Source organism: Leptodactylus fuscus, chromosome 3 (genome assembly GCF_031893055.1).
Source record: "Leptodactylus fuscus isolate aLepFus1 chromosome 3, aLepFus1.hap2, whole genome shotgun sequence".
In the NCBI taxonomy this organism is placed as follows: domain Eukaryota; kingdom Metazoa; phylum Chordata; class Amphibia; order Anura; family Leptodactylidae; genus Leptodactylus; species Leptodactylus fuscus.
The window spans coordinates 147,380,506-147,524,684 of NC_134267.1; the positions used below are offsets into that span (position 1 = coordinate 147,380,506).

At 41.0% G+C, this 144,179-nt stretch overlaps 1 protein-coding gene across 6 annotated transcripts; it reads right to left on the reverse strand.

Moving 5' to 3' along the window:
- Positions 1–6,487: 6,487 nt before the first annotated feature.
- Positions 6,488–108,119, reverse strand: TNK2 (tyrosine kinase non receptor 2). Of its 6 annotated transcripts, none has more exons than XM_075268502.1 (16): positions 107,946–108,119; positions 60,008–60,185; positions 55,350–55,420; positions 48,153–48,359; positions 44,337–44,489; positions 42,857–43,134; positions 37,787–37,913; positions 35,970–36,116; positions 35,458–35,552; positions 28,428–28,622; positions 26,112–26,203; positions 21,462–21,506; positions 17,680–19,115; positions 9,916–10,011; positions 7,773–7,900; positions 6,488–6,747 (listed from the first exon to the last, which is right to left on the reverse strand). In XM_075268502.1, the coding sequence occupies exons 2-16, from the start codon at positions 60,168–60,170 to the stop codon at positions 6,741–6,743; spliced, it is 3,240 nt and encodes a 1,079-aa protein (XP_075124603.1). In that variant the 5' UTR covers positions 60,171–60,185; positions 107,946–108,119; the 3' UTR covers positions 6,488–6,740. The 6 variants fall into 6 exon arrangements, with proteins under 6 accessions (XP_075124603.1, XP_075124604.1, XP_075124602.1 ...); XM_075268503.1 differs by having other exon boundaries at positions 107,895–108,119; XM_075268501.1 differs by lacking the exon at positions 107,946–108,119 and adding an exon at positions 88,084–89,037.
- Between the last annotated feature and the right edge of the window lie 36,060 nt (positions 108,120–144,179).

The following is a 144,179-nucleotide window of genomic DNA, read 5'->3' on the forward strand; positions in this document are numbered from 1 at the left end:
ATCTCAATTGTTTATATATATTAACCCTGTCTCTGTACCCGACCTGATCCGCATCTAAACTATGCTCACATTCTAGTCATAGCGATAATGATCTTCACTAGGAAAGAATGGTTAATGTATTTATGACGAAGGGAACAGATTTCAAGAAGTCTTCCCATACGGGCATAATGTGCAAATCGGTGAGGACACAACTGCTCAGACAGCCACAGATCGGGAGAATGGGGGAGTGTTGTCTTTTGTTCTAAACAGAGTGGTTGGACAGTGAGCACATTGTTCCATCGATTTTAATGGGAGTGCAACAAGAGTTAGCTGAAAAGTGATGCACACACCGCTCAACCACCTCTCCATTCAGAACAGGGGACAAAACTCTCCCAATCTCCAAAATGCTGGAGGTCTAAGCAGTCAAACCCCCACTAATATGAGAGTATTGCCCTATACTGTGAATAAGGCGTAACTAAAAACATAAAATATGTCAATTTATCAGATGTGGTTTAGAGCAAGAATTAATAACCTACAGTGCACTGGCACATGTTTCTTCCACAACATTGCATTGACCCTCATCTAGAGTCATACACTCAGTTGTGCCTGCTGAAAGCTGTCAATGTCTGAAATAGTGTGAGGTGCCACTCTGTAACCACTGAACACCGTCCTTTACTATAGCAGAAAGCACTCACTGGTTAAAGAGCTTGTCCAGGCAAAACACATGTTTTTAATATAGGCCAGAGGTGAAAATAAAATTGTAAAAAATCATACTCGCCAGTCCCCTCCCAGCATGTAGGTCTGGTGCTACTACTCCAGTGTATTCTCAAAGTGAAACTGCCAATTTAAAAAAATATATAGTTTTTGCCTGGACATCCCCTTTAATGTGGGTGTTTTGACTACGTCTATGAGAAAGTGTAGCTGGCCACCAATTCACTTACTGTAGGGGCACCAGTCAGAAAAGCAGTGGTGTAGAAGATGATGCAAGAAGGACCCAAGTCTACCAATATTTCTACCATACAGTGACCATAGAGTGGTAGATACCAGCTCTACACAGGGCTCTGCAGATACGCCATTTATGTGAATACAGTGCAGGCAAAATGTAGTTACTTACAGATGATGTCTGTCACTGTAAGAGTTCACATTTCCAGTCTCTTTCATCCGGACCTCCAGGCCCACTTCTTCTAGTCATAACTTATCACTGTACACAGACATGTTTGACTTTGCTGCCAACCCCCAGTTATAAAATATATAATACTAGCTTCTGCCCACGATTTCGTCTGCAGGTTGCTGTTGGCAATGAGACGGTTATAATTAGCCAAATGTGGTTGGCAGTAATCCGCCTGCATCCACTCTGCTACATCTGTGCATATGTGGAGCAGCCCCAGCTGTATTCACATCCGTATGAAGAGCAGAGCAAGCTGTGGTACCGCGCTGCCTCAGCTCTGCTACATCGGGCAATTTGGATCACAGGGCTTGTCTTGTCTGAGTGTCCTAGCAGCGTCTGTGTTAGACATGGCTGAATGGCTGCTGATGAAATTTGACACAGGTTGCCCTTTCCCCCCCAGCACAGTCCAAAGACCACATGTCCTTGTGTTACGCACAGAAATTGCTAACGCGCGTCCTCAGCTCTGCTACATCTGCTAATTTGGATTACAGGGCTTGTGTTGTGAGAGAGTGTCTGAGCAGCTTCTGTGTTAGACATGGCTGAACGGATGTTGCTGAAATGTGCAACAATTCTCCCCCCTCCCTCACTCGAGGCAGAACAACAGATTCCCCGCCCTATTTACTGAAACTCTACAGCCGATATACTCCTCTTGGCCACACACAGCCTGTATGTTCTGTAGCCTCCTGATCTTCCATGAGACTCCATTTTCTTTACCTTTCACACTGTCCGGCTCCCTACTGTTTAGTTCCGCCCCCAAATTAGCGTGTAGCTCCACCAATCACATAGCGTGATCCTATGGGACGGCTGAAGGGCCTGTGATGATGTCATCGAAGGTCCTCAAACGTAGTGTGTGTTTAAATTCGTGCTTAACGGAAATGTAGTGACGTCATTTACCAAGATAAAAAGTAACCTATGTTTTAATCGGGGTTCCTATCTATGTATGTTGCAAATTTCAGCCTAATCCGTTCAGCCGTTTTTGCGTGATTGAGTAACAAACATCCAAACACACAAACATATTAGTAGGATATTAGTAGGATTATAATATTAGTAGGATAGGATATTAGTAGGATAAAACCCCTTGGAATAAATATCCCCATGTGCATCTTTAAAAGGAACTTGTCAGGGCGATTTGGGGCGCTAAACCATTCACAGGTTCTTGTGGATCAGGGGATTAGTTTCACAAATAAACTTGTAATAACGCAATCCACAGGTACACTAAATATAAAAATCTTTATACTTACATGGAGGTGAGACCATTGTGTGTCTGGTGCTCCTAACACCTGAGCTGTTTTTTCAATTAAGCTGGAGATGTATGCATACGTCTGAGCTGTACTTGTCTGAATAACTGCTCTGGCGTGTGGAGTACAGCCATAGTTGAGTATAATCACAAAGTAAAATTGATTCTAGCCAGGTCGTGTGGAAAGGTGAAAAAAGCTTCTTCTTTATTATTAAAATATTTCCAAATCCATAACAGCACACGTACAAAACAGGAATCTGGGCGTCAGACTGACGAGTTTCGGATAAGTTTTCCTTTGTCAAAGTCTTTGTCAGACTTTGACAAAGGAAAACTTATCCGAAACGCGTCAGTCTGACGCCCAGATTCCTGTTTTGTACGTGTGCTGTTATGGATTTGGAAATATTTTAATAATGAGCCTGCGGTCACTTGATCGCAAGTCCCATAGACGGCAATACAACTGTATTGCCGTCTATGGGACATTCTATCTATTAGTATTACGGCTGGTCATAGAGACCAGCCGCAATACTAATACAGCAGTGACAGGCCCGGGAGCCTCATTAGGCTCCCGGCTGTCACCCGGACAGGTCGGCTCCTGCGATATCGCCACGCAGGAGCCGGCCTGCATCTTTACAGGTACGGGGGAGGCACAGGTTCGGGGGAGAAGGGGCCGCTGATACTGACCCGGCATCCGCTGTACTAGAGAGGCGGATGCCGGGGAGGGATAGACGCCGGGGCCTGAGACATCGCTGCCCTGCCCTGCATGAAGCCAGCGGCGGGGGGACGGAGGAGCGGAATAGCATTGCCCCTGCTGCTGGCTTCATGCAGGGCAGGGCAGCGATGTCTCAGGCCCCGGCACCTGTAATGGCGTCTATCACTTGCCGGCTTCCGCCTCTCTATTACGGCGGGTGCCAGGCGCCACATTCGGCCTATAAGACGCACCCTTCTTTTCCCCCCAAATTTTGGGGAAAAAAAGTGCGTCTTATAGTCCGAAAAATACGGTATATATATATATATATATATATATATATATATATATATATATATATATATTATGTAGACTGTGAGCCCCATATAGGGATCACTATATACATCTTTTTTCCTATCAGTATGTCTTTGTAGAATGGGAGGAAATCCACACAAACACGGGGAGAACATTGCACAATATATTGTGTAATGAAATGACATCTTATGTTGTGGCAATATATTGTGCCTATAAAGCCAAATAGCGCTCTTTCTATTGCAAGCTCTGCCATGTACCCATACAGCATGTTATATTCATGTATAGGGTATTGCCATGTCCAGAAAAAATTGTGTAACCCATTGTGGGGTGCTTTTTCTCTTTTAACCTTTTGTGAAAATGAGAAATGTGGGTCTAATATGACATTTTATTAAAAACTTTATAAAATGTAATTTTTAATTTTCACATCCCATTAGTAGTAAATTTGGTGGGTTCAAAATGCTGACTATACCCCTCGATAAATGTTGTCTTAATTCCGGTTATACACTTAGAGTTAAAATACTTTGTATATGCTTATTTAAGGGGTGCTGTTTTGAAAATGGGGTGATTGATGGGGGTTCCTAATACAGGGGGCTTTCAAAGCCCCTTCATAACTGCATTAGTCCCTTGAAAAATGGGTTGTGGAAATGTTCTTGAAAATTTTGAATATTGTTGTTTGACATGTAAACATTACAATGTCTATAAAAAATGAAAGGGTGATTAAAGTTTGATGCCGACATAAAGCAGAGATCTGTTCCATGAGATTTATGATATAATGTTGGCGATATGACTGTGTGCAATGCACATCATTTCAAACTTATCAAAATGAATAGTTTTAAAAATTTCCATCAGATTTCGTATTTTTTTCATTATTAAACACAAAACATATCGACCAAATTTTACCTTTAAGAGAAAGTACAATGTGTCATGAATAAACAGTATCAAAATAACTTTGGTGAGTTAAAGTGTTCCAAAGTTATTACTACATAAAGTAACATGTCAGATTTGAAAAATCGAGCTCTGTCTAGAAGTGAAAAACTGGCTACGGCGGGAAGGGGTTACCCAGAACTGCGATATTGATTAGTATTGTTGTGGCCTCTTCACTGCTGACCAAGAACAGTACCATTAATTGTATAGTGGCTGTACTTGGTATTGCAGCTCATCCCCATTGAGTTGGATGGAACTGAGTTGAAACATGAGTATTTTTCTCCATTGCTTTTAATGGGGTCTATGGGTAACGTCTGCTCTCCGTCATTTGGATGTCCCGGTGGATCTGAATGACAGAGAGCCCAGCATAAATGTGATCCTAGCCTTACATGTTCATTTTGGGTGGTTTACATAGTACTGCAGACAATTTACATGGCATGCTCCTTAAAGAGAATCTGTCACCAGCTATGAGCACACAGGTTAAAACACTGTTAGGCAGAATATGAATGTAAGGGTGTTTTCATTTCTTAATTCAGCCTTCCGCTGAAGAGAGAACATTAGAAATGCTATTAAGTATATGAGCAGTCAGGTGCACAGGGGTGTCTCTGCCGCTCCAGACTGTTCCCATCTGCTCACCGGCCCAGAATTCTTGAGGTCACGTTGTGATTTGTACTCAATTTGTGATTGGTAGATGCACACTATGCCTGGCCCAGACTGAAGTGTAAGGATCGGTTCATCAACATAGTGCGACTGAAGCAAGACTGCCAATCATAATGCAGCACAGTAGTGCCCCAGACTGCTCAGTTTTACAATAGGAAATTAAAACAACCATTACTTTCAGGTGAACATAACTTATCTATAAGTGATTTTATTTGCATGTGTTCACTCCTGGAGAAAGACTCCCTTTAAGGGGGCATGTTCTTCCTGGTGTGATGTTTGCCCATTCATAGGTCTTGTTTACTGCTTCCCACACACCTTAAAGAAGACCTTACATCACTTGGGGCACATGCGGTTTTATATACCGCTAGAAAGCCGACAGTGCGCTGAATTCAGTGCACTATTGGCTTTCACGATCTGTGCCCCAGGTGAACAGCTATCGGTGCTGGTATTGTAGCTCTTCACAGTCAGTCAGGGATGCCCTTCATCACAGCAGCACCTATAGCGCTGTACAGTGTGAGCGAGGAGGAATGCCTCCTCCCTCTCCTCACAGTACTTGTCTATAGACGAGCACTATCAGCACACTGTCGGCTTTCTAGCAGTATATAAAACCGCATGTGCCCCAACTGATGAAAGGTCTTCATTAAGTGCTGTCCATCAGGTGTCTCCTCATTTCTACTTGTCTTGCTGGTGGAACTACAGGTTACATTACCCAACTGACAATTAGTATTAAAAGGATATACCCATCTTGGAAAGTGATGGCACGTTGCTAGGATATGTCATCATTCTGTGATCTAAGGACCCCACCTCTGGGACCTTCACCAATACTATAGGGGCCACAGCACTAATTTAGCTCTGATGTCCCTTCCTTTCTTTTCAATGGTCTTTTTATTGAATTGTAACAAATAAACAAAGAATTGCATTCACCTTGTCAGGAAAAGGAAAAAGAAGGCAACTGACATTACAGAAGTGAATTGCAATGCAACTATTCAGAAATGTAACACATTCAATGTATAACTTCAACCTATTACAATGCTTCCAGTTTTCTATAGAGAGTACAATAGATAAGAATCAGGAGAGGAAGTCTGGGTGGAGAAAGAAATTAGGGGATAGAAAGGGGACGAGAAAGTGGATGGGGAGGGGAGAAGGTAGGGAGAGCGACAAAAGCTATACTGTTTGGGAATTTGTAGGTGCAGTGGATGGCTGGTCTATGGTGAGGTGCTTATGCAGGTTTTATCATTGGTTGCAAGTGCTACCAGACTATATGACTGATGTATTTCAGTTTTGCCTGTCATCACTTTAAAAGATAGGAATAATCCTACGTGTAAAGTACACTGTAAAAAGTGTTATATTCATTGATTTCAATTGTGCAAATACTGTATTCCCAGAAAGTTTTTCAGCTTAACTAATAATTTCCGCAGAATTCAGTTTTCTTCAAATAAATTTTATATCTTACATTTATATATACTCATATATATATATTTATATATATATTAAAATTACACATCTTTTCTTTTATAAAAACAACATTTTTTTTCAAATAAACAACAATGGGAAACACATTAAAAGAGAAAATGCAACATTAACACATGTCCATGTAGCAGAACACTGGGTTGGTTTAACAGCTGACCCCTTCAGGTGGAGGAACCCCCTGTATGGGAAGGTTCGGAGATAAGAGGTACAATAATATCCCCTTCAGTCAGTAAAGATCTTGAGTAAATTAGTTCAGGTAGATTAACTCTGTGCACTTGAATCACCTTCACAAAAGTGTTGCGTCATCGCCTACAAAATAAATTACAATAAAATACCATATTAAAGAGATTTTCCATATAGAACATTTATCACAAGGAGCCAGATACATGCAGATTTCAATGAACTTACTGCTTATGCTGGGTTCACACCAGCGCTCGATCTCCGTTTTCAGGTTCTGTCTTCTGCAGAGAGAAGACAGAAACCTGTCAGATAGTGTCCGGCCGTGAGTGCCGGTGAGCGTTTTGTGCTCTCCGCAGCTAAACCATTTTTTTTTAACTGGACACAAAGTCTTGCATGTCCCACTTTGTGTCCGGTTAAAAAAAAAAAAAAATGTTTCACCGCGGAGAGCACAAAACGCTCACCGGCACTCACAGCTGGACACTTTCCAAACCCATTCAAATAAATGGGTTTGAAAAATTACTGCAGGTTTCTGTCTCCTGTCCAGTTTCTGGCAGGAAACAGAAACCTGCAAAATAAAGACCAAGCGCAGATGTGAAGGAGCCCTTTAATGGCCTATAAAACTCTTACACAATATTTGTTGAATTACCTTTATACTAAGGACCCATGTAACAAGCAGCAGTCAGAAAACGCTGCGGAAGAGAACGCGGTGGAAATGCATGACATTTTTTCCCACAACACTTTTCCCTATATGGAAAACACCAGCGTTTACGTAAGTATAATTGACATCCACATCCTATCCACTTTTCAGGTACTGGAAAACGCGGCGTTTTTCCCCGCTGGGTTTCTCCCATGGCCAAATCATGTTGTTCTCCAAAGTGGAGCCCTGGCATTACTCCTATAACAGTACATCTTTTCCAACTTTAATTTTTGAAAAGACATCATAGATTGTGATTGAGGCTTCTGCAACAAACTGGCTACAGCTCAATGCAGTTTATGCATGTGCAAGTCTCTATTAACTGTCAAAAAAGTACAATAATTCAGTCTCTTGTTTCCTTCAAATTGAGACAAAGTCCATTTACGGAATCAAAAGACACATTTCAGGGTATAATAGAGTACAGGGCACAATAAACCTAAAGATAAAATAATTCCTTTACTTTAGTTGTGAACTGTTGTATGACTCAAGGAGGTGAGAACTGGCCGTTTCCAGATTCCAATCAAATGTCTCCAAGACTTTGTGGCACTCCACTCGGGTCTTCAGTCCAAGACAGAAAAGTTGCTCAACCTACAATGCAAGATGATTGTGTCAGCAACTACACAATGAACATTTTATTACAAGAGACCACTAATTCTGCCAAAACTAAAATGTCATGTTTAATTATGTGAACAAATATGATATAAAAATAGTAATACATTCACCCAGAAAAAGAGATTCTCTGAGTGTTTACAGTTATAGGTGTTATAGAAAATGCATAAAGGTATAATAAACACACTTGTTCGACAGCCCTGTGGTCCTGGGTTTGATTCTGACCAATGACAACATCTGCATGGAGTTTGTATGTTCCCTTTGTGTTAGTGTGGGTTCAGGATCTACATACAAGCACACTCACACATACTGACAGTTATCACATGGACTAGACAAGATTCACAAAAACTCCATAGGGTGTAAACTTAAAGGGGCTATCCATCATTCAAGACTCCGCAGATCACTGTTACCCCGACAGCATTCTTGGTATTGTTTAAATACTGTGAGCCGCACTGCTCACTTACAGTACAAACTGTAGCCACTAGTGTTGGTTCTGCAGTACTGCGCCATAGATTTCAATGTGCCTGAAATCAGCAATTGGGTACATTATTGCCACCTAGTGGTTTAATGTAAGTATTGTGGTTAATAATACCCAGCATCTACCTTAGGGGGAAAGTTTTGGAATAAGCTAGGTTATTGACTTTTGGCACTGACTGTGAATTAAACAGTTGCACATTATTGTGTCTGTTGTAAATATTTAGGGTATGTTCACACGGCAGAAACCTTTTCTGCTACGTGAACTCTCCGTGCGGCTAGCTGCGAGGTGATGCCATTGCAGTGCACCGGCATCCTGTCGTGGCATCCCGCTGCTGATTAGGCCCAAATGAATGGGCCTAATCGGGAGTGAGTCTCGCGCCGCCAACACCGCGGGTGTCTCAGCTGTGAATCTGCGGGAAGATAGGGCATGTCACTTTTTTTTCCTGATAGCTGAAAAAAAATCGCTAGTGGGAAAAAGAAGCGAGCGGCTCCCATTGAAATGAATGGGAGCCTTTTTTGCAGACGGATTTTGAGGCGGATTCCGTAACCATTACTGTCCATTATACACCCAACCCGTCACAAGTCTGTTTTTTTTTTTTTTCGCAGACTAAAAATTCTACATGCAGGACTTTTGTGTTTCATGATAGACGTCAAGCGCCTGTTAACTTTTAACATTAAAGTCTATGGGTAACGGATGGGTTATACTGTTTGTTTTTTTTTCTGCGCATGCACAGAATGCAGAAACAAAAAAGCAAAAAAACGGATAGTATAAAAATAGGACACTCGCTAATGCTAACATCAATTAGTGTCTGTTAATGTCTGTTATGATAGGTGTCTTTTCTCTTTTTTTTTTTTTTTTTTTACGGACACTGTCATAACGGATATCCAACAGTTTTATGAACCCAGCATAAGGCTGAAGCCCCACAAAGCTTTTTTTTGTTGCAGATTGTGATGTAGTTTTGGAGCCAAAGCCAAGAGTGGATTGAGCAGAAGGTAGAAGTATAAGAGCTTACTATATAAATGGCGCTTTATTTGGCGCTGAATTTTCAGCTCTGAAAAAAAAAAAGCCTCCCATTGATTCAATGGGTTATGCTAGCTAATTCCGCTAGTGGAAAAAAAAAGTTAATGGCACCGATTGAAGTCAATGGGAGGATTTTTCTTTTCAGCGCTGAAAATTCTGCGCCAAATAAAGCGCCATTTTTCTCTATGTGAATGGACCCTTAGGCTACATTCACATGTACAATGGAATTCAATTCCAACTGATTTCACTGGGAATCAGTCCTATCGTTTTTATGACTTGGATGTGAAATTTGTGTCAGCAAGTGAGAAGTTTACTGAAATAGATTCATGGTTTACGATATGCAAAGCTGTGGCATATAAAGCTACAAATCCATGGCAGAAATCAGTTTGAAATGTCGGCCATGGATCCACACCATATTTTTCTTCATAAAAAATTGTGTGAAGATAACCTTAGAGGATATGGTCAGTATGTATTATCATACAGATTTGGATAATACCTTTAGGTACTGAATAGCTCTCTGAACATTCCAGCCATGGTTCTGTAGAGCTGTCTGGCATTCTTCTGTGGTCACTCCATGAACCATGTCTTGAACCTTTAAAAGTGAGAGAATTATGAATTTACATCAAAAGAAGAAACAATCACTGTCAGAAGACATTATGATGGCTCGTAGTACCTAGTAGCAGGGTCAAAGAAGTTATATCTCAGAATGACTACTCATATTCCTTGATCCTGGTTAATGTTCTAAGTAAGATAGGATTCACATTTGTGCAATGTAGCTTTGCACATCCATCATCCATTGACCTCAAAGGATGATGTTTATCATTAAAATAAATGTTTAAAGGGAGTCTATCACCTACCCCAGGCATATTCAGCTGTCACAATAGTGTTACAGACCACATCACAGCGATAAACAACATGTCTTAGAGGTGGATGTCATGTTTAAAGATTTGGAGAAAAACGATTTCAAATATGATCTAAGTGAGGCGGTTATTGCACCGGCTGTAGGCCTTCAGCTTGGGGAGCACTGTTCCTGCTGCTCAAGTCAGATGGGGAATGTCATTTACCAATGGGAACATCAACTTTCACAGGCGGGAAATGGTAGGGCCTGGACGGCAAGGGCAGTGTGCCTGCAAGGTAAATGTCTGCCTGATGCACCAACTGCCTCATTTTCATAAGACTTTAAATCCCCTAGTTTTGGACTTGAGCTGTATTCATTACTATTCACCCCAAGTAGTACAGCGTGTTTTGAGACAATGTACTCTAACTCCGGAGCCTCAGGAGCTAGATTTGTGATCCTTGGCTCTGAAACAAGACCGAGATCACTTCCCATGGAATGAGAGATATCACTGGTTAAAGCAAAGATGCATATACTCACACATTCAGTTTAACCAGTGTGCAGGAGAACATGAACAACTGAGTACAAGAGGAGATGAAAATTATTTTATTATTCTCTTGCACCTCCAGATAACCCCTGGGGAGGGGGTACCATGGACCTTTGTTCATATTATCACCCTCCCTCCCCCATTATCAGTCAGAAGCATACTTGCCACTTAACCCCTAATATGCTACAGTCAATGCTGACCGCAGAACCTAAATCGTTTTACAGAAAAAAGGTAAAAATAGACTTTCCTCCCCCCCTTGAATTTGGACCTAGCTTTGTAAACTGTGGTCATAGTAGTATCTTAAAAATAATGTTGTATACTTCATTATACCTCTAGATGTAAAAACAGGGCTCAATAAGTCACACATGCAAGCAAAAGGCCATAAACCTAATAACCCAACTTCCCCATATAAATAAGCCTGTTGGTAGTGTAATGTTAGTGTATAGCTCACTGATAGCTTTACAGTACAGTCATGAGCTCTCCTCTGATGTACATAGTTCCTGTATGGACAGGAGGTAAAGCCATCAATGCAGGCCCATGGGAGTCAGATCAAGGCTCTAGCACACTTGCATTTTCAATGAATCTTCAATATGAAAATTGCATGTTCTATTTATACCACAAGTCAGCCTTCTGTCAGGAGGATTTCCAACATATACTATAGAAACCAAAGAAACAACACAGGATATAAAAAGTATATGCTGGTGCCTACCCACCCCTGATTCAAAAGTGTGAAAAACATAAAAAAACCAGCATGCTCCCAATCGGAGACACTATATAAATATATCACAATGTAAGTATATAGTATAACAGGTCACCCCCCATATCTAGTATAAGTAATTTAGAGGAATGCCTCATTATAAAAGAAAAAAGCTTTTCTATACACTTGAAGAAAACCAAGTGAAAGACCAAATTATACACAAAAAAAATCATTGTTATTAACATCCAAATTGTTAAACAAATATTTTAAACTTGTTTGATAATTTGGACAACACCAAAAAGTACACAATGTTTTGTAACAAATGCAACAATACATATCATTCAAACAAACATGCCCGGATAAAGCAGCGAGCACTGATACAAAGTTACGGTCCAATGTTCACCTACCACATCTGACGCACGTTCTGAAACTGCAGGTGAGTCACGTGTCGGGTGTGGTGTGTGAACGTTGGACTGGACCTTTGAGCTAGCACTTTTTTACTCTAGTACACTTTTGTGCTCAGTTTTTAGCATTCTTGATGAAGCAGTTTTTGCCTACAGAGATCTTTGTTGCACTAGCCATTTACCATTGCATGCAGGTTAATTTTTACCTATCATTGTGATATACGCTTGCATATGGTACCATAAATTGCGCACTTCTTTGGCCTTGTCCCACCCATTTTCAGCTTTTTTAACAATATGGATAAAAATTGAAAATTAAAAGTGGATGACTTGCTTTGGCTCTATAGGTCTATACTAACGCTCTACGTTCATTGGGAATTCAAACTGACATGTACTTTGTATGTTTTTTTTTTTTTGATGTTTTTTTTTTTGGGGGGGTGTGGGGGTGTGGAGGTGGGGACAGTTCAAGAAGATGTCTACCACTTCAATAGGTGCCATTAGGACAGTGTTACATAAATGGAACATTATCGATATGTATGGTCTATCTACCTGGGTCTTTTCCAGCAAATACGCCACATGTAGATCATAAACATAGTGTGAGTATAGCTTAAAGAGGACCTTTCATCAGATCGGGCACATGCAGTTCCATATACTGCTGGAAAGCTGACAGTGCGCTGAATTTAGCGCACTTATGGCTTTCCCGATCTGTGCCCGGTGTAAAGCGCTATCGGTCCCGGTACCGTAGCGCTTTAGTGTCAGAAGGGCGTTTCTGACAGTTAGCCAGGGACGCCCTTCTGCCCAGCAGCGCCTATCGCGCTGTGCTCTAAGACTGAGGAGGAACTCCCCCCTCCTGCTCCTGATAATACTCGTCTATGGATGAGCACTGTGAGCAGAGGGAGGGGGCGTTCCTTCCCGCTCACTCTGAACAGCGCGATAGGCGCAGCTGGGCAGAAGGGCGTCCCTGGCTAACTGTCAGAAACGCCCTTCTGACACTAAAGCGCTACGGTACCGGGACCGATAGCGCTTTACCCGGGACACAGATCGGGAAAGCCAACAGTGCACTGAATTCAGCACACTGTCAGCTTTCCAGCAGTATATGGAACTGCATGTGCCCGATCTGATGAAAGGTCCTCTTTAAAGGGGATTTCCAACCCCAAATTTTTTCATACCAATGACCTATTCACAGGATAAGTCATCAAGGTGTGATCTGTAGGGGTTTGACACCTGGACCCTGCACATTTCAGCTGCTCTAACAGCCTCCAGGTGCCGATAGCTGCTAAGAGTCCTGAAAGCCCTGCAATTGCCTGGAAAAACTACTAGGCAGTGAATGGGTTTGCTGCGGCGGTCCTATAACTTGTATAGGAGTGATGCAGTACAAGCTCCCTGACCACTAGAACTTTCCATAATCCAGAAGCTGCTAGCACAGCTGATCTGTGCGAAATCCAGGTGTCTGACCCTAAGAAATAACATAATGATGACCCATCCTGTGGATAGTAATTACCATGAATAAGGCCTCCTTCACATCACCGTACTTTTAATCCACAATTGTGAATCCGAAATTGTGGATCAAACCACGGACAAGTGAATTTCTATGGACCTATACACACAGCAATTCTTTTTGAGGCTGTGTGCTAGGCCATGGTGAAAAGTTGCAAAATAAGAAGCAGATCCTATACCTAGGCGTAGATCAATCAAATAAATAAATAGCACTTCCATCATTATTGCACCTAATACATATACAACAGCATTTTAACACCTTAACAAATCTGGTAGACAGCTCTTCTGGAATAACATATCCAAGTCCATCCCAAATCACTCTCTAGGTAACACTAGAAAGTGGTACCTAGACTTTGTTACACCTTTTCTCCTCATAGCCTTATAGCATTCGCTTCATTGTTAGAACAATTTATTAGACACCTTTTTTTTTTGTAGTAGTAGTATGTAGTATGTAACAAAGATGTAGGTATAAGGGAGTATTCACACTACCGTCGGTGTCCGCTGCTAATGTCTGTGCAAAATCTTGTGCGGACATTAGCATCGGACTCTAGCTGTGTCTGTGACATTTTGCATTGATTTAAATGGGCATCGGGTGCGTTCTTTTACAGTCCGTGCCTGTCCTTAAATGTCCATTCCCAAAGATGTCCGACTTTTCAAGCGGACAGCAAAACCAGACGTAGGTTTTTGCTGTCCGCTTAAAAAGTCGGACATCTTTGGGAACGGACAGTTAAGGACACCCACGGACAGTAAAAGAACGCACTCAATCTCCATTTAAATCAATGCAAAGTGTCACGGACACAGCTAGTGTCCGATGCTAAAGTCCGCACAAGATTTTGCACAGACATTAGCAGCGGACACTAGCTGTTGGACACCAACGGTAGTGTGAACGCTCCCTTAGAGATGAGCGAACACTATTCGAAACAGCCGTTTCGAATAGCACGCTCCCATAGAAATGAATGGACGTAGCATGCGGGAGGGGGTTAAGCGGCTGGCTGCCGACAAAGTCTGCATGCCTGCCGCCTCTATTCATTTCTATGGGTGCGTGCTATTTGAAACGGTTGCTTTGAATAGTGTTCGCTCACCTGTAGTAGGTACATTTTTATTAAAACTGTTTTCAAAGGTCAAAAGTCGCATCAAAAAAACGAATCATGTTTTTTTTCCGCCTCCCATTGACTTCAATGGATTTTTCAAGGCTGAAAAATCCGCTAGAGGAAAAAAACTGCTACTGACTCCCATTGAAATGAATGGGAGGCGTTTTTTTCAGGCAGATTTTGAGGCGGATTCTGCTTCAAAAGCTGCTTACAAAAGAACTCAGTGTGAACAGTCCCTAACAGTGATGTCAAAGTGGATGGGATTCTAGCGAATCTAATGCCCGCTTTGCAGTAAAAACCGTGATGCGTACAAGCGGCGATTTCCCAAACCGGTGCAGTTTTGGAAATCGCAGCATTTCAATTATATCTACGGAAATGCTGGTGGTTTCTCCATAGGTATGATTGAAACAGAAAGTCTGAAGAGGAAACCTCTGCAAACTTTCTAACGAATGCACTGCAGGAAGAACTGCGTTGTATTGCCGCCACAGTGCTTTCTTGTTTGCTGGACACCTAGTGAGTAGAGATGAGCGAGTACTGTTCGGATCAGCCGATCCGAACAGTACGCACGCATTGAAATGAATGGACGTAGCCGACACGCGGGGGGTTAAGCGGCCGGCGTCAAAGCGGAAGTACCAGGTACTTCCATTAATTTCAATGCGTGCATACTGTTCGGATCGGCTGATCCGAACAGTACTCGCTCATCTTTACTAGTGAGGCATTAGCCTTACACTGCAAGTCTAGATCTTATGACCTTTAGTCTTGCCACTACTTGATCCCTAAGAGCTAAAATGTGTCTATATTACCCGTAGCTGGAACTGACCAGGCTGCATAAACACGTGCAGTTTTGATTTATCCGTATTTTTCGGACTATAAGATACACTTTTTCCCTCCCCCACAAATTTGGGAAGAAAAGAAGGGTGCGTCTTATAGTCCGAATGTGGCCGCATTACAGACCCGGCATCCACTGTAATAGGCGGATGCTGGGGAGGGTTAGACACCGGCACATGTGTCGGGGCCTGAGACATCGCTACACTCCTGCCCTGCATGAAGCCAGCAGCGGCAGGAGTGATGCTGCTATTCCGCTCCTCCGTCCCTCCCTGCAATAGCAGCATCGCAATAGCAATGTCTCAGGCCCCGGCACGTGTGCCGGCGTCTAACCCTCCCCAGCATCCGCCTATTACAGTGGATGCCGGATCTGTATTGGCGGCCTCTTCTCCCCCCAAACCCCCAAAGTGTAAACTACCCCCCCCCCCTCCCCAGGGCCAGTCCCCACCGGCCCCATACCTGTAAAGTTGCAGGCCGGCTCCTGCGTGGCGATATCGCAGGAGCCGACCTGTTCAGGTGACAGCCGGGAGCCTAGTGAAGGCTCCCAGACCTGTCACGGCTATATTACCATTGCGGCTAGTCTATGACCAGCCGTAATAGTAATATACAGAATGTCCCATAGACGGCAATACAGTTGTATTGCCATCTATGGGACTTGCAATCAAATGACTGCAGGTTTAAGCCCCCTAGGTGGGGCTAATAAAATAGTGAAAAAAAAAAAAAAGCTTTAAAAATATATAATAAAAAAAAATTAAATAAATAAGAGTTCTAAATCACCTCCTTTCCCTAGAATACAATGTGGCCTTGCAGCTGTTGCAAAACTACAACTCCCATATATTAAATATTTTACCATTTTTTGCTTCAAATTTTTTTTTCCCTATTTTCTTCCTGTAAAACCTAGGTGCGTCTTATAGTCCATCTTGGAGAGATGGAATGAAGCAACATATACGGATGAATAACCGTAAGAAGAGAATAATAAGTTAATCTTTTAAGTTAAAACCCCACCTTGAGGAAATGCAGTGTTTATAACTGTGCAGAATTGCAGAGAAAAAAAAAAACCTGTGTGTTACAGTATCAGCAAGGTGAATGTGATTTTCAATAATCTCCTTCACACACTGCGAGAAATAAAAAGCTGCTGAAAAGCTGCTTTTTCAAAAATGCGTACTTCAGTGGATTTGTTTGTGGTGTAAAGTAACGCTATATGTGAATTCACTCTTCTGGCTAAAAAAAAATGCATCAAAACTGACTGTATAAATTCAACCTTATAGTGTCATTGTTACAGTATTCAGTTCTGTTCAGGTTCCTAAGAAAGATAGAGAATTGCTTTCATGGCACCGCAAGGCTGTGTTGAGGCTTTCCAATTTTAGCAACAGAAATACAGAAAAAACTTAAGAGTCTTCAGTGGTTGATACCTTTTTTAATGGCTAACTAAAAATAATGATAGATTGCAAGCTTTCGGGATATCTCAGATCCCTTCCTCAGGCATAAGCTTACGGGATATATCGGATAAGCTTACTGGATATCTCAGATCCCTTCCCCAAAGCTTGCAATCTGTCATCATTTTTAGTTAGCCATTATTAAAGGTAACAACTATTGAAGACTCAAGTTTTTTCTATCTTTCATATCCACTGGCTAACACAGTACAAAAATATATTTTCGCCTTATACAACAGAAATACGGAATTCAAGTTGGGGAGAGACTTGTCGCATCACAATGACAATTATGGGGTCATTTTACCAAATAAAATAAGGCAGCATGCTGCAGTATTCTGCTCAGCATTGTGTATGGAATCTGTGAAGTGGGTTGCATTGCACATAAGAACACAACCTAAACATTTTATTACTTTTTACCTGTATAAATATAGAGTAAACTTTGCATCCAATAACAGGTTAAAGGTAATTTTTGAGTTAGGTCTGTTTCAAATTTGAAAACTATAATGGGGTCTGAGTGTTTTCCGCACACTGTCCGCATGAGTCATGCAGTCATGAAAGTAGATCATGAAGTACTTTTCTGTCCACATGTTCCATGCAGACACTGCGCGAAAAGCACACAAACCCCATCATAGTCTATGGGGTCCGTGTGCTTTCATAAGCTTGCCAATGCGTTCGGAATTCCATTCAGAGGGGTCCCCATGCTTAGTCTTTATCATTGATATACAATTTTAATTCTGCAAGTTTTCTGTTTAGAGCAACAAGTGCCTCACATCTGAATACTACAAATTTGGCCTTTCAACAACAAAATAATACTGTACATATGGCAAATATCTAGTCATTTTGGAAGAGCAGTTTGTTAAAACTATGTTCATTTATACAATAATCTGCCCATATTAAACACCCCCATATCATAAGGCAGTTGCAAAAAACTCACCAGCCGGATTTTATCTGAAGGCCTGAAATTTTCTGGGCCGTCGTAAACAATTTTTTGTAGACTACAAGATGTCTTCACAGTATTCTTGGATGAAGAGTTGCTGTTGTTAGAAGAAAAGTTCGCTTTACCATCTATCTGCTGCATCATTGGCCTTACAGTAGCCGTAGTGATGCTTTTGCTCGCAGAAGTCTCCTCAGGACTCCGGGCTTCTTTGAAAAATTTCTCATATTTGTCTAAGTAGGATGGTCTCTCTGGCAGAAGATAGTAATGAGTATTGCTAACCTTCTTACCATCTTTTACAATAGGCAAGATGCAAGGACCTTTGGAAATATCTTTACCCTGTGCTTGTATAACCTTGGGCGTGGCATACTTGGGGTCTGAAGCAAAACTTTGGGTGGTAGGCATAGGCTTTCCTGGAGAAGTAGAAAGTCCAACACACAAAGGAGAACAAAGGTTGGATCTCTGCTGTGGTGAGCCCACATGAAGAGCCATAGGGCTAGGAGTTCTAGATGTGGGCTGAGATAATGGGTCCCGTGGTGGCAGTAAAGGAGCACGTCCCACTTCCTCTATCCCAAAAGCAGGAGACAGCTCTCCAGACCAACGTTCATGCTCATTGCGTCTAATTGGTCTGGGGGGAATAGGAATGCGTGGTGGTATTTGTGGTTTGTCCTCTGACAGAGTCACATTAATATTTGCAACAGATGAGCTTGGGCTAGGAGTTGATGCAAGTGAGGAGGAAAGAGGAACATTGAGCTTCTTCATGCATTCTTGCTGCAGCTCCTCAAACAGTTCAGACGTTTGAGAAAAGCTGGGCTGTTTTGTGTCCTTTGGAGGCAGGAACAGATTGTCTTCTATTTTGATCTTAACTTGGCCTCTGTCATTTTCCTGCACATAACCATAGTTAGTTTCTCCTTTGTCTCTAGCTCTCTGAAGAAGGTTCATTGCTACTTTTTCTCTGTTTGCCAGAACATCAGGACTGTTTATACTGTATACTTCAAAATCATCTTCATCTTGTGCCACCTCATCATAAGCAGGAGGAGCTGGAAGAGGTTTTGTATCCCAATCTACCACAGGGGTTGGATGAAGGGGTCGAGGAAGTGAGCGTGAGGGGCTCTGGGGGGGAGTTTTATCAAGCAGTGAGAAGGCATCCATAGCCAATTTTGCTAAGGAAGGAGCAGTCTTTTCAGCTAAAGGAGACAAAAAGCCTGGGCTTAAGGGACTAATATCTTCTCCAAAGTCTATCAAGGCCACATCTCCTGAGGAAAAGCTGCAGCTTTTGATTCCAAGAAGATGCCGGTCTGTTACTTTCGTGCCAGCCACCCTTGCAGAAGGTTTAACCAATTTAAGTCCTTTGGTTGTGGTCTTCTTGAGGGACAGCTTCTTGATTCCAGATGAAAGAGAGTCGTCCTCACCGTTGACAGGATTATAAATTGGTTCTAAAATGGTAAATAAATAAATGAATAAGAAGTTTATTTCCAGGAGGACTTTACCATCATGGATATTCAGACAGACATGCATATTTACTGTATTTCATTCACACACCACATCATCCAGAGTATGTTGCAAATTTTATTCTACTTTATTTTTTATTCCCATTCAAGTGAAAATTGGGTATTCCAACCAAAACATTTATCAATTCTCCACATGTGTTATATCATATGCCTCTTATACGCTTTACAACATTCTCTGCTGCACAAATGCGGAAAGTAGGAGACTGAATGAAGCTGTAATACAATCCAGCTTGTAGCCGCCTCATTCAGACTCAGACGGAGACAGTTTAATGCAGTGCTGCATTTATCGCCTATATACTGGATGGTGGATGGACAAGTGTTTGGTTTTTTTTGCTGAAAAAACTCTTCAAAAGTTTTCAGGTAAATGGGTGCATATATCATATCACAAATCCATTTAAGAACTGTTGTGATGATATATGGTACAATAGTTTCAAAGAATTTCACAGTTCTCTAAACATTTTAAAGGAATGTGCGAGTGTACTAGAGATAAAACACGTCCTGATAGTAAACATATTGTACAGTCTAACAATTGTCATACTGTCATACATTGGCAGCACATATTATCGCCGCTTAGCTAACATCTGGTTGCAGCCTTTCAGCCCAAAAATAAAACAGCACTGATAAATACGGTGACACACGTTTTGTGAAGCTGGACAACTACATTCGAATACTTCACTTAACATGCAGCTAAAATTGCTCATGTTTAACAAGCAAACATGAATTACCAAAAATTCCCAAAAAAACAACAGTCCAACAACAGAGATGTACTGAACTAGTGCTGTCCATCTTTACGGCTAGAGCTACACAGCGATTTTGGCTATAACTCTTACTGTATGATTGAAGACTGCCGGATTGCTTTGCAATTGCTTCACTGAAGTTAGTAGATGGAGTCTCACTGCAATTCCAAGAGTGGTGAGACTGTTACTTCTACTTACAACAAAGTTGAACAAAAATGTTCAACTTGAAGCTGTGTTCACGGAACAGTTGAGGCCCAAAATTGCCATGTAGCCCTAGACTTAATATTACATACTGCATCTTAGTTTGTTAAGTAACAGATTGTATTCCGTTATAAAAAATTATTTTAAATTATGGCTGGATTTGCACTGTACGGTTTTCTGGCATTTTGTGGTATTCTGAAACGCAGGAAAAACAACTGATAAAAGCGGGGAAAAATGCATGTGATTGTTGAAATTCAGGTGTTTTACATTTTTAAGCAATGGTAACACCACTTTGAATAAAAATACATCTCAAAATGCAAAAACTCTCCCTCCATCTCTTTTTTCACTCTCTCCCTTTTCTTCTTTACTCATCCACAGGATAGGGGATAAGTGCCCAATCGCTGGTTGTTTGACCTCTGGGTCACAAAGCAATCAGGATAATGGAGGGCCCATCATGCAAAGACACTAGCTCTCCATTCACAATGAGGCTTTAGGGAGACTTTTGCTCCCCCAATTTCCTGGCAGTCAGAATTGAATGGACACTTATCCTTTATCCTGTGAATAGGTGTCCTTAACAGCACAACACCTTTAATATCCCTAAGGATTGCACTCCGTTTATAATATATTGTGAGATAGAAAGAGTCATAGACAGTTTCATGGCTTACTAACTAATGACCTATCGTTTGTATAGGTCATCAAGTGAAGATTGGTGGGGGTCCAACAACAGTATCCCCGCTGGTAACAACACTGTGTCTCCTACACAACACCAAGCACAGTATCTTACATTTAACAGTGGCTGTGTTTAGTATTAGAGCTCATCCCCATTCTCTTGAATGAGAACAGGCCATGTAAAAGATGATCATTACATCACATGGTCTATAAAGCAGAAGTGGTGCTCAGGGAGTGCCAATACCTCATATCCACGTGGGTCACAAGTGTTGGACCCCTTCAGATCGGTAATTGATGACCTATCCTAAGGATCAATTAATGACCTATCCAGATTATTATCAATTGATTGTTCACAGTGTGAATGACAGCATTTTTCACATAAGGGCAAAATGTAATTGACTGTGTAGTGAGCTACAGAGATTAAAACTGGACAAATTTTAGTTTTAATCTGTAAACTGCATAAAAGTACTACTTTTGCCTTTAGTACACGCATATAAAAGGTTAATGTGACATCAAATCACTAATTCCACTGCACACGAGTTAGGGCAACATCAGAACAGAGGTATTAGACAGATCATACAATCTGTACCTTGAGAGAGCGAGTGCACAAGAGTACAGAGAGGGCAGGAGCAAGGTGCACTGAAGGGGGAGGGATGAAACTTACTCTTAACCAGGGCAGCGGGTTGAGGAGGGCGAGGCGGAGGCTCCCCTGAGAGAAGAAAGGCCATGAAGCATTGAAAAAAAATGAGTAATCGATTTAGTGATTTAATCTGGTGAGGCACAATCATGCATACTAAAATTATTTCTGATAGCAGGAGGTTACAGTATATGACACAGGATACATAGTAAAGAGATGAAAGCAGAAATAAAGAAAGGAACTGCACATAAAAGCAGGTGATATAACAGCAATTTTAGGCCCTCCTTCACACATCCAACTTTGAGAAGATTCTTGTATGGGTTTTAGTTTTTCGGCCAAAACTGGGTTTGCAACCAAAAAAAAAAGAGGACAAAAATATAAATAGTTCCTTTGTGTTTTTGTAAATAAAATTAGGAGGGGATACTAAAAAAATCTAGACAAAAAATAACAGCTAAAAGACAATGGGAGGAGTGCTCAAATTCTGGCCTAAAATGGGTGTTCCATTATGTTCATGAAAGAGCACAGCTTTGGACCTGAGCGTATAAGCAGGCTGCAGTCGTGACCTTCTCATCTGAATGGGAATGGCCCTCAGGGTTCTCTGAATTAACACACACAAGTTGGGTTACACTTTGGGGTGAGGTTCAGACCGAGTTCACACGGGGTATTTTGGTCAGGATTTTGAGGCCATATCCACCTCAAAATCCTGAACAAAAAGACGTCTCCTATTGAAATCAATGGGAGCCGGTCAGTTCTTTTTCCAGGAGCAGTTTGTTCCGGAAAAAAAAAGCGAGATGCTCATTCTTTCAGGCGGATTCGCCTCGCGACATCCGCCTGAAGATACTCCCTCCTCCTGACAAGGCCCATTCATTTGGGCCTAATCCGGAGTGAAGTGCACTGCAGCGGCATCCAGTCGCAGCTACCTGCCTCAGGTTCTGGTCCAAAAAACCCCATGTGAACTTTCCCTTATACTAGCTGTAGTATTAGTCAAATTTATTACTGAGCTTGAACATTCAATAGAATGACAATGAGACAAAGAAGCTGTATGTGTTGCATTTTTAAATCATGCTTTCATGGCTCATGTGCTATCCAGAAGACAGGATTATTATTATTATTATTTTTTAATAGAAATGAACAGGTGGATCATTGCCCAATTCCATGTGGAAGCTGAAGATTTCAAGAAGGTCTCTAATCTGTGATGTCAGGACCCAGGAAAATAATAAGATCTAGATAATGGGTGACTCAACACTAACCATTGCTATTCTGCAGCAGAATCAAACTGTTGTATACTGAGCAGAAAATGGTCATTACTTCTTTAATAAATATAAGCTTTGCCAACACAAATTGAGGATACATTAAACCTAACAATTTACTTTTGGTTGGTTGGTAATCTTTCCTTAATGCTTATAAGAAATATCCAACAATCTTACAATCATTTATTTCATTGCTTCTCACACCAGGAAGGTGCCTGCGGTTGTTATTAAGGAGGGAAAAGGGGCAGTGTAAGTTAAAAATAAATTATAGCTTTTATTGTATTTCATTAAAATATTAAAAATAAAATATTTAAAAATAATATTTCAGTCCTCAAAATATACTAGTGTCCTCATTCTGAATCAAAGGCCCGATGCTGCAGGTAAGTATGCCCACAGAGTCTAGGCGTCTGAGGCTGGGAAGTACTAACTCAGCACTGCAGACACAGTATAGTGTGAAGTGAGTACCCCGGCCAGATACTGTGTGTTGATATTTTAGTAGCATAATATGTTTCAGTACAGGGAGGGGGATAAGAGAGGCTTATTAGGTGCTAAACAATAGGGACACATCACCTTTAAAGGGATCCTATCATTCAGACGACATTTTTTCCATGTACCACGCCGGAATAGCCTTAAGAAAGGCAATTCTTCTCCTACCTTTTGTTGTCTTCTCCGTGCCACCGTTCGCCTACAATCCTGGTTCTTGTCGGTATGTAAATTAGCTCTCTCGTTGCACTGGGGGCGGGCCCCAGCGGTAAGACAGCACCGGGGGTGGCCCCAATGCTGCAAGAGAACTCTCTCCAGTGCCTCCTCCATCTTCGTCAGCAGCGTCCTCTTAATTCTCTTCTTCCGGCGGTGTCTTCTTACTTCTCGGCCTCGGGCAGAGCAGACTGCGCATGCCCACAGGCCCCGAGAAAATGGCCGCTTACAATACTATGCAAGCAGCCATTTTCTCGTGGCCTATGGGCATGCGCAGTCTGCTCTGCCCAAGGCCAGAGGCCTTAGAAGTTACAAGCCACCGCCGGAAGAAGAGGCTGAAGATGATGCTGCTGAAGAAGAGGAGGTGGCGCTGGAGAGAGTTCTCTTGCAGCATTGGGGACGCCCCCAGTGCTGTCTGAGCGCTGGGGCCCGCCCCCAGTGCTGCAAGAGAGCTAATTTACAAACCGACAAGAACCGGGATTGTAGGCGAACGGCGGCGCAGAGAAGACAACAAAAGGTAGGAGAAGAATAGCCTTACTTCTATCGTGTCATGTGCCTATGATTAGAGTTACTGCTCCAGGTTACAGAACTTAAAGAGTACCTTTCACCACTTACAACAAATTAAACTTGCTGTATCCTTTAATACGTGGTGCTCCATTCTGGCACAGTTGGACTTTTTTCTCTAGCCCCACCATTCCTGAGCACATGGTGCTGTTAGCTTCAGCACCCAATATGAAACCAAGATATAAAGGAAGAACTTATATTTCTCTTTGGCTCAAAAAACTGCATTGGCATTTTTCAAGATAACTCAGTATAACCCACCCTAAAACACTTGGGGCAGAATTTGTTAAAAGTGGCGCATCATATACCGGTATTAATATACACAGTCCAGTCATATTACTGTGACCACCGCCTACTTTTGACGTCAACGTTAAATAACCAATCGCAGAAGGCACATGTCATCAGCCATTTTGGCGCACTCATGATTGTGGAAGGCATGATGTATCAACACAAGTATACATCTATCCTTGCGGACCATGTTCATCCCTACATGCGAAATGTTTTTCCTCAGGATGTTGACATCTACCAGCAGGACAATGCGACGTGTGATAAAGCTTGCAGTGTACATGCATGGTTCGAGGAGCACCAGGATGAGTTTACCATACTTCCTTGGCCAGCAAATTCCCCGGACTTGAACCCAATTGAGAATCTGTGGGACCACCTGGGTTGGGTTGTTCGCGCCATGGATGCTCAACTGCGTAACCTAGTGCAGCTGGACATGGCACTGGAGTCGGCATGGCTCAACATCCCAGTGAACATCATCACAACAACCCCTCTCTTTCTACATGTCTCGCAACGGTCCGCTCTGCCAAAGGTGGTAATTCTGGATTTTGACAGGTGGTCACATTAATGTGACTGGACTGTGTAGTATGTCCTGATTGTAGATGTTCCAGAATTATTTAGATGGTCTATGCACCAGAACTAAGTCTATGTCAATCAGTTCTCTTATGTCTTATAGTAAATCTAGTGGGCCAAGGTGTCACCACTCCAGCACACCTTCATCCACGCTCTGCTCCAACGATTTGTATCTAAATTAGCAAATAGGAAGCTAAATGGATAATGGTACATTTTTGGCCCAAACAGCTTGAGCATAAAAGGTACCAATTTAGCACCAGAAGACTGGCATGCCAAGATTAGTAAATCCCACCATTAATCAAATTGGTATAAAACATTGTGAACACAATAAGGTCAATTTCTGCCAATTCTTCTTAATAATAAATGTTAATAAATGTTTCTTATGGTATATTTACAAAATGCAGAAACGTTGTAGGTTTTCAGTTGCAGAATTGCATACAGAAAATCTTGAGAATACAATATTGATTATCACTGACATCAAAGTATGTGATATTTTTCTAATCATCATCCAGATTTTGCAGAACAACTCTGCACTGCAAATTGTGGATATGTTATGAATACTGATGTGTATTTTATCCACAGATGTCAATTTATTCAGCATTTTCATTGCTGATTTCACTCTTTGTAGTAAATCTGCAGCATTTCCACAATGAAATCAACAATTAAAACACACCATTTTTTCTGCCATTGACTTCCAGCAGAAATACAGCAACTTGGGAACATACCCTGTTTACGCCGAATAACCCAACAATTAAGAACTTATTAGAAAAATGGTAGCCATGCAATTCCCTCCATGTGTTGGCCGGAGTTATGGGCCTTAACTGTATGCCGGGAAAGGGATTCCTAGCAGTATAGTTATCTAGGATGCTAGGAGTACCTGTCTCCCCGCGACAGACTGACCTCTACTATAACCAGTACAGGATAATATGTTACTAGGAAGCACGGACTCTTAGCTACATAGATAATTGTGTGAATGCGGGGTAAGTTAAACAGTATGGAAACAGGACACTATATGATGATTAAAGCATTGACATTTGGACTTGCAAACATGAATGATGGTGATAGAACAGAATCACAGAATGATTCTGTGACATTGTGAATTTGTGGCACTATGCAGTCGAATTGTATATTGTCTTGTTGCTGGTTCTTGTTTTCTCTGCTATGCAGTTATTGTAAAAATCTTTTTCTTATTTTTTCAATAAAAAAACAAATAAAAAAAAAAAAGAATGATGGTGAGATGTTTCTTCTATTTGAGAACAAACAAGCATGAACATAACATATTTGTGTGTATATTGTTCAAATCTCAACTACTCACTCTTTGCCCGCCCAGGAAGTTGGGTTGGTTTAGGTATTCCTTGATCCAATCCTAAAATGTCAGGTGGGTCCATGGGATTTCCCAGGTACAACCTGCAGGTGGAAGCAGATACAATAAAGTATATGCATAAAGAGATTTGCGCAATTCATTGCTTCTTATTATGATAAAACACTACATTGTTCTAGAGGGGTAGTCCAATGACTAAATATTCATTTAATGCTGTGAGAGTATGGAAAACAGAACTATTTTATTAACTCTAATTAATAGAAAATGTGGCACTTTGGCCCAGAGCCCATATATCAGCCATGCTCTGTGTCTGTCGGGGATCCTATTAAGACTGGTGTACTGGTGCATCTTAGGCTGCATTCACACTGAGTAACGCTGGCGTTTTTTGTGCTTATTTTTGCACATAGCGCCGCGTTAACGCCGCGGATTCGCCACGTTAACACCGGTCAACGCCACCGCAAAATAGCGCGGTGTTAACGCGGCGTATACGCGGCGTTAACGCGGCGCTACACGGCGTTAACGCGGCGCTATGTGCAAAAATAAGCACAAAAAACGCCAGCGTTACTCAGTGTGAATGCAGCCTTAGTCTTCATTAGTGTTGAGCGAATAGTATTTGCCGGCATAGGAATGCGTGTAATCGGCCGAACACCAAGGGGTTAAATGCTTCGAATATTCAATGCGTTTAACCCCTTAATGTTTGTCCGATTACACACATTCCTATGCCGGTGAGGTATTCCATCTACTATTCGCTCAACACTAGTCCATATAAATCAGACGCATTTTTTTGGTGTGTGTGTGTGTGTGTGTGTGTGTGTGTGTGTATATATATATATATATATATATATATATATATATATATATATATATATATATACACACACAGTAATATTTTAGAATATGATCTTTATTTTTAAAAATTTTTTTACTGTATCTCTTCCCAACTTTAGTGAAGAACTTTATCCAATCTGAATTTAAAATCAAAAACAAAAACTTTACTGATTTCTAAAGATCTGGACATTTTAATTAGTATCCAGCAGGGGGCACTAAAGGAAACAAGAATAAATATCACAGCTTGGAAATCATACATTTCAAACAAAGCAATACCTTAAAATTGAGTTGGGACATCTAATTTTTTTTTTTATTTTTTTTTTAGTATTCCATATCATGGCCACACCATTGTCCTTACTGCTTTGCCAAAGAAAGATTTTGTGCACTTGAAATGGAAGTACACAATAACTAAATCACAATGTATACTAAAATAAAGAATAGAGCACAACCACGCTTCTATGTCCAGTAACCAATGGTTTACTGAAAACTATTCAATCTAAAGGTGCAGGTTTTGTCCTTGTTTATTAGGCGATTTTGTAGAGACAGCAGCAAAACCAGCAGCCCATAGTTTACACAATAAGGCTGGGAACATTCACTGCTAATATGGACTGCAGATCTATTAAGTCTTTTTTCAACTTTATTAGAAAGGTTGTTAAAAAAATACGAAGGACCTGTCAAGGAAGTGGACGATGCTTAGCATGGAGGAAGACTGTGTCCCAAAACTACACACTCGGTACCATATTTTTCATCCATCAGTAGACAGTTTGATATATCTGGTGCAGTTTAAGTCCTTCAAAGCTCCAGCTGCTGTGAAACTACAACTCCCAACATGCTCCTTTCACTTCCATGGGAGTGCCAAGAAAAACAGATCAAGTATACATGCTGGGAGTTGTAGTTTTGCACCAGCTGGAGAGCTAAAGGTTGTCTACACCTGGTCTAGACTATCTTACTTTATGACAGTATTAAGTATACCTGCCATAGTTTCTCATGTCCGGACAAAGAGTTTCTCTATTCACACTATGTAAATATCATTAAAGCAAATGGAAAAATTGAATCCCCATCCAAACACTTCAGATACAAAAACAAAATGATAGCTATTTTCATTATATACAATTAACAATGCATGTTCAGAAGAAGGAAAATATAGGTATTGCATGTTCTCTTTTACTTTAAATGTTCCTTAATAACGCTATCTATTTGAAGCAATGTAACATTGATGCCTGTTTACCTAAGATTGATTTCCATATTGTCATCGGAAATAATATGATGAGCTACATCTGGAAAACAACCTCACGCAACATATGCTCACTAACTTAATTGTAAGACATTAGCACAACTAAGACATTTCTCTTTTCTGTTAATTTGCCACCAATGGGAAATATTCATCATGATATCTGTAGACTCATGAAGACATAAGCAAATCATAACATCAGTTAGGAAAAATGACAACTTCTTTCTCTTTTTCTAAATGTTTCTCCTTACTCATCAATCCTGTCAGGGAAGCCCCAGCAATGCGCAGGCACAGTGTCTCCATGACCCGTGTGGATAAAGCTGTTCTTCAGAGGTCGGCTAATATCATGAGCAGACAGTCCAGCTACAGATGTTACTGTGTTCCGGGGAAACTGACCAACTTTCAATGTTCGTTTGTTCTGACCTCTCCACCAGTAATTCTCAGCCCTGTGGGGAACATAAATGCCATGAAAAATTAAGCAGCGATGAGTAGGCTTAACTCTGCAAAAGTAATATTTGCTTAAGTGAGGCCCCGCACCACCAGAATATCACTGCGGATCTGAAACATACTGAACACTGTTAAGCTTTCTATCATTTAGAGACCTAAACAAATCTTTCAGAAAATAATCATTGAGCCTTACCAGCAGTTGTCCTAAACCTTCCCGCAATGCAGGTACACACTACTGGAGTGGTTACGTGTTCACTTTGTGCGATTAACTCTTTGCCTAATTAACACGTGGGTACACGCATAGTAAAGAGTGAGTCAGCCCTTCTTCCTGTCATCGCTAAAGGCACGCACAGACAGAGTACAATTCCTCAGATCTGTCACAAGCACTCCTTGCCGGTTCCTGTGGAATTCCTTACATCCCTTATTATCTAGCCAAAAACTCGGATGAGGGGGCCATGGGCAAGACATGACAGGTATCCGCCTCTAACAAGGTTTATACTTTGAAGAATGGAATTGAAGCCCCCAATCTACGTAACACAATTTTACTCTAGCTCCCCACCTACACACCTTGTCAGGTACAAAGTTGCACGCAAGCCTATCTTACTTATATACTTAGTGACACCAGAACTTAACATGTGTTCAGTTCTCAGTAAAAAGTCAAGCCGCACCACAGAGTTTACTCATTTGTTTCTAAATTATGTTAAAAATGTCACCACACAAGGTTAGGAAGAGTAATACATATGGAAATTCGGAGGTGTAGGTGAAGTACGAGACGCTTACTATCCACAGGTAAATCTTTTAAAAGAAATCTGAATATGTCTCTACGAGAACCATAAGTAACACATGTACACACTCATCTGATGGTACATTACTAGATACTATACATAAAAAATAACATATGATCAGCATAAAACACACACTGTACTACTCATTTTCAGTTTGACATTAATGACATGTAGCGTCTTATAAGAAACCTAACATGATAACATGCGTATGCAGGAGTTACTTACGGAGCCTAAGAGAGACAAGTCTAAGCTCTGTCCCTATCCTGACAAGACTTCTGTCCTTGCTGCTTACACCTCTTTCCCCTTCCCCCTTCACTGGTAACCCATCCCTTGTGTGAAGATCAGCTCACCTGCCCCCGCTGTGTAGCTGCCAGCAGGAATGGGAGCAGTGTGTGGGTGTGTAAGAGTGTATCTAAGCTGCAGCACGCCATTGGTACACAGGCAGGGTCAAAGGAAATGAGTGCATTTAAGTTCGTTGTTCTGCATTTAACCCATTCTTTGGCAGGGACATAGGTTTTGTCATAAGAATGTTACATTACCAGCACAGAAATTGTGGAGGTTACATAAAGAAAAAGCGAGCTGTAAAGTTATGATATAATCTAAATCTTAGCTAATGTGTTCTGCTCACAGTTTCCATACAATATACTATAAATCTTAACATTTTACACCTGCTGAATTATCATTATTCAATGTTTCTGTGTTACAAGAATAATTCTGTTGTGGGCCTTTGCCTAACCATTTGTCATACAAATGAAACTACACATGGTCTGTTTTTCCAAGTCTCTACTCCTGCGTATTCCTCCAAACCCATATACACCGATGAGCAAAAGTATAATAATGTTTTGAAAATCAAGGTAAAATGTTCAATTTATAGTGATTTTTATTTAGACCATAATCACTGAAGTAGAGTATACATTGGCGAGCAAAAGGGTAACAATGTATAGAGCTTTTGGCTTTGAGGCTCCATATGTCACCATCCACTACAGCTTCACACGAGACTACCATCATTTAGAGACAATAATCTTGGCGATCTCGTACATAAGTTTTACTTGTAACTATTTAGCATATGATTAGTTACGCACATGTCTTCTCATGTAACATGTAATGGGTACTGTTTTGCTTCTAAAAATCAAAATTTTAGTTATTTTGTTAGAATTGGGTAAATCCAACTTTGGCTTTCAACACTGCCTGAATCATTCTGGGCATGCTCTTGATAACATTCAAGCATGTCTTGACCAAAATCTGACCCCAGGTTTCTATACGTTCCCAATGTTGGTGCATACTGGTCGACTCACTTGGGCACGGATACAGCTTTTCTTTAACTCTATCCACAAGTGTTCGATTGGGTTGAGGTCTGGGGATTATGGGGAGACAATCCAGCACCTCTAACTCATTTGTTATTGAACCATTTCTTTGCTAATCTCGACATCTGTTTCCAGTCATTGTCTTGCTGGAACACTATCTTGTTCTTTTCGTAGCCATAGTACTCAAGTGTACAAAGTAACTTGTCTTGTAAGATACTCTCATATAGCTCAGTATTGAGACCACCATCGATCCCGATCAAGTATCCAACGCCTTTGGCTGTGAAAAAATCCAATATCATCAGGCCTCCTCTACCAAACTTCAATTTCTTGATCCGTTAGCTCCCTTTCCCTTGTTTCTTCCGCACCCATTTGCACCCATCAGAGCCCAGTGTATTCACTTTCATCTCTTTGCTTCAAATCACCTGTTTCCAATCTTTTGCTGTCAACTTTTCGTACTTTTTTGCAAACTCGAGCCGATGCTTCTTCGATATTGAAGTCGGTGCTTCACCTTTGTTCAGGCAATTATTCCAGACTTGTGTATCGCACAGTGCTTCCATGGTATTCTGTGATCTCACTATTACAAAGCATATGAACCACCTCCACTGCCATGTTTGTCGTATTAGAACTGATAGTCCCTGTGATGAGCTGACTTGCTGACTCCAATATTTTGTCTGGGCGTCCACTTCTTGGCTTTTGAATGAATGGATGGATTTCATTTAGTAATCTTCCAACTGTGATGGCACTCACATGATGCAGTTTGGCAATTTTTTTGGCCGAGAGACTCCTATCAATGAGCTGGATGATGTGGGTTCTCTTTTCTTAGGAAATTTTCTTTGTGACTGATCCTTGATTTGAACCAGTAACCTTTGAACCTAATAACAAACTTAGGGTGCATTCACACTGAGTAAACGCTAGCTTATTCTGAACGTAAAACACGTTCAGAATAAGCGGCGTCTAAAGCAGCTCCATTCATTTCTATGGGAGCGGGGATACGAGCGCTCCCTATAGAAATGAATGGGCTGCTTCTTTCACTCCGTGCAGTCCCATTGAAGTGAATGGGGAGTGCCGGCGTATACGGCAAGCTCTGCTCATGCCGGAGCGTACACGCCGGCACTCCCCATTCACTTCAATGGGACTGCACGGAGTGAAAGAAGCAGCCCATTCATTTCTATGGGGAGCGCTCGTATCCCCGCTCCCATAGAAATGAATGGAGCTGCTTTAGACGCCGCTTATTCTGAACGTGTTTTACGTTCAGAATAAGCTAGCGTTTACTCAGTGTGAATTCACCCTTAGGAGATACGAGAATAGATTCATTTGTAATATACAAAAAGAAACAGATTTTCCCATCTCCAGGTGGTAGTTTCATGGTTGAAGATGTAGTGGATGGTGAGATATGGAGCCTGAAAGTCAAACGTTCAAAACATTGTTACCCTTTTGCTCGTACTGTACTTCAAGTACTTCTCTGTAGGGCTGGGAAATTACAACCTAAATCACAATAACTACTAATTGAGCTTTTTACCTCGATTACAATTAACAAATGATTACTTTGGTGCACTCCCCTTTTTACATGCCACACCAGGTAACTGAATTTTGGTCATTCACATATAACGGATTATGATCAGATAGTGGTTAATAGATGGTGTGAATGCAAAATAACTGAAATAATTGATGTGAGCTGACTTTCAATTTTGATTATTTTTTGATTAATTGCCCAGCCCTTCTTTTCAGTACTTCTTTAAGAACCACAGCTTAAAGGGGTTGCCCAGTCCCAAATCCTTTTTTATTGTCAGACACAGACTGAGTAGAGTAGACTGATAGTTCCAACTCGGCCAGAAAGAATGTGCATGGTTTTTAATTCATTCACTGACACAATTGCAATTTGATTGTTCAGGACAGAACATATGTGTGCAGTTATTTATGGTGGAGGGAGGATTCACAAGTATCCACAAGGTTCAACAAATTTCTGGAGTCATGAACATATGATCTGTGGGAGTCCGACAACCCCACCCCGCACAGATCAGCTGCACCAGCAGTGTCTCACACCATAAACTATACTAGTGGATGGGGAGCGCATACAGGATCTCCTACTCAAGGAATAGGAGGGACACTGCAATTTCCCAGGACTACTAGTGTGCATGGGACAGAACTGCTGGGTCATTCCTATTATCTGAATAGGAAAGCCTACTGTATATGTACTGTTTGTCTACTACTACTACTACTGCCAGAGCCTACACACTGCTGGAATAGCTGATCCGTGTGGGGTCCAGGTGTAAGACCCCACCACTGACCACATATTGATGTATGTGTATGCAGCATGTATGTACATATACCATCTGGTACTGGCCAATCGCTTTAAATTCTTCAAGTCCTAATATTACTGCTGGCCATCAACATAACAATTTCCCTCAATGTAACAAAAGATACAATTAGATTTTTTTGAAATGCAAAATTGTATTACACAAAGTATGTATTTGCATTATCTAGCATGTAACTTTTACAGTTGTTAATATATAGTAGTGAAAGAAATGATATTAAAGTCTGTTACAATACCACTTTAGTTGCACAACCATTGTGTTGTTGTTGGAGTTGAGTTACTGTTTTGCAATAGATCCATCCATAGAAATGAATGGCACAACAGCTGCATCATCCGATTTCAGTTACTGCTGTAATATACAGGAGCTCTGGCCTAGCCTTTATGTCCAGTTCTTCCACTGGTCAAATAATCATTGTTATCACCACAGTATAGAACGTTCTGTTCACATCAGCGCAATGGATTTAATTTACACAGCATAATATAGATCCATTTGCAGACAGATACCCAAGAGACTGATGGGGCCTACCTAAGTATAGTAAGGAATGTCTGATTTCTTTTGGGGTTCCTGTATTTTTCCATGGCAAGAATAATAAAAAAAAAAAAATACCAGAAACCCTGACCCTGTCAGAAACGTCAACATAGTCTGAACCTTACTGTTTGAATTCATGTTACATTTATATTATATTTATTATACAAAAGAAATGAGAAGCCCAATGACTACCTCAAAATTAGAAGAGTTCAGTTATGTTTTGTGCCATCTTAATATCTGCATATGATTATACAAAAATATGTTCAAGCTGTAACTTCAGAAATGTGTTGAACCTTGTGGATACACATCCTCCCTCCACCATAACATAAATGCACAACAAATGTTCTGTCCTGAACAATCAAATTGAAATTATGTCAGTGAATGGGTTAAAATCCATGCATATCCCTTTCTGGCCAGGTTGGAACTATCAGTCTACTCAGTCTGTGTCTGACGCCCGGGCACAATTACGAGGTGTGGCTGTGATGGGCGCTCCCCCATGACTCACTTTTAGCTCTCCACCCAGACCTGATAACCTACCCACAGGGTGAGTCAGTGGCATACTCACTGTGTAACCCCTGATTTTCCAATGTTAATAGAGTTAAGCCCTGACATAATGTATACTGACACAAGTTCCTGACATGTACTACAGGAACTGCTTAGAAAACAATGAGATTTTTGTTTGACTTGAAAAGTTCCAGTGGGAAACTATAAAAAATTGTTTGTGGGTGGATTTGGGAAAAAATGCATTTCTGCTATTGTTTTTTTGGTTTCTTTTTTACAATGTTCACTGATCAATACAAATCACATGCTGTCTTTATTGTTTGAGTCAGTACAATAACACTGATACCAAATGTATATATTGTATTGTAAGGTGTTAATACTAATAGAAAACGGATCTTTTTATTTCTTTGTATGTGGTCATATTCTGAAAACTAGCTTTGTGAACTTTCTGTAGGAGTTGTGTAAGGAGTTGCACATATTTCTTGTGGAGCAAGGTTTACTTATTGTATTATTTTTAAGTAATTAAGACTTTCTGATCGTTTTTTAGGACGCAAGATGACCCAAAACCAGCAATTCTGGAATTGTGATTTCTTTAAATATATTTTTATAGCTTACACAGTGCAGGATAAATATTGTAATAGTCAATAGTTTGGACAAGGTATTAACAACTATATTTATTTTTTTATGTTAGAATAAAAAGGACTCTTTCGTGTCTTCTCTGAACACATACAATGTGCATTAACATCAATATTCATAATCCCATTTATGACAAGATGCACACGGAGATGTGCCCTCCTTCGGGCTGTTCGCCTGGAGGGACATCTACACCATGTCAGTGCCGGTGTAGATTGCCAGCATCTTTAACACCAGATTTCTGGCGCAAATGAGAATAAATTTGACCTGCACAACATTGCCATGCCTGCTTCTTGGGAAAGGGTGGTAGAAGGTATAAAAAAAAAACTGCCCCAGTCACATTTTGTCTCAGGATGGGGACCCACTGAATGGAATCTTAATCTGCATAAAAAGTAGTTACCTTAGGAAACCCACAGACCCCATAGACTATAATTGGGTCCATGTGGTTTCCGCTCAGCTTCCGCCTGAAAAGGGCGAAAAATGCGAAGAGAAAAGCACTGCTTGCATCGAAGAGGGGAATGGAATCCTCAAACGTAATACAAGTGCTGGTGTGAACCCAGCATAAGACACATGAATAATACTCACTAAAGGGGCGGGGTTATGATACTTGGACTGCTAGACATCAAAACGGCCCCATAGAAATTGCCTACCCTCCTTCCATGGTACATACACAATTAACTAAATAGTCAATATGAAACAAAGTTATCAAATTACAACATATCCAGAATTTGTTACATTGTAAATTCCCAAGTGGGAGCGAACTGGTACCTGCCCTCGATGACAGTTATGACATCATTCATTTCAATGTGCAGCTTATCTGGCTCTTGAAAATCCTGCAGGGCTCTCATATCTGTTGGTTGAGCCTGTAATACAGAGGACATAACAATGTCACGTGCAATTTTACCCTAAAAGTAAATTTAATGTAAAAATATTGAAAAGTTACACAGAAGTATAGGCAAATCTAGTGGTGGCAAAACTAGTTTTTAATCAGCAGGAAGCAATCATGACACATTACAGTAGGACTGTATGTTGGATTTTTCGATGCCAGCAAATTAGATACCAAAGTCACAGTGGTTTTTATGACTAACATCAGTGATTTACGGTAGACAATGAAGTCATCTTTTCCTCCAAAAGCAAGAATGTCTTAAAGTCTTTTAATACTGTTCTGTGAATGACGCAGTGTCTTACTAGGTGAAGGAAGACTTGTGCGAGCAAGTGTTGACAACAAATCATGTAACCTAAAATGGTATATATAGTTAGAAAACCTGAACATATCATACCTCTATCAAAAAATCTCTCAGTGCAACAAAAGTTGGTCTATCTTCAGGTTTGTGAGCCCAACACTGCAGCATGACATTATAGATGTCTTGTGGGCTGTCCTCAGGTCGCGCCAGTCGTTCGCCTTCTTTATCAATCTTATGTAGGATCTACAAGGTAAAATGAAACAGAAAAATACAGCTTAGAGCTATGTGAAACCCTTTATTGAGATATTAAAGGGGTTGTCCCATCACAAGGATCCTATCCATACTGCTGGTTAATGTGGATGTAAGACTTTTCCTAAATACACTGCTTCAGCAAAACTGCTTTGTGTGTCCACTATCTTACTTTATTCAATTTTTTGTGGCCACAGCCCTGACCTAGCTGCTTCTGAGTCAAATGATGTGTCTGCTGCTCTCAGGGGGGAGGGAGGAGGGGCTAAGTGCAGGGAGCGAGCCTGTGTATCTAGCTAATCCTGTGTCTACACCATGTGACCTAGGTCCTGCACTCAGATAGAGGAGCTGCTTTCATTTCTTCTGTTCTCCCAGATATCAGGCTAGCTCATTCAATTGTGTTCATTATGGCAGAGACAGGCAGTCTCTGTATGTAACACAGAATGGAGTTGCTGCCGCCTGTTCTTCATAGTCCAATGTGGGTGGGTGGAGCTACACGTGAATTTGGGGTGGAGCTAAACGGCAGGTTGCCCGTGAAACCCCACCCACCAAATGATGCAAGAAACCAGGAAGAAAGAAGATTTTACAAGAGTGAAGACTGCTGAGTATGTGAGGTGGGAATACCCCTTTAAGATACAACGTAATGGAGACTTAATGGGGTATTCTGGCTCCCTATCGAATTTTTCTACTTATCCTTCACTCAGACCCTACAGAGGTCATCTATTCTAGTAGTCTCCAGGTTCCAAAAGCTCCTAGAGGACTGTAGGTGTGTGTGCACCAACACATTCAATAGGAGCAGCCCCGTCCACTGCATAGTTGTGGTCCCAGCAGCACTGTTCCTATTATCACTGCAGCAACACATTATGGTTTTTCCCGCAACGCTTTTCACAGGTTTCCTCTGAGGACTTTCTGCTTACATTTTATTTATAAGGAAACCACTGGCGTTTCCTTAGGTAGAATTGACATGCTGCGATTTCCAAAACCACAATGGTTCTGGAAATCATAGCGTGTCTGCTGCTTATATTTTACAATGTGTGGATAGGATTTGCAGAGACTGTAAAACAGCACACTTTTTTCAGCAGTGTTTCTAGTGCAGTCAAACAGCGGCCTTTATGCCACATGGAGCCCTGGCCATATGCTTTTTCAGAAAAGCTGCTTTTTTGTTACAGATTTTTCTGCGTTTTCTTTGAGCTAATACCTGAAGTCGATTGAGCATTGCTCTTTTAGACACTTCTGAGTTTGGCCAAAAAAAATAGAGACAGAATTGGAACAAGAATAAGCAACTATTCCACAATGTGGGGCCTTAGCCATATAGAACAATTCCAGTCACAAGTGATAAAGTCAAAGATATTTAGAAATCTTAAAAATCCATAAACACAGAATTTTATAGAACTCTTCTGGTTTACTTTTAATGGATAGTTATCGGCAATCTTCCCCGCAGAGGGAGCTTCAGAATAAGGTGAACATAGTATGGTGTGTCTCCTTTTATAGTTTTGAGAATTTATGTAAATGTAAAAAAGGACAAACCTCCTTGGTTTAAGTAAAATGTACAGAGAAAACAAACATAATGTAAACGTAACACATTATTTTCTTCTACAATATGCAGTTTTCTGTAGTCTTTCATTTTACAAATTTACAAGCTGATAGTACTGTATATATTGTCTTACCTGACTGCCATTTAGGCCAATCCAAGGTTCCTGACCATAAGTGAACATCTCCCACAATGTCACTCCAAACATCCATGTGTCACTTGCATGAGAAAATGTACGAGTCTTCAGACTCTCTGGAGCACACCTGTAGATTAGGAATAAAGGAAAATGGCAACAAATAAATGTAAAAGTGCACAATGTAGTACAAATTACCCTTAAACAACAGAATACCCACTTTCTTATCTAAAACATCTGCCAGAAATGTCTCTAGCTCAATTTCAGTGTGTTGGGTTTTTTTTGGATACTCAAAACAGAAAGCTGGAGGCACATGGAAAAAAATAGATGAGAATGGGGGGAGTCTACATAGATGTGGGTGGGGCTAAATTTTCTGCGTTGCACTTAGCCCTCTAGAGCCACTTCAATTTCTCATGCGGCCACATGGGAAGATCAATTGCCCACCCCTGCCATAGACTATAATGGGGTACATGTGGTTTCCACTCAGTTTCCGCCCCAAAAGGGTGAAAAATGTGGAGAGAAAAGTGATGCTGGTGTGAATCTTAAAGAGAACCTGTCAGCATATTTTTACTACTGAAACCAAGCACAGTACATGGAAGGGCATTCCGTGGCTTCTCCAGTCCCAGCTTTATGATTTTTCACAGATGCTGACATTTGCAATAAAATAGGTTTTATTCCTTATGTAAATTAGCTGAAAAAACTCACAGGGGCAGAGACCTAGTGCTAAAAGTCAAGGTAACTCTGATTGAGTCTTCCCCTCCGTTGTGAAGGAGCCCATCTAGACTCTCTGATGTCAGTTCAAAGGTGCTTGAAAATCCCATTCTTGCAAAGTGTACAGTCAACTTCAGGTGCATATGAGCTGAAGTCAGGAGTATGTCCCTGGCTTCTGGGAATCGCAGAAGATGTACCAAGGGCACTGACATCATTCTAGTGTTTGCGCCGTGATATCCTGAAGCTAGTATCAAATTCAGTGCTCATGCTCCGAACCTAAAAGTACACTTTCCAACCACAGGATTTTTAAACACCATTGAGCTGAAAGCCAGATAGGTTGGACGGGATCCTTCACAGTGGACAGGAAGACATGAGGTGGGGTTTTCTTTTCTTCACCCTCCTGACTTTATGCAGGTAATTTAAATATGGGTATTTTTTTAGGTCAAATTTCTCAAAAAGGGTACTCCTAAAATCTGAGAGATTCCAAAAAAGAAACCGATGATCCTTGTAGAGAAAAATGTGCTCTTTCCAATGATATCTGAATTAATAGATTTTAGGGGTACCCTTTTTGAGAAATTTGACCTAAGAATAGGTAAAATTTGAATTTTATACATTTTTCATCATATGTGGGTGTGAATATCTCCACAAATACATATGCTTTGACCATGATATTGCAGCAATGCAAAGTCATGTAGATGTTTGGTGTACAGGGCAAAGCACCAGTTACTATTGGTTTTTGGTCTTGAGTTATATTTGGGCAAAGTTTGGCATAAATGTCATGCGGCATGATTTTCAAGCTATTTTGACACAAAATTGCGGCCGATATATTGTTTTGTGATAGCCGGTAATAATTTTATCGTGTTTAGCAGCAAAAGTTGAGCTAGTATGTCAAATTTCAGCATCATAGCCAGTATAGAACTCTAATGGCTATGTGCCAAAGTTTGCAAAATCCTCTTAGCTGAAGCCGCGGTCTTGGTGAAACCTCCAGTGACAGTGCCCCAGGTATTTGATATCTGGCCCTAAAAATTTACAGAACCTCGTTTCAAACATACATGTACATCCTTATAAACTTTCAGCAAAATCGGAGATGGTCGAGTGGGGAGCACTGGTACACTTGACATGGAATGACCCATATGGAATAAAAGAAATTTTATTGTGGCTGCTACCATTGGTGAAATGTCATAAGGCCATCACTGGGGGAGCTATGGGGTGTTGTGCTTGGGTTTGGTACCTAAAATCTGCTGATTGGTTTTCTTTAACCCTTAAGTACTATCATAGTGTCTATCATACACCACTATCATACACAGTATCATTATGATAGACACCATGATAGTACTTAAGGGTTAAAACTAGAGATGAGCGAACGGCGTTCGATCGAATTGATATTCGATCGAATATCAGGCCGTTCGAGGTGTTCGATTCCAAGGGCTTAGGAGAGTGTGGGCGGGGAGACTCCCCACCCACACTCTCCTAAGCCCCGCCTTCTCTATAATAATAGTCGGGGAGAGGGGGGCAGGGCGCTCTCAAACCGGGACCACGGATCGAAGTGGACCAAGAGCAAAGAGCTGCAGGTAAGTGGACACCGGTGGGGGTGGGGGGGGGGGGGAAGGGGTTAATCACTACACAGCGTGGGGTACATGCTGTGTAGTGAATAGGATAGTCGTTACAATCCCAGCTCTGCTTAAACAAACAGTAGTGTCCGATACTACAAACTCAGCTTGACTGTACCGATAAACTGAGCATATAGTGTCCGATGTAGGTGAGCTGAGTGTGTAGGAGATGTAGATGTAGGAGAGCTGGCATATATGCAGCAGACTAACACACTCAGCTCTGCTAACATCGGCCAGCTCTGCTACATCTCTGGTGTAGCATCTCTGCACTACATCCAACCAACCCTCCATCTACTCCTCCTGTCACACACATCTCGTGTGTAGCAGAGCTCAGCGCACACTCAGCTCTACTACATCTCTATAATAGTGTAGAGATGTAGCAGAGCTGAGTGTGTGCTGAGCTATGTTACACCAGAGATGTGTGTGACAGGAGGAATAGCCAAGCTGAGCGCACGGCTGGCTCTGCTTCATTTCGCCATAGGTATGCATTGACCAGCGTTGATTGGCAAGTCTTACAGCATTTGGCCAATCAACGCTGGTTCTGCCGGAGGAGGCGGAGTCTAAAATCGGACCAGAATGGAAGCTGCTGTAGACGGCTCTTAGACTCCGCCTCCTCAGGCAGAACCACCGTTGATTGGGCAAATGTCGTAGACTGGCCAATCAAAGCTGGTCAATGCACTCCTATTGGGAAAAGTCCACTCCGGCATATCGCAAGCTGACAGGGGATCCCGACATAATAAAGGTACTTGATGCCCCCAGACATGCTTCCCCTGCTGTCCCAGTTGCTTTCCAGGGTGTTGGCATCATTTCCTGGGGTGTCTTAGTGGACTTGGTGACTCTCCTGAATCGAATGGTGGGATCCCCTGTAGCGAAGCATTTTCCCCCCATAGACTATAATGGGGTTCGATATTCGTTCGAATAGTCGAATATTGAGATGCTATTCTTAACGAATATCGAATCTCGAACATTTTACTGTTTGCTCATCTCTAGTTAAAACAAATCTATAGCTTGTGATCACTTCTTGATCATTGATTGGAGTGAGATTTTACCTCTTCCTACTGCAATTATTTTTCATTATTTTTTATTTTGTCACCATACTATGCTGCCCTTTTTAAATGGGACAGACCCTGTCTTGACTACTGCAGATTCATAACTGTGCATGTTCTGTATTCTCTGACAGTTGCCCTTTGGTCTAATAGTGTACCAGACCTTTTCAGACAATGATAACCTTAAGCCCCTGAAAAATAACATAGACATAACTTTGTTATTTTTTCACTGTCATAGCCATATGAGGGCTTGTTATGTGTGAATAAGCAGTGTTGAAAGGAAAAAAAAAAAAAAACAGCAATTCAGCGAATGTGCATTGTCATTGTAATAGCCGTGTTTTTCATGGCTAGCACACTAATCTATTATGCGTTAATGGCCCCATACACACACCTGTGTAGTATCATGGATGTGTGTTCGGGACTGTGCACCTGGGGTATAACTCAGGACAGGTCCTAAGGCAAGCCACAGCCAAAGAAATGGGAAATATATATTTCTTCCTTATGTTTAACCCACTTTGGCTCAAAAAAACGCAACAAAATCTGCAACAAGAAAAGCTGCGTTTCCGGAACGTGGGCCTCAGCCTCTAAGATTTTTTTCGTGAGTTTTAACATTTCGCTATCGTCTAAATTTAAAAAATAAATCCTACAAATCCTGCAGTTCTGACTCTGCCCACTAAACTAGACAATATGCTGTCACTTCCTGTTTTCTGTAGGAGATTTCAGCATTGTGGTGATCATAGCTATCATGTGCATACAGATAAGACACAAAATCCACCAGTCACAATAGGTGATTTCACCTCTTTCTACGGAATAGCCTTTAGGACAAGGCCCCATGTAGTGTAAATGATGTGATTTGGCTGCGTCATTTTACAGTACCTGCAAAGAGGAAGGGATTGTGGCTAATCTTATCCACCTGTTGCAGAAAAATATCTGCAACGAAAATGCTGCCATTTAAAAAATGCAGCATTTTTGTACATAATAGCATGCCAATTATACCTACAGAAATGCTGCCAGTTTCCATACAGGCATAATAGAGACAGAAAGTGCACAGAGGAAATCTGCAAACTTTCTGTGAAAAGTGCTGCAGAAAAAAACACAATGCTTTTTGGCTGCAGCTCGTGATGTGGGGCCTTACGGTCCATTCACACAGAGTAAACGCGCGCTCCTTTTGCAAAATACACGTGTAAAGAATACACGTGTAAAAATAAGACTCCCATTGACTTCAATTACATTTTTTTTACACGTGTAAAAAAAAAAAAAAAAACGCACCAAAAATCGTGACGCGTTTTTTGCTGCGTTTTTTTTTTACACGTGTAAAAAAATGTCATTAAAGTCAATGGGAGTCTTATCTTTACACGTGTATTTTGCCAAAATGAGCACGCGTTTACTCCGTGTGAATGGACCCATAGCCTTACAGAGATCACAGAATGAGCAGTAAACTCCCGCATTGAAGTAAATAGATAATAACATGGAAAAATAAAAACAACTTTCAACCAAAAATTCTTTAAAAAGACAGAGAACATAAAAATGTGATTTAAACAATAGGTGATTTTCGGGTGAAAAGTTTGCTTTAATACCACAATCACACAATACTCCTAATAATTTAACAAGATTATTTTCTTACAAAATACTTATGCACAATACAATACTTTTTTGTACAATACATTCCTGCATGTGCAGCCTCTACATAGTTTTCTTATACTCACCAAGCAAAGGGTACTTTGCGATGCTCCTGCATGACGTAGTGATCATCATTTTTGGGTAGTGCTCTCATAAGACCAAAGTCTCCGATCTTAACCAAATCATTTGAAGAAAGCAAAATATTTCTGGCTGCAAGATCACGGTGGATAAAACGTTTGGATTCCAGGTATGCCATACCATTAGCAATCTGTATAGCATAGTGACAGAGAGTGGAGATAAGAAAGTGACCCAGGTTTTTACGCAAGCGGTCCAAAAGAGAGCCTAATGGAGCAAGTTCTGTAACCTGTAAAACAAGCATAATGAAGACTTTACACTCTATCAATGAAAAACATTCATTAATGAAACATGAACAAAATGCTATATTTTCCTTAAAGGGGCTCTATCACTGGGAAAAGTAATTTTTAACTAATCACATCCTTGCATAGGCTTTAGAAAGTCTATTCCACACTTACCTTTAGTATGTAGATTGCTTCAGTGGTTTCTGAAAAAGTCCGTTTTTATTCATATGCTAATGAGCCTCCAGCCAGCACAGGAAGTGCCCAGCAGCCTCCTCTCTCCCATTATCTTCTATGTGTGTGAAGCAAACAGGAAGCTGAGTCATCAGCAGCCCCAGCAGCAGCCTCCCATAGAAAACAGCAGGGAGAGGTGTGCACCATCTATCGTGCACTAGTCTAATTAGCATATGAATATAAACGGACTTATTCAGAAGCCACTGAGGCAATCTACATACAAAAGGTAGGTGTGAAATAGACTTTCTAAAGGCTATGCAAAGGTGTGATTAGTTAAAAACGACTTTTCCTAGTGATAGAGCCCCTTTAAGCAAATAGAATTATTAGACCCAATCTACTTGGATTTAGTGCATAATAAAAGATTATTAGTTTATTTCGGATTATTAGCCCATATGTTTCATGAAAAGTTGCTTTCAGTAGAATCTGAGACCAAAATAGGAAGAGTAAATAGTGCTGTCAGATGAAAGCCGCTATATGCTTTCGCTATCTGGCAGCAGTGGATGTTCTGTTGTGACAGATACAGACGTGTCAACTCACCCTGATTTCCTGGGAGTCTCAGGTCTGTAGACCATGGACACTTACTAGTAGCAGCCCACTGGGCCACCTGCGAGCATCAAACAAAATGGGCTCTAGATCCATAGTGGATCTCTTGTGCCTGCTCTCAGCTATTCATGTCTGGGGTTGGAGTGACTGCTAAATGCATGGTGTACCCCCAAATCATCAACTTGATATTCATCTAGGGGTTCTAAATACATTTAAGAGGTCTGAAATTTAAATAAGGTCTGATCTGGGATCTAATATTAATATAGGTGGTATGGATAGACATTATTTAGCCACACTCTTTTATATACAGTAAACCATAAAAAGGTCACTCTCACTTTTCCCTAACCCACTGCTTGCATATCACCCAGTGAGGACTTCTCTGAATGCTGTGAGTGACAATACATAATCCTGTTACAATGTAATGAACACATACCATTTTCATAGGATGTGTAAGGACCACTCCATAAAGCCTGATGAGATTGACATGGTCGAGAGAATGCATGGCATTGACCTCTCTAATAAAATCATCCAAGGCATCTGGCTGAGTAAGTACATCTGTCTTCAAGCACTTCACAGCGACATTGAACTGAAAGAGGAAAAAATGAAATTTGTATTAATATTAAGGCATACCCTTTATGCTGGACAGTGTAGAGATGACTTACTTGTTTTGTGTCTCATTTATTTTATATCACTGTAGCCTCTCACACAGTAATTTGTACCCCTTTTGACTATATCCCGACCAACTGTTACTTTTAGTATTAAAGGGTTAATCTTGTCCTTTCTGACAGTGGAAGGTTTTCTGTCATAGACCTTCTCACTCCAGTTCCCCATTGGGCAGGACTATAACTTTATGATGCACAACTGCCAGCCAGCAAAGAGAATCACATAGGAAATCAAAGCAGTTTACTTTAGCCTAACACCACATTCACATGACCGAGCCATTTTTTGGCTGAATTTATCGGCCTGAAGAGAATGCCAGGAGAGGGACTCCTGGAGGTATAGTTATCTATGATGCTAGGAATCCCTTCTTCCTGAGACATACTGCCCCATACTGACTATAGTACGGAAGGCAGGAACTCCTAGCAGCATAGATAATTAGATTGTTAGGAGTCCCTCTCCCAGCATAAGGTACAGGCCAGTAAATGTGGCCAATACACGGACCAAGGTTTACAGCTGAAACTTGGTTTTGAAAATGCAGTGTAAGGGTATGCTCACATGGCGGATTCAGCAGCAGGACTTGCCAGTCAAAATCTGCTCTGCTAATCTTTCCTACTCCCATTCACTTCAGAATCCACAAAGAGAACGGGCAGGGTGCTTCTTTATTCCTGTTAGGGTCCATTCACATGGAAGAAAATGGTGAGGAATTTGGTGTGGAATTTCAGAACTGAAAAAAAAGCCTCCCATTGACTTTAATGGGTTCCTTTTTCTGCTAGCTTTTTCTGCTAGGTTGCTGAATGGACTCTTAACCAATTTTTTTTTAACTAGTGAAAAAAGAAGCATTTGCCTCCCATTGAGGTGAATGGGATGTGTGAAATTACCCCTTAGTGTGGTGAGGTTTACCTGTGGCAAAATTTGCTGCTTCCGTGAACCCTATAATTACACCAGTTCTTAAGGGCCCCCTAAAACTACTTGGCCAGGGTGTGATTGTACCTTCTACAGTCATGGCCAAAAGTTTTGAGAATGATACAAATATAAATTTTTACAAAGTCTACTGCTTCAGTTTTTCTAATGGCAATTTGCATATACTCCAGAAGGTTATAAAGAGTGATCAGCTTAACAGCAATTACTTGCAAAGTCAATATTTGCCTAGAAAATGAACCTTATCCCCCAAAACACATTTCAACATCATTGAAGCCCTGCCTTAAAAGGACCTAACATCGTTTCAGTGATTGCTCCATTAACACAGGTGTGGGTGTTGATGAGGACAGGGCTGGAGATCAATCTGTCATGATTAAGTAAGAATGATACCATTGGACACTTTAAAAGGAGGCTAGTGCTTGGCATCATTGTTTCTCTTCTGTTAACCATGGTTGTCTCTAAAGAAACATGTGCAGTCATCATTGCACTGCACAAAAATGGCCTAACAGGGAAGAGTATCGCAGCTAGAAAGATTGCACCTCAGTCAACAATCTATCGCATCATCAAGAACTTCAAGGAGAGAGGTTCCATTGTTGGCAAAAAGGCTCCAGGGTGCCCAAGAAAGACCAGCAAGTGCCAGGACCGTCTCTTAAAAGTGTTTCAGCTGCGGGATCGGGCTGCCAGCAGTGCAGAGCTTGCTCAGGAATGGCAGCAAGCAGGTGTGAGTGCATCTGCACGCACTGTGATGCGGAGACTCTTGGAGCAAGGCCTGGTCTCAAAGAGGGCACCAAAGAAGCCACTTCTCTCCAGAAAAAACATCAGGGACAGACTGATATTCTGCAAAAGGTACAGGGAGTGGACTGCTGAGGACTGGGGTAAAGTCATTTTCTCTGATGAATCCCCTTTTCGATTGTTTGGGACATCTGGAAAACAGCTTATTCGGAGAAGACGAGGTGAGCGCTACCACCAGTCTTGTCTCATGCCAACTGTAAAGCATCCTGAAACCATTCATGTGTGGAGTCACACAGGGAATCTGCTCTCTCACAGTCTTGCCTAAAAACACAGCCATGAATAAAGAATGGTACCAGAATGTCCTCCAAGATCAACTTCTCCCAACCGTCCAAGAGCAGTTTGGCGATCAACAATGCCTTTTCTAGCATGATGGAGCACCTTGCCATAAAGCAAAGGTGATAACTAAATGGCTCAGGGAACAAAACATAGAGATTTTGGGTCCATGGCCTGGAAACTCCCCAGATCTTAATCCCATTGAGAACTTGTGGTCAATCATCAAGAGACGGGTGGACAAACAAAAACCTACAAATTCTGACAAAATGCAAGCATTGATTGTGCAAGAATGAACTGCTATCAGTCAGGATTTGGTCCAGAAGTTGATTGAGAGCATGCCAGGGAGAATTGCAGAGGTCCTGAAGAAGAAGGGTCAACACTGCAAATATTGACTTGCTGCATTAACTCATTCTAACTGTCAATATAAGCTTTTGTGACTCATAATATGATTGCAATTATATTTCTGTATGTGGTAAAAACATCTGGCAAACACACATAAAAACCAGAGGGCAGCAGATCATGTGAAAATATAAGATTTGTGTCATTCTCAAAACTTTTGGCCTTGACTGTACACTCCTAAAACTGCACCATTTTCTGGGTGCAAAGATTTTGAATAATTCCATGAATAAAAAACATTGACAATGCTGTATGTGTGCGTTCAGCTATAACACAAGAGCGTTATTTATTATTGTCAAAGCTAGGAAGAGACTGGTGCATAAGAAGAGTTTACTGTAAGAAGTTAACCTAAGGTTTTCCTGAATGCCTCATGCACACAACTGTGAAAAACATTTTAACATGACTCTGTTTTAAAACACAGTGGAGGGATTTTATCAAGACAGACATATGTTATGCAGGTCTTGCTGTTCCCTGCGCCAATGGAGGATGCTCTTCATCAGAAATTAGGCTTTTCTCTTCTGCACCCTTGTGCCTATGCGCAAATTTATGGCAATCCCAGAGTTGCCATAGAATCTAACATCATTTATGTGACAAACGTGTCACAAATGATAACGATTATGGCACAGGAGTGTAAGCACCACCCACTTTCAGAAATAGTAGCAAGGCCAGTACAAACACACCATTTGCAACTATGCAGATCGCCAATATGAGACTATTTGATATCACTTTTAATGAAACTTTCTCCTCCCATTGCTTTCAATGGGGCTATTGACTGCTTAGATGACTTAGTCAATTGTGACTACAACATCTGAAAGCTCTCTGTGATCCCTAATACCCACTCACCCTGTGAAGAGATCGTGGGATGATGATCAGTTGTTGCCCTGCAAGAGGAACATAATGCAAATGCTATAGGGTGCAATGCTAAAATAAAGTACTACTAAAAATATAAATAAAATAAAGTGCTGGACATAGCAGTGCGCTGTACTTGACTATTGTCAGCACTCTCATAGCAAATTAATGATTGGCCTGCGACTTCATCAAGAAGAGAAAACCAAACCCCTGTTCTAAGGATCAACTGCTCAGACATCCATCAATTATGAAGTTATCCCCTACTACCTCATTGATGGGGAATAACTTCTACGTTGGAACAACTGCTTTAATGCCCAATGCAAGGACATTACGTACTGAATCCTAATAATGAGTTACTTACCAGTTTGCCATTAGGGGTGTTCCATTCACCTCTCCTTACCACACCAAAAGAACCATCTCCAAGTTTCTCAAATAGGGAAATGTCCTTTTCACTGATGAGACAGGTCAGAGCCTGCTGACCTTCAGGAGGTGGTGGGCTGGGAGGTTTACGAAAAGTACTTTGAGGTAAAGGAGAAAATTCGGAATCTGGACGTTTTCCACTGAAAACCTGGAAAAAGGAAGACAAGATTATGTCATAGGTTTTCTCACTAACTATAAACTGCTACAGAATATTTGGGAGGTACAAAACTTATACTTCATATACACATAACAATATTCTCACCCTTTATACACACACACACATATATATATATATATATATATATATATATCTACATATATATTTCTAGAGCAATAAAATCACTTTCACAGTCATTTTTAACTAGGTTTAGATATGAAAAGCAAAAACTATGCATAGTGTTAGCTGATATAGGAATTTGATAAATATATAAGTATATGCAGTTTGTAGTCTCCAATAGACAGTAGCATTACAACTTGAAAGACTGGGTGGGGATGCAGGTCGTATTGTACAGGTATAATTTAGGGGTCCCTGGGATATATGTATACTGAATACTTGCAGAAACCTAATGCTAATAGTATGAGGTGTTTCTTGGAAAAGTGCAGCACATCTCTCATCTAGGATTAACAGTTTCCGATGCCAGATAGGCCTGCAGCTGGATCAATCCATCCTCCATTCTTTGATTGACTTGAGAAAGGAAATCCTGGGACAACTGCTGACACTTGTAACAGTGCGTGTCACCAGTCACGGCCCAGCACTGAGCATAGACGGACATGCGATACTGAGTGGGTGGGTTCTATTTTCAGCGTAACCCCAGACCCAAAAATTCTAACACTGTAGACAGAGGACAGAACAGTGAAGTAAAGTGTCAGAGAACAATATTAATTCATTCAATTCTTCACTTTACATTATTCTATAAGAGAACAATATGTTTCTTTAGTAAATGCTAATAGAAGAAATGACATTTGTATATGTGATCCAAGGCTGGAGCTGGAAGGAAACACCTGGGCTTGAAACATTTTTCTTTAAGTTGTACAAGCCGAAAATGTAACCCAACTATGCACAGTTTGAAGATCTTATAGAGGTTGTCCAAGACATAAAAAACATTTTTTTTTTATGAACAGGGAAACATTTTTAACATAAAACGCTCCGAAATATTACGTACCACTTAGTGTCCTGCCACTTCAGTTTTCCCAATGGTCAACTTGTACTACAGTGATGACCTCGTGAGCATGGAAATGGTCTCACTGGTGATGCTTTCATGCCTGGCATTCTGAGGACAATGAGGCTGGAGCGTTCATGAGATCGTGTATGGTAGGTCATCAGTGAAGGATAAGTCAACATGATCAGTGGGAACAACTAAGGTGGCAAGGAAAAAAGAAAACAAACAAACAAAAAAAAAAATCTTTGAATTTTAAAATTCCCTGTGAAATTATTATCCCATCTACGCCAGTTGTTACAGCTCACATCTTCTGGCGTGAGTAATTCTACGCCAGTTCTTGACAGGCGCAGACTTTGATACCTGTGCACAGCCATGTGCCTGATCTATTTAAGAGGCTGGTGTCTCTTGATAATTCAAGGGTGCCTTCCGTTAATCGGGGCTCTTATAAATCTGCCTCAGGGCAGGACCACCATGTGGCGTATACGGAAAAAAACGTGGCGTTGTACAGCTCATGCAAAGGGGACGGGATTCTAGTGGATCCCATGCACACATTGCAGAAAAATAAACTCAGCAGAAATGCTGCGATTTCCAAAACTGTTACGGTTTTGGAAAACCTAGCATGTCATTTATACCTATGGAAAAGCTGGAGGTTTCCCTATAGGAATAATGGAAGCAGGAAACCTCTGTGGACATTCAGTGAAAAGTGCTGCGGGAAAAAACGCAATGCGTTTTTCCCGCATTGCCGATTGCTGCGGTCCGCTATATGGGTTTTTAAATCCTCATTTCTCAGTGGGTTAAACCTTTTTTTAAAGGAACATATGTATAGAAAAGTATGCAAAAATGTCAATCCATTTAACCCCTTTGCAACATGAGTTATACAAGTAAATGCAGATTTTGGGTACCGTATATACTCGAGTATAAGCCAACCCGAATAAAAGCCGAGGCCCCTAATTTTACCACAAAAAAGTGGAAAAAGTTATCGACTCGAGTAAAAGCCTAGGGGGGAAATGCAGCAGCTACTGGAAAATTTCAAAAATTAAAACGGTCGGCATTTTTGGGTGCAGTAGATGCTGGGAAAGGGGAAGGGGAGGGGGTGTTTTGGTTGTCTGTCTGCCCCTTCCCTGAGCTTGAGGACTGGGTTTTTTTTTACCCCACTTGGAATTCAGTCTGGTTGAATATAGGGGATCTGTAGTGCTCCTATTAACCCCTTCCCGACGGAACAGGAGCACTGCAGATACCCTATATTCAGTAAACTGGGCACTTTTAGACACAGTGATACCTAATGTGTATGTGTTTCACAGTAATTACCTACTTTTCTATGTACAGTCCTATGAAAAAGTTTGGGCACCCCTATTAATCTTAATCATTTTTAGTTCTAAATATTTTGGTATTTGCAACAGCCATTTCAGTTTGATATATCTAATAACTGATGGACACAGTAATATTTCAGGATTGAAATGAGGTTTATTGTACTAACAGAAAATGTGCAATATGCATTAAACCAAAATTTGACCGGTGCAAAAGTATGGGCACCTCAACAGAAAAGTGACATTAATATTTAGTAGATCCTCCTTTTGCAAAGATAACAGCCTCTAGTCGCTTCCTGTAGCTTTTAATCAGTTCCTGGATCCTGGATAAAGGTATTTTGGACAAACAATTCAAGTTCAGTTAAGTTAGATGGTCGCCGAGCATGGACAGCCCGCTTCAAATCATCCCACAGATGTTCAATGATATTCAGGTCTGGGGACTGGGATGACCATTCCAGAACATTGTAATTGTTCCTCTGCATGAATGCCTGAGGATTTGGAGCGGTGTTTTGGATCATTGTCTTGCTGAAATATCCATCCCCGGCGTAACTTCAACTTCGTCACTGATTCTTGAACATTATTCTCAAGAATCTGCTGATACTGAGTGGAATCCATGCGACCCTCAACTTTAACAAGATTCCCGATGCCGGCATTGGCCACACAGCCCCAAAGCATGATGGAACCTCCACCAAATTTTACAGTGGGTAGCATGTGTTTTTCTTGGAATGCTGTTTCTTTTTGGACGCCATGCATAACGCCTTTTTTTTATAACCAAACAACTCAATTTTTGTTTCCAAAATGAAGCTGCCTTGTCCAAATGTGCTTTTTCATACCTCAGGCAACTCTATTTGTGGCATACGTGCAGAAACGGCTTCTTTCTCATCACTCTCCCATACAGCTTCTCCTTGTGCAAAGTGCACTGTATTGCTGACTGATGCACAGTGACACCATCTGCAGCAAGATGATGCTGCAGCTCTTTGGAGGTGGTCTGTGGATTGTCCTTGACTGTTCTCACCATTCTTCTTCTCTGCCTTTCTGATATTTTTCTTGGCCTGCCACTTCTGGGCTTAACAAGAACTGTCCCTGTGGTCTTCCATTTCCTTACTATGTTCCTCACAGTGGAAACTGACAGGTTAAATCTCTGAGACAACGTTTTGTATCCTTCCCCTGAACAACTATGTTGAACAATCTTTGTTTTCAGATCATTTGAGAGCGGGCTGTCCATGTTCGGCGACCATCAAACTTAACTGAACTTGAATTGTTTTGTAGAAAGAAATGGTCCAAAATCCCTTCATCCAGGATCCAGGAACTGATTAAAAGCTACAGGAAGCAACTAGAGGCTGTTATCTTTGCAAAAGGAGGATCTACTAAATATTAATGTCACTTTTCTGTTGAGGTGCCCATACTTTTGCACCGGTCAAATTTTGGTTTAATGCATATTGCACATTTTCTGTTAGTACAATAAACCTCATTTCAATCCTGAAATATTACTGTGTCCATCAGTTATTAGATATATCAAACTGAAATGGCTGTTGCAAATACCAAAATATTTAGAACTAAAAATGATTAAGATTAATAGGGGTGCCCAAACTTTTTCGTAGGACTGTATTCTAAGGAAATTAGTGATTTACAACTTTTTTTTTTTAAAGCTTCTGTTTTTTCCCCACTATTTTATGGGAGATTCTATACGTTGATATTGCGGCTGGTCATAGACCCCCCCCCCCCACCCCCTCCTAAAATTTTTTTTTTTTTTGCTGACTCGAGTATAAGCCGAGGGGGGCTTTTTCAGCACAAAAACTGTGCTGAAAAATTTGGCTTATACTCGAGTATATATTTAAAACATGGTGCTAACTCAGGAATTAAGGGTGATCCATATCTGCATGGTCTCTATCATTTTGCACACCACTGAGTGTGGATATTTAAACCCTCAAATGTAATGGTCACAAACATCTACAGGCATCTGAAGGTTTTTGACTTTCACTTTCCTGGTAGTGAATGGAGCCCACACAGCGAAATCGTGGGAACAGTTCTGTTACTATGGCAGCCTGAGGCAGAGCTTTAAAATAATGTAGTGATTTTACCATAGACTGCAATATTGTAATATTGAAGTCAATGGTGGAAGTGATCTAATTAATTAAATTGAAGCTCCCTGGCTTAAAATAAATTTCAAAGTTTTAAAAATGTAAAATATATACATATATATATATATATATATATATATATATATATATACACACACATATATATATATATAAATATATACACACACACATATATATATATATATATATATATATATATATATATATATATACATATACATACATATATATATATAAATTAAAAATCACTCCGTCTTGAGAATTCCTATAAAAATAAACATACATTAGTGATGAGCGAGTAGTATTTGATCGAATACCTCGCCACCATAGGAATGCGTGTAAGCGGCTGAACACCAAGGGGTTAAGTGCAGTGAATATTCGGTGCACTTAACCCCTTGGTGTTCGGCCGCTTACACGCATTCCTATGGCAGCGAGGTATTCAATCGAATACTACTCGCTCATCTCTACTACACATTAGGCACCCTTGTGTAACAAAATTTTAAGAATATTTAACTATATAACCATATTTAACCATATAGTGAATGCTGTAGCAGGGGAAAAAAAGCTCAAATCAGTATTATTTTTTTTTTAACATTTTACCTCCCCAAAAACTTTGAACAAAACGTTATCTAAACATCACACATTCCCTAACATGGTATTGATTAAAACTACATCTTGACCTGAAAAAAAGACAGCTTACACAACTCTGTAATGTAAATATAACAAATGTTATTGATGTCACAATATGGCAAAACCAACAAATTTCAGTCTCTTTTAAACTTTTTAATTGTTTTAAATGTTTCCAGCATGAAAGAACTGGACTGAATATAGGGAATGTGTTATTTTAATGTATAGTGAAAATGAGGCAACTATGAGGCTTTTTTGTAATCCCACCCCATTCTGAATTTTATTCTTGCTTCCCAGCAAAACTAGACTTGCAGAATAGCCCTCATAGTGCTCTGTATGCAATAAAACAAAAAAGTTATAGCTTGCATTAGGTAGGGAGTAAAAAAATTTAAAATAACTGCATCAAGAAGGGATTAATTTTCATAGTGCTACAGAATAGCACTGAAGTAATAATTTGCAATGTTAAAGGATGTGTTAGTTTCATTCAGTATTTTTGTGAAAATATTTTTTGTCTCGTTTCATGTAACCACAGTATATTTGCCTACTGTCTACGCTAGGTTCAAACTAGAGTTCAAGTTTCCACTATTCAGGGTCCGCTTGGGGACCAAAAAAAAACAAACAGAAACCCTATCCGCCTAAAAACTGGTTACCCACAGAAACCTGCGGAGCCCATAGACTATCATGGGGGTCTACTGGGTTTCCACCCAAAATCTTAGGAGAGAAAAATCTTGCTTTCAGGACTTTTCTCTCCATATATTTAAAGTGGAATGGGGAACGGAATCCCTGAACACTAGTGTGAACTTAGTGCTATCCCGCTTGCTCATTCACGAAAAGCAAGTGCTTCTAAAAAACATGTGGAGTACATAATGTGGCAACAAATTAATGTGATGGAAGGGTGAGAACATTTGGCTAGGCTCAGACAATATGTCTTTCCAAAAAGTATGGAGCTTTGAAAACAGAATTGACCCTGCTGCAGTAGACATACTGACATTACAGACAGAATAATTTCTTCCAACTGTGCAACAACACGGAACATTATTACTCAACTTTGTATCATACGATTGTCTGCAAATGATTCTTTTTGGTGAATTGTAAACTAGCAGTTTGAAATAACATTTATACAGAGTTTTCTCTACTGACTCCTGCTGAAGGCAAGGGGCATGTCTCATTGGGTGGAATATATTAAGACCAGCAATCTGTGTGTCAAGATGTCAATTGCTCCACAACTGAAATCTACTGTACACTAGTCAGGGACTGATGTGGATTTCAGGTATAACTCACAACAGCGCTGAGTTGGTCAAGAAGTGGACAAAGTGGTGTATTTTTGCCACAAACAGTCATGCGCCACATGCCAACTATGTGCCAGAAAACTGTTGTGGCAAGTTTAGTAAATTACTCCCAGTGCATATTGAAATTAACTGCACAGGCAGATAGTTCCAAGTATTAAAATTTAAGGCTATTCTTATCACAGACATGTGTATAACATATCTCACTTCTGGGATCTGTACGTATCGCAAGAAAGGGGTCCCTTGACTTCACCATTCTGACAGTGCCACAGCCACAGTGAATTGGGAGGTGACTGTGTACATGACTCTCTACTCTCACCTGTGGGAGATTTAAAGGGGCTCTATCAGCAAAATTATGCTGTATGGGCCCCACATATGCGTGAATAGCCTTTAAAAAGGCTACTCAGGCACCGCTAATGATATTTTAAACCCAACATGCCGCTAGCAGAAAAAAGAACGCTAGCGGTCTCCATAGACCACCATTGTGAGGGGCGGATTATGCCCGTGTGAACTAGCCCTTAGCGGGCCACTGCAAAATACCCCTGTGGGAAAAACCGTGCTGGCAGCACATCACGTTTTTTCCCACATCACTTTTCACAGAAAGTTCACAGATCTTTTCACAGCAGGGAATCATCACGTAGTCAGTATTTGCTTACCTTACTCATCCAGGACTTACGTTTACACATTGCTTTCCTTCTCTTTACTGCCTCCCAAAGTCGCCTTTGGCCTAAGAAAAAGGTAAAGCATGATTGTGAAACAAGCCTCAATACTCAAGACTCATTTAGTATTTGTAATATCAATTTCTTAAAGAAAAAATTAGATGTCAATGGAGACTGAGAAATCATGCAGTATTTAATTGGAAAATAGTTGTATAAACTAACAAAAAAGTATTACAAATTTAAACTTTTCCCAAGAATTATTAATACTGCTTCCTATATAGTTCTGACAGAAGAACTGAGTGATAATTATTTAACCAGAAGACTCACTGGGGCATTTATAAAGCCTCTTTTTTATCATGCTGCATATTACTTAAAGTATAGGTACAACTTTCCAGCAACTTTTTATTTTCTGGAAGCATTTGTGACATTAATAAACACTATAATATACTTTATTTACAAATTTTGGCTCTTTTTGTGAAATACAACACTGAAGTTTTCTTTCCCTTGTTTCTCTATTGCTAGCTGAGGTCTGTGCACTGCCTCCTACTGTGTACAGGTGGCGGTGCTTTTGTGTAATGCAGGGTTGCTGACGATGGAGGTGTCACTTCAAACAGTTACATCTTAGGGCCCGTGCGCACGGAGTAAACTCGCGCTCATTTTTGCATAATACATGTGTAAAGAATAAAACGTGTAAAAATCAGATTCCCATTGGCTTCAATGACATTTTTTACACGTGTAAAAAAACCACGCTTTTTTGTGAATTTCAGAGCAGAATTTCACAGAAAGGTGCCAAACATTTTATGATAAAGTATATGACAATATTTATTAAAGTCAGAAATGCTGCTAGAAAATCAAAAGTTGTTAGGAAGTTTAGCTTTCCACTAAAGAGGACCATTCACCATGTCCACCAACTCTGGTTCTTAACATCTGGCGCAGCTCCACTGATTTGTGCACAGCAGAAATCATTTTCTCTAGCTCCCACCATTCCTGAGCAACAAGCGCAGTTAGTTTTGGTGGCCAATGTGCTATTTAAGCTCTGTAATGTCAGAAGGACAGTATCAAGCAGGGGATGTTTGATTCCAAGCTCCAATCATAGGCAGTCAGTGTCAGAGCTCAAAATCACACCCATTGTCTGCTCCTGCCTGACACCGCCCTCCTCACAGTAGAGAGCCTAAATAGCATATCAGACACCAAACTAACAGCAGTGATTGTTCAAGAATGGTGGGGGTCTAGAGAAAAAATTCCAACCGTGTCAGACTCAGTGGAGCAGCATCTACTAATGATGTAAGAAGCTGGACTTGTTGAAAGGGGCTATGTTGAGTTCTAAAATTCACTGCAGTGTACATATTTGCTTATTGTAAAGAAGATTATCCCTTGGTTTATCTGGAGTAACATTGTACAATGTATTTATAACATGCAGCCTTTTTTTAAATATATATAGAAAAAGCAACACTGCAATCTACAACATGACCAGCAAAAAAAAAAAACCACAGCAGTGAAATTACCATTTCATCATAAAATGAATTTCTGCAATACTTACTAAACATGATATGCGTTTTTCCAGCAAATTTTTCTAGAAATATACCATATTTAATCCATCAAGTCTCACTTCTACTCTTACTTTTTTACCTCAAACCACACTGACTTTTTATTGATGTTCTCTAAAAAATTAAAGCTTCTATTGTAGAAATACTATCTTCTATTAACCAGGGTAGAGTAGCAACAGAGGAGCCCATCCATCTATTACTCTGTCAGTCATTCATTTGTATGGCCAGCATATAGTCAGATGACCACTGACCTGCTTTAATTACATAGTAGATGAGGTTAGAAGAGGACACCAGTCCATCAATTCCAACCTATAACATCCTACAATGTTGATCCAGTGGAAGACAAAAAAACCCATGAGGCTGATGCCAATTTTCCCATATGAGGAGAAAAGATTTCCTTTCCAACTCCAAATCCGGCAATCATTTCAAAACCCTGGATCAAGTTGTCTTTACCAAAAAATGTAAACCCTGTAACCCGTAATATTTTTCCATTGAAGAAAATTTGCATCTTGGGAAACAGATTTGCATTTTCACCCCATAATCCATTCAGGAAAGGCATCCAGGTCATTTTTGAACTTGTACAATGTGAATCCCATGCCTACTTTGCGTTTAAAACCGCAGCACGGACATGATGTGATTTCAAAATCCGATGCGGTTTTGGAGATTGCAGCATGTCAATTATATCTACGGAAATGCTGGTGTGTTACTGCCACGTTTTTTCCTGCAGGGCTTTAGCTCTGCGTCCCGTGGGGCCTTAGCCTCAAAATGGGTTTCCAAGGTTAAAACAATGATGACCTATCCTTAGGATAAATCACCAATATCAGATTTGTGAGGCTCTGACTAACCCCTCCCCCAGACAATCAGCTGATTGAAGGAACCACAATGCTTGGCTGAGTGCTGCCTACCAGGGATAGAGCCATACATTGTGTAGAAGCCTTGCAGTTCAGTCTCACTCAAATCTTAAATGGGATTGAGCTGCAGAAGGACTAGTGGATGTCACAGTAAATAGACAGCAGCACTTGTCTGAGCTTCACGGATCACATAATCAGCAGATTTGATATTGATGACTTATCCTAAGGATCGGTTATCCTTATTATAGTCTCCAAAATCCCCTTTAGGTTGGGGCCCCACGTTGTGAAAACATGGTGTTTAACAGTACCTGCAAAGTGGATGAGAGTCTGGCTAATCCCATCCACACATTGCAGAACAATCTGCAGCAGAAATGCTGTAATTATTAACAAATGCTTGCATTTTTGTCAATTGTAGCATGTCAATTATAGCTGCCGTTTTCCATCTCGGTATATTAGAAGCAAGAATTCCCCAGAGGAAAACTCTGCAAACTTTCTGCAAAAAGCGCTGCGGGAAAAAAATGCAATTTGTTTCTTCCGCACTTTTTGCCTGTGGCTTGCTACGTGGGGCCTTAGTCTAAAAGATTTGTGAACTCACAACTTCTTTACCATCTAACTGTTCTGAATTACTCAGATGCTTGCTCAATACAGTTCTTCAAAAATATAAATTGTTGGTTTCCATACCACAGTCACTTAGATTAATAACAAGAAATGTTGTCTCTAGACCAAACCACATCTGAATACATATAAAATTAAATTGAATTAATACCAGGAGCGGCAAATTAATTTCTGAACCGAAATAAAATAAATACTTGAAAAAATGCCAATATGGCATTACAATAAGGAGAATCCTGTAACAGCTAATATAATTCAAGACAGATCAGTTTCCAATAACTTTATGTACTTCAAAATTAGACACATATGCAACAGACCTTTAGGGTGATGTGCAAACATTTCATAGCAGTTACAGAAGAATCTCCAAATTGTGCAGATTATGGTGCATATCTGCATACAAATTTCACATGTAGAGCACAGCCACTTGCTGTGGGCTGAGGGCCTTTGGAGTTGACAGATGCTTTAGTCCAGGTCTGGGAGGAGATCCCTCAGGAGACCATCCCCAACCTCAATGGAGGCCACACACACTACTGAGCCTCATTTTGAGAGGTTTTAAGGACATTACATCAAAGTTAGATCAGCCTGTAGTGTGTTTTTTCACTTTATTTTTTTTTTGGTGGGGACTCCAAATTCAGGCCTCCATTGGTTAATAAATTTGATTTCCATTGATGATTTTTGTGTGGTTTTGTTGTTATCACATTCAGCTTTGTACATAACAAAGTATTCAATGAGAATATTTCATTCATTCATTCAGATCTAGGATGTGTTATTTGAGTGTTCCCTTTATTTTTTTTGAGTAGTGTATTTTCCTCTGCACTTGAATTTTATATTACTATTTTATACACAGACACATACACTAGGGTTAATTTTATATTGAACCAATTACCCTTTCAATAAATTCTCAGGGTGTAGAAGAAAACTGGGAAGTACATTGATGAAACCCATACAAACACCGTTAAAAAACACAGTCAATGAAGATGTTGCTCTTGGTCAGATTTACACCCAAAGCAGCCAGGCAACAATAACTATTCTTTTTGGAACTTAATTTGACTTGTATGTTATGATGTTGATGAACTCAACACTGTTAAATGTGTGTAAGTTGCAGTATACACTAATTATATACTACATACTATGTTAACACTGAAATTGTGTATATAATTTTCTGTATCCTTTGGGTTACCTGACATCACGGTAATTGATACATTATTATGGCCTCATTGTTTCCACACTACCCAGGTTAGAGGCATAGGGCACATTTGTTAATAAAATAAATAACACATGATATTTTCTAATACACCGAAAACATTTATGATTTATATTAAAAAGTTAAAACCTTCAGCTCAGGCCTACAGTTTATCAGATTCACATTATTAAAAAAAAATAGTATGTTTTATTAGGCTAAGGCCACACAATGTGAACATGCAGCAGAATTTCCACAGGAAAATTCTGTAGTGTGCTCTCCTGCAAACCAGTGCAGTAAATCTGCAGGAACCTCGCAGTCTCCATCCTTTGCATTGCATTGCAAAGAAACATTCTGATGGTCTGCACCGCAGGATGACAGTGGCTAACCTGCTGTCACTGTGTGGCCTCAAGCCTTATAGCTGGCTTCAGTGTGTGTGCAATCACCAAACCTAAGTTGGCTCACCAGGCCGGCCCATGCCGATTTTCTCCAGATCTTCATTCTTGACGTAATCAAAGTGGGAGAGACGCGTGATGTTCAGATCATCACGTATGCGCAGGAAATACTGCTGCAGCTGCACCTCGCTCAAGAGCTCCAGAAGCCATTCTGAGCCCTCATCTGCCTGCATGCTACTTCCCAACCTCTGTGGAAAAAAAACAAAAAAAAAAAGAAAAAAACAAAGAAAAATTGAATGAAACATATGTCAAATATGTGATACATAATGCTTGGACTATTCAAGAACAAGATCCCTCTTTCCCTCTTCTAGTACTAGAAACTTTATATGGTGATATAGTGGCTTAAGTCTAGAAAGAGAGGGAGATCTTCCCTGGCGTGTAAAAACCTGTGGGAAGCAAATGGTTCTAAAGAGAAGCTGTTTAGCTGAAGGAGATTAGGGCCATAAAATCTGTCAACACTGTCAGGAGAATGGCCTGTGTATGATATCTATCCTGCTCCTCTGAAGCCAACAGCCTGTGTAAATTTTCACACTTCTCTTAAACTTCCACTTGTTATGGGACAGCAGCACGGGTTGCTGCAGCAACAAAAACTGATAGCACATAGCCGATAATACACAACTGTATATCATCATAATATACTATCCATTAAAAAATATATTGTATAACATAATGAAAAGAAGTATTGGAGTTCAAAAACAGCGGATTGAAAACTCTGCGCACTAAAGCAAAATCTGTAACGGGGCCCTCAAATGAATTATGCTGCTTAGGGTCTGTTGACATCCGAATTGGAGGCTCTATTAAGAGACCGCATAGCTGATTTTGCCATAAAAAAGAAGCACAGAATACTGAAATCATTTCCAGTAAAAGGTCAGGCACACAAAGGAAACCTGACTGACCCCATTATAGTCAAGAGATGGATTAAAGGCTAAATTTTACTTTTTTGATGGTACTGCAGGGACAGGAGACACTGTTGGTAGAACATTGCTCTTCCATGGCACCAAAAGGGGAGTGGTTACACTTTAAAAGGTTAACTACTCCCCCCACCACCACCTTCCCCACATGGAACCTGTTAAAAATCTAAGTTCCAACCCTGTCCTCTATCAAGTCTGAATCCTCTAATTGTGTTGATGAAAATGGGTATTGTTAAGTAGACAACCCATTCTAGTAATGGCCCTGATATTACTGATATGGACAATAGGGCTGATACAAGATACCAAACTATCAGCTGTGAGCAGGAGATCTCACCACCTACCAAAGGAACTGCCACATGTTATCATGATAGCTGCCTATGTCCCCCACCTCTGCAAAAAACGTTTCTGCCTGTTATATCTATATGCTGTGCCCCCTCCTCATGTCCTACAACCACAGTAGGCTGTATTATTAACATCACTTCACACAGAGAACTAAAGGGTTAGTTCACATGTTGCCCATCTGTGCGGGTTTTGACGCAGCGAGCCACGTCTCTCTCTGGTCAAAACCCACCCGTGATGGTCGCGGCTTTCCCCTCCTCAAATGAATGAGCGCACTGCGGCTTCCGCCTGAAGATAGGACATGTCGCTTCTTTTCTCCGCTAGCAGCAGCCCGCTACTAGCGGAAAAAAGAAGCCCGGTGGTCTGCATAGACCACCATTGTAAAGGGGCGGATTTTGAAGCGAAATCCGCTGTCAAAATCCGCCCCTTTGCCCACGTGTGAACGAGCCCAAATGATCCTGCAGTGTGTCTGTGTTTCTTTCTTTTTAGTTGCTCTGATTCCTAGGATTTCTCTATCTGCCATGAGCTTGTATGTGTTTCTCTCTTGTTATATACTACTGTACCATCTATGAAACTGTATCACTGAAATTTCCCCATTGTGGGACAATTAAAGGATTATCTTATCTCTTATATTCAGGCAGGTTTCCTATTTAGAACTCTAGAAAAGCTGGGAGAAACGTAATGACCATCATATTGGTTACATGAGTGATAGTGGTTATCATCCATCTGTTATAGAAACTAATATTACTCTGAAATACAAATATCTGCAGAAAAAAAGGTTTTCTTTTGTTTTGTTCTTTTGCTTCACAAAATATTACAAGTCAGCCACTTGATAGTTTTGCTGCTTTGTAGATGAGAAAAATAGTCACAGACACTGAGGTAGATTCTTGTTTTCTGGATATGGAATGTACCCTCATTCCTCTTTAAAGGGAGTCAGTCAGCAGGAAAATCATAAAGTAATTCTAGTACCTTGTAGTTCCCCTTATACAATTTCTAAATATGCCTTTGTTATTTAGCTTTGCATTTCCATCATCATTCCCCCTTAGTACCTCCTCTCCGGGACAAAAACAGCTGAGTGAGCCCTGCGGAGGGTAGATACGCCTGAAATGCTGACTCAGGCACAGCTGTCTGAGATTGATGACCCCTGTAATAAAGCATGCGATACTGGACCAAAATGTAATGCACTTTATTTAAAAATGTTGCTGTTTTAAGCCTGAAAACCTCTCTAAAGTTCTCGCCACTAGGTGTCTCCTTCTAGCCAATTTACTTTTGAGTCAGTCCCTGTTGATAGGGAAGTCTCATCGATAGATACCATTAACAAAGCGAGACAGATTTACATTGAGTGAAGGGAGGAGGTTCTGGTCTTTTGATATGGTGAATGCAGATGGAAGGGGTTGTTTTCCTCACAAGTGACACTTTAGTCTGCAAAGTCTACTATGCACTTGTATATACTTGTTTTATTGCTTGCAGGATATTGACCATATTCAGTGAGAAGTTTTCCTCGTGCTTAGATATCTCTTTTGCTGTGTCAGTTTTTGGCTACATCATGCCCTGTATTTGCAGTCCAGTTTCCGTGGATCGCTTATTATGTTCTCTTGAGCTTTTGCCAGATATTACAGTTACTCATGACAGAATTACATGTAAATCAGTAGCAATGGATGGGGTGGGGCAGACTTTACCTTATTGTACACTCCCCCAGCTTGAGAGAGATGTAAAATGCGAGATATTAGTAAAAGAAAACCTGTCAGGTACCCCATATGTAGGGTTAAACATCCAAGGAATCTTTTGCCCAGGAACACCCTACAGATATTCAACTTCTTATGAGAACTCAGGGACGTGTAAACTTTTTTTTTTCTAAACTTATTCCAATACATATAACTTAAGAAATAAATGCCCAGGCAACTACTATAAAATATGCACTAAACACAGTAATCCCCAGACTCACACAGAGCGATTCTACAATACTAAAGAGAGGAGAACCCTCTAGGAAACCATGGCTGAAGAACTAATCTTCCCTTAGGCTTAGAAGGATAATGCCAACATGAACTTCTCAGTCATCTTACGCTAGGTTCACACTAATATTCAGCTTTGGGTCTGTTTGGGGACCTGAAAAACGGAAAGCCTATCTCCTTAAAAAGTGGTTGCTTGCAGACTCCATAGACTATAATGGGGTCCGCCAGGTTTCCTTCTGAAATCTCTCCACGTATTTTACGCAGAACGGGAGACGGAGTTCCCAAACGCTAGTGTGAACCGACCCTTAGTGTGCAGATCCGCAATTCAGAATACAAAAATATACAGAATATCAAACAAAGACATACAACAATCCATACAGCATTACGTAGATGAAAGGTAAATAAGAAGTGGTAAAACAGTGATTAAAAGAGGGTAGGTGGGAGGAAAATGTTTTTCTTCCAGTTCTTGTGTAGAAACAGTGGGATCAGACAGGAAGTTACATCTATTCCTAAGCTCCTCTCTTCCCACAGTAACACACCTGGCATATGTATACTGGGAGCCTTTCTAAATCTATACAACTGCTGCACATAGACAAAACTGCAGAGTTCCCAAAGTCATGTCCATCTTTGCTAATGACTCTGGGGACTCTTTACAGTAAATTATTGTTTTAGCATGAGGTACATTTCTTAAGACATATTTTAAGTATTTTGGCAGCTGCAGTTAAACATCTACAATACTAAACAAGACTGTAAGGCAACATTTTTACACTTAAAAAACATCTTGAGCTCAAAAGGGCATATTTATGAAGACTACCGTATTACATGCCAGTCTTCATACCCCTGATGCTGGCGTTAGTGCTGCCTCATTTATAATGTGGTGCAATCCTTATAACTTCAGCAGCTCCCCCACCAACCTGTGCACCAGTGCCAACACCTATGACAGCATGAAGATAGTGTAGTTGTCAGTGATCATTGGCACCAGAATACTAACTAGATATAGAATATGACAATTTCACAACTACGGGAGGTTTGCAATTTTTTTTTTTTTACACTCACAATCTGGCATAAGCTCCTCAATAAATGTGTCACAATGTCTTCATCTATGCTCCCCTTATTGTACATTTTTCTTCTGATGCACTTGGTCACAGATCTCTATGACTTCATACCCAGAAACACCTGCAGCTCTCCAGAGATACAACAAAATGTATTTTTACAAAGGCCAGACTCAGGAAATAAAGGTAATTGGCGATGCAGGCTGCTTACTTAGCTATCTTAATATTAGACATACCTAACCACTTGACAGAAAGAGCAGTACATTTACAGCCTTGTTGCAAAATAGAGGTTTGGAAGGAATCACGGTACAGACATAGTAGCTGTGACCACACCGTCCACACCAGCAGCAGTTAGATCAACATGTGACTACTCCAGCCAATCCCTAGCCAGCAGTCAGCACCTGTGATACCAGTGACTGAATGGCGCACTGCAGGTCAAACTAAAGGGTGGCCGTAACCTCTGAAGCAGTGGCACTACAGGTAAGTATACCATTCTTATTTTTTTTATTTTGCAACATTATTCTACAGCTAAAATCTGGGACAAAATTCCACCATAAAACTCAGTAATATATATGGAAAACAGCAAAAAAAAATTCTCCAGCCACAGAATGGTACTCAAAGCCGATATGATGGTGATACTTTGCCACTACAAGGGTATTTGGCCACCGCACCACTGTGAGGAAGAGCCAATAACTTAATAACTTACACTACAATAAGCCCTTGAGGTGTTTCCCATTAACCAAGGAACAAAATGCATTGGGCGGAATGAAGTCAGCTAGTCTAGATAAGATATATTGTGTAACCCAATGTTTCTCATTCCTGGCGTATTTGGTTACACTGTCAGTACTTGAAATATATGTGTCGCCTGAAATATAGAGATTAGTGACCTATGTTAGGCCTTTAGTTAGGCATATTTGCTGCATATTTGTGCTTACTATTTGCATGTATACAGTCATATGTCTACATTGGTACTAGCAAATTGTATATGTATTTATGTATGTGTTCTGTGTCCTATGAGCTTTGGGCCTTGTTTAAATCATATATATTAAAAGTTCAGGTTTCTAAAGGATTCACTTTACTGCTAATGGTCAGTATTATTAATGGCAGTATTAGATGGGAAATAGGGGATACTTACTTGTTGACTCAGGACACTATTTTCTACAGAACTATGAAAGTACTGGGAATTTGTTATTCTATTCATTACACTAGTGACGTCTCACAATGGAGTAAAGCAATTAGAGTATCCTGTGTGTCCATAACAAAATATGTATTTCTCAGAGAACGTATAAAGATGACCACCTCCCTTCTGAGATTTACAAATAAGTCGCAGTACACACAGTACTCAGGTAATTCAGTCAGGTACCCATCGATTAGCACCTGAATTAGACCACAAGATCGCTATTCAGTACAAACGTGGTCCTACAGGAGTGGGTTAATACACCATTCAATCTGTTTGTTTTCCCACTTCATAAACTGCCAATCCACAGGGGTAGTTTATGTGGCATCTTGCCCATGTGGTCTGAACTATTTTGGCAAGATCAAAAGGGAGTTCAGGAGACGAATCCTGGACTACGTGGGCAATATTCATAGGAGGGATGACAGGCCCATTAGTAATCATGTCTGAGATGTGCATGGGGGGGACCGCACGGTATTACGGTTTCAGGGAATAGAACTATTGAAAAAAACCTACTAGTGGGGGTGATTGGGACAAGAGCATTTTACAAAAAGAGACACAATGGATTTTCAGGTTCGACTGTGTAAAGCCCAAAGGATTGAATGATCATATATAAGATAAGATAATGATCATATATCGTTCATTCCCTTCATTTGAATTCCATTCCAGGTTTAGGAGTTGGTGTATTATTGGCATATAGGGATGAAATCGATCCTCAATGGATGTCTCCATGTTTGTTTAATATTCTAGATATCCTAGTATTATCATAGGGTTTAGTGGTGTATGAACTAGTCCATTTATTACAGTTGATCTGGGTCTGTATGTTAGTAGATAGTTTCAGGTGCGCACTACAGGTGGGGACTAATTACATTCATCCCATATAAATAAGACAATAACTATGGGATAGTGATAATCCATCAGGGCCCAATAGCTACCACAGGAACCACCATTACCATCATGATGACTGGGAAATAACCACTAGCAGCTTTAGGTAATCACTATTGTGCTATTATGAAGTTTAGCACTAGCCATGACAATTGTACACAGTTTGGAGTGTTACATTAACATTGGGCCCCTGCGATCGTACCTACTGATCGTACTGTCTATGGAGAGAAGCTCCGGTTAGGTGGAATAGTGGCACCACTGGGCGCCATGGTCAGCACACAGTGGAACTGATAGAAAATACAGGATAAGATGTGCCAATAACGTTATTAAGATTGGCTGCTGCTGGCTAAAAAACCTCTTCACGGCATGTTTGTGATCGCAGCCGCTTGTATACATCGGAGGCAGGCACCACCGCCTGGGAGTGACATATGAAAGACCGGACCGCAGCAATGAACGTGATTGGCTTCTGGCCGGGTCATGTGATAGGGGCATGGCTGGCCTGCGTCATAGCACTAAGCCTATATAAGATCGAGTAGACTCAGCCGCGGCATCTTCACACTGGCGAGTACCGGCTGCTCACCATCAGAGCAATGCCGGGAATTGCAGTTATCACTGCAGCCTTTTTTTGTTTTCTTTATCTTGGACCATTTACATTATTATCAGCATGTTAGAGACAGTGCTTTAACTCCTGATGAACCCATAGATTCGGGGGAAACAAGTTGAGATACAGCCTTGTTGATTATAGTTTCGAAAGCTACGGTCTTTACATCTGCCCTGCGTAGCTGACGACTAGGGGAATCTATCTGGGTCTCCACATTTAGCATAATCCAGTCTTACTATCAATTGACTGGTGCCTGAACAGTAAAACGGGCGCCAATAGAGCTAAGGCTATTAGGAGATCCTTATTGATGATTCACCCTAATGTCGGCACTGACTTTACAGCTACAGTATTGCAGATTTAATATACTGTAGCGAATCAATAATAATAGACATTGATAGCCCACCTGATTAGTTATGGCAATAGTAGGAAAACAATCAGATTGAATTGTGTATTAACCCACTCCTGTAGGACCACGTTTGTACTAAATAGCGATCCTGTGGTCTAATTCAGGTGCTAATCGATGGGTATCTGGCCGAATTACCCGAGTACTGTGTGTACTGCGACTTATTTGTAAAACTCAGAGGGGAGGTGGTCATCTTTATACTCTATCTGGGAAATGGGAAATACTACATATGTTGTTATGGACACACAGGGTACTCTAATTGCTTTACTTCATTGTGAGACGACACTAGTGTTTTAAAATGAATTTTAACTGATATTAATAAAAGTTATATTTTATTCAATATTTTTCTGCTATAATGTTATCTGTAGTGCTCTTTGATATATACGGTATTAGACCTCTGTTGTGATGTTCTATTCATTACAGTAGATTATTACAAATGTATTCATTAAAGGGCATCTGCGTCAGATGCTCGTAGTATAGTGGCAGATAACGTGACCATTCATGTATTCAGGCCACTGCTACAAAAACGCACTTCCACTATTACCTGGGATGTGCCGCCCCCCAAAGAGCAAAGAACCCATATTCCTGACTAATGATTGCTTGCCCTCTTTTCTACAGAAAGCTATCCGCTCAGGTCTCTTAGCTCATCCAGTCTCTCAAGGTGTTTTCAGTACAAGCTGTCCACTTACAGCTTGTTATCCTACAACTCCTACAAGTCATCTCTAAGCTGTCTCCTAGGAAAAGGGGAACTCCTATTTTTCCACAGCTGGACTAAGACTCTTCCAACTCTTTTATAAATGGCTGACAGCCATGGTCATTCAGGTGCAGTAAAGTAAACTTCTAATTCAATAAAGATCTAGTGATTGAATTCCTATGAAAGTATATATGCAACAAGCAATGCATCTAACTCATGATAAAATAGCAATAGTTATGTAATCGAAAAATCAAATATAATCATTTTATTTTGAAGTCAGGACTCAAAATAAACATGAGTAATGCGTGACGCCAATGAGTGAAACTATGGCATACAGTGTCCAGAAACCACCAAATGGACTGACCAATCAATGTCCTGCATCTCTTACAGCAAGGATTGTGTCTGCACCATCTTACATTGGCATTGTGGTAGTGACTGTCCAATCACTTTATTGTCAAAGGCCATGTCAAGTTGCCTCAACTATCTTAGCTTCAAGTACTATCATATCAGGGTGTAGGAAAGGGGTAATTCAGGTTAAAAACATAAATAAAGTATCAAAAATGTCCCAAATGTCTGTCCCCTGGTTGCTTTCATCAAATAATGAAAGAAAAATGTGCAAACAATTGGAAGCATATGCTTTCTTGGAGCAACTGGACTACTTTCCTTTCTGTAGAGGATTGAAAGTAATCCAAATGAACAAAAGACAAAATGTTTGTGAATTTAGACTGGGTGCCCACGTGGACCTGAATCAGCCCCAAAATCTGCCCCCTCTTGCCCCGTGTGAACGGGGCCTATACCAACTACAGCTTATACACACATTGCACTGTACTTGTGAGAGAGAGTTACCCAGATTCCTGTAGAGTTTAATGTGAGTGGTTGGGGAAGAAGATGATCTTGTGATATGGCGTCTGTTATGGACATTACAGCAATGACTATGTGTCAACAACTCTGCCCCAATACAGCTAAATATTGCTTAATTAGCAATTCCACATATAATTTTTTTTGAACTCCCATTGTAATCTATTGTATTCCTTCTCTTTCCATGAAGATTGTAAAGCCCTTGTGGACAAGGCACTCCTTCTCACGGTACCAGTTCAGTCATAAAGCTTCTATTTCTCCAGTAAATGCAAACGGAGTTTGACATTTTATACCAATACTACTATACAAAGCAAATACATAACACTGACATATTTCACAAAAAAAAACCATGACATTATGTGGTATGCACAAAACATGGGACAACATCTAGTGTCTCTGATAACTAGCAGTGTCCTCTATAAACAGTTCCAGTGGTGTGCCCTTCATCTCCAATAGTGCCACCTATAAACTTAGTATGCAGCCATAATGCTAAACAAATTCCATACAGCATTTTTCAATACGCAGCAAGCACTAATTGGTGCAGTATAACTTCCATATGCTCTATACAAAATGGGATACCTTATCGAGAAAAACAATGCACAAGTAGGGTTTTTTGGATTTTTTTTTCATGGTCTATAGTTGATAGGTGGATGACTCACACCCAGCCCCTGCACCAATCTGCTTTAGAGGACTAACGCCAGGTCCAGTACTATACAGAATATGGAGCTGGAGACAGACGTACAACTACAGTGGCCGAGCCCAACTATAACAGCTTGCATTCAATTCAAGAAGAGCTTCAGTAATAGCAGAAATAAGATGTAGAATATGGCAGAAGATGTCCTCTAAGGCCGGGTTCAGACGGGGGTTTTTGGTCAGGATTTCGACACGGACGCGAAGGTTATTTCCTTTTTCCACGAGCAGCTTGTACCCTTTCTTAAGGGCGAATTCCTCGCGACACTTCCCTCCCGACTAGGCCCATTCATTTGGGCCTAATCCAGAGCGGAATGCCGTGACTGGATGCTGATGCACTGCACTGCACCAGCATCCAGGCATGGCTAGCCGTTTTTTGGTCCGTAATCTGAGGTGGTTGAACTAGAGGTTGAACTAACCAAGGGGTCGGAACCAGATGGGCAACTAGGTACAAAATCGGAATCCAGAAGAACAGTTAAGAGGTCGAAGCAAAGGTCAGAATACAGAATATCAAAGAAAAAGCAATACGCTAGCACGCTCTAAGAGGCTAAGAGCAAGAACCCATGTGCAGACTAATGGGTTGTATATGGGAAGCCTGGAATCCGCTCCAGACATGACTTTAAGGTAAGATGCCCATCACAGAGTAACTAACGTTAACTCTTCGTGAATTAGAGGGAACACAGACTACTGGCTGGACAGAAACAACCTGTCATCTGTGCTAAATCAGAATACAACAAGATGCCCAAGAGCAGGGGTTCATAAGTGCCTCCTGCACCGTACAATGTAGCCGGAGGATGGTACAGAAGTCTTGGCCGGACAAGAATATAACTGCCTGGCTATCTCTGGTGCTCACACTGGATGGAGCCGTGCACTGCCCGACCACCGCTCCGTTCAATGAGGGTCTGAAGGGTCGGTTTCCCACTGATATTATGGATATGAGAACTTCCTTTCATGGGAAAACTCATTTAACGTTCCAACTGTCTATGTTTAAAGAAAGACTAATTCACAACCATAATGGCTGCCATCACAACTCCTACAGAGATTGCTGCCAATTTTTCTGATAGACCTAAAGACTTGCCAGTCCCAAACCCAGGGTCGCTCTGCCCCCTCCCTTTTCTCCTGATCTCATAGGTTATTACCTGTGGTGGTATGGGGGATGGCTGACTATAGTAAAGGCAGCCCTCATAGATTGTCCTTGTGGGATGAGGTGAATTTTTAAGGGGATGCCTATAACTTATTGCCTAAATAAGCATAGGCAATTACCTGTGGGATCATAAGAATATGGAGGGGATGGAGTGACCTGGAGATCCCAGCCTGGTCTCAAACCTTCTAATGAAGAATCTGTCAAATGAATTAAGGCAATTTTAACTCTCCAGACAACCCCTTTAACAGTTCTGGATGATTGCTGCAAAGATTAGACAACAGCCCAGCTGGGCCGCGATGGGAAAATGTCTAAAATTGTGCCTCAATCTGGCACATTTTGGCCACAAGATGTTGAATATCATCTCCTGCGCCCCATTCCCCACTTTATTAAGATAGCAGGCGAAGCGGGACGAGAATTCAGACAGGCCAGGGCAGGGACGTCAAATTTACTCACCATATGTCAGGAAACATAACATAAGTTACAGTAATGAGCTATATCAGAAATCTACACCAGTCCGTGACTGACATGGATTTGAGTTTAGGCACGCAATAAGGTTACAGTCCCTTGATAATTATGATAACTCTGGCACTTGTAGGGATGGGAATAGATTAACACTGGTGTAGGAAACGCCAGTCTTAACAAATTTATCCCCAGTGAGTTTGACCAAATGACTTTATATAATACATAACATGCTGTTAAAGTTGGTGTGCCAGTCAGTACTGCATGCTGTGCTCAGTGAGGGCATCACAAAGTAGGTGGTTGGTTCCTTTTATGTAGGACTGGGAATATGTGAGTATCATGACTATCTCAAATGGGTCTTTTAATGATTACAAATGAAAAAAAGGAATATGAGGTGTGTGCACAATATAATCGAAAGGGCACTTAGATATAAAGCCACAATTTAGTAAAACTATGGAAACATAAAATAATGGTTAGTTCTAGGTCACTGAATTTTGCCGATTAGAAAACTATGTCGGAAAAGGTAGGACTGCTATTTTATGATGTCAAAAATAAAAAAAATTCTAACTAGGGTACACTGTGTTAAACATTAAAATAAATACAATATGCCAAGCTCTAAATTCTATAATACTTACTTTATAAAGATTAAAATGTGACAGAAAAGGAAGGGAGTTTTTCCATGCTTGAAAACGTTTCATATTTAGAAAATTCATAATCCACAAATGGACAAAGAAAACAAAATATGAAAGTTTTACTTCAAAATCTGAAGCATTGGAGTCCTTGCAGGGGAACAGATGCAAACACAGAGGTGACTGTCTGCCAGTGACTGACATTCCACTATCCGCAAAGAGACGCTGGTCCCATTGGATAAATCATCTCAGGACGGCTGGAGGCCTGTAGGAGAGGGCAGGCTCTGTTCCTGGAGACACACACATATATTGTGGCTTCTTGAGTTCGATGCTGTTTTAGCATAGCTATTTTCTTCTAAAAATATCAAGGGACATGAAGCAAATATTTGCCTTCTGTGAACAGAAAACTGAAAAGTTTTTGGATCAGAAATGACATCCTGTACTTAAGTGCTGCAGATGTAAACAAACAATGGCTGCAGCATTGTGGAGAACGACAGGCTTCATAAAATCCCAGCAAGTTTACAGGTTTTCCAGAATGAATAAAAGGGTAGAAAAGTAAAAATGAAAGCTCAGTAGAAAAACATATGCTGAAAACTGGCCAAGCTGCCTGGAGGCTGTGAGATGAAGTTGTGAAAAACAAATATAATGCAGCGATTACATAACGGTAGTACTAAATATCATTATAAATATACAAAACAAACGGAAATGTCCTCCACCACTTTAGCCCATACCAATAATTCAGAAGTAACATAGAGCAGGGCATTTCAGGGGCCATTAATGTCCTCCTTTGGTCCAGGTAGTCACTTGTTTGCCATCAGAAGGGAAGAGTTCGGAAGTAAAAGTAGATCAGCAGTAAAGCCTCGGTGTCAGAGCCACTCCAGACATTTCTAGGGCCCCGAATAGGACAATAATCTCTACACACTTCCAGGATGACCAGTGAGTGTGGCCCATTCCAAACTGCAGAAAATCCCAGAAGGAATCTGTCTGTGCTACATTACGGGACAGCAGTGGAGAATTCTGGTCTCGTCTTTGTAGCTGTGATTCTACTCTTCCTCCTCAGCGTCCGTCCGTCCGTGTATCCTGGCCCTTTCTGTGCCTCTGACAGCACACTCAGAAACAACTTGTTCAGAGGGAGTAGCCTGTGGTCCCAGCTCATTCCTAGAAGCACAATCTACTTGGGCTGTGAGTTTGTCCAGCTAAAAACAGACGCTCTATGGTGTTCACATGGCTAACTACTTGAATCAAAGCCAAAGGGTCAGATTTAACTGCAGGATGGAGAGTTAATTTCCTGTGGGAGCCTCCATTGGGATTTAAAACAGTCCCTCTCCCTCGTTTGTCAACATCCCCTTAACTCTTTCACTGCCAAAGAAGACTGCCACATACTGGTCACTATAGGCATTGACATGCACAGGAAATAATAGAGATCCTTGAAATGTCCCACATGATTGCTTTACTGTAATTGTAATGGATGGCGTGTAACCCACTGCTGTCTACAAAGAGATAAACCATGAGCATGTAATGTAACTGGTTCTGTTTCCTATGTCTTACTTAATGGAACTGTATGGAGCACAAAATACACTAAACTACACATACTGGAATAATATGTAAACTATTGAACACCTTTATCATCTATTCTACTCATTTTCCTGCAGTTGTAGATGTAGTCATGTTTTTGTTAGCTTTCTATGGCAATAAAAATACCCCAGATAAAGTTTATGCAAAAAAAAAAAAAAAAAAAAAAGTTGCCTAAAAGTCTCGGAAGGGTTACAAATGGCAAACATTATGGCCTTATTCAGACATATCAGTAACTGAATAGAGGGGACAAGGCACTCTTCCATCTAAGGAGTCTGAGAGCTCTCCTACACAAAGTACATAGCTCTCCCCACAGGGACTAAACAGAATTTTCTTCTTTGAACGCCATTGCCTCGTGGAAATCCATTAAGAAGATATATAAGGATACCCATGAGCAACTGTATCCCATTGTGGAGTAATGGATTATGGACTTGCCCAAGCTGGTGTGGAAGGAGGTATAAAAATATCTGGAAAGTCACAGTTTTGTGAGCACCAAAACACTTTGTTATTTCACTAAGTGGGCATTCACACTACTGTCGGGGGCCGTCAGTAGTGTCCATAAATATTGTCTGTTACAAGATTTTACCAATGGACACTAGCTCAACCATCAGTAATCCATTAAAATTTCCATTCATTTCAATGGGATTTTATGTTGTGTCCGTTAGTGTCCATTTGTGTCAGTTTACGCCCAATCCGTCAGAAGTCAGTTTTTTTCCAGCAGACAATCCTACACGCAGGACTTTTGTGTCAGTTTGAAAAAACGGATTCTTGACGCAAGGCAAGTGTCCGTTATTTTTTTCACATTGAAGTGGGCAACGGACTTATAATGAGCAGTAACTGGCAGCCACCAGTTGCTGAAGGACATGTTTGGATACATGAATATCCGCTCCTACATGTGTTATTTTGTGTCCATTTTCTTTCTGCGTATACTCAGAAAACAGGGGGGGGGGGGGGGGGGAAATGGACAGTACAAAAAAAAACAGACACTAACGGATGATAACTGACACTAACTGATGCTACATTAAATGGATCAGTTAAAAAAAATGGACACATTAACATCAGTTAGTGTCCGTTAATGTCTGTTATGATAGGTGTCCAGTTTTTTGTTTTTAACGGACACCTCTTCATAACGGAATTCAACGGTAGTGTGAACCCAGCCTACACCCGCACAATTCAGTGGATGTTATCTCAGGACTGGTAGCAACAAAAGGGGTGCTTATCTCTATCCCAAGTGTCTTGAACGGATAAAATTGAAAGTACCTTAAAACACTTGCTGTTGATGGACAAGATGGTCAAGGACAGCCATTAAAAAAAAAAAAAATCAACTGGGAGTTTCTTTAAGATATAGAAAAACTTTATTGGACATGCTCCGGATAGGGAAACCGTACAACAACTAATGGAACAATTTCTCTGCGTTACTTGGTACTGAAAAACTGAAAGGTACATTGGGAAAACTGAAGTTATGAGCATTGTTAGTTGCAGTTGTCAAGTAGGATGAAGGGGTGAATGAGGGGTGGGGGTGATTGAACATCCTGCGTTTCCTTTTGTTTTATGTTTTGATATGGAATTTTATTTAAGGATAGAATTTATTTCATGACTTGTAAGAGAGTTCTCCTTACTTCTTCACCACAATTGTAATTGACAGCCGTCTCTATACACACACCGATACCCGGAAAGCTGTCAGGATTTTCTCTGCTTTTTATATATGGCTTAGCTTTTCTGTCATATTTTGAGTCACATACTATCTTTTCAGTACTAACATTTAGGGTACCTTGGACTTGTTTATGAATAATTATTATGATTACTATTATTAAATATTATTTTTCCCACTTAGCACATGGTCAATCTGCAGCTCTGTCCCTTTAAAATACATGGGATTAAACTGCAATATCAAGCCCAGCCACTAAACAGTGTACTGTAAGACAGACAGCACCGAGTGGTACATTGTATGATATTGTTACCACTATGAGAAAGTAGAAATCAAATGTAGAGTAGTCTCTCACCTTATTTAGTTGTGAGCTAGGCCACATCTACCATAGTATGTATATTTAGTGGTGATCAAGTGTTAAACCATGGGACCATGGGTATAAAGGAGCAGCAGGAACCAGAATCAGCTCAAGGCATTACAAAATATGGCAAAAAGGACCAATCTCAAACCGAATGATCAGGCCTGACCATTTGGTTTGGGATTGGTCCTTTTTGCAACTATACAGTGTACAGCGCTGTGTTTGATAAACAGAAAGGAGGCTGCACAATTCATTCAATCCAAGGTTTCTATACAAGTATAATTTCAGCAGAAAATCCATGTGATGCATTGCCTTAGGCTGAGGCCCCATGTTGCGGAAATGCAGCTATTTTTTGCAGATTTTGTTGCCAAAGTCAAGAATAGCTACAGAATCTCCATCTATAGGATTTGAAAAATGAAGAAAAAACACATGTGAAGTGTTACAAGATAAAGAAAAGTTAACAAAACTGTGTATAAAAATGTTCAAAGGCTATTTTATATGCATTAAAAAGGCTGGAAATGTTTTCACTGTGAAGGAGCTGCAAGGAGAATTTTAATTAAAGGTTAGACAAATGAGTTACAAGTCCGAGCTAAGGGGGCGTTCACACTACCGTTGGTGTCCGATTGCAGTGTCCGTTGCTACTGTCCGTTCAAGATTTTAGCAACGGACACTAGCTGTGTCCGTTACAATTTCCATTCATTTCAATGGGATTTCATCTGTTGTCAGTTTGTGTCCATTTGTGTCCTTGAGGGTCCGTTAACAACCATGTCCGTTTTTTCAAGCGGACAGAGAAATCACACATGCAGGATTTTTTTGTCCGTTTGAAAAAAACGGACAGAAAGTGTCCGTTTTTTTAACATTGAGGTCTATGGGCAACGGACATATAACGGACAGTAACTGATAGCCATCAGTTACAGTCCGTTATTTTCTGTCCGTTTATTTTCTGCACATGCTCAGAAAGCATAAACAGCAAAAAAGAAAAAACGGACAGTATAAAAAACGGACACTAACTGATGCTAACTGATACTAATGTGTCCGTTTTTTTAACTGATCCATTAAATGGATCAGTTAAAAAAACGGACGCATTAACATCAGTTAGCATCAGTAAGTGTCAGTTAATGTCCGTTATGATAGGTGTCCGTTTTTTTTCTTTTAAACGGACACCTTCATAACGGACACCAACGGTAGTGTGAACGCCCCCTAAGACTAGAAAATACTTGTACAGGCTGAAGACCTCGCTACCTCATCCGCTGTGAGGAAAAATTCTAATACTTTGGCAGACAACAGAACAAGAATAGTAGTTATGTAACATGCAGAGCTGCTTGCTTTGCCAATTTGGATCTGTTATGCCATTAAAATCAATTTCCTTAGTTGTAAGTAAGCATATTATAGGATCCACTGTTGTATCAGGGATTATTTCACAGTGGCCTAAATACAAGGATTCTGCATTGTACATCTCCTAATGAAGCTGTGTGTATAAAGCGCGAGTAATAGAATGAAGGTGCCTTTCTAAGAACAGATTTTTATGCTTTATAGCATTCCCACACTAATCATATACACACATGTAGGAGCGGATATCCATGTATCCAAACACGTCCTTCAGACTGCCATGTTATCATAAGTGCCTGACGCTTAACCCAAGCTCAGTCACTGTGGAAAGTTTATTGTGCCTTACAGTAAACTTCAATGGAATAGTCAGAAGCACTAAAACTCAGTTTTTTCTGCTTTAGACGTCGGAATAGCCTTTAGAAAGGATATTCGTCTCTTATCTTTCGACGTGGTCTCCGTCGCGCCGTTCCTTAGAAATACCGGTTTTTACCGGTATGCTAATGAGTTCTCCGCAGCAATGAGGGGGGGCCCCAGCACTCAAACAGCAATAGGGGCATCCCCACTGCTGCCCGAGACCCTGTCTCCAGCGACGCCTCCTTCTTCACCTGCATCCTCCCCTTCTCTGTCTTCCTTCTTTGTCAGCTCTGACGCCTGCGCAGTCGGCTCTGCCAGCGAGATACTGGTAGAGCCGACTGCGCATGCCGGCCGGCAGCCATATTTTCAAGGCCGCAAGGCAAGACTGCGCAGGCGTCAGAGCTGACGAAGAAGGAAGACGACAGAGAAGGGGAGGATGAGGGTGAAGAAGAAGGCGTCGCTGGAGACAGGGTCTCAGGCAGCAGTGGGGACGCCCCCATCGCCGTTTGAGCGCTGGGGCCCGCCCTCATTGCTGCGGAGAACTCATTGGCATAACAGTAAAAAACGGTATTTCTAAAAAACGGTGCGGCAGAGATCACATCTAAAGGTAAGAGACGAATAGCCATTCTAAAGGCTAATTTGACGTCTAAAGCAGAAAAAACAGCGTTTTAGTGGTAGAATCCCTTTAAGCAATTGTTGTTATGCTTCTATATTTTTTATATCCACAGGCTATGCCAAGAATAGCTAAGAGGTGCAAGTTCCAGCTGTAGGATGATTCCAGCCGCCACTATTTTTACATATTAGTTATGTAATAGGGGAATTTGTGTTAGGGCTTGGCTTTTTTTTTAATTTAGATATGCAGAGTAACAAGCCATTATCTGGAGGCTGTTGGGGCGTTGTACAACCTTCCCATATTGCAAAGTTGTAATACTAAGGCATGCACAGCTATTTTCTAGGGGAGAACAGCCCAGCCCAGTATGCTATCCGATGTAGCTGAACAGAGGCTAATACATGTACTGTCATACAGCACCTTATGCCCTTTAAAGAAATATATATCTATTGTGGGGAATCGCTCAGGTAGATGCTTGTAGCAGTGCAGGAAACAGGGACACAGACACTGGATTGCACACAGGTTCAGGCTTTATTCACTTGCAGTGCATTCACTGCCTTGGTAAAGGCAAGAATAAACAAAAAACCTTCTCAGCTGAGAACTAACTAAACATAGGACAACTTTTCCCTGTCTATACAGGAGGATGGCTACCAGACTCCCACCTTGGCAACAACGGTGGGTGGCACAGTACCTGCTCTGTAGGTTCGGTCTGGACAGGTCAGCTCTGTCAGTGTGGTGACACACTCCTAGTCCTCACACACAGACTATTATCAGGCCTTGATTACCCAGCTGACCTCCCTGGTGTGGGTCTCACCATATATCCTTTAGGTGCCTGCCTGGGACATACCTGTCTTCCCAGACCACACCCTTCACTCTCTCACACTATGTATAGAAACATGTCAATGTACAGAGGCTAAGCCATCATAATAAAAACACCCTTTGTGTATAATGGCAGCTAAATTCAGTGGACTAGTAAAATGAAGCACCATAATGTTCACACAAAGTTTTCTGCAGGCGGATGTTGACGCGGAATCCGCCTCAAAATCGTCTCTCATTCATTTCAATGGGAGTCACTCGCTTTTTTTCCCGCTACCATTTTTTTCAGCTAGCTGGAAAAAGAAGCGACATGACCTATCTTCCCAAGGCTTGAGACTCCCTCCTGATTAGGCCCATTCCTTCAGGCCTAATCTGGAGCGGAATGCCACGACGGGATGCCAATGCACTTGCGGCTAGCCTCACGGAAAAGTTACACGGCAGAAAAGGTTTCCGCCATGTGAACTTACCCAAAAAAAGTGCTGTATGACAAAGTGGGTTGTTTTTGTTAAATCAGTGTTTATTAGTAGAGATGAGCAAGTATATCCGATCAAATACCGCCACTGCATAGTTTTTGGTGTAAAAAAGCGCCAGGGAAGTTGGGAGGGGAATCGAATGTTTAACGTGTGGTATTCGACCGAGTACACCAATAACTATGCAAAGAGAGGTATTTGATCGAATACTACTCGCTCATCTCTATTTATTAGCATTACAAACCATAACAACTTACCAATAAAAGGACCACAATGGGCCATGCATGAAATAACAGTGACATAAACGAAAGTCTGATGTACAATAGACAACCTGAACAGAATAATAAATGAACTATGCTTGATTCCATGATTCAAGTCTGTACAACTAGTTTAGTAGCCAGCCATGTCTCAATGACACTGTCCATCTAATGCATGTAATATGTATAATGGACCCTTGTAACAAACATGCAGAGATATGCCAGGCACAGTTAGCTATGGAGGGTTAACCTCTGCATCCTTCTAATGGAATCATTTCATGTACAGAAACCATAATGTAATTATAATGCTAGCGGTAACTTATAGAAATCTCTGGAGCAGACGTACAACTTGTGTCACATCCTGTAACAGACGCACAAGCATTTTACATGCAAGATATCCAAGTTCAATTGTGTATATACAGCAAAGACTGCACCCTAGTAGCAGACCCCACATAGAATTACCTTGGAGTGTGCGACACACCAGTGCTCTCCTGTTCACCACTAACAAACAAAATGACTAGACCGTATTTTTTCTTCTAATAACACCTACGTAATCCTCATCATGGAGCTCTTACTTCCCTTTTTAGGCACGTGTGACATTTAGCATTTGCTTGAGAAAAATCTCAGGGGGCCTTAATTAAAATACTACTTAATAGTGAACATCCCTAACCCTATCACAACCAGTCCTGTTTGCCACATCACATAAAGATCCCAATAGGTTTGGCAGTGTTAAACGGCCATATGATGCATTATAGTGATCTATGATTATGGGCCTCTGTCCTATACTCACAGCATTGTTGGCACATTAGACCTGGGGTTGGGTTACAACTCACATCAGTAGAATAACTATAATGCTGTAAGAGTGGTTCAGCTGGGCTAAACATTACATGGGCCATCAATTCACTCTAAAAGATGGGTCAATAAATGTGGCAAAAACATTAAAGTCATGCACCATTTCTTTGCTGAAAAATGTAATGCAGTCATATAAAAGACACAACCCATGCATGGCTTAGCCAAATATATCACGCTGCATTCTTAAATATGGGTTCAAAAACATTTTAAGTAGCTGAAGTTTTTCTATATTATCTCTCCGCAGATCTGCAGCAGAGACTTGGGCGCACGTGTGAACTCATCCTTAGGGTGCATCAACACAAGGCACAATTTGCTAATTTCAATGAAAATTTTTACAAGTGTATTTTTTTGCAGATTTCACCTGAAGATTTGCAAATATTGAAACACACGCCACATTTAAAATCTGTAATACAGATCAACTACAGATATTACTACAGTATATGTGGCTCTTTCCCAGATGAAGAGGCGCCGTGTACAACTGTACAGAGATCAGATCTCTAGTGGGGGCAGCACGCAGCTAAAATTTTAATAGATGCGCTTGGAGAATGCTATGGAAGAAAGTGTTCAAATTCATTTATACTACAAGATATATGGAAATATCTAGTGGTAGGCGCACACAGTCTACAGTTGGTCTCCTACGTTGTACAAAAACAAGTTGAAGTGGTCCTAAGTTGTGCAGCTCCAAATATAAGAAGAATAGTGAAGTGCAGCTTCAGAGACTCCAAGAAGAAATGGTTAAATAATATGTGGGGGAAGTGATGCAGCACCAACTACTTTACATTCAGTGCACACTTCAATGCAGAAGGGAAAGGTGAAACATGCACACAGGAAGCACATGTAACCATGAGTGGCGGGGAACGTTTAGAGTGTATACACAGAAGGCAATGGACACAAAGGGAAAAAGTGTCTCCAAGGGTGCAGATATACTATACAAGAATGTGTGTGTGTGTTTACAAAAATATATCCAATGAACCTGCAAAGAAACAGGCAAGTATCTTTTAACTCTTCATAAAAGACAACACAACATATCAGTGGAAATATTAGGAAGTGGTTACCACACTATGTATTACAAGGACCCGTAGCAGTACATATTTATTAACCTACAAAAGAAACAAACACTTTTCAGGCATAACATTAAAAACACCTGCCTAATATTTTTAGGTCCCACTCGTTCTGCCAAGACACCTCTGACCCTTCTAAGCACTGTACAAGACCTCTGTCCTGTGATATATGACACCAAGATATTAGCAGCAGATCCTTTAAATCCTGCAAATTGTCAGATTGGTGCTCCATGGATTGGACTATTCTTGTGTTTTGCTAGGCTAGACTTTGAGGTGTTTGCCATTATCCTCAAAACAGTCCTGAATAATATTCACATGGCAGTCAGGGCACATTATCCTGCCAGAAGTAGCCACTGCCATTAGGGAATGTTGCCATGAAGGGGTGTACATGGGCTCCATCAACATTTAGGTAGGTGATACCTGTCATAGTAACATTCACATTACTACAGGACCCAGGGTTTACCAGCAGAATCTTTCCTCAGAACATAACACTGTCTGTCCGTTTGCTTTCTCCTCAAAGTAAACCTGGGTGCAATTTCTTTGACAGGTAAGAGACAAACATGCATCAGGTCATCCATGTGATGTTAAAGGAAGGCTACCACCTTCCCAAGCATACTCCTGCAAGTCCTGCATGTCCGAGTTTGTGTCTGGCAAAAATAAAAAAAAACGCTTTCCCCATGGAGAGGCTGCATACGGATACCGGCGGTTTGCTTTTAAAACGCATGAATGAATGGACTTTAAAACTGTCTGCCGAGGAAGCCGTCCCTGATGCAGTTTCTCCGAGGCTTAGGACGGAAACCCGGCAGGCTGATACAAAGCGCACAGGGGCGCAATTGTGAACACCGCCTAATAGTGGTAAACATCATATCTCTATTATGTATGTCACATTTGTAGATCTGATTTAATACAAAAGAGCCATTTGGTGCATCGTGGGTGGGTCTTCAGCTCCCTGGAGCACAGCTCTTACCACTCAGACCTCTACCATCTCCTGCCTATGAGTGAGATAGGATCCTCCCACTGCTATGACATCACTTGTTCCTATTTTAGCAACAAGAACAGTGGTCTCAGGGCTGAATGCCCACCTCCATTGCACCAACTGCCTCATTTGCATAGGCTTAAAAGTAGTTTTTCTCCTAATGTGACACAGATAACAAAAGTATGTTAAAGAACCTGGAACAGCCCAAAAACCAAGTGATCTAGCTATCACAATCTGGCCCTTGCCAAAGTCACTGAGATGATCAAACCTGCCCATAAACTTCAGGAACTTGCTGCTCACTTGCTGACTAATATATCTCATCTCTAGACAGGAGCCATTGTCACAAGAAAATCAATGTTATGGCTGATCAATGTTCGTCTTATACATTGTATCCATAATCACTGAATAGTCAGAAATAAAGCAAAAGCTACAACGGTTCTAACTTAATAATTGTCTTACCTACCAGAGCTAAGCCATGTTGTTGAAAATGTAGCCGACAAACCTGACAACAGGGACGTTTGGTCTCATCTAACCTGCAGTCATGTGACCTATACACCTAAGCCCATCCCTTGTGTTAAAAATAGTTGTAGATAACATCTATGAGTAGGTAACTATATTAATCTCAGTCACAATTATCTTAAGATCAGAATTAGATAATTTATTTAGACCTTTCCTATGTATAGATAAAGGCTGTCAAACAAGTACATGCACATTTCAGTCTATATAAATCTGGGACATTTTGGATTCCTATTAATTTTTGCAATAAAACAGATTTAGGTTACTTAGTTATGCTCTATTAATAATGGAAGTCACTATGCTTTGCCAGATGCATTGAAAGTTAGAAGTACTGACTTAGGGTCCATTGGATCTGTGCGGCTCCACCACAGTTCCCACTGTTTTTAGTGATGCAGTTGTACTTGTTCAGGCAAACATCCTACAGTCTGCAATGAAGAGTACAATGTGAACAGAACCTTATGACAGTTTGTATATGACCTATTCGATTAAACTATGCAATAACCATAATTTTAAAGAGAAGCCACTGCTTTCATTTTCTAAACCTCTATTAGTGCCACACAGTACCTCTCATGTGTTGTCCCCTGCTTTCTCTATAATGCCAGTCAAGTGCCATCGTACAAAGAAATGCAACTTTATTCTGTATGTAAATAAGGTTCCTTCGTGTTAGGTGGGGGTGAGCTAACAAGAAGTCGAGCTGCGTATGTCTCAATCTGACCCCTCTGTTATGAGTGTCGTCCCATAGTCCTGCTAGACTACGATCTAAGGCAGGGGTCCTCAAGTTTCTAAACAGAGGGCCGGAGGCAGAGCAGGTCGCACAGACATCGGGAGCGGTGCCCTCCAATAGGTAAAGTGACGTGCGCCCCATGGCCTGGCCCGAGCTCCCCAGGAGCTTCATTATAAATGCACGCCTGCCGGCGTTTTCGGCGGGGCCAGACAGAAGTGCTTGGCGGGCCGCAGTTTGAGGACCCCTGATCTAAGGGATGACAGTCACGGTAGAGGGGCCATGCTGGGGCATAAAGAGCATGACTTCTCCCGTTAACCTCACCCCCACTGACAAGCTAAGTTGCATAAAGAATAAAAGTTGTTTTTTTCTGCAGGTGGTGGCAACTGACTACCAGTAAATAGACATTGGTGGACCATAGGCATTGATAGTGGCTTGGGGGTGGTGGTGTAAATTGCTGGCAGCTTCCCTCTAAGTGTTCACTGGAAAATAAAAAAAAATATCCTGTTGTGAAGAAACCTGCTCACTCATTATGACAAATCTTCTTTTTAAAAAACATGCCGTAATTCTGTCTTTTCCTGTCACCACACCCAACCCCATGGAAAATCACTCATGATTTTTCATGCCTGCACCTATATAGTTTTAGAAAAAGCTTGACTCAAGTAAACCAATTCTAGAGATTCTGAATACCGCTTTATACACTTAATATACCACCACATATGAGGGCTTACTAATTACTGAACTCATTAGTAAGGTTAATTCACCATTTCAGTTAAAACAAACAAACTGTCACCAGGTATGAAAAGCCCAATGACATACATCTTCGGACAGGCCATGTCAACCTGAGCATTTTGGTGTTCTGTTTATCCAGAGATATACATTTTTTTCTTTTGTATTCTTGGATATCTTTGTTTTTGTATATATACATTCTGCATCATCACCACCAATGAAGATCTGCTTCCCTCCATCTACTAACCCGACCTAACCCTGATATCTCCATTTCTGTCTGTGATCTTACTATTACACCAAGGCAGTACACCCACTGTCTTAGGGTCGTATTTGACTCAGATTTCACCTTTACTCCACATGTTCAGACACATGCACGCTCTTGCCACCTGCACCTCAAAAACATCTTTAGAATTTGCCCTTTTCAGTCCATGGAAACATCAAAAACCCTCATTGTCGTTCTGATTCTCTCTCATCTTCACTATAGCAATTCTCTTGTAATTGGTTTCCTCTTACTAAACTCTCCCCTCTACAATATGTCCTAAATGCAGCCACCAGACTCATCTTTCTGTCAAACCGGTACATGGACACATCTACCTTGTTTCAGTCGATGTATTGGTTGCCCATCCATCACAAAATACAATATAAAATTATCACACTTGCCCACAAATCCCTTCATGGTGCTTAGCCCCCCTATATCTCCTCTGTCGTCACTGTCTACCGCCCTAACCTTCCTCTCCGTTTTGCCAATAACCTTAGACTTGCATCCTCTGTTATCGAAAAATCCCACTCACATCTCCAAGACTTTTCTCGAGCTGTACCAGTGCTCTGTAACGCTTTACCCCAGACAATTTGATTAATCCGTGACTGCAGCAGCTTCAAAACTGCCCCCAAATCACATCTGCATAGTCAGGTTTATTAAGTGACCTGATCACCATGTAGTGTCAAGAGGTGTAGAATTTTTTTTTTTATCCTTCCTCCTCTGTTCCTGTCCTCTCCATCTAGAAGTTGCACTGCACTCCTTGCATTTAGTATCGGTTTACTCACAGATACTGGCTGGTGACACATTCATATAGCTTCAGATAACCTTTTCTATGAAAAGATGGCTGGACCATTGTAGCAAACAAGCCCTCAGACCTCTTGTGTCTCCCTATTTCCTCACAGTATGTAAGCAGGGCCCTAACTCCTATTGTTTGATATACTTATTTCTTTTTCTTTTCTTTTCTTTTTTTTTTTTTTACATTCTCCCTATCAGTACGTCTAGTATGGGAGGAAATCCATGGAAACACAGGGAGAACATATAAACTCCTTGAAGACGTTGTCCTTGGCAGTATTTGAACTTAGGACTTCAGCGCTGCAAGGCTACAGTGCTAACTATTGAGCCATTGTGTTGCACTCTGATATGTTTATTTCTTTGTCACATTGTAATGCCTCATATTGCCTGTTCATGTGTCCTCTGATTTGCAAAATATGCTGGTGCTATATAAAGTTATTATTATTATTTTAGTGTTAGTGCAGATTAGGGTCTACAAGCCAAGTGAGTGGTCACACTGCATGACATACAGCACAAAGAGACCCCTCCCCTTGCCAGAGAAACCACAGTGTTAATGCTGTTAACGGTTACAAAAGTAATGAGAAATATATAGGAAGTACTTCTACCTATACCTTCTTCTCAATCTAGTCCTGGCTTTGGCTGAAAACACTGCAGCAAAATCTGCAACAAAAAAGCTGTGTTTCCGCAACATGGACCCATGTAGCAAACCGCAACCAAAAAGTGTTGTGGAAAAAAACTGCAGCGGAAATGCATTGTGGATTCTTCCGCAGTGCTTTTCACAGAGAATCTGCCTAGTTTTGATCAACGGGCATTCCTATTATACTTCTATGGAAAAAGCCATTGTTTCCGTAAGTATAGTTGACATGCTACGATATATATATATATTACATATCTATCTATCTATCTATCTATATATATATATATATATATATATAAAGGTTTTTTGAAAACACAGCATTTCTGCTGCGGATATTTTTCTGCACTGTGCGGATGGGATTGGCCACAATCACATCCACTTTGGCAAAACTCAGACATTTTACAGTACCTGCAATGTGGGGCCCCGGCCTAAAGGGGTTTTCTAGGACTTATTTATTCATGAGCTGCGTAGTTTATCAATAAGTGATCTGTGAGGTTCCAAAATATGAGACTTCCACAAATAAGCTGTCTCAAGAGGCTACGGGTTTCACAAAACCAGCAACTTCTTCCCTGAGCTGATCATGTTATGTACATAATGCACATGGCACAGCAAAAGATCAGTCCCATTTAATTGAATGGGTCTGAGTTGCATTACCAAGCCCCTATACGATGTACAGCACTGTGCTTGAATTAAATGAGTTATCCCACAAACAATACTTATCCTCTATCCATAGTATTAAGTGGTTGGAAGGAGTCTGACCACTGAGACCAGAGGTTCTTTTTCTCTGTTGTGAATTCACCCAGACTTCTGTCTCACCAGGCAGACCCCCACGGATCAGCTATTTATTCTCTATTACATGGATAGAAGATAAATTCCCAAACGCTACGGCAGCTGCACTCAACCAAATGCTCTAGCCACTTAAATTGGCTGATCTGTGGTGTTCCCAGGTGCTGAACCCCTTTGATCACCTAAAGGAGGTAACCTATGACTACTCACTGAGGCAAATAGGCAAACAAAAACTTCTGAGACAACCACAGAAAACAGCATTTAAAAAGTAATATTCTAATGGAGCAGCTTTCTCAAAGAAGGTGGTCGGTATGGTGAAACTAAAAATCCATCATAGAAAACCTGGTCTGGATTACAGTACAGTACATCAGCTTATCTATAGTAAAATCAGACAATCTAATTTATGACACCATGATACGTACTATGAACCTTCATATCTGCCATAAGAGTGATCATAAGTAAATTATTGTGCCTGCCACATATGACAACTGCATATAAACCATCATCTGTAAACTATTAATAAGAGGAAGATGAATCGATTCACATGGACACTTGGTCAATATGATAAAAACCATACATGGACATTGCCTGTTTATTTCATTCACAGCAGCAACCTGTTAGATAGTAGCCAGCAAGATTCCTAGAAATGTTCCATGTATGTGCCACACATTATACCCTATTTCTGTCAAACTACATTTGTAGGTCTAGAAAATGCCGCCACGCACTCCTAATTCTCTAGTGGAGATGACAAATGCCACTCAGTGACAGTAGTTGCTATCAGTGAACCGTTAGCCATAAGTTTAGTACATTCTGCAGGCTTAAGTGGTGTATTATGGTTGTTTATGATATGTTATTATGACATAATATATGATATGTTGTACAGTACCAGAGACAACTCCATAGTGATCAGCTCTCAGCTTAGACTCTCGCTATGCTCAGCCATGAATAGCTGTAATGTAATGACAGACAACAGATTGTGTAACATGTATGTGATTTATAAAGATGTACAATGTTTTAATATGCTGCAGTCACGGCAAACTTGAATTGATCTAGATGTATGCACTAATAAATGGTTAACCAACATGCATTCACACCATGCAGCCACAATTTATACTGATCTCCAGTTGGCTGTCACTGCAAAAAACATCAACCAACCAACAAACAGCGAATGAAGAGTTGCTATAGAAACCACAGGGCAACTAGGGAGAAATTCTAAAGTCAGCTTAACAAGCATGATGGGACAGCATATTAACTGTGGTGATTGTAAGAAGTAGCCTACCCAGAAACCCCATCAAGGACTGAAAAAAAAGAGTCGGATATTCAGCCCAGCAGGTGCATGGTAGGGAAAAGTTCCAGTTGTATATTAGACACCCGTTCCATTAAAAATGTTCACCCCTTTCCAAATAATAACAATGTGCACTGCTGTCAACGCTTGAGAAAGGCATGGCTGTCTGTGCTTACAGTATAAAATGTTATACATGTAACATAGAATCCACATAACCACACACACCTTAAGACATGACTATCACCCCCACACTGAGTGCAGTGTTACCTCATTCTCCTCTTTGATCTCCTTGTTAGGGAGTCTCTGGTAGTCAGCCTTCTCCCCCATATTCTCCTGGGATGTCTGTCATGAGGCAGTCACCAATAAAGAAAAGCACTTTGAAGACATAATAACCACCTGGAGGTAAGTAGTCACATAGTGAGTTATTAATCACATGGCGAGATATACTATGAAAACTTCCGTCGTGAAGAATCACCAGGGAGACATTCCAGTGACACGGGCTCTGCTTCTATGTAGTATCCTCTCAGTGGGAATCATGGCAGTGTTGTCAGCGCACTGACAGCAGGGCAGCTACACAAAGGCTGCATGCTTACACATCCAACTAGATGTTAGAAGCTCGATTCTGGCCATTTTAACAGTTTTTCTTCTGTCAAGGACACTAGGTGCTGTGTGTAGCCATAAAAGAGAAGCACAATCACTTTATGCAGTATTCTATGCCAGTACCGTCCATACTATGCCATGGCAGACATTCTATCTGATCCTGGAAGAAGCCTGAAGCATGAGCAGTAATGTATGGTCCTGGTAGGGGTCGATGCAGCTGTCAGAATTGTGATGAATCCTTCAAGGCTGTTGACATCAGATAACAACAGAATGCAAGTGCAACGAGGGATGCTGGCAGGCTAGTCCCAGCAATAAAGTGCTCCTCAGAAATCCATCTATATAATTGATGCAACTAGCCATGCTAAAGGCTGTCGCAGTTCTGCACTGCAGCGTCAAACCCCCCACTGCTGGGTACAACATTCACCCTCCCTCTCTGTGTCAGTGCCAGCAACTCCTTTCTGTCTCCACCTCTCACTGCAGATTAGTGAAGGTTGAGCAGAGCCTCCCAACCCAGAGGCAAGCACCCAGAGCACATCTGCTGGCAGCACCACCCCCACATCCATGCATCCTCATGATAATAAAGAGAAAGGAGGGGGGAGCATGTGGATGTGGAGCAAAGTCAGCTGAGCTGCACTGTCTCCTGCCTGCAACGCTGCATCTGTACTCAACAGAGGTAAGAAGCGTGTGCTGAGAGGATCCCGCACAAAAGAGAATAACATGGAAGTATCCGAGTAAAGAACAACATAAGGGGACATCTCTAAAATGACAGAATAAATGAATGCCATTAAATCCATATAGTGTGACTTGCACCATCACTAAGGCTCCCTTCTTAAAAATCTTTGTAATTATTTTGGGGTTATAAAAAACAGACATATTTACTATATCTTGCACAAGAAAACTGGCACAAGACATATCTAAAGTTCTACCTATGAAGTTCCTGCCAGATATCTATTTCACTTCTTGCACAAAGAATCTACCGAGATGTACCTGGGGCCTCCTAAAGGTACGGATGAAAGGGGTTGTCAAGTTTCAGCAAATAAATGTTATTGTTTATCTAATGAATATTCCAATATACTTTCTGCATCAATGCCTCCCAGGTCTCTGCTTGCTGTCATTCATGGTTTACTTCCAGTGGTGGAATATCAGTTCATGGACATGTGATGGACACATACAGTATGTGCGCAATTTCAGCCAAATCCGTTTGCCCGTCTAGGTGTCATTGCATCCCCTCTCAGCCTATCGTTCAATCTTGCGTAGGAACTATGTTTGTTGAAAATTTGAGCCAAATCGGTTGAGCGTTTTTTGCGTGATTGAGGAACAAACAATCAAACATCCAAACACACAAACATCCAAACACACATTAGTAGGATTTATATAGCCCCATTAATTCCATGGTGCTTTACATTATTTATTCCATGCAGTGGGAAAAAATATCAAAATTGTCAAAATGCTGCTTTTTCACTGCTTCACTTCCTAAAAAATGCAATAAAAGTGATCACACATTCCCCAAAGTTACAGTATGTCCATAAAAATTACATCTTGCCCTGCAAAAAAAAAAAAAAGTACACAAAGATATAAAAATGGTATGGGTGTCACAATACATTTATAATTTTTTTAAGGTACTAAGATGAGAAGAATCAATAAATTTGATAGCACTGTGACTGCACTGACCAGTAAAATACTGTATACAGAATTTAAAGACTAAAAATTAAAAACTAAGAATTATAGGAAAGGAAAAAGAAAAAAAACATAAAAAAGAAAATTCACCACAATGGTTAAAAACGCATGTTTTTTTTATTATTATTAATTATTATTATTATTATTATTATGCATGCAGCTTTACTTATTTTTTGTGGAAAAAGTAATGTGTTAATCCAGCATAAAAGAAACCAATATTTGGGCAGTTCAATCAATGTGCAAACCTAAAAAAAACTAATTTTATGTCTGCTTCATGTACACATGTTCAGTCTGGGAAATACAAGACTGTACACTGTGTACAGAATTATTAGGCAAATGAGTATTTTGATCACATCATCCTTTTTATACAGTACATGTTGTCCTACTCCAAGCTGTATAGGCTTGAAAGCCAACTACCAATTATGTAAATCAGGTGATTTGCATCTCTGTAATGAGGAGGGGTGTGGTCTAATGACATGAACACCCTATATAAGGCGTGCTTAATTATTAGGCAACTTCCTTTCCTTTGGCAAAATGGGTCAGAAGAGAGATTTGACGGACTCTTAAAAGTGAATAATTGTGAGATGTCTTGCAGAGGGATGCAGCAGTCTTGAAATTGCAAAACTTTGGAAGTGTGATCACCGAATAAGCAAGCATTTCATGGCAAATAGCCAACAGGGTCGCAAGAAGTGTGTTGATAAAAAAGGCGCAAAATAACTGCCTATGAATTGAGGAAAATCAAGCGTGAAGCTGCCAAGATGCCATTTGCCACCAGTTTTGCCATATTTCAGAGCTGCAACATTAATGGAGTATCAAAAAGCACAAAGTGTGCGATACTCAGGGACCTGGCCAAGGTAAGAAAGGCTGAAAAACTACCACCTTGAACATGAAAAATAAGATAAAACATCAAGACTGGGCCAAGAAATATCTTTAGACTGATCTTTCTAAGGTTTTATGGACTGATGAAATGACAGTGACTCTTGATAGGCCAGAAGGATGGGCCCAAGGCAGGATCAGTAAAGGGCAGAGAGCTCCACTCCAACGCCAGCAAGGTGGAGGTGGGGTACTGGTATGGGCTGGTATCATCAAAGACGAACTTGTGGGACCTTTTCAGGTTGAGGATAGAGTGAAGCTCAACTCCCAGACCTACTGCCAGTTTCTGGAAGACATCTTCTTCAAGCAGTGGTACAGAAAGAAGTCGGTATCGTTAAAAAAAACCATGATTTTCATGCAGAACAATGCTTCATCACATGCATCCAAATACTCCACAGCGTGGTTGGCCACTAAAGGTCTAAAAGAAGAAAAAATAATGACACGGCCCCCTTGTTCACCTGATCTGAAACCCATAGAGAACCTGTGGTCCCTCATAAAATGTGAGATCTACAGGGAGGGAAAACAGTCCACCTCTCGGAACAGTGTCTGGGAGGCTATGGTGGCTGCTGCACGCAATGGTGATCGTAAACAGATCAAGCAACTGACAGATCTATGGATAGAAGTCATTTGAGTGTCATCATAAAGAAAGGTGGCTATATTGGACACTTCTTTTTTGTTTTTGTATGTCAGAAATGTTTATTTCTAAATTTTGTGTTGTTATATTGGTTTACCTGGTGAAAACAAACAAGTGAGATGGGTATTTATTTGGTTTTTATTACCGTATATACTCGAGTATAAGCCGAATTTTCCAGCCGCAATAGTAATGTATAGAATCTCCCATTAAATGGTGAAAAAAAAAAAAGCTTTAAAAAAAATATAATAAAAACATAAAATAAATAAAAGTTCGGGTCGGCTTATACTCGAGAATATACGGAAAGTTGCCTAATAATTCTGCACAGTAATAGTTACCTGCACTAGATACCCTCCCAAGATACCCAAATCTAGAAAGAAAAAAAAAAAAACACTCCAACTTCCAAAAATATTAAGCTTTGATATTTATGAGTCTTTTGGGTTGATTGAGAACATAGTTGTTGAACAATAATAAAAATAATCCTCTCAAATACAACTTGCCTAATAATTCTGCACACAGTGTATGTCAGCTGTATTTCCCAGACTGAACAGTGCCTGGGGACCTGGTCTACAGCTCCATTGCCCCACCATGGCTTCATGGTTACAGTAAGAGACAGTAGCGCTATGTTGGGACAGTGACTGAATCCATCCACAGCACTCAATTCAAGAGCTACAGCTGATAAATGGACTATAGGTTGAAGAAATTCCAATTCTTCTTTCTCTAAACATTCCTCCCCAGGCTTCGCTCTGCACTATAGTTTACCTCCCCAAACTGCCACCCAACTTCATAGCAGATAGGGGAGGTAATTTACAACCCAAAAGATAAGAGCCACCCCATAAGCCCTTTTCACCTGAGGGCTAATTCACATCTGCGCCCCGGTCTCCGTTTTGCAGGTTTCCATTTCCTGCCCAAAACTGGACAGGAGACGGAAACCTGCAGTCATTTTTCAAACCCATTCATTTGGAAAGTGTCCGGCCGTGAGTGCCTGTGAGCGTTTTGTGCTCTCTGCGGCGAAACCGTTTTTTTGGTTTTTTTTACCAGACACAAAGTTGGACATGCAGGACTTTGTGTCCGGTTAATAAAAAAAACAAAAAAAAAAAAAAAAAAACTTTCCCCGCAGAGAGTGCAAAACGCTCGCAGGCGCTCACGGATGGACAATGTCTGCCAGGTTTCCGTCTTCTGTCGGCAGAAGACAGAAACCTGAAAATGGAGATCGGGCGCAGGTGTGAACCCTCTCTGATCTGCATATAAATAAAACAGCGATATTCTTGCTGCAAAGCTGAATAACAAAGGCATATTAGGAAAGTGTGTAAGGAGTGTGTAAGGAGAACTACAAGGTACTGAGATTACGATGATAAACAAATCTTCCGGGAAAATCCACATGTTGTACATACGGACTTTGAAGTGATTTTGCCATGCCTGGGCTATATAATAACTGTCCAACTAGATCCTTGACTACCTCACAAACCGCCTTCAGCATGTGAGAGCCCAGGACTGTGTGTCTGACACTGTGATCTGTAGCACCACAAAGTACAGTTCTTGCCCCATTTCTCTTCACACTGTACACTGCTGAATTTAGGCACAGCTCATCTAGCTGTTACTTACAGAAGTATTCCGATGACTCTGCTATAGTAGGCCTTATCACTGATGGTGACGATAGGGAGTACAGAGACTTTAACCAGGACTTTGTGGACTGATGCCAGCGGAACCAGCTCAGGATTAATGCTGGGAAGACCAAGGAGATGGTGGTGGACTTTAGAAAACGGAGAAGTGCTCCGATCCCGGTGGAGATCCAGGGGCCAGGCATTGAGATAGTCAGGACCTATAAGTATCTGGGTCTGCTCCTCAACAATAAACTAGACTGGGCTGATCACCTGGAGGTGCTACACAGAAAGGGCCACAGCAGACTCTACCTGCTCAGGAGGCTGAGGGCCTTCAGAGTCCAGGGGACACTTCTTAGGGCCTTTTCAACTCTGTGGTTGCTTCAGCCATCTTTTTCTGTGTGGCCTGCTGGGGGAGCAGTATATCAACCAGGGACAGAAATAGACTTGACAGGCTGATCAGAAGGGTCAGCTCTGTCCTGGGGAGCCCCCTGGACCCAGTACAGGTGGTGGGTGACAGAAGGATACTGTCCGTGGTGACCTCCATGCGGGAGAATAAATCCCACCCTATGTATGAGCCCTCGACAGCACTGCGCAGTACTGCTTCACCCAAAGTGTGAGAAGGAACGCTATCGGAGGTCCTTACTCCTAACCACGGTCAGGGTACATAATCTACACCAGACCAAGCAAAGAGAGAGAGCTAGCTAAATTTTCTTGAAGTCTTCTTTCTTTTCCTTCCTTACGCTGGGTTCACACTAGCGTTCGATCTCCGTTCTGAGGTTTCCATCTTCTGCATGCAGAAAACGGAAACCTGTCAGATCGGGTCCGGCCGTGAGCGCCGGTGAGCGTTTTATGCTCTCCGCGGCAAATCCGTTTTTTTTTTTTAAACCGGACATAAAGTCCTGCATGTCCGACTCTGTGTCCGGTTTAAAAAAAAAAAAAAAAAACTGTTTCGCAGCGGAGAGCATAAAACGCTCACCGACGCTCAAGGCCGGACACTTTTCAAACCCATTCAAATGAATGAGTTTGAAAAATGCCTGCAGGTTTCCGTCTCCTGCCCAGTTTCAGGCAGGAAACGGAAACCTGCAGAACAGAGACCGGGCGCAGATGTGAACGAGCCCTTAGCTGCTATGGATTAGGGCTCGTTCACATCTGTGCCCGGCACTCCGTACTTAGGTTTCCGTTTCCTGCCTAAAACACAGGCAGGATACGGAAACCTGCAGGAGTCTCTCTCACCCATTCATTTGAATGGGTGAGAGAGATGTCCGGCCGTGCGCGGCGGTGAGCGTTTTAGGCTCTCCGCCGCGAAACCGGGTTTTATAATCCGGACACAGAGTCGGACATGCAGTACTCTGTGTCCGGATAAAAAAATCCGGTTTCGCGGCGGAGAGCCTAAAACGCTCACCGCCGCGCACGGCCGGACCCGGTCTATGGTTTCCGTCTTCTGGCATGCAGAAGACGGAAACCATAGAACGGAGACCCCAAACGCAGGTGTGAACCCAGCGTTACTAGTATTTTTTTCTCAGCTGACGCTGGGTTCACACCAGCGTTCGGGTCTCTGTTATGAGGTTTCCATCTTCTGCATGCAGAAGACGGAAACCTGTCAAACCTGTCAGACCGAGTCCAGCCATCAGCGATGGTGAGCGTTTTGTGCGCTCTGCAGCAAAACCGTTTTTTTTTAAACTGGACACAAAGTCCTGCATGTCCGACTCTGTGTCCAGTTTAAAAAAAAAACGGTTTCAAATGAATGGGTTTGAAAAATTACTGCAGGTTTCTGTCTCCTGTCCAGTTTCGGGCAGGAAACGGAAACCTGCAGAATGGAGGCCAAGACGCAGATGTGAACGAGCCTTGATATGTGTCTCCTTCTGTAATATATTACTGTTTATTCATCTGTATCTGTATTACCATGCTGCTGTAACACTGAAATTTCCCCCAGGTGTGACTATTTTAGGATTATCTTATCTCATTTTTGCAGCAGACCCACTGTGATCAAATTTGTGGCAGAAAAATACAACAAGGTGTGAATGTACCCTTTCTCTCTCTCCTGCTCTGTGTCTGATGTCTACATTCTTTATTTCATATTGTATTAAAGGAAGCAGAAAAATACTTGCTGTTATTCTTCTGCCTACTACCGTAGTAATAGTATGCATATGACATGTCATTTCACTACAGAATAAAAAAAATTAGATACTTCTATTTGGCCACTAGATGTCAGCACCAGTAAAAAGCTGCAATATATCATAATCATCTTTATAAAGATAAACGTGACAAAATAAAAATACACACACATAAAAGAGCTTGTGAACACTGCAACAAATTATGGAACTCAGCAATCTTGTGCTATACATGAAGGCATCACCTCTGAGGGGTCACTGAATAGCTGCAGCGGTCATGTGTACATAATCACTCCCAAACATGCCAATAAAATCAGTGAGGACAACTGAAACAGAGGCACTGGAGCAGCAGGGACTTTACTAGGCGAGTATAAGTTTTTGGAGTTTTACATACAAAATAAAATCCTGGACTTCATAACCAAGTTTCCATCCTGACTTCTGATCCTGCTACTGACTCTGTGCTTCTGTATTTATATGGCCTGCTGCTATTCAGTCATCTTTTACCAACTTACTCAACATCCGCTGTTGCTTGAACCTGTTGTTCCCAGACAATAGTGAGAAGTGAATTTTTTAATTTTTTTTTTTTAGGTTTCACCTTCCCTGGCCTCCTGCCCTAGTACTAAAATATCTCTAACAACCCCATTAAGCACTAAATACTATGCTGTAGGAATATTATATTCTAACATTGAGTTTGGTTCACAAGTAACATTCCACATTCTTATAGAGGTCCTTTCACCCCCTCTACCAACTCCACTTTGTATTAGGTCTGGGCGATTAATCGGAAAAATAAACAAAACCGAACATTAACTGGGATAACTGAAGTGATTTTGTTTGCATCGGCTATTACAATAACTCTTCAGATCCCAGAGTATAACAAGTGAAGGTCCTGGGGAAGTGATTAAACATAAAAAACTGGGCTCATCGCAACTCCATTCTGTCTTTGGTGCTTCTGGCTGATTTCAGGCACCCATGAGGCTTGTGATTGGGTCTCAGTGATCACATACAGTACAGACCAAAAGTTTGGACTCACCTTCTCATTCAAAGAGTTTTCTGTGTTTTCATGACTATGAAAATTGTAGATTCGCACTGAAGGCATCAAAACTATGAAATAACACATGTGGAATTATATACTTAACAAAAAAGTATGAAACAACTGAAAATATGTCTTCTATTCTAGGTTCTTCAAAGTAGCTACCTTTTGCTTTGATTACTGCTTTGCACACTCTTGGCATTCTCTTGATGAGCTTCAAGAGGTAGTCACCGGAAATGGTCTTCCAACAGTCTTGAAGGAGTTCCCAGAGATGCTTAGCACTTATTGGCCCTTTTGCCTTCACTCTGCGGTCCAGCTCACCCCAAACCATCTCGATTGGGTTCAGGTCTGTTGACTGTGGAGGCCAGGTCATCTGGCGTAGCACCCCATCACTCTCCCCAACAGTGTCACCAGCAAAGTACCCCCACACCACCACACCTCCTCCTCCATGCTTCACGGTGGGAACCAGGCATGTAGAGACCATCCGTTCACCTTTTCTGCGTCACACAAAGACACAGTGGTTGGAACCAAAGATCTCAAATTTGGACTCATCAGACCAAAGCACAGATTTCCACTGGTCTAATGTCCATTCCTTGTGTTCTTTAGCCCAAACAAGTCTCTTCTGCTTGTTGCCTGTCCTTAGCAGTGGTTTTCTAGCAGCTATTTTACCATGAAGGCCTGCTACACAAAGTCTCCTCTTAACAGTTATTGTAGAGATGTGTCTCTTGGACACATCTTGTGACTCTTGGTCTTCCTTTCCTGGAGTAGTCCTCATGTGAGCCAGTTTCTTTGTAGCGCTTGATGGTTTTTGCAACTGCACTTGTGGACACTTTCAAAGTTTTTCCAATTTTTCGGACTGACTGACCTTCATTTCTTAAAGTAATGATGGCCACTCGTTTTTCTTTACTTAGCTGTTTTTTCTTGCCATAATACAAATTCTAACAGTCTATTCAGTAGGACTATCAGCTGTGTATCCACCTGACTTCTGTACAACACAACTGATGGTCCCAACCCCATTTATAAGGCAAGAAATCCCACTTATTAAACCTGACAGGGCACACCTGTGAAGTGAAAACCATTTCTGGTGACAACCTCTTGAAGCTCATCAAGATAATGCCAAGAGTGTGCAAAGCAGGAATCAAAGCAAAAGGTGGCTACTCTGAAGAACCTAGAATATAAGACATATTTTCAGTTGTTTCACACTTTTTTGTTAAGTATATAATTCCACGTGTTAACTCATAGTTTTGATGCCTTCAGTGTGAATCTACAATTTTTATAGTCATGAAAATACAGAAAACTCTTTGAATGAGAAGGTGTGTCCAAACTTTTGTTTTGTACTGTAGGTGACATGGTGTTGGAACGCTGGCATCTATGCTTCATGACACCACGTGATGCTGAGGCCCAATCAGCGGTCCCTGACGACAACTAGAAGTGCCAAAGACACTAGTGAGTTGCGAAGGAGCCCAGGAGAGTTGAGTAATAGAGATGAGCGAGTACTGTTCGGATCAGCCGATCCAAACAGCACGCTCCATAGAAATGAATGGATGCACCTGGTACTTCCGCTTTGACGGCGGCCGGCCACTTAACCCCCCGCGTGCCGGCTACATCCATTCATTTCTATGATCCGAACAGTACTCGCTCATCTCTATTGAGTAACACTGGTTTTTATGTTTGATCGTCTCCCCTGGTTTATTATAGAGCATAAGAGCAGTTCTGGTTAGGCCGTGTTTGGTCGAAACCGCTGGGAGAACCTCATGAGACGAATCTTGCACGGTTTGCCCAACACTTAGTCATACTGTAATAGGGGCATGTCCTAAATAATCACCATTAAGCGTAAACAAGGTAAAATGCCTGATTTAGGTCATAATTGTCCAGCCCTACTTCTTAGCATCAGTTAAAAGATGCTACCCCACTGATTCAAGCACAGCTGGAATGGTTTCTCTAGTCCCCACGGTTTCCATGCAACAAGGAGCACAGGAAATTTTGGCTCCTGATTTGTTATTTAGACTTTGTAATGTCAGAAGGACCGTGTAAGGCAGGGGGTGTAATTCAGAGCTCCAATCAGAGGCAGCCAGTATCAGAGCTCAGAATCATACCCCTTGCCTGTGCCTACCTGACACCACACTCCTGACAGTACTGAGACTAACTAGAATATCAGGCACCAAAACTAACAGCCATGATTGCTTGGGAACTGTGGGGGCTAGAGAAAAAATTCCAACTGTGCCAGAATCAGTTGAGTAGCACGTGATGTAAAGAACTGGTTATGTTGAAGGTAGTAAAAGTTCCTCTTTAATGCATCATCAAGCCTGTCAAGGAGTACATTATGTATGAAAAATAAATAAAGTAAACTACACCCTGTGGACCTCTTTATAGTCAATAGCGTCCCTCAAGCTCCATTCGTGTCCACTATTATCGGGGTCCATTTTTGCCATTCTCTCCTGATGGACCAGAAGAAGAGACATCCTGGGACAGATGTAAATGTATTGTAAGCTATTGTATTACATGTATATAATGCTCCAATATTCATAGAATCAACAAAACACAGGTTTAATTTTCAAAGAGTAGAGCAAAACACCGAATTCTTTGAACACTTTTCCCGAAAGAACTATAAGTAACATTTGTAGGTGTTCAAGCTATGCAATGAAAACATGACATTACTATTTATGGGCTAAAAAGCTCTGTTTAATTCTGTTATATACTTTGCAAAAGCTCAAACAGTTTGTGATTCACAGACTGAACTGCAGAAGAAAGATGGTGCAGGAGGAAATCACTACACTGAAAGAGTTAAAGTGAAGAGAAGGGATTGACACAGGACAATGCGTGTCTTACCTCCAGCATGATGCTGTGTTCAGGCGTCTAACCTGAAGCATGACATTGCAGCAGCACATACAAGCCTATGAGCTGTGTGCTCAAACACGTGAGCGTGATGTCACAGAGCTCTTAAAGGGACCATTCATGGACAAGCTGTAACATCACAGTGACACACTACCAATTATCTGCTATGTTTACCAGTCTGGGATGTTTTCTTCAAATTTACACAGCCACCCACTAGTCTGAGAATATTTGGCAAACAGAAGTAAAGCTAAGTGACTGCGCACAAAGCCTGCCCTTTTTTGGGAGAAAAAACTGTAACACAAAGTCATATGGAATGACGTATTTTAGGGGTGTGAAAAGTATATAAAATAATCTGACCTCCGCCCCCACAACATGTTTTTCCTGCTAAGTTATGCTAAGATTTTATTTCAACATTAGTTTTACCAAAGAAGTCTCCAGCCTTTGTGCTCAGAATAGGAATATACTGTATATAGAAAAGGTAAACCAATAGTACTAGCAGCTAATAGCAAGAATATAAATGACAAAAACTTTATTTAAACAAAGACTCACACATTTGCAGGCATTTGTTAAAAGCACACAATAAGGCTTGATTCACAGCCGTGCAATTTTCCTGAGATTTTCAGATTCACTAAGAGACAATGTAAACTTGGAGATGTGTTGTGCAAACACAGCAGATTTCTTACAGCAGCTGATGCTGAATGATAAATTTGGTCATCTTTAGACTGTCTTTGTTTATACCATTGATGAGTTTTTTTCTTTAAGCAAAAATGTTATACCAATAGGTGTAAATTTTGGCACAATGTGGGTGCATTAGAAGCCACTATACGTCAACACCTGGGTGGGAAACTGAAACGTCAGCCATACAGCTTAGTACTGAAACACATTCATTTCCAGTACTAAACCGTTTGCACCACACAGTCTGAAACCCTCTGAAAATTTGATGTATTACAGCATGTCTGCATTAAAGTGGAAATGACCGATTCCCTACTTATTAGTAAATGACTGCAATTAAATCTCTACAAACTCAACTTGAATCTGAGTTATTAGGACAGATGGATGCCATGTGATACAAGGCCTGGTCTGAACTGCCTTTGGTAGGTGCCCTGACTTGTTCACAGGAGTAGGATAAATCAAGCCTTCTTGGATGAGACTGAAATAATCGCTATTACTGAGGCTTTAGCTCGCCTGAACTCAATGTTGTCTGCCAGGATTTGGATGACCATCTGCACAAACAGGCAAACATATTCAAGGCTGAAATGTTATTGCATGGAGAAAGCACCTCAGGCTTACAGACTGTCTTGTCATTGATAGAGAAGTTGCCCCTCAGTGGTTAAATCTGTAGTGCAGCCATGACCCAATCGTCTTCAATTTGACTTCTTCACTGATTTATAAATAAAAGTAAGAAGCCCTCACATGATTGCTTGAGGCATCAAAATTCATGCTTGATGGACGAGAATCCATGCTTGATGCATCTTGGGCATACAGACTGATACAGTATTTTATAGCCTTATATTTTTATATTATAGTCAAGTACAATGTGAAATGAAGAAACTGAAGCAGACTGTACTGAAGAGCTGTAAAACGAACACAATACGCCTCTGCCTTCATCAAACTAATGGAGAACAGTCTATTCCCAGGAAAAGCTTTAGACTAAGCATAAGTCCCGTGCTATAAGCAGCTTTTGTCAGATAAAACCCTCCATATGCCAGTCCTGGTGCTGCCGCACTGAGGAACACGTGAGATGACCACTGAGACTGAAATGGAATAAAGCACCCCATCCTGTATAATCATATTATTTGTGCTTTAAGCCAGCTGACATATTTGTAGTTTGATATATATGGAATTAGATGATATCACACCATGGAGCACATTTATAAAAACCACTGAATGACACTGCTGACATGGTACGAGGTCATGTCCAATTTAGCCCAACAGTTTTGTGATGTAAGCTTCAACCATATACTGCACACGTTTGTGCTATTCTCTAATCCATATTTATGTTAAATACAGTCCTATGAAAAAGTTTGGGCACCCCTATTAATCTTAATCATTTTTAGTTCTAAATATTTTGGTATTTGCAACAGCCATTTCAGTTTGATATATCTAATAACTGATGGACACAGTAATATTTCAGGATTGAAATGAGGTTTATTGTACTAACAGAAAATGTGCAATATGCATTAAACCAAAATTTGACTGGTGCAAAAGTATGGGCACCTCAACAGAAAAGTGACATTAATATTTAGTAGATCCTCCTTTTGCAAAGATAACAGCCTCTAGTTGCTTCATGTAGCTTTTAATCAGTTCCTGGATCCTGGATGAAGGTATTTTGGACCATTTCTTTCTACAAAACAATTCAAGTTCAGTTAAGTTAGATGGTCGCCGAACATGGACAGCCCGCTCTCAAATGATCTGAAAACAAAGATTGTTCAACATAGTTGTTCAGGGGAAGGATACAAAATGTTGTCTCAGAGATTTAACCTGTCAGTTTCCACTGTGAGGAACATAGTAAGGAAATGGAAGACCACAGGGACAGTTCTTGTTAAGCCCAGAAGTGGCAGGCCAAGAAAAATATCAGAAAGGCAGAGAAGAAGAATGGTGAGAACAGTCAAGGACAATCCACAGACCACCTCCAAAGAGCTGCAGCATCATCTTGCTGCAGATGGTGTCACTGTGCATCAGTCAGCAATACAGCGCACTTTGCACAAGGAGAAGCTGTATGGGAGAGTGATGAGAAAGAAGCCGTTTCTGCACGTACGCCACAAATAGAGTTGCCTGAGGTATGCAAAAGCACATTTGGAGAAGCCAACTTCATTTTGGAAACAAAGATTGAGTTGTTTGGTTATAAAAAAAGGCGTTATGCATGGCGTCCAAAAAGAAACAGCATTCCAAGAAAAACACTTGCTACCCACTGTAAAATTTGGTGGAGGTTCCATCATGCTTTGGGGCTGTGTGGCCAATGCCGGCACCGGGAATCTTGTTAAAGTTGAGGGTCGCATGGATTCCACTCAGTATCAGCAGATTCTTGAGAATAATGTTCAAGAATCAGTGACGAAGTTGAAGTTACCCTGGGGATGGATATTTCAGCAAGACAATGATCCAAAACACTGCTCCAAATCAACTCAGGCATTCATGCAGAGGAACAATTACAATGTTCTGGAATGGCCATCCCAGTCCCCAGACCTGAATATCATTGAACATCTGTGGGATGATTTGAAGCGGGCTGTCCATGCTCGGCGACCATCTAACTTAACTGAACTTGAATTGTTTGTCCAAAATACCTTTATCCAGTATCCAGGAACTGATTAAAAGCTACAGGAAGCGACTAGAGGCTGTTCTCTTTGCAAAAGGAGGATCTACTAAATATTAATGTCACTTTTCTGCATACTTTTGCACCGGTCAAATTTTGGTTTAATGCATATTGCACATTTTCTGTTAGTACAATAAACCTCATTTCAATCCTGAAATATTACTGTGTCCATCAGTTATTAGATATATCAAACTGAAATGGCTGTTGCAAATACCAAAATATTTAGAACTAAAAATGATTAAGATTAATAGGGGTGCCCAAACTTTTTCATAGGACTGTATGTATGCCATGAAAGTGATGGCACAAAATCCAATGCTCTTACAACTGCTCTATGACAAGGAGATAAATTAATGCCCAATGAATTTGCCTCTGTACTATGCGACATTTATTTATCATTACTTTAGCCATTCTGCCCATGAACTGCTAACAATTACCGTTCCGTCTAGGTATTAGCAATGTAGCGCTCATAAAAGATAATAGTAAGAAGTAGCAGGATAGCTAAATATGGTAAACTGCTCCTCTGCCTACCCGGATTTACAGTCTGTCAAAAGCCACCTTCATGTTTCTGGAGCTGGGCACACAGCATGTCAGGCCAGGTCATTGCTATGCTGATACCACAGCATAAGACCCTGCATAAAGTGTGAATCTTTTAAGACCCTAAAGGTGAACGGCTTCTTCCAATACCATCCTAATTGATCTTGCTTTGCATTCATGTATGGAAAGCCTATTCTCTGAATAGCTGCTATCATCAGGCCATCATCCAGGTGCACTCATTGACTAAGAGTCCATACACTGCCACTTATTTCCTGGGGGGAAAACAAATGATCAGATATATATAATGATTCTAATTACGTGGTCTAGGTTTTACCTGAAGTGACAAAAATTAACAAAAATCTCATGTCTATCAACAGTCTCCAGATTGTAAATTAATTTTAGTATTACCATATATACTTGAGTATAAGTCAACCTTAATATAAACTGAGGCCCCTAATTTTACCACAGAAAACTGGGAAAACTAATTGACTTGAGTATTAAGGGGGGGGGGATCCACCATTGCAGATAAAAAGTCTGGTCATGTGCGTTACAGCTTAGTAACTCCATGTGCCTCATAGTAATAACAGTTAACCCCATCATGTCCCTCACATTAACCCCCTGCTACTGATATGTGGGACATATGGAGGTAATAATTAGGTATCTTCATAATTGAGGTCCTTTATTAGTACCCCATGTGTCTCACATATTAGTAACCCTTATATGGGGCACACAGGGGTTAATATGAGGGACATGATGGGGTTAGCTGCTATTAATGTGAGGCACATGGAGTTACTGAAACTAAATTAATAACCCCAAATGCCTGACATTACTAGGAATAGTAACTCCAGCAGGTACCTGTGTGTTTTACTTTCACTTTATTCTAGCTTCCTCTCCTCCATACGGCAGACATCTTCTATAAGACACAATGAATCCTGGCCACTGACTTAGCTGCAGATTTTACATTCTAGTGGCTACAGGACTTTTGATGACATCACAGTCACGTGACCTACATGACAAGCCAATCACAGAGCAGTAGCAGTAAAGGACCTATCCCTTTGTTTAATTTATGCAGGTCCTTCAAGTTTCTGTGCTGTGCTCCGTGGACCCTGACTCGAGTATAAGCCGAGGGGAGCTTTTTCAGCATAAAAACTGTGCTGAAAAAGTCGGCTTATACTCGAGTATATACACAGTATATATAGGAATTCTTTTTTCATTTAGAAAAGCTTTTACCTCCTGCCTTTGGAATATATGATCCCGCGAACGCTCTCAGGAACATTGTTAGTTCATCAACATAAACAGTCAAAACAAAATATTATTGAGATGTTTATATTGGAAATAATGAGTTCCTGATTCCATGCCAGTGATGCAATAACTGGAGTCGGATGATGACTACTATCCCCTTTGAAGCTGCCTCACCATTTTTTTTCTAGAAACAATTACAACAAATACCTGGCAATTAAAGTCCCATACGTGGTGTTAAGTAAACAATGAGAGCTGTTCAAAGGCACAAATAAACCTAAAAACCATAGAAACTAGTTAGCAATTAGCTACAGATATTGCAACCACTGGTGTCATTAAAAACTTTATGTGGCTTTATAATTAAGTAGATAATTATTATAATAATTAGGAGATCATACTTCTCAATGTGATCTAAAAACAACATACTGAAAGCTTGTACAGGAAACAAAGAAGTCCAAGACAAGAGTATCTGTGGTGGGAGGGGGAGGCACCAATATTTGGTACGTTATGATGATTACATCCAGCTGAAATGGTCTACGACCATTGGTGTGCTCTCTCTCCTAACAAACGCAGTCACAGACTTGCCTCCAGTTCACACCATGAGATTTCTGACACACCCTGCAACTGTGTGTTCCCTTCTGTGTGGCACCTGGTCCAGCCCATAAGGCATAACAAATTCACCGGTGAGTACTCCTGAGCCAATCCCTGACAGCTTCCGCCTATATTACTAAGCTCAGCCATTGAATCTTTTGCCTCTGAATCTGTGAGGGTTCTGTTCTACACTGCATTCGGATTATCATTTATTGACCTTAGCTTTTATTATTTGACCTTGCCTCTGATTCTGTGCTGCTACCTACCATGTATGACCTCGGCCTGTCCTGTACTACTGAACCTGAGCTGCCCACCCTGACCCTTGTTTGTCTGCCTGTATTCTCTGTTGCCTCATACCAGAATCTGTCTGGTCCTTGGTCAGCAATCACCTATCCCAGGACCCCTCAGGTGGCACAGTGGGTCCAAATATCTGCTTCCTGTTAAACCAGCTGAATCACAGTAATAAAAAAAAACATTAAAAAGTGGCACATATCTATAAATATAGGAGTGACTTTATTAATAGTTTAGTATAATAATATTTTAGCAGAAAGTACAGTAGCACAAGAAACATTTAAGCGGTAACAGTTCTGAATATCTAAGGACTAACCAATTTAAAATGATCACAGCCCACATCCATGAGCTGGCACAGTACGAGCATCTGCACATGGTCAGCATATTATTGTATGTTCACTTGAAGTACTTTGGAGAGGAACGTAAGGTGGTCTTTCACCTTCTAAATCCTCTCCATAAACCGTCCCTGTTATGCATTTCATTATTTTCAATGGAAGGCAGCAATGGATGCTTCTTTTTTCAACATACAACATAATCACAGTGGCAAGCAATTGCACTATCTATGTTGAAATAATAGATTTTTCTTGCTTCACTATCAGAATGCCGAATCCTTTTACATTTACTTGTGCGGAGGTCCTTTAACTAAGCTTCAATGTAATGTAAACAGTTTATGTGCCAATTTTAGTCTACTGAAAATCCTTACCTACTAAAACCTGCCAGATTGCCAAATACACAACATCCAAAATATTTTCATGTAGGAATTCAATTAGCATACTTCCATGTATAAATACACCATTATTGTACTTTCCAAAAATAAATAAATAAATTTGATCTACAATACATGCATGAATGAACCAACATGAAACAAGTCAGTCAGCAGTGCTTGGTATGGATAGTAAAGTTTAGACTATGCAGATATATTCCGAACACTATTCGCTGTAAATAAACAGGAGGATCAGAACAATGTGTAAAGCTCAGCAGAGTTCTGTGCAGTGGGCACCCTCACTGGAATGTTCCTAAGAATGCAGTCCAACTTCCTAAATGCCCCAGGCATGATTCCTTTAACCTAGAAGTACCATATAAGCAGGGAGGAACCTAAAAGAAACACTCCCCACCCAGTACTCCAGTGTTTACCTGCCTAGTTATTAGTGCTTCCTTACACTTTAGTCTTTCACCTGCTACTTCCCTATTCAGGCAATTATCCATCAGCCCCATAAGTTCTCCTACAAATTATTCAGTAACCTGAGTAAGGAGACGTTCATTTATGTTGGTTCCAACAGCAAATTTTAATAGTGCCTTTTAAACTAAGCCATCAAGAACTGTTTATAAGGACATACTACAGCTTTTTGGGGGTATTTTGGGAAAATTATAGTATTTGCTTTATCTGCTTTATATTGGCGGAACCCCCTTCATGGTAATCCTGACCTCTGATGCTGGCTGTTCACCTGGCACCAGTGTACACAACAGGAAGTTTAGCCTCAAACTTCTTTGGCAGTTAAAACCAAAGAAGTTGTCACTGCTGTCGGCAGTCATTCACAATAGATAAATGGAAAAAAAAACAATATAATACAGAGCGAGAACAAGGCATATGGTCGGCAGATGTACAGATCATTTACCGGATTGCTACTTTATTTCAATGACTTCTATGGCTCGATAGCTTTTCACAAGCTTTTGTTTCATATTTTACACCAATCTCTAAATTAGTAAAGTAATGTTAACCTCCTTTCTTCAGCTTGCCATCCAGATGTCAGAAAAAGGCCACACAGTGTTTATCAATGGAGGAGGCACAATGACATGTTTGTCACAAGCCCCTTCATCTGCAACTATCCTTTAAAAGGCAGCCCTGTTCAGATGGGACAGGAGAAATAGTAGAGTACTTCACTTCCCTAATCCAGAATTTATAATAAACAAGTATCAGTAAATGGCACATAATCCTTCTTACAGCAGTAATATAGCGGTCAAACCCTTTAATGTTAAAATGAAGGAAACTACAATATGTATATTTTATACTTAGGAAAATAGATTTACTGATAAATTCTTTGGGGATGAAACTTTATTCACATAACCATGTTTCTTGGCCATGTGGTGTCTGTGAAAAAGTAGTAGTAGTAGTTTCAGATTTCCATTTACACAGCCCAAATTAGCCCGCTGAAGGTCGTGAGTCCGTAAGAAAAACTGTCCCCGCCTAAATGTTGCAGTTTGAGTGTAAGAACTTCTTTGAGTGATATCTGTGATATACTTTTAAAATGTCAAACAGTTCATAGTAATGTCTCTAAAATCAACAACTCTACAGAACAGGTTCAACCACTACTCTGCCTTTTATACATGAGCTTTACTTTTGTCAGAAAAACTTCAGTCTTCAGAAACTGATAAACAGGTCTCATAGCGATTACTGACAAACCACACTCTTGCCCCGTTCAGGCTTATGTATCTCTAGAAAAATATTTCAGCTGCTTAATAAACAAAGTATAAGACAAGATCATTTTCACAGCCCTCTTACACAAGTTTGTAAAGTTTTTGACTTGAAGAGGACCTATCACCACTTATAAAATGCTAAGTGCATTAATTTTTTTCCATCCATCACCCATTCATAGGATAGGTCTTCTTAAACACATACTGACAAATTAACCCCATTATTGTTCTGTAAGGATAGTCTCATGATCTCACTACATTACTTATTGCAACATTTAAATGCTTCTTCAGATAAAAGTATGAACATCAGAGTTTTCTTATTGACCTAAAAATGGCTTACCCAAAATTTGATCCTGGCTATGTGTACACCTCACTTGTACGTACAACTGACCTTTCACGGAATCTGGTGTCTGTGGTCTGTGTCCACGCGAAGTCTATTATGCATGTCATTGAGTTGGCTGTAGGCCCCCTGGAAGGAGCTGCTGTCTTTTTTCCAGTGGATCCTAAGTCATGTATATGAAGGATGCCTTAAGTAATGATCTTCTAAACCATACTTCATACAGTGCAGAAAGTAGGCCAGAAATTGTCAAAAACGTCCCGTCTAAACACACACACACCTAAAAAAAAAATTAGAAAGTTAAAATGAATACGCTGAGAAGAACCTTCCTCATAATACACAACCTATCATTTAGATGAGCACAGGAAACAGTCCCCAAGCATATAAACTACATTCATCACTTTGAAAGGAGGATGTATAACAATGTCTAGTGGTTATAGGTTAGTAGTCATGATGTATGTTTAGTCACTCCCTTTACACAAACCACCAACTCAGCATTCCAAGGAAAATCTTGATCTTCACTCCCATCCGTCTACTTACATTTTGTGGCTACTGACCTCAGCTTCTGAGATAAAGGGCCAACCAGGAACTGACACATTCTACATAGGAAAAAGAGCTTCACACGAAGATATGTGTCAACAAATCTGGTAATTTTTTATTAGTAGAGCAAACGTTTTCGGTCTGGATGGACCTTCCTCAGGCTCTACAAATTATCAAAATATACACAAAAGAATTAGGGAAAGGGGATATTAACAACATATCCCAAATAAAACATAAAGTGCATGACACCATAATAATCACATTCATAAACAGAGAACATACAAACATAGAATACATATATGGAGAACCATGCATGGTTCTCCATATATGTATTCTATGTTTGTATGTTCTCTGTTTATGAATGTGATTATTATGGTGTCATGCACTTTATGTTTTATTTGGGATATGTTGTTAATATCCCCTTTCCCTAATTCTTTTGTGTATATTTTGATAATTTGTAGAGCCTGAGGAAGGTCCATCCAGACCGAAAACGTTTGCTCTACTAATAAAAAATTACCAGATTTGTTGACACATATCTTCGTGTGAAGCTCTTTTTCCTATTGATACGGGGTGGGACCCTAGCTTCAACACTGGGACGAAGTCTGTATCCCTATCTACATTGACACATTCTACATGAAATCAGTCACAACAAAGATGAACATCAGAAAGAGAAGATATAGGCTAAGGCCCCACGGGCCATATCCAAAGCACTAAAGCGCTGCGGGAAGAACTGCTGCGTGATCGCATTGCGGTTCCTTCCGCAGCACTTTTAAGAGAAAGTTCACAGAGTTTTCCTCTGCGGACTTTCTCTTAACATTATACCTAAGGGAAAGCCACCAGCGTTTCCGTAGATATAATTGACATGCTGCGATTTGCAAAGCCGCAAAACAGCTTTGCAAATTGCAGCGTGTCCGCACTGCGATCTTTTCTGAAAAGTGGGGATGGGATTCGCATGAATCCCATCCACTTTGCCTGCACTGTACAACGCCACGATTTTTCCCGCAGCGTCTCCACTGCGGGCAAATCGCAGCGTTTCTGGTCCGTGGGGTCGCGGCCATAGAAAGTAAATGAAAGACCACTCGGAGTGGAGTGCTTTTATCTCACAAGAGAAGATAATTCTTGGACCCCCTCTCTACTAATGATAATAATAATAATAATAATAATACCACTTTATTTATATAGCGCCAACATATTCTGCAGCACTTTACAAATTGTAGGGTTTAAGTACAGACAAAAAGAGGCATTACAGAGTAATAGTCAATTCACACAATGGGACTGAGCGCCCTGCTCACAAGAGCTTACAATCTATGAGATAGAGGGGGTGACACAAGAAGTAGCAGGGACAGCATAAGAGGTAGCATTGCTTATACAGTGGAGAAGCCATCTTTGTGATAAAGGTTACTTTCATTACTCATTTAAATAAAGCTGTATGAGCCATCAGCAGTCAGTGTCCTTTAGTGTGCAGATGGTGCCTGGACATATAAAGTTACAGTCTGATACGGCATCATATCCTATAGGGTAATGTGGGAGTGTGAGCAGAAGAGGGTTAGTTTTATAGATTCTAACTGCAGAAGGGTTTACATTAGAAATTGTGATAGGCCTGTCTGAATAGATGTGTCAAAAGAGTTATCAGTTTGCGCTTGAAGTTGTAGAAATTGGGAGTTAATCTGATTTTCAAGGGTAGAACATTCCAGAGAAGTGGTGCAACGTGAGAAGTCTTGTATACGAGAGTGGGAGGTTCTGATAATAGATAATAGTCTTAAGTCTTTGGGATTTTTAAAAGTGTTTTATATGGTAATAATTTTTGGAATTAAAAATGAAGTAAAAGAAGAACCAGAAAGAAAGAAAAAGAAAAACAAAAATTTCAAATATTCAAAAGCACATCAGTGCTTAATATTTCAAAGGATTAACAATAAACATAAAATATATTAAATAAAATATTTAATAAAATATATTAAAGAAAAATAAAATAAAATCTGTTAGGCAGGATTCACACTACCGTTGGATTCCGTTATGAAGGTGTCTGTTAAAAAAAAAAAAAAAAAAACGCACACCTATCATAACAGACATTAACAGACACTAACATTAGCATCAGTGACGTTGGGTTCACACTAGCGTTCGGCTCTCCGTTATCAGGTTTCCGTCTTGTGCATGCCAAAGAGGGAAACCTGTCATGCCAAGTCCGGCTGTGAGTGGTGGTGAGCGTTTTATGCTCTCCGCGGCAAAACCGTTTTTTCTTTAAACCAGACACAGAGTACTGAATGTCCGACTCTGTGTCCGTTTTAAAAAAAAAAAACCGTTTCGCAGCGGAGAGCATAAAACGCTCACCGGCGCTCACAGCCGGACACCTTTCAAACCCATTCAAATGAATGGGTTTGAAAGAGTCCTGCAGGTTTCCGTCTCCTACTGTTTTGTGAAGAAACAGAAACCTGCATAACGGACACAAAATAACGGACAGTAACTGATGGTGCCTGTTTATTTTTTTTTATTTTTTTTAATGGACACAAAAAACCTGCTTGTAGTATTTTTTGTCTGCGAAAAAACACATGAACATGTGACAGATTGAGTGTACATCGGACACTAACACTCACGGAAATAAGATAAAATCCTGTTGAAATCAATGGCAATTTGAACAAATTTGTGATGGTTCAGCTAGTGTCCATTGCTAAAGTTTTATAACAGACAATAGCAAGGGACATTACTGACGGTCACCAATGTTAGTGTCAACACCCCCTTTCTGCTGTCACTTTGAATCACTGGCATTCATCTGAATGCAAAGTTATAATTTTGTTTAAATCAAATTTAGATCATATTGATATTTTATGAACCATTAAAGAGGACCTTTCATCAGATTGGGCACAGGCAGTTCTATATATTGCTGGAAAGCTGACAGTGCGCTGAATTCAGTGCACTGTCGGCTTTCCCGAATTGTGCCCCGGGTAAAGCGCTATCGGTCCCGGTACTGTAGCGCTTTACAGTTAGAAGGGCGTTTCTGACAGTCTGTCAGGGACGTCCTTCTGCCCAGAAGCGCCTATCGCGCTGTACTGTGGAGCAACTATCGCGCAATAGGCGCTGCTGGGCAGAAGGGCGTCCCTGACAGACTGTCAGAAACGCCCTTCTAACTGTAAAGCGCTACAGTACCGGGACCGATAGCGCTTTACCCGGGGCACAGATCGGGAAAGCCGACAGTGAGCTGAATTCAGCTTTCCCGTTCTGCGCCCCCGGGAAGAGCTATCAGTCCCGGTACCGTAGCTCTACACTGTCAGAAAGGCGTTTCTGAAAGTCAGTCAGGAATGCCCTTCCTCACAGTAGCGTCTACTGCGCAGTACTGTGAGAGGGGCGTAAAAATCGAAATCATTACTTTAATGTAATTATATCGGTCACATGAGTCTTATCCTGTTTCTGAGTTCAAGCTTACATTTTAAATGAGACTGTTCTAATGAGAGCAATAAAACACAACTTTATAAATAATATTTAGAAAAACTTTTATTCAAATAAAAAACATTTAAATTTAAATTTTAAAACTACTCTAATGTGAAGGGCGAATCTGATGATTTTTAACAAGTTTCTTAATATCAGGGTCGAATTTACTGAAAAACAGCTGTAAGTCATCGCGTTGAGTAACATGCAAACTATTTCTCTTTTTAGCTAGAAGCGTTGCCGCAGCCCTAAATCCACATTCACACAAATTACAACAAGCATCGATAATCCTGCTGCTTCATACAGGATTGCTCAAATCGCATTGTTTATCAAAAACTTGTTAAAATTTGATAGCTCATGGGCTACCTACAAAAGCCATGATAAATTATTTATTTTATACTATCAAACAGGGCAGGAATAAGAACAAAATAATTGATGTAGTGTAGTAGGTAGGTTTTGATTTTACTTTAACCCTTATCTTGCCAAACACGTAGCTCTACGTCCTGAATTCTAAAGCCCATATCTCTGGACTCCTTTGGGCTATGAAGATAACTTTAGATTCATTTTAAAGATAAGAATCTCTTCTTTAAAATGATATCAAGTTCTTTATAACAGCCATTACAGATTTTGAGCGAATCACTGTTAAATACGCTATTCGGGACTGTGATCCCATTAAAGATCTCAATTCCCGACAGCGTTTTTAACAGTGATTTGCTCAAAATCGGTAAGGGCTATTATGAAGTACCTTAAAGGGATTCTACCACTAAAACACTTTTTTTTCTAGTTACCACGTCGGAATAGCCTTTAAAAAGGCTATTCGTCTCTTACCTGTGGAAGTGCTCTCCGCCGCGCCGTTCGTTCAAAATACCGGTTTGTACCGGTATGCTAATGAGTTCTCTCGCAGCGATGGGGGCGTCCCCATCGCAGGAGCAGCGATGGGGGCGTCCCCATTGCAGCTCGAAAACTCACCGCAGCGCCGCCTCTCTGGTCTTCGGTGTCCTCCCTTTGCTTCTTCAGCGTGCTGTCGGACGCCTGCGCAGTACACTCTGTTCGACGAAGATTGCCGAACGTACTGCGCATGCGCGAAATTGCGATCCCAGCCATAGTGCGGGCACCGAACTTTCGCGCATGCGCAGTACGTTCGGCAAGCTTCGCCGAACAGAGAGCATACTGCGCAGGCGTTCGACAGACGCTGAAGAGGCAAGGGGAGGACACCGAAGACCGGAGAGGCGGCGCTGCGGTGAGTTTTCGAGCTGCAATGGGGACGCCCCCATCGCTGCTCCTGCAATGGGGACGCCCCCATCGCTGCAAGAGAACTCATTAGCATACCGGTACAAACCGGTATTTTGAACGAACGGCGCGGCGGAGAGCACTTCTACAAGTAAGAGACGAATAGCCTTTTTAAAGGCTATTCCGACGTGGTAACTAGAAAAAAAAGTGTTTTAGTGGTAGAATCCCTTTAAAATTAATCTAAAATTATCTTCATAAGCCAAACGGGTCCTGAGATACAGGACTCAAAAGTGTCCCCCCCCTCCTGTCTCAGTGAACTGTCTTAAGGGCGGGGGTGGCAGGGATTCTTCTGTCCCAGTTAACCCCTCTCATGTTAATCAGAGTGCATCCTATACTTTTGCTCTCTGATTGTCACATTCAGGTATAATGTAATTCTCCCCTGAGCTTTATGAGAGGGGAATTCTTATGTTATACCCCCTGAACAAAACCACAAAGTTTATTGGCGCTGTCACCCAGACATTTACCATTGTCCAGGTCGCAGTGCCAAAATAAAAAGATAAAAAAGTTGCACCAAACACTTACACAACATATGCACAAAATCATGAATAAAGTTTACATTTCACCTAATCCCTGTCCTGTCCATACCTGAACTTTCTAGAGTAAAATACGCCTCTAGTGATATCCGTTACACGCTAAAATAATAGTAATAACTATTATCACTAGAGATGAACGTATAGGTTGCTAAAATTTTTATAGGGGGATGGAAAATAATATTTTTATGTAAAGTCCTATTTAATTTGCATGCACAAAATGGGTTGGTGCATTTCTGTGATTTTGGCGTTTCTTTAACACCCGCCCCTCTAAATATATACATGTGTGATATGTATGAACTCCTCACATATTGCAGTTTTTTAGAAAGTACATTTTGTTAGCAGAAAGGGATTGCTTGAGTCGCACTTTAGTGGCAAATTTGAATTTTTGTGAAATTTTTGCTTGCAATCTCTGTTTACCGCAACGTTGCATGAAGGAGGTTATGTATACAAAATATTAAGTTGTGTTTTTATATACGGTGTGCTGTGCAATCTCAAAAAGGTTAGATTTTGGTGTCACAGTCAGTTTGGTAGGTGCAGTATAGCATTTTAACATATTAGTGAATAACAGCAAAATCATGCCTGTCTTCTGTATTAGGGTTTTTGGGAGTCTGAGATCTTGTTGTAGTTGATGTTTGCGGTACATATAGTATATATACACCATAAGCTATTATTTTAAATCTATTTTGTATATGAATGTGAGATTGAACATGAGTTTTAGGTGCAGATATGTGTTTTAGTGTATTTTTTCAAAAAACGTTTTGTGTTTGTCACAAAGTTGCATATATAGGGTTTAGGGGTTCACTTGTTTTCCACGGTGTGTAATCCCTACATTTTATAGGATGATGCTTTTTTAACATTTCCAGCTTCAAAGCAGATTTTTGTTCCTTCCAGTTCTAGCGATTTTCTGAAGACACGTGCATGCAGGTTCAGGCCATAGTGATATGTATGAACTCTGCACATGTTGAACTCTTATTTTTAGGAGGTTTGGTGCATTTAATTTTTTGTTTGGTTTCCGCTTTTAACAACTAATATACATTTATTTGCATTTTTTCATAAAACATTCACTTCAAATCAAAATTGCATGAAGGTGCCTGTTCGTATACAGTACCAAGTGGCATTCTGACAATGCTGCAGGTGTCTACTTTAAGAAAATATATAGGTATGGTGGGGTTGGATGATTTTTTAATGTTGCAATTTAGGTTTGATTTGTCCGTCTCAAAACTGTGAAAATTGCTCTGGCTACTGGAGGTGAAAAATTTCCAGAGACCCTTGGCAGTGAAAGGGTTAAAATATTAGAAAAACACAAATCAGCCATCACCCCCTAAAGAGCTTCAACACTCCCCAATTTTCCCTGGGCCCTTTACTGCCCCCCTGTAGACCTCCAGTGCCCACAAGGGCAGAAGATAGAAACCTAATACGTAGTGCCGAATGCTGGTGTGAACCCAGCATAAATGCAACACAGTTTATTTTTTGCAATGTCTATTTTCAATAAAAATAGAGTTAAAGAAAATTCTACACAATGAGTGCTGTAAAAACTACCAAAAACAGTGGAACAATGCTGCTTTTTACCATTTTCCTCCCTGAAAATGTTGCTTATATATTATCAATATAGGCCCTCGTGTGCCTTTATTGGTGCGGGGATGGGGAAACAAAATTGGCTCCAAAGAAAACTTTAAGGATCTACTATATTATGATATAATCTATCAAATCTTAAATGGCACAAAAATAAATAATGAACTGAAATTGTGCTTCAACAATGGTTATTTCTGCAGGATACACTAGTCACAATGAACCTTGGTTCATGTTAGGGAAAACCCATAACTGTTAAAGCAAACCATTACTATGCTGACATCAGAATGTCTCATCATGAACACAATGACACGGCAAAGCAGGAAAATAAAGATCTCCTCAGCTTTCCCATCACATATACATTGTTTTCACTGCATAATAGGCTGATGTTACTGTATTCATTCTTCTATTATACTGTAGTAGAGAAAGACAGATGGGTGTTAGACATATAAAACTAAACAATTCTGAGAGAAGCAGCAAACAAGGCACTACTGTACAAACGGCAACACAGAAATCTGCTGTCTTCACATTATGATTAGTGAGGATTTGTACATGACATGACATCACATACTGATGCAAGATTCCTCCGAGAATCCCAGCCATTGTAACGTGTAATAATGGGACAATGGATACAGCAGCTGGATAGCTAACATATTGTAAGCTGCACACCGAGCAAAGAGCCAGAAGCTTCCAATTAAAATGTACCGCACATTTCAAATAGTTCAAAATACCATAACAGCTGAAAAATACAGTAGTGAAATTAAAGGAGGCCATGAACACCTCTGTCAACTATTTTTATGTTTTTTTCACTCCATTGCATATATGTTGCATGAGAAAGAATGCTCAATGCAAAAAAAAAAAAAAAAAAATTGCAACTTTTTTTTTACTTGATGAAGTTCGTAAGACATGAGTTTATTGATTTTTCGTGTACAAATATGTCTACGGCCTTTAACTTAGTTCTGTAAAATTCTGGTGACACATGCCACCCATCTCCTTCCAATTCCTAAGGGCTAGTTCACACGGCGCCAAAGGGGTGGATTTTGACAGCGGAATCCACATCATAATCCACCCCTTTACAATGGTGGTCTATGGAGACCACTAGCGTTCTTTTTTCCGCTATCGGCGAGCTGCTCTTTCTTCTAGCGGATTCCACGGCTCGCTGAGCCGACTCCGGGGTGGGGGAAGCCGCCCCTTCCCTCTGCTCACAGTGCTCGTCCATAGATGAGTATTATGAGGAGGGGAGGGAACGTTCCCCCCCGCTCACACTGTACAGCGCGATAGGCACTGCTGTGGAGAAGGAGGTTCCTGACTGACTGTCAGAAACGCCCTTCTGACTGTAAAGCGCTACGGTACCGGGACCGATAGCTCTTTACCCGGGGCACAGATCGGGAAAGCCGATAGTTGAATAGCCGATAGCTGAATTCAGCGCACTGTCAGCTTTCCAACAGTATATACAACTGCCTATGCCCAAATCAGTGAAAGATCCTCTTTAAAGGAACCATGATAGGTGATTCCTCAGGCAAGCCCGACAGGAGTGGAGGGGTAGGGAGTAAGCGCGCACACCAAAGTATGATCTTGAACAGTTTATTAAACAAGACGCGTTTCGGGCACCTGCCCTTTCTCAAGTGTGATACAAACTGTGTAGTGGTGAATACCAGTATGCTGCTTTGCTTCTGCGTCACGCAGAAACAAAGCAGCATACTGGTATTCACCACTACACAGTTTGCTGCTTTAACACCTTTTATATGCTCATATGGAGTTGTGACTATTTCACAACACCAATAGGTAAGTGACTAACTAACTACATATCATCACCAATAGTGTTTATAATTACTACACTATATTGGCGCTCTGTGTCTCTCCCATTTTATGTTTTTACTCTTTAAAGGAACCGTCATTTCTGTCCAGGCCTGTTTCATGAGTTTTATTTATTTTTTTAAATTCTGTTGAAGCGAAAAGCAATGTCTGACTTTCATTTGTTTATTTTCATAGAATTTTTATTTATTATTACTTTTGTCAGATTCAAGTTACTTCTGTGACCATAGTGAGTTCTTCTTGTATTAAACAAGGGCTACCAACAATTTTGTCCACGTGTACAGTACACTGATTGAGGGTGGAATATATAGAGAAATAAAATGATCTTTGACAGAGTGATAGTGGAAGTTCTAAAGACAAATAGCAAAATAAAATCAGAAGGACAGAGCATGTTCTTGTCTCCTACACTAATATGTCATCTGTAGTGCCCATCTGCTTATATGTAATGCCACAAAGATCTATGCTAGTGCTCCACCTACAGTTGTAATCTTACAATTTCATAGTACTGTACTTTATACATAGACAGTAATTGTAAGCGTCTTGTTTGTCTGGAGCACATATACAGCCAGAAAGTCAAGTGTCTTTCCACCCATTTACAGAAAATATAGGTAACATTGGGATGCAGAGATGAGCTACTACAAAATGTCAGCATGCAGCAGACATAGCTTTGTATTCTATCTTTATAGCTGCTCTGTTTCCTTTACATTTACTTTACACGTGACTATATAAAGTTAGTCATCTGCCTAGCATTTCTGAATAATCATAGGTATTTACAAAGAAAGAAGACAGACAATGGCCTGGTTGCAGTATTCTCACACTACATCTCAGAAGTATCTATTTACATCATCAGTTTAGAGCAGTCTTTTTCAAAGTGGGCGATAATGCCACCTTGTGGGCACTGAAGGCCTACATGGGGGCGGCAAAGGGCTCAGAGAAAATTGGGGGATGTAAGAAACTTGTTAAAAATCATCAGATTCACCCTTCACATTGGATTAGTTTTAAAATTTAGATTGAAATGTTTGTTTTAATTTAAATGAAAGTTTTTCTAAATCTTATTTATAAAGTTGTGTTTTATTGCTCTCCTTAGAACAGTCTCATTTAAAATGTAAGTTTGACCTTAGAAACAGGGTAAGATTCATATGGCCGCTATAATTACATTAAGGCAATGATTGCGATTGTGACTTTTAAGATGTGGTAAAGTTAAAAATTTTAGGGGGCGCTAGAAAATAATTAATTCTGACAGTCGGGGGTAGACTAAATAACTTTGAGAACCTCTGGTTTACAGCTTTCATCACCTTGTAAAATTACATGAAGTCTCATGTAGAGTCAGAGCTACAGCGTAACATGAACATTTTAAGGGTATGTTCACACAGAGGTTTTTTGAAGGCTGAAAAAATCTGCTTCAGGAATTAGGAAATAGTTTTTTGACATTTTTTTTTTTTTTACATGATGCATTTTTTCACATTTTTCGCTACAGTATTTTTAGCATTTTTTTTAATGCTCCACAAGCATTTTCCCTTTAAAATAAACTGCTTGTGGTTGTTGATTCAGTTATTGTAAAAACCAAGTAAAAAAAGTTGAATCAAAGGTCACATTAAAAAAAAAAGTGTCGCGTTGTTTCCATCTCCTATTGATTTCAATGGGTTTTTCAAGGCAGAATCCACCTGAAGCTACGTCATATGTTGCTTTTTCCCTCTAGCTGTGAAAAACAGCTAGAGAAAAAAAAACTGCTACTCACTCCCATTGAAATGAATAAAGGTCCATTCACATCGAGGAAAATGGTGAGGAATTTGGTGTGGAATTTCAGCGCTGATAAAAAAGCCTCCCATTGACTTCAATGGGTTCCTTTTTCTGATAGATGGCAGAGACAATCAAGGCGATAAATGAGCGTCTAAAACATGTGCCACACGCCCCATCCCCGTTATCAGTCAATCACACATCACCATCATGGCTGGAAGAAAGAATAGCGGACTAGAAGTGTCCCTGGTAGCTTTGGAGAGAAAGGAGTGGCTTGTTGTGTTGTATGGCAGGTAAGCAAGGTCGATATATGTGATGATCATAGTGAGAGCATTATACAGAAGCACATAAAAGCGCTATTCAAAAGATGATAACTGCACACAGATTTGATCACGAGGTGTCCATATGGTAACACCAAGGGAATTATAGACATACAAAAGCATGAACTGCACCGATGTATGAGAGGTGCCAGATGAGCCAAGGGGGATAGAAAAACTGAGAAAATCAAACACAGAGTAAGAAATCATTCACAATATAAGATACCAAGCTAATAGGGCATGGTGTAATAGGGGATACTCAAAGTGGCAGGTATATGACCAAGAATGCAGAACATGCATTTCTTCAATATGGGCAAATTCAAATCTGCAATAATCACCATAAAGAGACTAAAATACATATATATACAGTTGCAACCTGAATAAAGACTACCTCGGTAAAGAAAATAGCAGGAAAGGGGCCTACTCCTCCCCAAGGCATATAACTTTCAACATGAGATATTTCTGTACCATAGAGAAATTTCGTAGCAAATATTAGAATGCATTTTCTTTTTTATTCCCCCATGAAAATGAAAAAGCAATATATTATTGGAAAAAAAGAATTTTTTTTTTATTTTCACATTCCAACTGTAATAATTTCTGAAAACCTGTTGACTCTAAATACACACTATAGCCCTTGATGATTTCCGTGAGGGGTCTAGTTTCCAAAATGGGGTAACCTTTTGGGGGTTTCCACTGCTCTCACTCCTCAGGGGCTCTGAAAATCCAACTTGGTGCCTGACACTGAAAACAGCAAATTCTGCCCTCCAAAAGCTCGCTGGCGCTCCTTCCCTCCAGAACCCTCTGTGTGCCAATATATCAGTTTACATCTACATGTGAGGTATTACAGTAGTAGTAGTAGTAGTAGTATGAAATGAAATAACAAATTTCATCTGCCATTTAGTTTTAATTCTTGTGAAATGTTTATAGACATCATACAAACCTTGGCTTGTATAAATGTAAGGCCTCTGGTCATTTGGCCTTGGTCATTTGTGCTATCCAGTGTGCAATCCAAGTGTGCAACTAAGTGTAGCTTCAGAATTATGCCAGAATTGAACCAGAAGGGAACAGAAGGTAACATAACCCAACTACTGCAAACTGCTCACTTGTCTAACAGAAATGCTTCTCACTTTAATCACTGTTGTTCTCCCAATCCTTGTAAAAACCACTTTTCCACCCCAAACCAGCCTTGTCAGTAAAGAAATCCTCATCTCTCCCTCTCTCCTACCCCACCATATAACTTTCTCTGCACGGCTCCTCGCAAACCTGCAGGCTTTCCGCCCCAGACACGTACAACCCCCCCACACCCTCTCCTACTTACACCTGCTGTCACTCTCCCTACTCCTCCTTACTTCTGGTGACATATCTCCTAACCCTGGACCTCCCAAGCAAATCCCCACACCTGGCGTTAGCACACGGAACCTCCGAAATCTCAAACCAATCACACTCACTCCTACCCCTCCCCCCGCCCTCCCTGGTGCACTATGGAATGCCCGCTCCGTATGTAATAAACTAGACTACATCCACAACCTTTTTATTCTTAATAAACTTATATTTCTCGGTCTCACAGAAACATGTCTGACACCCTCAGACACAGCCTCCCTAATATTCATCCGCCTCTGCTCCATATGCAACCTCTCTAACTCTCCATTCACGCTCTCTGACCACAACCTGCTGACATTCTCTGCCCTCTCCTCTCCAATAGACACCCCAACCTCTAAACCAGTCTTTCTCAAAGTGGGCAATAGCGCCTTGTGGGCGCTGGAGGCCTATAGGGGGGCAGTAAAGGGCACAGAGAAGATTGGGGGGCGTTGAAGCGGTTTAGGGGGGCGATGGCTAATTTAAAGGGGTGGTATCATAACAATGATTCTATCTACTGTATACTGCTTGTTAATGTGGATGTAAGACTTTTCCTAAACACACTGCTTCAGCAAAACTGCTTTGTTTGTCCACTATCTTACTTTATTCACTTCATTATGGACACTAGCACCTGGCCCCCTGCTCATTGCTGAGTGAGTCACATGACGTAGCTCCCTGCTGTGTGTGTGTGGGGGGGGGGGGGCTGAGTGTACGGAGCCAGCCTGTGTCTGCACCACACATACACATCACCTAGCTCCCTGCTGTGAGATAGAGGGGGGGGTGTGGAATAAGTGCTGCTTTCTTATATAAAGCAGTCTAAATCCTACTGGGCTAAAGGACCTGGTCTCTCTGTTCACTAGAATAAAGCTTTATTATATAGAGCAGGCTGCTAGTGGGCAGAGGAGCCATGTCCTTTAGGAAACTCCGTACAAGGTAAATCCAAGTCTACAGGACCTTTTGATGACAGCACAGGCCCTTCAGTCATCCCATAGGATCACGCTATGTGGTGGACGGAGCTACACGCTAATTTGGGGGTGGGGCTAATGACGCGAGCAAACAGGAAGAAAGAAGATTTTTAGGCAGCTTAGAAGGCAGATCAAGCTTCATGAGGCTACCCCTTTAAAATTGTTTTTTTGCTTTTAACACAAACTTTACTTGTGTAACGCCATCTAGGGGACTAGACAGTAACTTATTTCCTGTCCAAAAGTTGTCAAACTGTACCATAGATGGTGGTAAGCTCCAATGCGAAGCGAGAAGTTTCTAGTCCATTCTCGAAAGATTCTTAAGATGTAGTAAAGTAAAAAAAATTGGTGGGGGGGGGGGGGGGGGCGCTAGAAAATAATTAATTCTTGAAGTGGGCGGTAGACAAAATAAGTTTGAGAACACCTGCACCCTCTCAGACTCTCTCCTACCACTCGCTGACATATCCTCACTCCAGGACACAGATGCCGCTGCTGCCTTCTATAATACCACCATTACGTCAGCCCTTGATTCTGTGGCCCCCTACACATACACCAGAGCCCGACCGATCAATAGACAACCCTGGCACACTGACCTGACTAAAAAACTAAGACGTTCCTTCGAGGGTTGCAGAACGCCTCTGGAAGAAAAGCCACTCCCAGGAGGATGTCCTCAGGTACAAAGAAGCAGTTCTCTCATTTAAGAACGTACTCACCTCTGCAAAGCAGGTCTACTTCACCACACTCATATCTGCACTCTCTCACAACCCCAAACAGCTATTCTCCACCTTCAACTCCCTCCTCCCGCCCCTCCTCCGACATCACTTATCTCAGCTGACGACTTTGTCTCTTACTTTAAAGGGGCTCTATCAGCAAAATCATGCTGATAGAGCCCCATATATGTGTGCTATTCAGGCACCGTAAAAGTTGTATTAAACTACAACCCCCCCCCCCCCCCCCCCCCCCCGTTTTAAAATAATAACCTAAAAAAGAATGTGCTCTACTTACGGATCGTGCACGCTGGGCAGGCATTCAGGGTGTGTCTTCATCTTCGTCCACGCCTCTTCCTCTTCTGACATGAATGGAAGCACCTGTGACGCCGGCCGGCCGCCGGCAAAGTCAGCGTCACAGGTGCTTCCATTCATTTCTATGGGTGTGTGCTGTTCGGATCGGCTGATCCGAACAGTGTTCGCTCATCTCTAGCTGTGAGAAAAACCACGGCAGCAACCCATTGCTTTTTCCCGCAGCACTTTCTGCTTCAACAATACCTATAGGGAAACTGCTGGTAGGTATAACTGACATGTTTCAATTTCCAAAACGGCAACAGTTTTAGAAACCATAGCGTGTCTGCTGCTTGTATTTAACAACAGTGTCTGTAAAGCACCACAGTTTTCTACTGCTTTTCCGTCACAGGCAACTGCAGCATTTACGCCATGTCAGGCCTTGGCCTAAAAATGCTGTATAAAAAATGCAATGTATTTCCATCACTGTTTTTTGGCTGCTTTTCGCTATGTGGAGTCTTAGGTCCCGTGCACACGGAGTTAACGCGAGCGCATTTTAGCATAATCCACGTGTATAGGATACATGTGTAAAAATAACACTCCCATTGACTTCAATGAAATTTTTTATACGTGTAAAAAACGCGTCAAAATATGCGTTGCGATTTTTGGCGTGCATTTTGACGCGTTTTTTTACATGTATAGGGTGGTTTCACACGGAGTTACGCTCCGCTCATTCAGACACGTAAACACGTGTCAAAGTGACCGCTGTAAAACAGAATCCCATAGACTTCAATGTGTGCTGGTCTTATGCGCGCTACACATTGAAATCAATGGGTTTAAAAGCCTCCCATTGATTTCAATGTGTAGCACGCGTAAGACCGGCAGATATTGAAGTCTATGGGATTCTGTTTTAAGCGGTCATTTTGACATGTGTTTACGTGTCTGAATAAGCGGAGCGTTACTCCGTGTGAAACCACCCATAAAAAATTTCATTGAAGTCAATGGGTGTGTTATTTTTACACGTGTATTCTATACACGTGTATCATACTAAAATGTGCTCGCGTTAACTCCGTGTGTATGGGCCCTTAGCCTTAAAGGGTTTCCCCATGAACAAAACTATATTTAAATTTGTAGATAATTTGTAGTTAAACATTTTATTTTTGCAAAGATAAGTAATGAACAAAGATTTTCTCTAAGCATCTTAATGGTGATAGTATTTTGTCATGAACAACTGAACAAATAAGAAATATAATCTTAGAACAAGACTAGGTATAAAGAGTGGTTAGTATCATATATGAATGGTTTCCACTGTAGATGGTATTGCAAGAATGTTATGTGGAGGATACAAACTTAAATCACATCTAAAACTAAACTAAAGCCTATGATTCTAACTTGCACTAAAAAATGTGCATGCAAAGCAGTTGAAAATTTGCACATCAGCTGAACATGGTTTTATGAATAGGCTTCTATGAAATGGAACGCAGAAATCTATGTCAGCAAAAAAATGAGACTGCAGAAGAGAACTGAGGACTGAAGTTGTATGTTTTGCAGAGCTGCTCTCCATTAAAAGGAGTTCCTTGAAAGGATGCACAAACTGCAAGCAACATAAAGCCTAAAAGTCGAGTTAAAGTCAAGGCCAGTCCGGGGTGGAGGGGGGGTGTCAGAGTAAGGTTACTAACAGTACCAATGCAACTTCAAAGTAAAATGATTACTTTCATCATACTTATTTATAATGATTTGCAATTAGTGATATTGTACAGTATAAGATAAATAGATCCCTAGCTTATTGCCATGGGTTTAACAACCAGGATAGCAGTTATAGTGAATACCTAAGTAGACCCATTTCCATTGAAACCTAGGGTGCAGTTAGTGATAACTATGAGTAATAAAAGGGATGTGGAAAACTGATGTGCCTCCCTTACTATATTGTGACATCATAATTACTGCAAATCATAACATAATTTTTTTTTTTTTTCGTTTTATGTCATAGAGGCATTCATATTTCATATGTGCTATGTGACATCACTATGTATATAGTGCGTTTATTATCGCTGTACTGGGACATCACTTTCTGCTCAACTCAGTCGCCTTCCCTGAGGGTTAAACCCCTTACCGACATCTGCCATACTATTACCATGGATGTCAACAGTTTACATATTGAGCTCACAAGCAAAGTGGAGCGCAATAGCTGTTTTACACAATGCTCACCATCAGAGTTCCTTCTGTTTGTAAGCGTTTAGTACATGTGAGCTCCCCCGCCCTCTCTCCAAAACCACTGCCTTTTACTACAATGTTTCCCCGAAAATAAGACAGTGTCTTATATTAAATTTTGGTCCTAAAGATATGCTGTGTCTTATTTTCAGGGGAAGTCTTATTTTATTTTTGTGTGCTGCTGCCACCACTGCGCTCCGCTGAGATGTGGTTGCTGCGCAAAGACTGTATGAAGAAAAACATTGCAGCCGTTGCTGTGTGCGGTGATCCGTGTGTACAGGAAAGCCGGCTGCTGCCGCTGCTGTCGTACCGTACGTTGTATCCACTGTTTCTGCTGCTGTGGGATGTGCTGGGAGAGTGGACCCCCCCGCCACATACGATGCTTATTGTATGCACAGCGAGCATCTCCCAGCTCATCCTACAGAAGCAGCAACAATGGCTACAACTGCAACGTTTTGCTTCATACAATCTTTGCGCAGAAAGATTATTATTATTGGGGATGTCTTACTTTCGGGGGGTGCCTTATATTCGGGGAAGCAGGGTATATGTGCGGAGAGATTGTGGGAACCGTTTGGTGTGTATGACATGGTGTCATGTAACTGCCGCAGGCACACTTTCTGAGAATCCGGTGACATTCCATTTCCCCATTTCCGAAACGGAACGTCACCAACACTCCACCACATCTCCACCCCATCACCCCTTACGTGGCTTCCCCTGTGGGTACAGCTCCTCCCCCTTCGTTCACTCTTCTAGAGCTTGCGCAGTCTGGAGGTGGCTCTGACACATGTGCAGTAGAGATTGTATGCGCGCCGTCAAAGGTGCCACCTGAAAAACACAGGCAGGCGTCTCCAGCCTGCGCACAGCCAGGAGAGCAGAAAGAAAAGGAGGAGCCGTTCCAGAAGGAAAGTCTAAAGAGAATGACATGTAAGTATAATGTGGTGGTGGTGGGGGGGGGGGGGGCTGAGTTGGGAAGAGAAAGTAGAGGACGAGATATAGAGTGAGAGAGGAGCCACGGTGGCTCAGTGGTTAGCACTGCAGCCTTGCAGGGCAGACAGCGGCGGCAGTGCTAACACTCCTTTAAAGAAAAGATGGTTTGAGAATTGAAAGCAAATAAAAAGGCATTAAAGAGTATGCCAAGGGGGTGTGCATTAAGAAGAGGTACCCCACTGAAGAGGGGTAGTTTATACGGCGCGTATATCCCAAACTCTATATTTTAACTGGAAAAGTTGGGGCTCGTCTTATACGCCGGAAAATACGGTATGTAAAAAGCATGAATTACAAACATTATAAAGAGGGTAATACACTGTATACCCTGTAGAAAGAAATACAGGGGAACAACATGCGTAGAGGTACAAGTTGTCAACCTGGCATCTACACCATTAACGGCACATGAAATACCTGTACTTAAAAAGGGGCTATATTTTGTTCCCACTAATAAGTTTGACTTGTTTGGCTAGACTAAAGACATCAATCTGTTCATCTAGAAACTCCGGTGGCATAAACACTTCCACCAGAAACAAAAACAGAGTGTGCAGGTATGTCAGTTTTGTACAGATTATCTGATGGTTCCCCTGAGATTTCAGGAATTGGTCCTTTCGCCAAACTTAAAAATAAGAGTACTGTCCTACTCCCCAGTTCAGGAGATCTCTTATTTAGATATCTTCACAGAATTGGTCACACAAGAACTACAGAACTTGACCAAGCTGTGTAGCCACCTTAATTGTACCAGAGATGAATTGGCAACGTTGACCACCTTGGAGACTGATTGGTCACAGATAATTAAACTGTCTGACAAGGGTGGGAATATAGCTGTGATGGACAATTATGACTATAGGAGTATCTGTGAGTCACTGTTGGGTGATATTAAAGGGGCTCTATCAGCAAAATCATGCTGATAGAGCCCCACATATGCGTGAATAGCCTTTAAAAAGGCTATTCAGGCACCATAAATGTTATATTACACTACCCCCCAGTTTTAAAATAATAACCTAAAAAAGAATGTGCTCTACTTACCGAACGTGCACGCTGGGCGGGCATTCAGGGTGTGTCTTCTTCTTCATCCATGCCTCCTCTTCCTCCGATGTTCTCCGGTCCCGTCTTCCTCTGGCGCTCCCGAACGGACTTTGATAAAAAAAAAAAAAAAAAATGACCTGGGCGCATGCGCAGTAGCCATAGTAGAAGCCACATGCTATTGCGCATGCGCCCAGGTCATTTTTTTTTTTAATCAAAGTCCGTTCGCGAGCGCCCGAGGAAGACGGGACCGGAGAACATCGGAGGAAGAAGAGGCGTGGATGAAGATGAAGACACACCCTGAATGCCCACCCAGCGTGCACATTCGGTACAGTGCCTGAATAGCCTTTTTAAAGGCTATTCACCGTTATGTAGGGCTCTATCAGCATGATTTTGCTGATAGAGCCCCTTTAATAGCTATGAGGTACAACTGTCTTTGCTTACAGTGTTATCTAGGGATAGATTACCCTCCCCTTTATTTCTCTATATTACTGGTGACCCTCTGCCTGGCCCAAGGTTTTCCAAAATTCCTCCTGACGTGCGCAAACCTCATCATCAACTACAAAAACCGTCTGACTGCTGTGCGCGCCAACAAGGGTTTTGCCACTAAATATTTTTGTTTGCCAGTGGGATCAAATACTTATTTCTGCATGCAAAATGCAAATATATTTATAAAATTTATACATTGTGAGTTTCTGGATTTTACTTTTGATATTCCAGCTCTCACTGTTCAAATTAACCTACCCTTAAAATTATAGACTGTTATGTCTTTGTCAGTGGGCAAACTTACAAAATCAGCAAGAGATCAAATACTTATTTCCTTCACGGTATATTTGGCCACCACACAATGTTTCACACTACATCATCAAGAATGTCTTCCATCCTTGCAGCAGAAGCACGGCAAATCCTTAATTTATTGTTAGGCCACCATGCTTTGTGCTATTGTTATTGGCTGTTTTTTTTCATGGTTGACCTTAAGATACTGTGGTCATATGCCTCTTAGGGATATTTAAATTTTTCTAATTCACATTTTTTTTTACTTATATATATTAAAAGTTATGTTTTATATCTAATTAGCATTTTGGATTTACTAATGCCATCTATACATTCAGAAAAAACATCCGCAATGGAAATGCTACAATTTCAAAAACATGAGCATTTATGTAAACTGCAGAATGTCAATATGTATGGAAATGGAGTTTTCCATATAAATATAATAAAAGCAGAAAATCCACAGGGAAAACACTGCAGACTTTCTGTTTAAAATGATGGAGAAAAAAAAAACGCGTTTTCAATACATTTTTCCGCATACTTTTTGACTGCGGCTCACTGTGTGGGGTTTTAGCTTTAGGCTGGGATTCTACTTTGCGGAAGAGCTGAATTTTGGGAAATGACCAAACCTCCACCTCTTCAATTTATTCACATCCCGACTCCTTCATATACTGCTGACAGCCATGGAGAGACAAAAGCAATAAAGTTCTGCTAGTTCATTAAAAAGCCAGTAACTAAATTCCTATGAAAGGAAATATGCAATACACTATGCATCAAATTATTTACATATTATTAATAATTGTATAATGAAAGTGAAAAGAAGATTTTATTTTCAAGCTAAAGTCAGTAACTTCAAAAGGAATGGGAAATATAAAGGAAGCATTTACACTTCTTTCTGCTAAATCCACTCAAAATGATCTATTCCACAATATGTGGCCTCAGTTGCCATTGTGTCGGGATGTTATTGGAGAATATTTTTGTAATATATTTAGTTAACCTACCTAACTTCCTTTTAACCCGTTAAAGGGGTATTCCCATCTTAAAAAGGTATCCCTTATCTATAACATAGAGGATAACTTGCAGATTTGTGAGAGTCCAACTGCTCAGACCCCAACCAATCAGGTCAATGAGGAAGTCTAGACCCCTGTTCTGAATGGTGCAGTGGTCAGAGCACACTCCATTCATTTTAATGGTAATGTTAGAGGGAAGTTAGCCAAAATACAGAGCTCAACTATCTCCAGGCCCCTACTGAAATGAATGGAGTGGAGCAGGAAACAAACTCCCTAGAACTATGTGCTTCTGGCCCCATGTTGTACATTCCGTGTTTCTCCAAAAATAAGACAGGGTCTTATATTATTTTTTCTCTGAAAAAGGGGTATAGGGCTTATTTTCGGGTAGGTCTTATTTTTCAGGTACCAGAGAGAATCAGAATCTTTTAAGTCAAAATATAGAAATATCATAAGGACTGTTAGTGGATCCAGAATTCACATAACTTTAATGCTTTGTGGATATGTTGTATATTCAACATATAGGTCGGACAAGATGCTTCAGTATGTAAATGGTTCCAAAGTTCACAGTACATGACGTTAAAAAACAAAACCTGAAAAGTCAAAGGAATTGTCTCTATACATCTGAAACAACACATGTACTGGGAATAAGTCTCGGGACGTATTAAGGTTACTTTGTAGAGTTGGATGACTAGAACTGAAATATCAATCTGACACAGCTACAAAGTTCAATTGTTGATATGGGAGAAGGTTCCACAAGGAAACCATCTCTGCAGCATTTCACCAGTCAGGCTTTTATGCCAGGCAGAAACAATTGTGGACCCCAGAGGAAGGTGAAAATTCACCTTCAAAGAAACAACTCACAGGATAGAACAGCAAGGCAAGATAAGACAGGAGCTTTGGAACATCTGCATCAGAAAATTTTCAAACACAGGTGAGCAAAGTCTGAAGTGCCTTAGGCCGAGTTCACACCAATGATAGTATTTCCTTTCTTCTGTTCTGTCATAGCAGCAGAACAACAAAAATAACTACAGTGTAGGTTTCATCACCAATGCTACTTGACAGACCCGCTGACCATAATGACGTCTGCAGTGTTTCTGTCATTGTCTTCAGGATTTTTGACGGAATCTATGAAAATTCACAGAGCCCAGAGACAGATGTGAACACAGCCTTACTGAAAAAGACTGGAGGTCATAATCATTTGAAAATGTGCTAAAATGTTGTCTGATTATTTTAGTTACGGGGACATTCACACTACTGTTAAAAAAGTCTGCTGCTTTCATCCATCTTATTATGATAGCTACAGACATTAATGACAATAGAGTGATGGATACAGAGCCCCCTCCGTTCGGCTTCCATTCCCATTGTCTATAATGTAAAAAACATGTTGAAGCTTTTTCCACAACTTTTTCAGAAAACAAACAGCTTTGTTTTACATCAAAGTGAATATAGGCGGATGGTGCTCCATCTGCATCAGTCACAGTATTGTCATTAATGTCCATTGCTCTCATCCGATGACAGATAAGAGCAATGTACACTACAAATAGTAGTGGGAACCTACTCTAAACATGAGGTTTCCATTTTTATTCTCAAATAATTTGAACAAAATTGAATAAATGCCATTTTACTTTGTTAATATTGGGCATTTTGAGTAGCTTTATGAGGAAAAAAAATTCCTTTATAAAATGAGGATGTGATTTAACAAAATTTGAAAAATGTAAAACAGTCTGAATACTTTCTGAATGCATTGTAACAATGAATCAGCAACATTGTCTCAAACACATCAGAATGTCTCCTCACCTTACCAAATAGCTCCTGCTCATAAAGGGAACTATTCAGGAAATATCAGCATATGTAGAAAAGAGTTTCTATGTTCTGTAATTCTCTATCTAGGCTACAGATTGTCCTAAATACTATGCAGCAACGCTTAAGATTACAATGATGTTTTCTGAAGTATTAGGATATTCTCCTGCAAAAGGGTAAAAAACTGACATGATGTTTACACTGAGCGGGAGTGAAAGGTAGTGTCCAAACTTCTCACTAAGTGTGGGTGAGGTATGTGTCCCTGATGTGTGTCGGACCCTGCCTCCCCTACTTATGAATGGGGTGGAGTGTTTAAGTTGAATGAGACCCTGTGTTCCTTGTTTCTCTAATCTCACAGACAGCTGTCCAGCCTGCTCCGGGGGAGGACTTGGCTAATTAGACGATTCCGGGAATGCTCGTTAATAAAAGCACAGTGTCTTGGGGCAGCAGTTATTTTGCTTTTACTCTAGTCTTAATCCTTAGATCAAACGTGAAGCACACTTATCGATTACTAGGAAAATGACACTTGTCTCTGCTCCGCTAAACTGCTTGGATGGTTAAAGACTTCTCAACCTCTACAGAGTAAGAATGTCTATTAAGTATCTGGAAAAGCAGTTACACACCAATAATTTTGTATATTTTTCAATATTTAAATGAGGATCCTTCCATTGAAGAAAATAAACAGAATGGAAGAAAGCCTACAACTTTTTTGACGTTACAGTGACATTACGGATGACGTGTGAACTATGGCCTTAGACTAATTTTGATTTTTAAGTACTGCATTAAAGAGATTATAGGTCATTATCTCCTTCAACCCCATTGTCGAAAACAAACTATCTTTCATTGCTTTATGCTGCCCTCAAAGAGGGCAACCTAAACGTGATGACAAATGCCCTTTAAAGGGTTAAAAAAAATGATACCAAATAATTAACTTTTTGCTCCTGTGGTTACTGACTGCAGCATGGGCACATCACTGCCACTCCATGTGGCCTACCCTCAACCATAACCAATCTCCACAATTTTTAACCAATGAATAAATGGGATATCAAGTGGATTTCACCCTATGCAGCGAGGAAGGTGAATAATTCAGTGCAATCTTGAACAAATCTTCTGCTTACCGAATATACTCGAGTATAAGCCGTTCCGAATATAAGCCGAGGCCCCTAATTTTACCACATAAAAAACTGGGAAAACTTATTGACAAGAGTATAAGCCGAGAGAGGGAAATGCAGCAGCTACCTGTAATTTTCAAAAATTAAAATGGCCGGAGTTTTTGGGTGCAGTAGATGCTGGGTACTGGGGAAGGGGAGGGGGTGTTTTGGTTGTCTGTCTGCCCCTTCCCTGAGCTTGAGGACTGTTTTTTTTTCCCCCCACTTGGAATTCAGCCTGGCTGAATATAGGGTATCTGCAGTGCTCCTATTAACCCCTTCCCGACAGAACAAGAGCACTGCAGATACCCTATATTCAGCAGACAAGGCACTTTCAGACACAGGGATACCTAATGTGTATGTGTTTCATAGTAATTTTCTACCTTTATATGTATCCTAGGGAAAGGAGTGATTTAGAACTTTTATTTATTTTATTATATTTTTTTTAAAGCTTCTTTTTTTTCACTATGTTATGGGAGATTCTATACATTACTATTGAAGCTGGTCAAAAATAATTTTTTTTTTTTTGCTTAACTCGAGTATAAGCCAAGGGGGGCTTTTTCAGCACAAAAACTGTGCTGAAAAACTAGGCTTATACTTGAGTATATACTGAGTATTCTTTTCAACTATGTATTGTACTGTAGACTGCTGCAGCTTTTTGGCGCAATGAAAATCTGCACTGTGAACTCTTTCAGTAAACAATATGCACAATAAAGGAAAATCTAGCAGAAATAATATGACTATTCAGCCATGACATTAAGATAGTCTCTAAGCTCCAAAATCAATATTAAACTAAGTATCATGTTATGTTGCTTAATTGCACACAAACAATATCATACCTTTAGTTTATTTCATGCCTGCATCTGTTGAAAGATATCTTTAATTCTTTATGAAAATTAGCTTTATTAGGCATCGAGGACATGAACGGTTTGGTCCAATATCATCTATCACTGCCCTACCCCCTCATTCTTTCTATATATTCATATTATCGCCTGTATCAGTGCTTTATTCTGTAATATCCTGCACAGGAGTGGCGAGCTGGGAGATGAGGCAGACTGAATGGCAGTGCTTGGGCCAAGGAATCCATACCATCAGGACCCAAAGAAGCTAATTTGCATAATGTGCAAAGTTTTAGGGATTGCAGGCATGAAAAAGCAAGGTAAAGGTAGGATTGTGCTTCTGTGTAATTGAGCAATATGGCATTATACTTAGTTTAACCCCTTAAGGACACAGCCCAAAAATGCATTAAGGAGCAGGCCTCATTTTTCAAAACTGATGTTTCACTTTATATGGCACGCTTTAACTTATGTTTGTGATTTTGAGAATATATTTTTTCGTAACACATTGAACTTCATGTTAGTGGTAAATCCTAATCAATATTTTTGTATTTATATATTAAAAAAAGCAAGTTTGATGAAAATTAAAAAACAAAAAAAAACGCCATTTTCAAAATGTGAAATGTTCTGCTTTTCAGACAGATAGTCATACTACCCAAATACATCAATAAATATGATCTACAATATCTCTGCTTTATATTGGCATCATCTTTTAATTGTCATTTAATTGATTTTGGATGTTAGAAGGCTTTGAAATGTAACTAATTTTTTAGGAACCACTAAGAGAGACTATAACGGCCTGTATATTAGAAACCCCACATAAATCACCCCATTTTCAAAACTGCACCCCTTAAATGATTTAAAACAGCATTTAAGAAGCTTATTAACCTGAGATTAAAACAATATGGAGGTGAAATTTAGAAATTTCATTTTTTTTTCTATAATACATTTATTTATCCCTAAAATTAATATATTCACAAAGGATTAAAGAGGACCTTTCATGGTCCGGGGCACAGGCAGTTCTATATACTGCTGGAAAGCTGAATTCAGCGCACTGTCGGCTTTCCCGATCTGTGCCCCGGGTAAAGCGCTATCAGTCCCGGTACCGTAGCACTTTACAGTCAGAAGGGCGTTTCTGACAGTTAGTCAGGGACGCCCTTCTGCCCAGCAGCACCTATCACGCTGTACTGTGGAGCGGGGAGGAACGCTCCCCTCCCCTCCTGATAATGCTCGTCTATGGACGAGCACTGTAAGCAGAGGGGGGGGGGGGGGTTCCTCCCTGCTCACACTGTACAGCACGATAGGCGCTGCTGGGCAGAAGGGCGTCCCTGACAGACTGTCAGAAACGCCCTTCTTCTTCTCACTTCCTGTATTTCTCTCCTCCCATTCCTTGCTGAATGGGACACTGATACTTATGCAGATCGGATAATATGCACATGTTTGTAGAGAAGACTCAGTGTTATCTGTGTGTTTACATAGATAGATAATAGACTCGGCTTTATAACAAACTGCAATTAGCTTAACATTAGTTTGCCACAGTAAAGTAAGTGGTGTCTCTTGTCCTACCTCACAAGTCTGTGGTTATAGTAATGCTGTGTAAACAATGGGAGGAATAAGTTCACATAGCAGGCAAACAAAGGAGCATTTCTAAAGCAATATATTTAGGAAAAGTCTTCATTTTACATAAACTATCAGTATAGATAGGATCTTTGAGATGGGACAATCCCTTTAAAGGAAAAAATGCACATCATGGTTTGTTATGCAATTTCTCCAGAATACAGAAATACCCCACATGTGGGTCTAAACTGATTTTTAAGCACACGGCAATACACAAAAGGGAAGAAGAGAAATTGGGTGTATAAAAAGCAGATTTTGCTGGAATAGTTTTTGGTGCCATGTCTCATTTGCAGAGCCCCTAGATTACCAATACAAAGGAAACTCCCCAAAAAGTAATTCCATTTTGGAAACTACACCCCTCACAGAATTCATCTAGGGGTATAGTGAGCATTTTGACTTCAGAGTCTTTTCACAGATTTTATTAACATTGGGATGTGTAAATGAAAAATTACTAAAATATCACTTTATCCCCAAATTTTTCATTTTCACAGGGGGTTAAAAGAGAAAACACAGCAATACCCCATGTGCAATCATAATCTGCTGTATGGTTACATGGCGGGGCTTGGAAAGTACGCTTTTTGGCTTTTGGAGGGCAGATTTTGCTGGAATAGTTTTTAGGTGCTATGTTTATTTTTTTTTACTACGCAGCATATAATATAAGTAACATGTGATCTTTATTCTGCAGGTCGGTACGATTATGGCAATACTTCATTTATATTGTTTTTTTATGCGTTACTAGTTGGGGAAAGAAATCAATTATTTTTGCATCGCCATCTTCTGAGATGTGTAGCTTTTTTTTTTTTGGGGGGTGGGGGGGTTGACAGAGTTGGTTGAGGGCTTATATCTGAAATTATATCTGTTATCACCATCCCCGCTGTTGTAGTGGGAGCCTGGCTGTCAGATACACCTGGGCTCCCGCGGTGATCGCATCGGCTCTGCTTCTGAGCCCGCGCGATCACCGTCATGCACGTGGGAATGCGGTAACTAACCACATTCCATGACATACATGTACGTGAAATAACGTTAAGGGGTTAATATTAACTCCATAAGCCACATTGATTTCCAAAAGCCATAACTTTTTTATTTTTAAGTTCAATCATATGAGGGCTTATTTTTGCAGGACAAATTGTACATAATAGTGATAGCATCTAATTTTCTGTATGATGTACGGGAAAATTGGAAAAAAAATTTTTTAAATGGAGTGGAATTGGCAAAAAAATGAAAAGCATAATTTGTATTATACACTTGGTGACAGGCAGATTTATTATGCTTTGTACAACAGTTTTCTGCATGCTGTCTATTTCTCAGCTAGCAATGTATCCGTGAGAAATAGGATTGAGCGATCAGGATCGGAAAAGATCAGATTCCGATCGGCGATCGAGTAAATTTCACGATAGCGATCAGAATTCCGATCCTGATCTTTTTAGGCGGGACAGGTCAGAGGTTATTTCCCACAATGCTTTGCTACTGGCCAAGCATTGTGGGGAAACACAGCCTGTGCCGGCGTCCGGGCGCTTAACCCCCTGCGCACTGACTGCATCCATTCATTCTAATAGGTGATTAGCTAACATCTCTAGTCGCTTAAGGCTTGATTCACATATGCTGATGTGTTCCATCCGTAAGAGTCCGCATGAGGACCCCTATGGACGGAACACAAGCGCAACTGCAAGCGCTGTGCAGTTCAAGCACACGGACCCCATAGAATATAATGGGGTCCGTATGCTTGAACTGCACAGCGATTGCAGTTGCGCTTGTGTTCCATCCGTAGGGGTCCTCATGCAGACTCTTACGGAGGGAACACATCAGCATATGTGAACCGGGCATAACACTTACCTGCACAGAAGCGCTGCCACTGGTCTGGTCCCTCTGTTCTCGCCCCTCTTCTCGCCTCACTGCCCCCGCCTCCCAGGTTAGTGTTAGACCTAGGAAGAAGGTGGGGCTTGTGGCTTAGGAGAGTGTGGGCGGGTACTGGGAGGGAAGCACTCATGTCTCCCGGCTCTGTACCCGCCCACACTCTCCTAAGCCACAAGCCCCACCTTCTTCCTAGGTCTGTGATAGGGACATATGGATCCCTCCGTATGTTGTAGAGGTCCTAATTAGATAATTAATTAACAGGCCTAGATGGACTGCAGCCACCTTTCTTTTAGGCCTGGGGAACTGATTAAAGACACAAGATGGTAGTGTATCAAAAGAGTTCTGATTTTATTGTAAGAAAAAGGTAGTTTAAATACATTACAGACAAAGAGCTGGCTTGGCTATTCTAATCATTACAATCATGATTGGTTATAGAGATATAAGACAAGCCTGGCACATGGCTATTGGCTGAGGCTCATTATAATCTGCATCTCATTATAACTTTCCACACTGGGATGGACTTTCCCATGAAACAAAGAAGGATTCAAAATACTTATGTGTGAGCTAACATCCCAGACTATGTCTATATGTATATATCATGGCAAAAGAGATAAGATGACACGTTCCATAGACTCTGTGTCTATACACTCTAAGTGACCTTCATATACCATAAAATATGACAGAGTGCCCAGATACCATAAGATTAATACTTTTGTTGGTTATGTGTCCATACATCATGTAAAGGAGATAAGAGATATACAAAGTCAGCTGCATCTTCTCAAAATGAGGCCCTTGAGAGATAATGATTAGCAACCTATGCATTAACGTTCATTATCACATTCCTTAAAGTCTAACAAGGGGCCTCCTTGACTTAAGCAGAAAAATACATACTTATACAGTTTATATGTGAAAGAGTACAAGATGGCTGCCAAAATACAAAGATGGAGGACTTAACTCTAACAGTCTGTAACACTAACCTGGGAGGCGGGGGCAGAGAGGCGAGAACAGGAACGAGAACAGCAGGGACCGGACCAGCGGCATCGCTTCTGTGCAGGTAAGTGGACAACAGGGGGGACTAAGTAGCCAGAGGATTTTTTTAATCACTAAACAGCGTGGAGTCTAACAATTAAAACATTCAATTTTTAGACTCCATGCTGTGTAGTGAATAGGATCATTTTTAAAATCTGATCTTCGACTATGAAAAAAAAATCCATTGACTTGCATTGGGATTGGAATTGGGATTGGGTTCGAATGGAAAATTATCAGAAATTGGATTTTAAAAACGATCCTGAAATCTCAAGATCGGCTCAACCCTAGTGAGAAATGAAGAAGGCCACCTTCTTTTTTTTTTTTTTTGTGGATGGAAAAAAAAGTGGATAGTACACAGATAGCACATGGATATACATCTACATCTACTTTCCCATGAAACAAAGAAGGATTCAAAATAGTAGTTTGATGATGCTTAAACTGGGTTGTCCAGGCTAAACCTTTAAAGTTTTAATATGTTGGGGGACACTGAAAAAAAAAAAAAAAACAAAAAAAAAACATTCACCTGTCCCAGTTGCTCCAATCAGTGGCCTCAGCAAGTGGACCCGTGATTTCACAGATAGTGACATTCAAGTCCTTTGCTGATTGGCTTCAGCACAACGCAGCAGGAGCAGATGACACAGGAAGACAATGGAGCAATGGGGACAGGTGAGTAAATTTTTTTAATTTTTTTCTCTGCCCCAAGCTTATTTAAACTTTAAAAGGGTTGTCCATTTTTGTCTGGACAACCCCCTTTAATATGAAACCAGCCTTAGGCTACGGTGCCAAGTAGACGTCTGGGGCATTATCATACAGGCCCAAAGCCTTTTGGTAGCAGTAACAGCCTGTTGACATACAGGCCCAAAGCCTGTGCTAGCAGTAACAGGCTATTACTACTACCACAGGCTTTCGGCCTATATGGTACTGCTAGCACAGGCTTTGGGCCTATATGGTAATATCCCAGACCACGTGACGTCTGGGACATTATCATACAGGCCCAAAGCCAGCTAGGATTAACATGAGCACAAACAGAATGTCATGCATTTTCCCCCCTCGACTTATAATCAAGTAAATAAGTTTTCCCTGTTTTTTTGTGGTAAAATTAGGGGGGTCGGCTTATATTCGGGTCGACTTATACTCTAGTATATACGGTAGCCTCCTAATATATGCTGCAGAGCTGATTTGGGTCCTCTAGGACTCAGCAGCACATACGGTTCCCTGGCACTAAGCAATCACATGACTTCTGTGCCAACAGGAAACTTCCATAGCTATATAAACAGAAATCATTACTCTAATTCCTTTAATGTACATTTATGACTATAAACTCTTCATTATACTATGTCTACAACTAATAAAAATCAGATAGAAAAGAGATTATGACATATCTGACAGCAAGAAAGGTGCTGAGGAAACCCAGATGGACCCTACAGTCAACATGGACAATTGAGCACCACTGGGATCTGTTGTTCGCCAGTTCCAGCGTTGTATCTTTCTTTTCTTATCAACTAAGACTATGACTTAAATGTTAAAACAGAGAGACATTGTCCCAGATTTACTAATAGTTAGAGCAAACTTAGACAAGCAGTCTAAGGGCTAGTTCACACAGAGTTCCGCCTGTACACATCCGGCGCTGGGTTCAAACTGTGCATGCCCACAGGCCACAAGAAAATGGCTGCTTACGCTAAGTTGGCTTTGCCCTATGCCCGAGGCTTAGGAGTTTGAACCCAGCTCCGGAAGAATGCACAAACAGAGGCCGTTCCAGACGAAGATGAGGACGGCGCTGGAGATTTCTCTCGCAAGGGCCCGTCCCCAGTGCTGCAAGAGAACTCATTTGCATACCGACGAAAACCGGGATTTCTACCGAACTGCGGCCCAGAGAAGACATCTAAAGGAAGGAGAAGAATAGCCTTTCTTAAAGGGATCCTATCATTAAAACTTTTTTTTCTGCCTAACACATAGGATTAGCAGTAGGATTAGCATTAAAGTGGTTGGCCAATTTCAGACCAATATTGAGAGACAAATGTTATGGTTTGTATAATAAAAAGTTGTACAATTTTCAAACATAATTTCTGTATCAATTCCTCAGTTTTCTAGATTTTGGCTTGCTGTCATTAATTCTGTTACTTTTAGGAGATAAAAGTCTGACCATGGTCATGTGATTTACGGTCCATGGTCATGTGATGAGCACACAGGTGGCGCTCGTTATAGTCACAGCACAATAATCAGACATCTGCCTGGTAATCAGCTGTGCACCTGTGTGCTCATCACATGACCATGGACCGTAAATCACATGACCATGGTCAGACTTTTAGATGGTAAGAGAATGAATGACAGCAGGCAGAGATCTAGAAAACTGTGAGGAATTGATACAGAAAGTATATTGGAAAATTGTACAACTTTTATTATACAAACCATAACATTTGTCTCAATATTTGTCTGAAAGTAGCCAACCCCTTTAAGAAAGGCTATTCTTCTACCTTTATGTCTTCTCCGTGCCGCTCTTCAGTATATAATCCGGTTTTCATCTGTATGCAAATTAGGCGCTCTTCAGCGCCTCCTCCATCTTCTTCAGAAATAGGTTTTCTTCCGGCGGAGACTTCAAATTTCTAGGCCTCAAGCCTAGGGCAAAGCGGACTGCGCATGCCTGCCAGCCAGAAGAAAATGGCCGTTTACACAGTATTGTAAGCGGCCACCTCCTTCTGGCCGGCAGGCATGCGCAGTCGGCTGCCTGAGGCCTAGAAGTTTGAAGCCACTGCTGGAAGAAGATGCGAAGAAGACCCGTTCCTGAAGAAGATGGAGGCGGCGCTGGAAGTTCTCTCACAGCATTGGGGACGCCCCCAGTGCTGCGAGAGAACTCATTTGCATACCGACAAAAACCGGATTATATACTGAACAGTGGCACGGAGAGACATCTAAAGGTAGGAGAACAATAGCCTTTCTTCAAGGGATCCTATCATTAAAAGTAATTTTTTTCTGGGTATCTCGTAGGAATAGCCTTAAGAAAGGCTATTCGTCTCCTACCTTTCGTCGTCTTCTCCACGTCCCCGTTTGCCTACAATCCCGGTTCTTGTCGGTATACAAATGAGTTCTCTTGCAGCATTGGGGCCGGTCCTCCACACTCAGACAACATTCCAGAGACCTACAGGAGAATACTGCGCATGCACGCATATGCGGCCGGTCACCAAAAAAAATGGCCGCCCGCATGTGAAGTCTACTCTGCTCAAGCCCCGCGGGCAGAGGCGACTTGCACATACGTTTCACTTTGAACCAGCCGGAAGTAGACGGTGAAGACGTTCCTGACGAAGATGGAGGCGGTGCTGGAGCGAGTTCTCTTGCACCAATGTTGTCTGGGCGCGGAGGACAGCCCCCAATGCTGCGAGAGAACTAATTTGCATACCGACAAGAACCGGGATTGTAGGCGAACGGGGGCGCAGAGAAGACGACGAAAGGTAGGAGATGAGTAGCCTTTCTTGAGGCTATTCCTACGTGGTACCCAGAAAAAAAATGACTTTTAATGATAGGATCCCTTTAAGGCTATTCCTACATGTTAGGCAGAAAAAAAATGAGTTTTGATGATAAGATCTCTTTAAGGCTATTCCGAAGTGGTAGGCAGAAAAAAAAAATTTAATGATAGAATCCCTTTAACCCTTCACTGCCAAGGGTCTATGGAAATTTTGCACCTCCAGTAGCCAGAGCAATTTTCACAGTTTTGGGAGCGTTCACACTACCGTCGGTGTCCGACATGTAGTGTCCGCTCCTAGTGTCCGCTCCAAATCTGTCACGGACACTAGGAGCGGACACTAGATGTGTCCGTGACACCTGTCATTCACTTTAATGGGCATCGGGTGCGTTCTTTTGCACTCCGTGCCCGTCCTTCTCTGTCCGCAAGAGAAGATGTCCGACTTCTCAAGCGGACAGAGGAACCCTGCATGCAGGGTTTTTCTGTCCGCTTGAGAAGTCGGACATCTTCTCTTGCGGACAGGAAAGGACGGGCACGGAATGCAAAAGAACGCACCCGATGCCCATTAAAGTGAATGACAGGTGTCACGGACACATCTAGTGTCCGCTCCTAGTGTCCGTGACAGATTTGGAGCGGACACTAGGAGCGGACACTACATGTCGGACACCGACGGTAGTGTGAACGCTCCCTTTGAGATGGACAAATCAAACCTAAATTGCAACATTAAAAAAATCATCCAACCCCCACAAACCTATATATTTTCTTAAAGTAGACACCTGCAGCATTGTCAGAATGCCACTTGGTACTGTATACGAACAGGCACCTTCAAGCAATTTTGATTTAAAGTGAATGTTTAGTGGAAAAATGCAAATAAATGTATATTAGTTGTTAAAAGTGGAAACCAAACAAATTACATGCACAAGACCTCCTAAAAATAAGAGTTCAACATGTGCAGAGTTCATTCATATGACTATGGCCTACACCCGCATGCACAGGTCTTCAGAAAAATCACCAGAACTTTAAGGCCGGGGCCCCACAGGACGTAAATGCTGCGATTTGCCAACTTTGCGGAAAAAAACGCAGTGTGGACACGCTGCGATTTGCAAAGCCTTTGCGGCTTTGCAAATCGCAGCATGTCAATTTTATCTACGGAAACTATGGCGGCTTTCCCATAAATATAATGTTAAGAGAAAGTCCGCAGAGGAAAACTCCGTGAACTTTCTCTTAAAAGTGCTGCGGAAAGAACCACAATGCGTTCACGCAGCGGTTCTTTCCGCAGCGCTTTAGCGCTGCGATTACGGCCCGTGGGGCCTTAGCCTAAGGAACAAAAATCTGCTTTGAAGCTGGAAATGTTAAAAAAGTATCATCCTATAAAATGTAAGGATTACACACCGTGAAAAGCAAGTGAACCCCTAAACCCTATATATTTTTTGAAAGTAGACAACCTGAAGTTTACAAATGTCTCAATGGGTCATCGATAGCCACATCCACCTTCATGCAACTTTGTGACAAACACAAAACATTTTTTGAAGAAATGCACTAAAACTCATATTTGCACCTAAAATTGCACCTAATGTTCAATCTCACATTCATATACAAAATACATTTAAAATAATAGTTTATGATGTATACAATGTGTATATATACACTATATGTACCGCAAACAGACGTTTTGTTTGTGTTCAGGTCACTTCTGCCAATCATTGATTTTGGCCTCAGAAATCCTATCCTGTCATATTGTGCATACGCCAGAACTGACTGACTGTGGCGGCGACCTGAGTACAATTGAAATATCCAGGAAGACCTGAAAATGACAGGAACCAGGCTGACCTGAAAAAGGTGAGTTAACATTTTTTTAAAATGTATACCTTTTATAGCTAAGGACACACGTAGCAAGCTGCAACCAAAAATCTCTGTGGAAAAAAAATCGCAACAGAAATGCATCACATTTATTGCCATGGTGAATTGCAACATTTAGGCTACATGGAGCCCTGGCCTAGTATTGGCTTAGTCTTAACCGCAGCGCCGCACCTCCCATGAGGCGACCTGAAGCAAGCGCTTCAGGCGGCGCTATGTCAGCACCCCAGGGAGGGCGGCATTTTTGATTACCTAAGCCAGTCCAGGACAAGCTGTCCTGGACTGGCTTAGCACCGAGCGGTGGTTTGGGGAGGCCACTGGAGCAGCTCTGCTACAGCAGCCTCCCCTCACGCTCAGGCAGAGAGCAGGTCCTCTCCGTGCCTGCTCTCTGCTTGCGAACGGTGCTAAGCCCCGCCCCCTTCGCTCCGGCTTTCTGTAGTTCGCCTCGGGCGGCGAAAGGGGTAGGTTCACCCCTGCTTACCCGCCAGTGATTTTGCAGCAGCAAAGTTCACATGTATGTTGGGATGACCGCTGGAGGACCAGAACAATGGACAAGAGGACCACTACAATTGCAATTACATACGGAGACCGATGAACTACCTTGACTATTCTCAATAGTCAATCCTCAATATAGAATCAGGTGATTAATTGAAAAATAACCAAAACCGAACAAGAGAACTGACATGATTTTGTTTATGTTGGTTATTTACATTCAGTTCTTACAATATTTGCGAGGTTCTACCTGCAGTTTTGCTCAGATGAAACACATCCAAATGGGAACTGCCGTTATACTCTGGGGTCTCTTCAGATCCCAGAGTATAATTGGAGGAGGCCCAGAGGTGATCAAACATAAAAAACAGTGTTAGGGTAGGTTCACACATCTCACCTGTTGCAGCATAAAAACGGCAGAACCTATTATAGTCTATGGATTCTGCGGGTAAAGGCTCGTTCACATCTGCGCCCGGGAGTCCGTTTTGCAGGTTTCCGTTTCCTGCACAAAACAGAGCAGGAGACGGAAAGCTGCAGGACTCTTTCAAACCCGTTCATTTGAATGGGTATGAAAGGTGTCCGGCCATGAGTGTCAGAAGACGGAAACCTGAGAACGGACTGCTGAACGCTAGTGTGAACTTAGCGTAACCAATGTTTTAGCAGTCTGTCTCTACATCTTTAGAGTCCACCAATGGACCCGAACTACAGAGACCTGTGTGCAGATGTGAACCTAGCCTTACCTCTTCTGGGCTCCAGCTCCACTCCCTGCTGTCTTAGGCACTACTGACTGACTAGGATGATGGAGGCCTGTTATTGCACCGAAGCTGGTCACATGGAATCGTGACACAAAGACGGAAACATCACGATGCTACATCAGCCAAGTGACCGGTGAGGACCAAGCACAGGCCTCAGCGGTCCCTTACATCAGTCACACAGCAGAGAGTCACACTGAAGGCAAGCGAGGGGAGTAACACTATACTTTATGTTTGAAAACCTTCCTAGGGTCTCCAACCCGAGTATAACAGCAATTTTGGTTTGCTCCAAAAGAAAACCACCGGGCAAACCTAGAGAAGCAAATCTCACAAGGTTCGCCCAACACATATTCATACTGTAAAAATGACATGCTCGGGAGGTAAAATCCCTGATTATAAGCAATTTGGATTTAGGAATACCCCAATATCTAATCTGAGGGCTTTCGATGCCCAGAACCACCATAGAACAGCTAACTGAACAGAGCTGTAGCCTCTTCAATGTTCCAATGACATCACGTTCTTTGCTCACATGTTACAACTGCAGCTCTGCCCCATTCAAGCGAATGTTTCTTTTGAGATGCATAGCGCTGAGCTTGGTATTACAGTATAGTGGCTGTAGCCTTTACCTAAAGGCAGAGGTCTCTTCAAATAGCTGATCTGTGAGGCTCCTGGCATTCCCTCTATGTTCACGTGTTTAAAGGGGTTTTTCAGGGAAAAATGGACAACTCTTAACTTTTAAATCAGCTGGGAACATTGAAAAAAAAATTTTAAAAAATGCATATTCACCTGTCGCCTTTTCTTCTGCTCTGGCAGCTTCTCCCAGGTCACTTCTGGAGTTCCACTGAAACTGCTGAGTAGCCTCAGGAAGAGGACCCATGATGTGACAGGTAGTGACATGGCAGGTCCTTCG

Coding starts and splice junctions, on each gene's coding strand:
- TNK2 (XM_075268498.1), bottom strand. CDS start 71,992: ATGTCAGTCACTGGCAGACAGTCACCTCTGTGTTTGCATCTGTTCCCC. Junction 43,135..44,336: donor TTACACATCCTATGAAAATG/GTATGTGTTCAT, acceptor CTTGTTTTACAG/GTTACAGAACTTGCTCCATT. Junction 19,116..21,461: donor ACCCGCTGCCCTGGTTAAGA/GTAAGTTTCATC, acceptor TTACCATTTTAG/AACCAATTTATAATCCTGTC.